General features: G+C 48.6%; 7 protein-coding genes and 1 non-coding gene across 10 annotated transcripts in view; 5 read left to right on the forward strand and 3 right to left on the reverse strand.

Annotated features, from left to right (window-relative positions):
* Window positions 1-2,753: 2,753 nt before the first annotated feature.
* tmem59l (transmembrane protein 59-like) lies at window positions 2,754-15,471 on the reverse strand. Its single transcript, XM_035416329.1, has 8 exons — window positions 15,161-15,471; window positions 13,072-13,183; window positions 12,172-12,266; window positions 11,178-11,330; window positions 6,682-6,790; window positions 5,826-5,940; window positions 5,232-5,349; window positions 2,754-4,910 (listed from the first exon to the last, which is right to left on the reverse strand). Exons 1-8 carry the CDS (start codon window positions 15,323-15,325, stop codon window positions 4,752-4,754), a joined length of 1,026 nt encoding a protein of 341 aa, XP_035272220.1. The 5' UTR covers window positions 15,326-15,471; the 3' UTR covers window positions 2,754-4,751.
* Window positions 15,472-21,104: 5,633 nt separating this feature from the next.
* Window positions 21,105-37,506, forward strand: crlf1b (cytokine receptor-like factor 1b). Of its 2 annotated transcripts, none has more exons than XM_035412109.1 (8): window positions 21,105-21,702; window positions 24,405-24,683; window positions 26,823-26,952; window positions 27,458-27,627; window positions 31,306-31,463; window positions 32,813-32,981; window positions 35,026-35,211; window positions 36,092-37,506. In XM_035412109.1, the coding sequence occupies exons 1-8, from the start codon at window positions 21,645-21,647 to the stop codon at window positions 36,106-36,108; spliced, it is 1,167 nt and encodes a 388-aa protein (XP_035268000.1). In that variant the 5' UTR covers window positions 21,105-21,644; the 3' UTR covers window positions 36,109-37,506. The 2 variants fall into 2 exon arrangements, with proteins under 2 accessions (XP_035268000.1, XP_035267999.1); XM_035412108.1 differs by having other exon boundaries at window positions 35,026-35,207.
* On the reverse strand, window positions 30,426-30,507 carry trnas-cga. The gene has a single exon. It is a non-coding gene; the product is annotated as a tRNA-Ser (tRNA).
* Window positions 37,199-41,228, reverse strand: rex1bd (required for excision 1-B domain containing). The gene is made up of 5 exons (XM_035412110.1): window positions 40,827-41,228; window positions 40,248-40,336; window positions 39,950-40,154; window positions 38,409-38,497; window positions 37,199-37,787 (listed from the first exon to the last, which is right to left on the reverse strand). Exons 1-5 carry the CDS (start codon window positions 40,887-40,889, stop codon window positions 37,721-37,723), a joined length of 513 nt encoding a protein of 170 aa, XP_035268001.1. The 5' UTR covers window positions 40,890-41,228; the 3' UTR covers window positions 37,199-37,720.
* A 1,170-nt stretch (window positions 41,229-42,398) lies between these two features.
* Window positions 42,399-46,627, forward strand: sac3d1 (SAC3 domain containing 1). The gene is made up of 4 exons (XM_035412228.1): window positions 42,399-42,485; window positions 43,537-43,939; window positions 44,645-44,921; window positions 45,769-46,627. The coding sequence occupies exons 1-4, from the start codon at window positions 42,460-42,462 to the stop codon at window positions 46,236-46,238; spliced, it is 1,176 nt and encodes a 391-aa protein (XP_035268119.1). The 5' UTR covers window positions 42,399-42,459; the 3' UTR covers window positions 46,239-46,627.
* A 1,408-nt stretch (window positions 46,628-48,035) lies between these two features.
* Window positions 48,036-111,789, forward strand: cpamd8 (C3 and PZP like alpha-2-macroglobulin domain containing 8). Its single transcript, XM_035412043.1, has 43 exons — window positions 48,036-48,765; window positions 51,898-52,049; window positions 52,729-52,751; window positions 53,334-53,499; window positions 53,972-54,024; window positions 54,653-54,670; window positions 55,824-55,878; window positions 55,995-56,108; window positions 56,467-56,551; window positions 56,783-56,891; window positions 57,428-57,655; window positions 59,573-59,743; window positions 60,174-60,302; window positions 60,990-61,182; window positions 61,720-61,889; window positions 63,123-63,272; window positions 63,984-64,145; window positions 64,539-64,681; window positions 65,476-65,538; window positions 67,973-68,204; window positions 69,574-69,727; window positions 72,118-72,260; window positions 72,800-72,851; window positions 73,551-73,849; window positions 75,737-75,962; window positions 76,480-76,656; window positions 77,116-77,197; window positions 83,592-83,748; window positions 84,436-84,510; window positions 86,643-86,808; window positions 87,275-87,361; window positions 88,417-88,553; window positions 89,175-89,330; window positions 90,613-90,675; window positions 91,870-92,132; window positions 93,962-94,049; window positions 99,221-99,295; window positions 99,592-99,697; window positions 100,131-100,241; window positions 103,208-103,420; window positions 107,514-107,582; window positions 111,034-111,229; window positions 111,573-111,789. Coding segments are annotated over exons 1-43 (5,595 nt in total). The 5' UTR covers window positions 48,036-48,682; the 3' UTR covers window positions 111,574-111,789.
* Window positions 111,790-113,494: 1,705 nt separating this feature from the next.
* odf3l2b (outer dense fiber of sperm tails 3-like 2b) lies at window positions 113,495-119,704 on the forward strand. The gene is made up of 4 exons (XM_035412825.1): window positions 113,495-114,734; window positions 115,731-115,841; window positions 116,442-116,555; window positions 117,981-119,704. The coding sequence occupies exons 1-4, from the start codon at window positions 114,662-114,664 to the stop codon at window positions 118,472-118,474; spliced, it is 792 nt and encodes a 263-aa protein (XP_035268716.1). The 5' UTR covers window positions 113,495-114,661; the 3' UTR covers window positions 118,475-119,704.
* A 7,305-nt stretch (window positions 119,705-127,009) lies between these two features.
* shc2 (SHC (Src homology 2 domain containing) transforming protein 2) overlaps window positions 127,010-140,650 on the forward strand; it is a 20,705-nt gene continuing 7,064 nt past the window's right edge. For both annotated transcript variants that reach the window (XM_035415585.1, XM_035415584.1), the window contains exons 1-7: window positions 127,010-127,831; window positions 134,201-134,271; window positions 137,994-138,054; window positions 138,656-138,775; window positions 139,077-139,130; window positions 139,453-139,504; window positions 140,110-140,236. In XM_035415585.1, coding sequence (XP_035271476.1) covers window positions 127,043-127,831; window positions 134,201-134,271; window positions 137,994-138,054; window positions 138,656-138,775; window positions 139,077-139,130; window positions 139,453-139,504; window positions 140,110-140,236 — 1,274 coding nt within the window. In that variant the 5' untranslated portion in view covers window positions 127,010-127,042. The remainder of the gene's footprint in view (window positions 127,832-134,200; window positions 134,272-137,993; window positions 138,055-138,655; window positions 138,776-139,076; window positions 139,131-139,452; window positions 139,505-140,109; window positions 140,237-140,650) is intronic.

Raw genomic sequence — 140,650 nt, forward strand, 5'->3', positions numbered from 1 at the left:
CAGCTCACGATTCGCTCGTGCGGAGGTTCAATCCAAAGTAACAACATTGCTTTGTTTTCCCGCTAGATGGCGCAGTAACATTGCCTTGTTTGCCCACTAGATGGCAAAATAGCAAAGTATTTGCTTAAGAAGTGCCTGTTCGGTTCATTTGTCTTCATCTGCATGATATTAAAAAGTACAACAATTTGAGGTTATTTTATAACTGTAAAATTATAGAATTATGCGGGCGCTGGATATGGGGTAGTTTGACAGTCTTTGCTCAATGTGCCCGCTTGCCCTCCATAAAGTAAAATGAGATGCATATTATATGTATTCAGTATTTTTTCATTGTATGGTTTTCTTGTGCCTCCCAATAAAGACACTAGCACAACAAAAATGAACTGAATAATTATTTCACAATATTAGTGTGTAAACACGTGCGATACATCTCCATATCCATGACAATACCGCTAACTTTAACCCTGCTCTTTAGGTATTTATATTTCATTAATTCATGGATAGCCATTAATGTGATTGATTGGTTGAAGTAACATAGCTCTGGCGGATGCAATCACCGCGTAATTACACAGGGAATATTCCCAGCAATATGAACGCAATCAGACAAATTATTTTCCTTTCAAACTTAATATCAAACGCAGCCATTTCTTTGTCTAAAGAAAACAATACCGGTCTTGTTAATGATTGCGAAATGAAGTAATCTGCGGATAAACAGGGTGATTAAAGCTGTTTACAATATCTCACAATTTCAATTACAGTGACTAAGCAGGTGCTTGCATGCAGAGCAACTTACAAAAGTGGAGAACGTCAGTGTTGGTCTCAGGCACACAAGTGTGGTGTCACCTCGAAGACACAGAAGGTCCATTTATAATCACTACGTGTAGAGTAGTTATAGCTGAATAAACGTAATAATTAGTATTGCAAACAAAAATACCTCTACACAGCTGAACTATCTCTACACAGTTAAAACTGTAACATTTTTATCACCCTGGAATGGTCGGGGCCGGGGGGGGGGGGGGGCAAAGGAGCAGTCTAAAGCGGTGGGTCTTCACTCTGCGTCAGAAGGTGGGTACGGTCTCGACCATCCTCACCACCGAGGGAGGGGGGTGGGGTGGGCACATTCAACCACCGGGGGGCGCAAGAACGGACGGGAGACATGACTGGGGTGTGCAGACAGGTGGGGGGGGGGGGGGGGGGGTCTGATGATCTTTACAAAGATGTACCAGAGCAGTCCCTTTGGCTGCCCAAAATGGCAGAACTGATCTCCTCTGTGCTCCAGAGAGAGAACCAACCTACACACACTGACATGTACCATCAACCCTCCTCTGGGTCCAGAGAGACTCAACCTGCACAGGCTGACATGTACCATCAACCCTCCTCTGGGTCCAGAGAGAATCAACCTGCACAGGCTGACATGTACCATCAACCCTCCTCTGGGTCCAGAGAGAACCAACCTGCACAGGCTGACATGTACCATCAACCCTCCTCTGGGTCCAGAGAGAACCAACCTGCACAGGCTGACATGTACCATCAACCCTCCTCTGGGTCCAGAGAGAATCAACCTGCACAGGCTGACATGTACCATCAACCCTCCTCTGGGTCCAGAGAGAATCAACCTGCACAGGCTGACATGTACCATCAACCCTCCTCTGGGCCCAGAGAGAACCAACCTGCACAGGCTGACATGTACCATCAACCCTCCTCTGGGTCCAGAGAGAATCAACCTGCACAGGCTGACATGTACCATCAACCCTCCTCTGGGTCCAGAGAGAATCAACCTGCACAGGCTGACATGTACCATCAACCCTCCTCTGGGCCCAGAGAGAATCAACCTGCACAGGCTGACATGTACCATCAACTCTCCTCTGGGCCCAGAGAGAATCAACCTGCACAGGCTGACATGTACCATCAACTCTCCTCTGGGCCCAGAGAGAATCAACCTGCACAGGCTGACATGTACCATCAACCCTCCTTTGGGTCCAAAGAGAGAATCAACCTGCACAGGCTGACATGTACCATCCACCCTCCTCTGGGTCCAGAGAGAGAATCAACCTGCACAGGCTGACAAGTACCATCAACCCTCCTCTGGGTCCAGAGAGAGAATCAACCTGCACAGGCTGACATGTACCATCAACCCTCCTCTGGGTCCAGAGAGAAACTCAACCTGCACAGGCTGACATGTACCATCCACCCTCCTCTTGAATGCGCCTGGAAACGTTGTCACCGCATATTGGAAGCATTGTTTTTTATTTTCCTGGGGGTGGGGGTTTTGCGAGTAAGTCCATTATTTCTCGTAATCCTTTTATGGAAATTGATCCTGCAAACACATTTGCGAAATGTGTACATATCTGGGGACCACGCATAAACATGAATCAAAACACTACTGTCATGTATTTGCTTTATATAATTAATCCAATGTGCACGTCTGCCCAATAGCAGAAAGCAGACAAAAACAATAAACCAAGAAATGGAGGCTATTATGTGAATTTTGATGGATTATGTGCGCCCTCTATTGGTGATATTTGGAAGGTGTGGGTTACAGCGTGCTCCCAGATGTCTGAAACAAATACTTCGATGCAGCATTCAGGTAATTATATCCTGTAATTTTTAGTAGAGACCCAGTGATCACAATTCTGTGTTAAATATCTGTTATGGCTTATAAATGCTCTTATTGTATGCAGTAATGCTTGTCACTCGTTCATGGACAGTTTAATTAGAAAACAATTAAAACACAATCAACACAACAATGCAACGCATTTATCTCATGAAAACACTTTATTTTTGTATCATTTAATTGAAAACATCCATAGTTAAAAAGGAACCGCACCTTTTTTTCTATTTACGTTGTTTTCCAACAGAAACCTTGACCTTGTTCGGACCAGAACTGACAATGAATGATGGCTTTTCAGACAGAGCTCTCTTTTTGTTTCTTAGAAAAGTATATGATTATTACATCATCTACTCAACACTTAAATAGCAGAAACACACAAATCACAAAGTCTACTGGTTTTCCTGCCATTCTGAAATGTGCTGTAGAGCTAAACTGTTGTAACATACAAGCATGCATTGTTGCCGCCCACTGAGAAGGAAAGAAAAACCAGACGGAAGATAGAAGATAGAACCTTACCGGACATCTTAACGGCACTGAAAATAACTTTTAAACTTATCAATACTTTGGCCCGGTTACAAAAGCGTTCATCGTGTGTAATAACGGACCTCTATAGTTAAAAGCGCTATATTATGCATGGCATTGGGTTTACTCTTAAGTGGACTTGTGTGTACGTACGCAAGCTAGAAGCATATAAAAATGTCTAAAATTAGTACGATGGTACATCTAAAGAGCAAAGAAACAGACAAATAAAAAGCAGTATACCGCCCCCAGTTCCCTTTCAGTTTCCCTCCGTCACGCTTCTGATGAGACTCTTCTAGACTAATGCCGTCAGGCGTGGAACACAGACGCCCAACGGCTGAAGTCAGCAAAGATGGCCAGTGCACCTCAAGCATTCCGATTGATTTTTAAAAAAATCTAACTGACATTTTGAAAGCCGGAACTCCTCTGTTTTGTAACCGATTTATTGACCAACGAATAAATAAAAGAATAAATAAATAAATAAATAAGTAGATTCCACTGAGAGTTGATATTGGGGGCAGTAAGCACACGCCCAATTGTATGATAATTAAAGCCCCAAAGTGCCACGCCTCGCAGTGGCTTGGGGGTTCACAAAAGCCGCAAAATAATCAATATTTCCTCTTAATTTTTCACTAATTTTAGTCAGCAGTTTTCCAGTGAAGGAAAACTACAACTATTATTGTTCAAAAATCATTCATGGGAGATGGTCAAGAGTACATTTTTTGTTCAGATGGTACCAGTACGTTAGAAGAATACAATGCTAGAATGGGCTCGGTTTGTCACATAACAGAGTAATTTCAGCAAACTTGGAAACTACTGCGGACCTGCTGTTGGGCTCCAATGAGGCTAGATCACGCAAGACCCACACCGCTGATTATAAAAAGGAGACAAGGTTGCATCAGGGCAACGTGCGCCCAGCTAATAGCGTTTCAGGCCTGACTCTGGACCGCTTTACGTGATCGCTTTTCAAAAAACATCTGGCCGTTCTTCGGTGATTTCTTAAACCGAAATGAATCACAAAGCAATTCCACAAGTTTAATTACAGAGCGAGAGAGAGAGAGAGAGAGAGAAGACAAATAGTTCTCATCTCCGTTAGAATTCTGGTTCTTTTGATCTGAACATTACAAGTGGTTTCGAAAATGTGTGGAAGTTTGACAATTTGATGTTATGCTTTATTGATTAATTTGCCCCCTTCTCACTATTAAGTATATTTACATGCCCGTGTGCATTACCCAGCATAATTTCAGATAATTTTTCAGCATACTGTTAAGCTTCTCGGGCTGAGGACTAGCATGTGTGCGACGGGGAAAATGAATACTCTACTAAAGTAGACAGGCCTCCCTTTCACAGGGCAGAGGCTTAAACTCTATGACACTGGCACACAAGAGAAACTACAACTCAAAACAAGACTCAACCATAAACAGAAGTGAAAGAATGGTGCCATGCCTTTTTGTTAAAAAAATGTCTTTGTGTGTGTGTGCGTGTGCGTGTGTGTGTGTATGAGTATGCACGGTGTGTGTCTGTGTGTGTTCTCATCTCCCTGACAAAAAAAAACAAAGAGAGGGAGTATTGGAAACTACCAGCCCCCCCACCCCACAGCCACCCATAGGACCTCACTGGCCCCTCAGAGAACGGTCTTGTTCAGGTCAACCTTCACTGGCAGTGGTCCCGCCTCCTCACCTTCATCTGATTGGCTGATGGCCACAGCAATCACAGGGGGCAGAGGGTAAGGGGTGACCTTTTGGACATCCTCAAGGAACTCTTTGTCTCCATTGATGCTCAACTGTAACAGTGAACCTATGTATTAGTCATGCTGCAATGGGCTTGACAGTTAAACCTAAACAAATACAGTAAAACGACCCAAATGAGCTGCATTTAAAATAAAAAATAAAAAAACAGGCCCCAATCTCCCTTGAGCTGAGCATAAGATTTGGTTTCCAAAGAGTAGTATAACCTTGTGAAACTGTGACTGAAGTTTAGTGGTTTGACATAAATATTTGATCCCTGGTTGCCTTATAAAAGGGGCGGGGCTGGGATTTACCTTTCACCCAGTGGGGATGTGGGGGGGGCGGAGCCAAGAGTGAAGGCACAGCGTGTCGTGTACCTGTGTCTTAATGTGCTGGTCGGGCGCAGTGACCAGACTGGCACAGCTCAGCCACAGCATCACCATGATCGACAGGAAGAGGCAGGCGGCCAGAATCCAACGAGGCAGCCCAGAGCGACTGTGAGAGAAGAAGGGATAGAGAGATAGAGAGAAGGGCGGGGCGGGGGGAGAAGAGAGGAAGAGAGGAGACAGGGAGAGAAAGGTAGAGGAGGAAGAGACAGTCAGGAATGGGGGGGAAGGGGTTGCAGTAGGAAGTTGATAGAAAGATCATTTGGAGGGGGGCATTACAAAAATACAATAAAATTTGAGTTGAAGGAGCAGCCATTGTTAGTAATAATCATTTAGGTAATAATGTATCCTAAATCAATAGACAAGCCATTTTTTAAATAGAAAGTAATACTTATGATAAGGAAGAAATTCATTCACAATAATAATATTCTGTATAAAGTTCAGCTGTTCCTAGTTTCTAACCCAAATGCGTTGGGTTAGCCTGCACTGCTCACGGGGTCGAGGGGGGGGGGGGGGGGACACACGTTTGACCCCGCTGACCGGTGCCCCCCCCCCGGGGTTAATCGGGGCGCCGCGCTCTCTTACCGTGACATGCAGCCCAGGAAGTCGTGCTCGGCGGCGGGGTCCTCGGCGTGCTGGCTCACGTGTTTCCCTTTGCCCCCCGCCCGGGTCGCGGCCTTCTCCCCGCGCTGCCTGGCGCCTGCACAGGGCGGGAACGCACAGCCGCTAACGCTAGCTGCTACCGGCTAACGCTATCTGCCATCGATGACTGCTAATGCTGGTAGTATCGGCTAATGCTAATGCCAGCTGCTAACTCCTACCGATGACTGCTGATGCTGGTAGTAGCGGCTAATGCTAATGCTAGCTGTTACCGATGACTTCTAATGGTGGTAGTAATGGCTAATGCTAACGCTAGCTGCTACGTGCTATTGATTAACCGCTAACGCTAACGATAGCTGTTAACTGAGACTGGTTAACTGCTGATGCTAACGCTAGCTGCCTGCTGATGGTAACGCTAGCTGCCTGCTGATGGTAACGCTAGCTGCCTGCTGATGGTAACGCTAGCTGCCTGCTGATGGTAACGCTAGCTGCCTGCTGATGGTAACGCTAGCTGCCTGCTGATGCTAACGCTAGCTGCCTGCTGATGGTAACGCTAGCTGCCTGCTGATGCTAACGCTAGCTGCCTGCTGATGCTAACGCTAGCTGCCTGCTGATGCTAACGCTAGCTGTACTGTGTGACCTGGGCTGAAGTGCTTAGCCCGCTCCCGTTCGGCATAAATTCCACCGGCTCCCACAGAGAGAGGGCAGCTGACCGCAAGCCGTCACCGTTCATTTCGGGCCGAGAGTCACCGTGAGTCACAGCGGCACACGCTGCCCCCCCCACCCCCCCGCCACGGCCCCCCCCACCAGTCTGTCTGGAAGTCTGGGAAACGGCGCTCACCGGTATGGGGTCTCTGCGTGTGGGGGTTCACCGGGGGCCAAGGTTTGTCAGCCACGTCGGACCTGGGGGCCTGAAGCTCGGGCAGCGAGTACTCGATCTCCGGCTGGCTCTGACAAGGGGAACGAGCATCAAATCAACTTCAGCCACTGGGACAGGAACAGACTCCATTAACTCCATTAACTCCGACAGATAACGTCTGAACCGTCGTGGACTGAAATAATATCCAGTTACAGTTGAATCAACACTGAACATTTTTACTGTTGACGTATGCGATGTACCGACAACGTTACTAATATTCAATCTGGCTAAAAGTAAAACAAACTCTTTAAAATCCAGGCTAGATTTTTTTTGTGGGGGGGGGGGGGGGGTTGCAAACTGGGCACGCACCTCAAAAGAGATCAGGCTAAACGCTGTACCCCTGAGCAAGGAACTTAACCTGAACATCCCAGTGTACACATGGATCGTATGTAAAAACGCAAACAAATCTGTACAAAGAGAGCATCTGCTAGCTACATGGCTAATTGTTAAAAAAAAACAAAAAAAAACAAAGTGAATATCCAGCAGAGAAATGATTGGAAAGAAACAAACACTGAGGGAAGGAAATATATGGAAAGCAATCAGGCACCAGTAGATGGGAGGGGGTGGGGGTGGGGGTGGGGGATGTTGTGGAAATAATTAAAAGAAATAAAGTAACAAGAGTAAACACCCAAAGCGCATGCCATCGTTTCCAGGATGTGGGCGTGCGCCTGACGAGGCGAAGGGGACGTTTGAGCCCAGCTGCGTGACGGTCTGAATCTCCCCGTCGTTCCTCCTTCATTAAAACGGACCCCCGCTGTCCCCCTGCCACACCCGTCCCGTCCCCCGACGGGGTCCCTGGGGCTTTCTGCCGGGCCTGTTTGTCTGTCAGCCCTCTCTCTCTCTCTCTCTCTCTCTCTCTCTCTCTCTCTCCCTCTCTCTCTCTCTCCCTCTCTCTCTCTCCCTCTCTCACAGTGCGGCTGGAGGAACACTTGACTTGGAGAAGGAGCCTCAAAACGCAACTAAGAGGCCTTTCCTAAAATAAACACACGCCCACACACGCACACACACAACACACACACACACATCACACACATACACACACGCCCACACATGCACACACACAACACACACACACACGTACACATACACCCACAAAACACACACACACACGCACACACACAACACAAACATACACACAAACGTTCACACACACACACACACACACACTAACAACAGTGTCCTCCTCCTCCTCCCTCTGTCCCATCTCCTGCTCCTGCCGCGGAGACCATGGCCGCCATTATCCCCTTCATTACCGGGGACTGTGTTAGCCTGTCCCCCAGGAGACCTCATTAAAACCGAGTTTTAGCTCCCCTCCGCTTAACCTTCTCCAGCAACAGGGCCCGTGGTAACGACAGGGGAGAGTGACAGGGGAAGGTCTAACCGCGTCAGGGAGCCAGAGCGAACCCACAGCCGAACGCCCGCCAGCCAGCCAGCCAGCCAGCCAGGCTCGGCCAATCAGAACGAGCCGCCGCGTGGCAGTGTTCTAACAGACGACTTGCCCCTCCCTCCTTCCCTCCGACCGTCAGATGTTTCGGGAAAAAAAACGATGTTTACGGCCCGCAAAAAAAATAAACGTGGGCTTTGTGTTCGGGTCGGCAGGTCGCAGCGACGGGGGTTCTGAGATGGGGGCGGGGCCGGCTCAACGAAGCCCTCGGCTAAAAACGCGCTGAAGCACAACGGCACAAACTCACGTTCCTAAAAAAAATCACCGTTAAAGAGGGGGCAGCGGTAAAGCGCTAAGCGCACTTCCGCCGACCGACCGACCGACCGACCAAACGACCGACCGACCGACCGACTGACCAAACGACCGACCAAACGACCGACCGACCGCCCGTTTGGAGACCAGGATCAGAATCCGTAACCCCAGGAGTAACAGAGAAGACTCGGGGGGGGGGGGGGGGGGCGGTTCCCGCGGCAGACGAAACGACCGGGCTGGACAGATGATGCGTAAACAGCACACAAAAATGCACGCAGAACAAGCTATTTAGTCCCGCGACAAACAAAAAAAACTAAAGGGGCACAGAAGGAATCTCCAGACAGAACTGTCATGGTTCTTTTTTTTTTTGGGGTTTTTTTCAGCCCTTTCCCCCGTTTGATTTTATTGTTGGTGATGCTCTTGCCCGGTGCATTGAATCCAGATGTAACAGGGGCAGGGGGGAGGGGGGGGGGGGTTTTGGAAAAAAAGAAAAGCAAACATCAGAGAACTCAGTAAAAAGTGAATACATATTGACCACAGACTGGAGGAATCTTACCATCAGTGAAAGCAGGACCTGATATACATCTGTCACGCATTATCGCAGGAAAATGCCAAAGGTGCTTCGCCTGCCTTTTAGAAGCCATGCGAGCTAAAGAGAGAGATCCTTACCAAATTAGAAACAATCTAATTTCCCATACTTGGGCTTTCTGCTTTTCTGGGACACTCCCACCCCCCTACCCTAGTCCCCCCCCCATCCCCCCAACCCAACCCCCACCCCCCCACACCCTAGTCATTCGTTAGGAAACTAACTGCGCTGCGCGCATTTGAACTCGCAGGGAGTTTAAACAAGACACCGGGCCTTATTCTAAACAAGCGCTCTCTTCCCAATCAGCCCGGGACCACGCCGCCGCCGCCGCGGTCTGTTTACTGGGCCCCGCCGCGCAAAAGGGAAACAGCTTGAGTCCCCCCTGATTGCAACGGAGGGCCCGCGAAAGAATGGACGAGACGAATAAACACTATTAGGGGAGGAGGCCGCAGCCCCACCAGCCCTAAAGGATGTCAAAATGGAGCCCTCCCCCCGCCCCCCCCACCCCCCACCGCCGAGATGCTGTTCGCGAGGTTGGATCTTGGCCCACCGCACGGGAGGGGTAGGGATCGGTCCCTGGTGGGAACCGGTGCAGGGGCCCAAAAAAAAAAATAAAATAAATTTAAGAACCAGGGTTGGTTTCCCGCACACACAGGTGGCTTGCCTGGAGCAATTAGGAGGAGAGCGCTTTGATCAAGGATCCCGCCAAGCGAGGATTCGGGAGTGGCGTCCGTGCCCCCCCCCCCCCCACCCCCCCGATATGTTACGGCCCGCCCCCGTCCCGCTGACGTCCCACCGAAAACCCGCCCCCGTGTGGTTTTTCGCGGCTCTAAAGGAGAGGAAAGGGTCCGTGGTCCACCCGCGATTAGCGCCAGGGCCCCAGCCCAAAATGTGCCCACAATGCCACCTCCAGGACTTCCACATCACAGTGACCCCGGCGGAATCCCTCGTCCCAAAGAGAACCCCCCCACCCCCCACCCACCTCCGTGGTAATCAGTGCCGCACAAAAATCAGGAGGGGGGGGGGGGGGGGGGGGGGGGTTAATTTGTTCCACATGCCAGCGTGCTAACGCCCACACACGGGACCCTGATAATCAGTACACCTCTGTCTTAATTTCCCAGGCCTGAGTGCGTCCCGTCCGCTCTCCTTAGCCCGGTACGGCTAAGAGTGTGTTTTCTTTTTGTTTGTTTTTTTTTCTAACAACAGAAAAGTTTCACGTTTCACACATGTGGTTCTACCCCAGCAGTTACCCCTGGGCTTGCCCCTACCCCCACCACCCCCCAGGAGCCCCCCCACACTCCCCCACCCCTGAAGCAGCGAGCTCTTCTCAGCAGTGTCTAAGCAGCGGTGTCCCCCCCGCCTGCTCGTGTCCGCAGTCTCGAGCTCGTTCGGTACTGACATGGTGATTTGTATTACACAGGCAGCTTGTTAGGGGGTTTTTTTTTCGTTTTTTTTTTTTTTTTTTTTGAAGCTGTCGCTCAGCCTGGTGTTTTTTTTGTTCCCCCCCCCCCCCCCCTCTTTTAGGAGGGTCTCTCTTCCCTCGCTGTTTCTTCATACGGAGTCCATCCTTCAAGCCCGTGGCAGCCTGCCAGAGATCGCTGCTAAATGCAGGCCCTGTCGGAGGAGACTGTGGCAGTGCAGCGCCTCCCTGCCGCCCCCCCCCCCCCAAACCGCTCCCTCTCTACACATCACACCCCCCCCACTGCTGTACTCAGCACCCCGGTCGATAAAACACACCCGCATCGCTCACTGCTCAGAATGTCACATAAAGTAAGGAAAATTCTACAAGCCCGTTTTTTTACATTTTATTTATTTTTTGCAGTTCTACTTCTCTGACCCCCCCCTACCCAAAGGCCTCTTAGAATTACTTCTTTTCATTAATGGATTTAACATCCCCCCCCCAGCCCCCTCCCCCTCCAGCTCCCAGTCCTAGCTGCTTCACCAGGTCGACCCCGCTAATGAGATAATATAAACAGGAAGTCCCCCCCCCCCCCCCCCCACCACCCTTGGCGAGTTGAGCTTGGACGCGATTACTTTTAATAGCACTTCCTCTTCTTCTGACGCCCATCAACCCCCCCCCACCACCTCCTCCGCCCCCCCCTCCCCCACCTCCTCCGCCCTCTCGGGTTGGCTGACCTGGAACACCACCACCTTGCCGTCGTCGGCCTGCAGGTAGAAGGTCCAGGTGGAGGAGATGAAGCTCTGGGCCGAGCTGACGATGTCGTTGCACCAGCTGGACACGGCCTCCATGACGGAGACGGGCTTGGTCCGGCGGGTCATAGCCTTCAGCTGGAGCGACGCAGGAGGAGAGAGGGAGTTGGGGGCAGAGGGGGAGGAGCACCGTGATGTCACAATAGCGAACATTTACCGTCCCTCCGTGGGGAAATCAGATTGGTTCCCATATCACGCATCACGAAGACATTTTTTTTCTGCAAACATTTGACACACACATACACTGATACTGCAGTGATCTAATTTGACTTTTTCTAACAGGTCTAGGAATTTCTTTTTTAAAAACTGCAAGCCAGTAGACTCTTTATGCACCATGTTGGTGGGTAACTATCCACGCACAGGACCTGACTCACCCAGCCCCTCTTAAGAATGCTGGCCTACTTTCTCCAGCGTCTGCTTGTCTGCAGCTATCCTCTTCCTCAACCTGCCATTTTCCCACTCATCCGATCACCTTCTAAGGCGGTAGGTGAGTCATTTTCCGGATTGTCTCAATTGAGGCGTTTTAATCTGTTTAATTGATTCCATCTGGAAAATATCTCCTGTGAAGCGTGGTATGAAAACCTGTTCATAGATGCCACTATTCATCAGATTTGATTCATGGACTGAATTTCTGGGTTCTCAACTGGGGGTCTGCAGTCCCCTGGGGGTTCTTGAAAGTACTGTGGGGGGGGGGGGGGGGTCCCTGGGGATTCTTGAAGGTACCGTAACCAGACTTAGGAAAATATAAAAACTTTTAATAAAACGATAGCCCTTTTCAACTTATAATGGGGGTCCACTGGATGCCCTTGATTCTGGCTGATGGGGGGGGGGGGTCCCTGGATCCGAAACGGCGGGAAACCGCTGCTTTAGCTGAACTGCCCGCGCGCGGCCCGTAACCCGCGGCGACGGCGGGACTCACCCTCCTCCTCATGCTCTCGGTCTCGGTGGGCTGGTTCCCGCACCCCGTGCTGCAGGCCTCCTGGTCCAGCAGCCGGCTGTACGCCTCCTGGCACGCTGCGGAGACACGGCGACGACACCGTGAGTCACCCGCCGCCCCCCCCCCGAAATCCGCCGCCCCCCCAACACCTCCACCCCCCCCGTCAGCAGCCACAGAACAACGTGAGCGTCCGCGCCATTGGCTGGAAGCAGCATCAGACCTTAACACTGATATTCAGTCAATGATGGATCTGTCTGTCACACTACAGTTAACTAAGACTTAACTGTAAGGCTTTAACTATGACCGTCCACAGTTTAAAGGACGTGGTGGGGAATTTCTTTTACTTTTTCCTCATCTAGGTGACATCTAACGCTACCATTAGACCTTAACATAAGCAGTGAAACCTGACAATTTAGGAGCACATCTACGAATTTGGGGTGCATTAGGGTTCTCCTAAATTTTTCAACTTACGAGTACATGTGCTCCTTGGGGAAAATGTTATCGTGGAGCCCAGCAATTAGCATTGCACTTATTGGGGATGTGTCACACTACAGTTCACCATGACTTAAGGGACACACTGTCCATCGTCCAGTACACATCCAGTGGTACTATTCTAGCGTGGAGATGGAACTGTGAATATGTCTGTATGTATAATGCAGGAATTGCAGCTTGGGTGTATTGTGATTGCGTAAGAGAGAAAAGCTGGGCTGGAAGAGGCAGGTGCTAGGAGGGGGATCCTTCTCTGGTCCAGATTGCGGAGGTAAACCCTGACCTTAGCAGCAGCTGTTAGCCAACAAGGCAGCTGTGAACCAACCGGGCCCCCATCCCCCAACCCCCAAAAACCGTTCCCTCCCCCAACCCGGGCCTGCCGAGCTGCCTCACCTCCCTGACACTCCTCCCTGCTGGTGTTGAAGCCGGCGTTTCCGTTCACAAACTGGCAGATGGAGAAGAGCCGGCAGCCCCGGTGGCAGGCGTTCAGTACGGTGTCCTGCAGCTGACAAACAGAGCGCTGAGTCAGAGGTGCGGCAAAGCGCGAGCAAACGGCCCAGTTTTAAAAAGCCGTGAAAACCTGAGACGCCTGAAATTATTGCGGTGTGGAGTTTGCGATCGGTTCGTTGGCGCTTTTTGCAGTGATGACGCTCAGCTGTGCTGTTGAGCTCATGAGAGGCATTCCTTGTTTTTCGCACACCCCACAGCACTGACGATTACATCACAGTTCTCGTCGTATCACTTTTTTTTTTGCACAATCTCCATGAGACAAAACACAAAGATTTCCTCGTGAATTCATTTTCATCCAACATTAAATATATATATATATATATATTCAGTTTACATTGCTCAGGATAATCCAGTCTGTCTGTTTGTCTCCACTGTACTGTTTGGTCATTTGAAGCACTTGTTTACGGTATCGGGTTCAGATTAATTGTAAAAATTCGGTTTCATATGTTAATTTTGTCCATGGGGACGCTCTCATCGTTATATTATAAATATGATAAATGGTATGCTTTCTCATTGACTTGAAAATAAGACCCTTAAGCAAAAGCATTATTGGTATCATTTGACTAGCAAAAAAAAAAAAAAAAATACAAAGAAAACAGCGCCCCCATATGGATGACAAAGGGGAGACTGAAATTACCCCCTTTCAAACCGCAGGATTTTGGAGGCTTACTGTACTGTATAATATACTGTATTATACACTTCACCAATTCAGTTTACAGCACATTTCCAGTCCACTTGTAGGCGTTCTGGCACATCCTTTTATTGTCTATGCCGTGATTCGCCGTTCTATTTTTATAGGTATTTATTTAGTCAAACAGCATTGGCAATTATGGTCACATGTTTAAAATCAACAATGAACATCTGTTTGGGAACACGAACACCATTACAGTGCTAATTTTACATTTATTTAAACTGAAAGCTAATCAGACGTACACTACACCGCCTGTAAATCAATATTGCTTTTCCATTACTGCCATATATTTATTTAACGGCTCGTTTCAGTGGTGCGCGTGATTTCGAAACCACACCTGAGCCATCGAGGAACTGCATCCACATAAAATGGCCATTCTACCGTTAATTACAGCTGAATTTTAACGGCCGTGAGTTCCTCACACCTGAAAGATGCAAACGCTGTTTTCTCGGCCACCTTTGGCAGCGATCACATCCTGTTTTTCGAAAGAAAAAAAAAAGACCGTTGTTGTATTCACTGACATTTTTTGTTGCATCGCCGTTCATCGTAAACAGGGCCGACAGATAAAGATGTCTTCGACACCATAGAAAGCTAGAAAAAAGAAAATGACGACCGTGGTGCATCAGTACCAGACGAATAATTGTAGGGTATTCTCCGCAATTTTAAACGACCTAATAGCATTTGCTGGTGGAGAGAATGCAAGCATCAGCTACCTATATGTTGGTGATGGCAATATTAACGCACTGCAATCACTTCTTGTTTGAAGAAACATTTGGAAGAAACCCAGAATTCGTATTTTATACCGGGTGATATGCAAGAAAATTAAATGCGTCATAAAATTCAATGCAATAAAACGCACCGCACTCAAGCCATAATCGACACGACACACTGTCAATGTGCAGAACGGCCACTGGAAATGGTGGACAGATATTGTCGGCCAGGGATCGATTAATTGATTAAAGATAGTCTGACATACTGATTATGAAATGATATCCACCTATTTGCACCGAAAATGGGACGACGGCTGGCGCCGATTGTAGTCTTTGCGTGAAAATGGATGCCCTTCCCGTTAAATTAGTATTGCACTGCAACATTTTAGCGCAAAACAGCTTCGAACACCAGTACGCATTCTACATCCAGCTACTCTTAATACCATGCAGGACGACAAAGAACTAACGGTAAACGTCAGATATAAGCCTGTCTGCAAACTCACAATTATGTAATAGATAGCCTACGTATTTACGAATACGAATCATTTTAATGCGTATTTGTGTCACTTACTTTAGACGGGCTTTTGTTTTTGACGGTGATCTGGCATTGCTTTTTGCAGTAATTGATGTCGCCTAGGTCGTTATCAAACAGATCGGAAGAGGCGGCCGCCAGCCCCGCCAGAATCAGCGAGACGAGAACGGGGACACCGCACACCCTGCCGCCGAACTGTAGCATCGCGAAGCTGGACTTTGTAAACCCACAGTATCGGCTGGCACTGGCGCTTTAGTGGGCTCTCTGGCTCTGTGAACTGCCGCCGCTCGGACTCGGTAACAGCCTGCTCTACTAATCTTGTGCTGTGAGTCCGCGATGTCGTCACTCCGAACATCATCACGCACGTGCCCCCCCCCCTCCCCCTCCCTCCTTCGGTCCTTTCTCTCTCTCTCACTATGCAAGACACTGCGGTAGAGAACGAGATGGGCGCACCAAGTTCTCTTTATGTAGGCCTACAGTTTATATATGTTTTTGCGCACCGGCACAATGAATGGAAAAATAATTCAATTTCGCCGTACTGCGAAACCCACTGCTGCTTATTCTCCAGCAGAATTATAAGGTTTGTGAAAATCCATATTTCTGCCTCCATACTCTAGGCGCTGCATCAATAGATACCCCAACGGGAATCTGATGACCTCATCTCCGGAGGCTCATCGCATAGAGCCGCCGTTTTGAGCAAACGTGCAGTAAAAACAGGAGGATATACACCTGACGGCCAATATAATCGGCTGCGCGCGCCGTAGGAAATCGCAACACGGATTAGCTCACGCAATCCAATTAAATTATCATTTTTCGCAAGAACCCGTTGTCTGCTGAAGGTATCACGAACGACTTCGATGATACCCAGAACACTGTGAAACTGCGAACATGCAATTAACAAAATAGGGAATTCGCCGTGTGCTATATTTCAATATAGGGATAACTTATCTTAAAAATACTGGAAATAATTTACGCGCACGTATATATAGAACTAGACTGATGAGAAAGAGCTACCAGGGGGATACGGTGGTTTCTGCTCCCAGCACGTGAGCTATTGGAAAGAGGAGGGGGGTAAAGGGCAGGTCTGGAATAGGTCCACGCGCCCTGCTGGCGTCAAGCTGTAAAGTTTTGTGAACTGAAAATCATCTTGTACGGTTGAATCTTACGGAAGTGCCAATCCCCCCAGTTTGGTAAATGCAGGCTTCTGTGTGATTGATGTCATTTGTACATGTACCGGACGGTGTCTCGGTAGGCTACACAAGGATCTCCATCACAATAGCAAGAAGGAAGCTAACTGTATGATGCACAAACGCCGAGCCGAAGAGTGAGGCGGCACACCTGGCGGTTAGAACATCTGTTCCGTACGGATAGTCAGAAAGATATTGCACAGATTTTAGCCGCACACAATCCCTCAAATATTCAGTTGCGATAAACATGTATCCAAATGTTATTTTTTCGCCGGGAGTTACATTTCACGTGGCTTTCAGTCAGGAACTACAGACACGCTGTATCCTAATGCAAACCACATGATGTGGGTTGCCGGTTTCTGCCAGCTCTCGAACATTTTAAGCATTACAGTGCAGGAATTATCACCACGGAGGCACTCACAAATACTTTCTATGGCGTGATTTTACCTGTTTGGCTCCAAAAGTAGAAAAATAATGTAATAATAAAAATTGGGATCATCAGCTGTATGCTGAACATTCACCGTTTTGCGTGGCCTGGGATGTTGTACTGAACTCTCTTTCACCGTGAAATATTCAGTGCTAAATTAACTTTTACATGTGGGTCCCTACTGGATTACATAAAGTCTGTTAGGGCTGAATTAACACTGCACATTTTACCGTCTAAGTTATTTTGACAGAACACACACACACACACACACACACACACCCTGCAGGGAAGCCTTCCATTTCATGGTGCAGGCTGTCCTGGGCGGCAGTGTATATAATGGATTAAGGAGCTGGTCTTGTAACCTAACGGTCGTAGGTTCGATTCCCAGGTAGAACACTGCCGTTGTACCCTTGAGCAAAGGTACTTGCTAAGGTATTTATCCAGCTGTAAAAATGATGTAAATGCTGTGTAAAATGTTGTGTAAGTCACTCTGGATGAGAGTGTCTGCTAAATGCCTGTAATGTAATGTAATGTAATGGCTGTCCCTGCATGACTACACATAGGTTTCATCCCACTCCTGACAGACGCCAGTCCTGGGCAGAGAGTCCCAGGCCCACGAGGTTAATGCATTGCTCGCTTTGGCACTTTCCTGCACAAATGGCTGAATGTCTTACCTACCATAAGCAACTACAGACATGTCGACACCGCATGGCAAAATGTATGTGGACAGCTGGCATCCAACAGCTTATCCAAAATTATTGGCATTATTATGGGGTTGGCGCACCCTTTGCCGCCATTATAACCTCCACTCTTCTGGGAAGGTGTTGTACTAGATGTTGGGCCATTGCTGCAGGGATTTGGTTCCATTCAGCCAGAAGAGCATCAGTGAGGTTGGGCACTGGCTGGGTGATTAGGCATGGCTTGCAGTTGGCTTTTCAGCTGATTCCAAAGTTGTTTGATGGGGTTGAGGTCAGGGCTCTCTGCAGGCCAAACAAGTTCTTCCACACCAATCTTGACAAAACCATTTCTATGTGGACCTTGGCGTGTGCCTGGGGGCACTGTCATGCCAGAACAGAAAAATTTCCCTAATTAGTTTCACCACCTGGCTGAGGAATTGTTCTAATTAGCAAATCCAGGTGATTGGAACAAAACACTGGGGAGGATTTTCAAGTGGACTGCATTTATATAACGCTCTCTCAAGCAACTACGGCTGCACAAAGTGCTTCACAATCAATGTCTCTCATTAACACACCAGTAGCAAAAGGTCGCTATCCAAGCCACCAACCTGCTCATCGGGAGCAATTAGGGGTTAGGCGTCTTCACTCAAGGAAACTTCAACACTTTTTGCCTGGGGGGCTGGCTGGGGATCAAACTAGCAACTCTGAAGCTACCATTACATTACATTACATTACATTACAGGCATTTAGCAGACGCTCTTATCCAGAGCGACTTACACAACTTTTTTTACATAGCACTTTACATTGTATCCATTTATACAGCTGGATATATATACTGAAGCAATGCAGGTTAAGTACCTTGCTCAAGGGTACAACGGCAGTGTCCTTACCCGGGAATTGAACCTGCGACCTTTCGGTTACAAGCGCAGTTCCTTACCCACTGTGCCACACTCCGTCCCTACCAACTGACCACTCTACCTCCAGTTCTGACGTTGCTACAGAACCCAGATTTTTCCACATCTGGTCAACTGTGTTCTGCCACCGCCCAGCTGTGCAAGCAGTTCGGCCTGTCCGTAGCAGAAGGGCTACACAAGCTCTGGCGAGTGGGCTGTACTTCACAAAGAAACATGTGGCAGGTGTCTAAGCATGCCTTTGAGGACAGGTGTGCTCACCTGTGACTCAGCGTGCTCCCGAATGTATCAGAGGATGTTGCATCTATGGGATGGGCTTAGAAAAAGCACGATATAGTTTTAAGTGTTAAATCCAGTACCCTCTCAGAGGTGTTCGGACTGTGGGTGGCAGTGTAGTAATAATGGGTAGGGCACTGCACTTGGACCTGAGGGTCACAGGTTCAATTCCTGGGTTGGACACACTGCCGTTGTACCCTTGGGAAAGCTACTTAATTCCTTTGTATTGCATTGCTCCAGTATACATCCTGCTATATAAATATTTTAAAAAGTCACTCTGGATAAGAGCATCTGCTAAATGCCTGTAATGTCATATGACATTTTTGATTGTACTTCATAGCATGCAGGTTTGGGAGAAAAGGAAAATTGGTGATTAAAAACTCAAACAAAATAAACATCATATTAGTGCCATAATGACTGCAACACTGTTGCAGTGTTAACCAGTTCTACAAATATCCCCCAATGCTTCCTGCCTTTGATACCACCATGAATGAAGTGTTTACACTGTTTATACATGACACTACGTAGACATTGAAAATAAACATCCTGAAATCTTCCTTAAACATGCACCGATTCATTACCCCTCCTGCTTTCTTCGAAAGAACTCTGAATGGGGAAAACCTATAATTTCAGGTGCTTCAGTCAGTAAAACACTTAAAAAGGAGCCTTAGAGAGTAGCTCGAAGCAAAGACGAGTCAATCATCCCTTTCATAGAAACATGTGATGCACGTTTGGAAATGTAAGTTATAGACCACTTAGCATGGCACAAATAACGGTCATGATGATGCATTGAGAGGTTCCCAGAGTGAGTGACGGAGAAACAAAGCTCAATCACAAATATTGTTTGATCGTGTTGATTATTTTAACTGTCATTTTTTCGAATGCTGAAATTCTATTCTTTGCCTTCTCGGCTGACGGAACTTCCGCGACGGTAATTCATTGCAAACCGCAAGCTCCTACATAGAATCGGGGGGCCAAAGGGGTTGCAAGTGCAGTCGGCCGGGGCAACGGTGCAATGATGTCACTCGGTGATCTGGCAGATTCTTAAAGGCGAAAAATGTCGACTCAGACGACGGAGACTTTCGCGTCCGGTCGAAGACAATCGGGCGGGAATCTGAATCATCCCACTTGCCCACTCATCACAAGACAAGACGGACGGTAATGGCCTCCGGGTCGGCAACAATGTCGTCCACTGTCCGACAAGGCCCGTCATTGTCGTCCGGTCCGGTCGGAGACCAAATGACCATAATGGCCATTATATAAATATACACATCCTCCGCACTCACAACTGGACCACAGTGACTAACTGGCCAAACTGCAGACCGAGAGGGCCCACACTGTTAGTAAAACATTAGTCACTCAAAATCCGTTTCCAGCCAGAAGCCTTTTGTCACACACGAGAGCAGAACCGGAGAGCTCTGAACCTGATTAAGAGACCTTCACTTAACTTTTACGTTTACTGCCCCTAGTGATTACAGCGCATGAAACTCTGAGTCATCCCGCATAATGTCACAGTTCCCCGCGTGGAACTTGCTCATGTCTACACAGGCTTACTGCAGCTGTACATGTCACCCTGCCCCCCACAGTAAAATGTACGGTGTTAATTCGACTTTTAACAGGTCCCCTCCTTTGAAAAAAAAAAAATAGATTTTGATCCCAGTGGAGGTTTTCCTGGTTAATAGAGGCTAAATAAAAATTTAAATAAACAGACGACATTTAGTCCCACTCTAGAATGTGGGACCAAGTGTTATGTTTTAAGAGTTGAATCAACACCGTTAAAGTTGAAATAACACTGGACTGTGCTGTGCAGGTGATAATCGACCTTTGGGTTGAGCTGAATGGATCTTTATTCCAGAGTCTTTGTTTAATACTGTAAAATTTGTCAAGTTTTTAAATGTACATTTCTGAGTAAGAAAATGGTTAAGTGTGGAAAATTGTCCAGTGCATTATACATTTTGAGCTGAAATATAGTTGCAGTTTTATTTTCTTATAACAATTAAATTAATCTGTCTGTTAGCTGTTCAAGGTTTCAATTTAAATAATTAGTGTGCTGAAAAACATAGGAGGATGAAACTGATTTGCATTCTTTTGCAAACTATTTTATTTAATTATTTTCCATTTCCAATGCAGGCCTACGACAAACTGAAATCGTAGCGGTCGGGAGCCAGGATTAATTTACATTGTTTATTGAACTTTTTCTAGAAACATGATGAACATACATTCACATAAACTCATTAACACGCTACGATTTATTCGCATGTTTCTCAGAGGACAAGTTTGGGTGCTGTTCATAGCTTGCACGCAACTTACGGATGAAATTCATATTTGAATTTTGCAATGCTCGTTTAGATTTGAATTATACGCTCAATGCCAGTGAACCAGAGATGTAATAAAACCGTATAGCCTTCAATGTCTCCGCGTTGCCTCGGGCTAAAGATTTTTTTCGTGCAAAGAAAAAGAAAAGGAGGATTACGCAATTTTATTTCGTATCAAAGAGCTCGCGCTGTGCCTGTCAAACTCGCCGCGCCGCACACTTTCGTGAAATCTAATGACTCACGCGCCCACCAGGCTGCGTTGAAAATATTACCGGATTACGGAAAAATGCATAAATCAATGAGTCCTAAATTCATCCCTAGACGGAGAAGAAGGGAGGAACGAAGAATTAGACCAAATGAAAAGAAAAAGCAAAAAAATGACTTGTGGCCGTGTGGGAAGCTAGGGAGGGGCTTGAAAAGTATCAACTTGTATGTTTTAGCTGTTGAGGCGTGCACTAAAGCAAACCATTAGTAGACTAAAGCTAGATAACAGCAAACTTACTAATACGTTCGCGAGGCAGAGATGATTTGAGGTGGGAGAGACTTAGCCTAGCTCAATAAATACTCACTCGAGCGGCCGGACAGTTCACTTTCAGAAGAGGCTGTCGCACCAGCGGTGCTGGGCTGAAGAGTTTTTTTTTCCTGCAAGCGTGCGTGAAATTCTCAAGTCAGGGAGCGAGCAAGTAAGAGAAAAGAAGACAGCGAAAACAGTTTTAAAGTTCCTTGAAATATGATCACCTTGTTTTTTCTCGTGATGTTTGTTCCTCGTGCGCTGTCTTCTTCGACACGTAAGTACGGAGAAATATTAATGCGTGATATTGATTGTAGCCGACATGGCTACATGGAGTACTACTGACTTTGCCGTGTGTCTGTCTGTTTAGTCTTTTTTTTTTCTCGAGTTAAGCATCGATAGATTGTACAAAAGGGAGCATCGCTTATACAGAAAAGTCAACGAAAACCTTTCTAGTTAACTAACGACAATGCGAAAAGTATCATAGTAAACTTCAGATGGTGCGGTATGGGCTACTATGTCACGGGTATATCCTACACTACTGTATAATGCAGCAACGCTGAACTTGAATATTGACACTATTTCTGAGACATAATTAAGTAAATACGGTTGTGGTCTCATTAAATTTTCATGAGCTACACATTAATTCAAATAAGAGTATAAAACAACTTGATGGTTCCGACGTCAAGCGGACCGTGAACTACTGTTTGAACATTTTAATTAGCTGCTTGGAACAATTAACAGCTTAAAATATAGCCAGGTTCTTATAAATATGTTTGGACTGCCACAATGTCATGTAATTCAACTGTGATTTGGCATCATCAATCATTGTGCAAATAGGGATGAATTCAACAAGATGGATACATTGTTTTAATACAGAAGGCTCGTAAACAGATATTGTATTGATGGTTTTCATAATGTCAGAGAATAGTTGACATCTGTAACCGTACATGGCATTGCAATTGTATATCTTCAAAGAAACAAATGAAAAGCAAATCAGTGTACCTCAAATATGTCTTGTAAATAAAATACTGAAGATAAATTGCGGAAGAGTTGGCACAGATAAAGACATATAAATCAAAACACAATGCACCCTGTCCCTACGCAACTAGCTTACATTTATTTCAGCACAAATACCACGTTGTACTGTCACACCGTTGTGGTGTATATGTAAATATGATGTGTTTATTGGCTGTTATTTTATTTATTGGAGTGTTCTTTTGCTTGAGGTGTATTTCAAATTATGTCCTTATTTAAGATTTGGTCTATTCACAACTTTACTTTCAGAAAAAAGTGTTATTTGATTATATTTTAGCGCACCAAGTATTTTAGTCATTTTAAAGAAAAGTATTTTGTGCACGCGCTCAGATGTCATTAGCAGCGTATTTTACCACATTTTGTAATTTCGACCGTTATTACTGGAACAACAAGTGGGTTATAACACGTCCCCATTTTAAGGCTTAAGTAAGTTTTCCTTTATTTGTTTTTTCTTCCGGCCTATTTGCTACATTCGTGTTTAAAAAAGTGCTAAGGGGCTCTGAATTCAAACTGGGGAGTGACGATCTTTTTGTTCCCCCTACAAAGAAAATTTAGGTAGCCTTTTATCCCGAGGTGGAAGAGAGCGCAGGATAAACAGAGTTGAGCAAACACAGAGATTAGCGTCTTTCATCAGTCTCTGTAGACAGACAATTCAAACTTTCACTTCATTTTCTTCACAGGACTACTTCACCGCAAAATGTTCAGAGTAAGATCAGCTGCAATGGAGTGCGATCATAAATCCTAATAGCTTGGACGTGGTCCTTATTGGAGCCACTCAAACTGTGCTAGAATTGATTTAAGACTGAGCATTTTTCACTTTCCAGTCATTTGGAACCTATTTTCGCGGTTCATATTAATGTAGCCTACATTATATGTTTAACCTGTAATAAGTCACCGCATGTGATATTGTAAAGACAGTGCGTATTAACTTACAATTTATGTTTATCCCAACCGTCAAAGCCTTACATTTCTCACGTTCAGCGATCGTTTTAAAAAAGAAGAAGAAGAAAAAAAAAACAAAACAAAGAACTTTCCTCCTGCCATTGTAGTACCTGCTTCACCAAGGTTCCGCAAGATCCAAAAAATTAAAACATTTCCTTTCCACGGGCCTCAGCTAAATTGCTTGTTTCATTAAAACGTTTACATTAAAAAAGCCTTGCTTATGTGTTACAATCGCTCTCAAAATAGCCCCTGGTTGTGACCGCTGTGTTCTAATGACGGTCATTCTTTTTTTTACTTTTGCTAGATTTCCCCCCCATAAGTGGCTTGTTTTACAAATGGCTCAGGACTGCAAATTATTTGCAGCATTGACTTCAGTATCTTTACAGCTGTTGGTCCAAATATTTGGGCAATATTTTTGCCTAGGTGTTAACTTGTTTAATATTTGTATAGTTGTGTCATGAAAAAAAAAATTAATAAAATTCACACACGCACACACACACACACACATACATATATATATATATATATATATATATATATATATATATAGTATTTCACAAGCTCTGACCTCCAGAGGCCTATTGGAGCTAAATGCTGCATATTGGCACATATGCTAGATAGCTTGTCCACCCACCCACTAAGAGCAAACTTAATAAACTTCCTCACATTAACCCTTAAGTCTTTCTGAGGGAACAAAGTGGTAACACATTACAAGAGTAATGTTTTTTCTGAAGGGTGGGGGGGTTATTTCACATTAACATTAATCATATGCCAGACAAGAGATGAGTAAAGATCACGGTATGGTAAAGCGTTTATGAATTTGACAAACAACCTCACGCGACCTTTTTAGAGCGATCTCCCAACTGTTTTTTTTTTTTTTTTTTTTTAACCGGCAAAACCGTAAATCCGCCTTCCATTCGCTCGCTGAGGGTCGTAAATATCGCTGAGGCCCCCCCCCCCCATCTCTCTGCTTTTTTTTTTTTTTTCTCTACCCTCCAGAGGTGGCGGCCATCTTCCCCCAGGACCCGTCTCGGCCCATCGGCTCCAGCCTGACGGCCACCTGCTCCGTCAGCGCCGAGCTGGGGGTCCACGCCAGCACGCTGTACTGGACGCTGAACGGGAGGCGGCTTCCCAGCAGCGCCTACAGCGTCCTGGGCCCCACCGCGCTCAGCGTCACCCTGGCGCCGCTCAACGGCTCGCGCCAGCCGTCCGGCGACAACCTGGTGTGCCACAACAGCGCCGGCCACGTGCTGGCGGGCTCCTGCCTCTACGTCGGCAGTAAGTCGCAGGGCGGGAAAAAAAAAAAATCTTGAAATAATCTGAAGCTCGCTCTTCAAAATAAAAAACAAGACCGGGTTAAAACCTTAGTGTATGGCAGTAAGTCGCAGGGCGGGGGGAAAAAAAATCCTGAAAAAATCTGAAGCCCACTCTTCAAAATAAAAAACAAGACCGGGTTAAAACCTAGTGTATGGCAGTAAGTCGCAGGGTGGGAAAAAAAATCCTGAAAAAATCTGAAGCCCACTCTTCAAATTAAAAAACAAGACCAAGTTAAAACCTAGTGTATGGCAGTAAGTTGCCGGGCGGGAAAATTTTTTTTAAAAAAACCCCGAAGCCCGCTCTTCAAAATAAAACAAGACCAGGTTAAAACCTAGTGTATGGCTGGACCTAACACATGTGATCCGGCCGACCGATGGTGTAACTTCATAACTCGGCCGACCAATGGTGTAACTTCACCACTCAGTCAGTCAGTCACTCACAGACATTCGCGTTTGTAGGGCTGGCCCCGCTGTTGCGGTCCAGCCAAAAAAATTAACCTCTTATGGGTAAGCTTTGAGTAATCGTTTGGTGACTCAAAAAAATAAATAAAAATTAACCTCTTATGGGTATGTTTTGAGTAATCGTTTGGTGACTCAAAAATTAAAAAAAATTTTTTTACCTCTTATGGGTATGCTTTGAGTAATTGTTTGGTGACTCACGTGGACCGTGACATAACTGTGCCTCCTCTTACGAATCGCTGGCCTCGCCCCTGTCACGTGTTGTTCAACTAGCTTATGCTCATACGTTTTATTTGGAGGTTACTCTGGTTGGCAGTGTAGTATAGTGGTTGGAGAACTGGTCTGGTTGGGCATTGCAGTGGGACACTTGAGTAAGGTACTTAACCTTAAGTTGCTTCTGTCCGTATCTAGCTGTACGAGAAGGTTTTACGTCAAAATGCAAAAATTAGAGAAAGTTGCTCGGAATAAGTGTGTCTGCTAACTGTCTGTAGCCGAATGTGGTACTCAGAACAGTGCCTTTAGGTTTCTGAAAAGCACTTTTAAGAGCGTGATTTATTATCAGCCTTTTTTTAGTCGGTGTTGGTCGTGGCGGTGAGGTCCTTCAGGTCCTCGTCCGCCTCCGTCAGATTTGAACACGAGACTTCTGCACGTTTTTTTGGCGCGTCACCGCTTGGAAGTCAGAAGAGAGATTTGTTTGTCGCGTTGCATCAGTGCTGTTAAGACTGGCCCCAAGACAGACCCCACCCCCCCCCCAATCCCACCCCCAACGAGGCTGTTAATCAACCACGTTAATGGGATTCAGAAAGCGCTCCGGCGATATTTCAGGAAAGAAGGCAAAAAAAAATAAATAAAAACGTAGTCTCCTTTAAAGAAGCTCTGTCGTATTTAATACTTTCAAGGTGAACTGGGGATTGCGTAAATGCTCCGAGATCGTTATCTGCGATGCCCCTCCGCTCCCGACTGCTGTGTGGTCCGTTATGGACTCAGTCACGAACAGTGGAGGGTGGCGACTGTAGGGGAAGAGGGAAAATGCACGGCAGGTGCCATTAAAACCTCGCGTCCTGTGAGTGGCAGTTACATGAAAAGCAAAGACACGCGGGAAAGATTTTTTTTTTTTTTTTTTTTTTTTTGCAAACACCAAACGCAGAGTTACGAGATGACTCCATTCTCCGTAGATGGGATGTAGGAATCAAATCAGCGGCTCTTTTGAAACAGCACGGTCTCTGAAGCATCACTTCCGTGCATTACAGTAGGGTGCAATCAGCAAACTGACACCCATGGTTAGCTTCTCTCTCTCTCTCTCTCTTTTTTTTTTTTTTTTTTTTGTACATCTGTCTTCAATGGAAGGAATCTTGGAAAACCTCCAGAAGTAAAATGAGGATGACAGCTGAAAACTCACGGCAGTGGTTTTTAGAGTTTAGGGTCAAAACATTATCCTCAGTGTAAATTTGGGGAAGGGGGGGGGGGAGCGGTTGGGGTGGGGGTGGGGGGGTGTGGGGCTAGGAGTGTCTAATGTGGTCATATGGTTTCTGTCGTGGTTCGTAAATGTTTGTAAATGGATTACTTTGGCAATGCGTAGTAATAAATGAAAGCCTTGTCTTTTTGGGTACCCCCCCACACCCTGCCCCTTTGCTGGTTTCAGTGCCTCCAGAGAAGCCGGCCAACCTGTCCTGTTGGTCCAGAAACGGCAAAGACCTCACCTGCCAGTGGTCCCCGGGGGGCCAGGGAGAGACCTTCATTAGGACCAAGTACACCTTAAAATACAAACTGAAGTGAGTCCTGCATGTCTCCTCCATCTCCTCCAGACGATTTGGAGACTTGACCCGCGTAGTTAATCCTCCAGCCCTTAGCTTAATTTCAGCAGGAGCACATACACCTATACAGCACTCTACATTTTTTTTAACTTACATTCATTAATCGTGTAGTATAGAGCAGTTGTAATGAAAACCCCACTAGCTGTCACCTCAGAAGTTAAGTTAGATGCTTGTGCTGTGCAGAAGTGTTAAGGTCAAATAGTTACACTGTGTGATTGCTACAGCAGTTGTCATTCAGTTATGAGCCTGACCAGGTTGAGACTCTGATGTCACATCGGTCCATGCAAATTTAAGGGATGTGCATTTTTAAATATAACCCGGGGTTCAGTTGCTTCTGACAACTCTGTGGAGTGGAGAGCATCTGGAGCTGGTAGACTAGGTGGCGGGCGGCAGCTGTTGGGTCCGCGAGGGAGAATTTGGACGAAGGCCTTGATTTCTGCTCGTTGTGTCGTGCGCTGCACAGGTGGTACGGGCGAGAGAGGGAGTGTGAGGACTACAGCATGGGCCAGCCCTACACCTGCTACATCCCCCGCGACCTGGCCCTCTTCACGCCCTACGAGATCTGGGTGGAGGCGGCCAATCAGCTGGGGTCCTCCACCTCCGACGTCATCACGCTGGACGTCCTGGATGTGTGTAAGTGAGGTGAAGCCGGCTCTGTTGCTACCTTTTTTCGCGGCTTCCCCACCCCCCCCACCCCCCTTCTCACCTGGCGAGATGGTGTACCTGACATGGCCGCCGCAGCTCCTTGCAGTGTAATTTACGGCACCGTTTCCTCCGATGAAACGATCCTTCTTCTCTTCGTTAACAACTTCCTCTCTCTCTCTCTCTCCGTCTCTCTCTCTGTTCTCTGTTCTCTCTTTCCCTCTCTCTGTCTCTTTCTCACAGAACGCGCGCTCGTTCTGTAAGAATGAGAGGAGAATTTTATGAGCTCTCTAAAGATCCTGATAAGGTGAAACCCCTTAAGCTAGCAAAAGGTGGTTAAGCATTTTTTGTCTGAGAAGGTCAGGTGAGTTGAAGAGCTATAAATTTCTCGATAAATGAAAAGCGTCAGGTACTTTCAGGTCTCTGCCGTGTAGTATTACATATATTTTATGCAGTTTTTTGATACGCAATTAACGTGATTTAAAAACGACTCATCAACACGAAAGCACCAGCACCAAAGAAAATCTGTTCTTTTTTTTTTAACCCTTGTTAAAAAGGTTTTTTTTAACCCTTGTGTTCTGTTTAATTATTTAGGTCCTGTGAAACTGTTAGCCTTGGTAAAATATACCCAGGACATTATTGGGATTTCGAAATTTACTTTGGAATTACAGAAATATGAGACAAAATGCTGATGCTTGGGAGTGTCCTGGAGCAGGCAGAGAGAAAGAGAGAGAGAGAGAGAGAGAAGGATTTGACGTATTGGCCTTTGCAATCAGGTCAGCCGCACCTTGTGCGGAGGTGGCAGGTAGGCAGGAAGGCAGAGGTGGTAGAGACAACGGAAGGTGCGATGCCAGACGTGTGACGCATCAGACGCTTCGATTTCCTCACCCTCTGAGTAACGGAAAAAATAAGCAGAATTAATTTTTTTGGGATTTTTCACTCCTGATTGGTTGTCCCCCGGGGGGGTCGAACCGATAATAGCCAATTGCGTGCAACGTTCTTAGCTTAGGCCTGGAATGAAAACTGGGCACTGAGTAAGCGATGGATTTCGACACAGGAGTTCACAAGTGGGCAGTGTTTAAATTTTTAATGCGTCTCATCACTGGCTCCACCAACACCACTTCGCTTCTTCCTGAAACCTCTCTTTTTTTTTCTTTTGGAAAGGGAAAACAAGAACAAGTTTTTTTTTTTCCATGCCAAAGTTGGACACAAGAGTACATTCTTCGTAAAAAAAAAAAAAATAGAAAAAGAAAAATGTTTTTGGAAGAGGAGGGGCAGGATGGTGGCAGTATTTAGAAGCTGATCTAATTACCCTTATGGGACCGATAAACAGCATTAGGGAGGGAGAGATGAAAGTCCGTTAAGAGGGAAAGGAGGTGTATACACTGTGAAATGAGAAAAGGAGGGAAGAGTCACTGAGGCGAAAGGAAAATCGCTCCGTCAGTCCGTCTCTCTCTCTCTCTCTCTCTCTCTCTCTGGTGCTCGTGCAGCCGAAGGAGAGGCAGTGCTCCAATCTGAACCCTGGACAGCAGGCCGGGCTCAAAATTCGTCATCATATATTATTTAAGGATGTTGATGGTGATGTGTCTAGAAATAGCAGCCAGTGCTGCTTTTACCGGGGTAGTGGGGGGGTGGGGGGAGGGGGGTGCTGGTTCTTTAAAGCTGGACAGGCTCCCTGGAGCAGATTGAGGAGGTCACGGAAAGTGTGCCTGCGTGTTTCAGCCTGAGAATGGGATGTTTTAACAAGAACGCGGCGTAGAGCGTATTACGGGAAATCAAGTTGACGCGTCCCTCGACACGCTCTCTGACTTTCATCAGCTTTCTAATGAAATGTGACAGAAGCTAGACAGGATTAACACGGCGTAGAACAGAGACTATTATAAGGGAGAATTTATGCTGGTAACGCAGTCTCATATTTAGGATTAGTCACCAGGGGTGGGGTTCAATCGCATTTTCAGTATTTAGCAGATGCTCATATCCAGCGGGACTTACACAGGTTATTTCCGTACGTACCATCCATTTATACGGCTAGATATTCTGCTATTAAAGTTATCCCTTTAAGGAGTAAGATCACAGATATGTTCATTGGAATGTGCTTAACTTAACATTCTCATGCTGATGTAACAATCCCTACTGGTGATTGTAATTGTAATAGAGTTCCAGAACACTGACTTGGAACTTTGTAAAAGCGTTCCAGAAAACTGACTCTTCAAAGGGGTTTGACTCCAAAAAAACTTTTCAAAGTGCCTTTCTGAACACTACAATGTCAGTGCTCTGCCTCAAAATGAAACCTGAGACCTTTTGTGTCATAAGCCCTGTTCCCTAATCATTATCCCGCCCTGCTGCCCAATCTAGTTCCATGTTGTCAATTCAGGACGTGAATCGGAAAAAAATGCCCATTTATTCTATGGGGATTTGGTAAATGGTAAATGGACTGCATTTATATAGCGCTTTTATCCAAAGCACTTTACAATTGACACCTCTCATTCGCCAGAGCAGTTAGGAGTTAGGGGTCAGGTGTCTTGCTCAAGGACACTTCGACATGCCCAGGGCGGGGTTTGAACCTGCAACCCTCCGACTGCCAGACAATCGGTCTTACCTCCTGAGCTATTTCGCCCCACATTAAAGTTGGGCCTGTTGAGTTCAGGGTTTGCGCACTTTAAACGTTCAGCCATCAGCACTTCTATATAGTGTAGTGTTTATAGCGTAATTGTTTTACATGCAGAAAGTCGTGGGCACAATCCTCTCAGAACACACAGGATGAAATCTTGCAAAGGCTAAAACTGCTACGCTGCGAGCAGGGTTCGAACCTGCGCGGGGAAACCCCATTGGATTTCGAGTCCAACGCCTTAACCTCTCGGCCATCGCAGCACCACACAGATTTTTCAGTTAATTAACGGAATTAAAGTTAATTTAGTTGAATTGTGTGATTTCAAATTAATATATGATAAACCACATAACTGAACGAACTTGATTACTGTGTGTTGTCTTGTGACCTTGTACAGTTAAAACCCAGGGAAACCCAAGTGTTCAGATGGACGTGCCAAACATTTATAAACCAACCTGGTGAGGTGGCTGCGACTCCAGGCTTTAGCACCTGAGCAGCAGATCAGCGCTCGTGATCAGTAGATACACCCGAGGAAAGATTGTATTTGCTTCCACAGCAAACAGACCAGCAGAGTCCAGCAGCACACTCAGTGAGGCTAGCCTGCTACCAGCGAGTACAAGCAGGCGTGTTTAATCTGGGCTGCCATTTTCACAACGGCGTCCGTCAAAATGAGTCAGATTCCATTCCAGTCCAGTCAGTTCTGGCGCCGTTATAAAGTGTGGTGTGCATGGAGTGCTGCTGTGTGCACTCTCACACAGGTTTGGGTCAGTTCCATTTCAGTTACGGAAATGAACTGAAATTCAATGTATTAAATGAAAACCCCACTCATAGAACATCATAGACATTATTATTGTTATTATTATTATTATTATAATTACAAATGAACTGAATTAGAGAATTTCTTGCAGTGATATTGAATTGACCCCAGCTCTGTTCTGTGTCTGCCTGTCTGTCTGTCTACCTGTCTGTATGTCTGCCTGCCTGCCTGCCTGCCTGCCTGTCTGCCTGTCTGTCTGCCTGCCTGCCTGCCTGTCTGTCTGTCTGTCTCTCTGTATATTCAGTGACCACGGACCCCCCCGCCGACGTGCTCGTGAGTCGCGTGGGGGACCTGGAGGACCAGCTCAGCGTGCGCTGGGGCACCTCCTCGGCCCTCAAGGACGTCCTCTTCCAGACCAAGTACCAGATTCGCTACCGGCTCGAGGACAGCACGGACTGGAAGGTACTTACTGCTAGCACTGCTAGCAGCCGGCTACCAAAACAGCTACGTGATGACTTCAAAGCAGCCGTAAGCAGTGGCTGTGTGCTAATTTAACCACATGTAGTTGTTCCAGTGACCTTGATATGCACTTTTGTGTGTCGCTTTGGATAAAAGCTTCTGCTAAATAAATGTAATGTAATGTAATATTAGTTTAAATAGAAAACAAGTTTCCATCCATTGCTTCTGTAGCTGTCAGCAGCTGATTCAGTAACAATACTGGAGAAATGCAGGCAGCTACAGAAATGTATGAGGTTCCTTTGGTTTCCATTGATTTTGGCAATTAATAAGAGTCTTTTTAATGTGACATTTCAAAGCAAGGTATGGCACTGGACATAGAAATGGGAAGTAAAATCAGTTGAAAGCTACAAGATTAGACCTTAGCAAGATTAGAATTTAGCAAATATATATTTTCTAATACTTTATGTCTTTACATGCTGTTAAAGGTTGAAAGCACTTCTGCAGATCCCCGACTTTCAATTTTCTTATTGTACATTGTATATTATCTTGATATTGTATACTATCTTGACACACTCACAACTTATTTAGGCAAGTGCACCTCTGACTGCGAACAGACGTAGCTGACCCAGTGTTATTTTTAGATCTCTGTGGCAATTTCCCTCTTAAACGCCGTACGCTTCAACAAAAGCACAAAATTGCCGAAACGTAGCGAAGTATTAAAATGCAGCAGATTGATAATTGCCAGTAGCATATCCTGGCAGTCTGCCACCTGTGGCAATAAATTCTCGTGTGCTGTGTTTAAGCACAGCCACAACGGGGGTGTGCTGCTGTTTATTTTTATTTGTATATTATGAGATGGACTCGCTGAGTGATGTTGATCGTGTTGCCAAAAAGCTGCGTGTATGTGTACATGTGTGTGTCTGGTATTCATATTTCAGTCAGAAGGTAGTTTTTTTCATATGTATTTGCATGAGATGTACAAGTGTGACTCTGACGCAGTTTTATTTATTTATTTATTTTTTGTGTCTTTCTTTTTATGGTCAAGTATTTATTTGGGAGTTGCCCTTGACCAAGGCACTGGCGTGAAAACTGGGAGTCGGTCCCTGGGCGCTGCACTGTGGCTGCCCACTGCTCTTAAACAACTAGGATGGGTCAAATGCAGAGGACAAATTACCCCACGGGGTTCAATAAAAGTATATATCTTATCTTATCTTAAATGAGTAGCCTTAATAAGAGGCTTCTGAACGAGCGGCCTTAGTATCGGCGTGTGTGACGTACCGCAACCAATCGCAGGAGGCACACACCGAGGTATACACCGGCTTGTTTTTTTTTGTTTTTTTAATCCCTGTCAGGTGGTGGACGACGTGGGCAACCAGACGTCCTGCCGGCTGGCGGGCCTGAGGTCGGGCACCGTGTACTTCGTCCAGGTGCGCTGCAACCCGGTGGGCATCTACGGCTCCAGGAAGGCCGGGATCTGGAGCGACTGGAGCAACCCCACGGCGGCCTCCACTCCCCACAGCGGTAAGTGCCGGGGCAGGGGGGCGGGGGGCGGGGGGCGGGGGGGGGGGGGTGTACATTTTGGGAAGGGGAACCGGTGACTATGGTCTAGACTACATCGAACTGGAATACACACCTGCGCTTACCGTACATTTTGATTTGATCCAAGGGTCTGCTGGTTTGTTATTCTGCCGGGCCGGGGGTGGGGTGGGGGGTGGGGAGGTCTAGATTTTGGGAAGGGGAACCGGTGACTCTGGTCTAGACTACATCAAACTGGAATACATACTTGCACTTACTGTACATTTCGATTTGATCCGAGGGGCTGCTGGTTTGTTAATCTGTTGGCCATTTACAGCGTTTCCTTCCAAACATGGGTCAAATACATATTTGGAATACTTTAACCATATTTATAAAATATTTGTTTAGTATTATTATTATTATCATTATTGAAAACAAAAATTTCTCTGTCAGGTGATTGATTTTATTTGATTATTAAGATGTTTTGTTGAAAATTCTCAGGGTTCGGCTGGAGTCAGTTTGCACTTATCAAGAGTTAAAGTATTTCATGATGTGTACTTGATCCAGGTCTGCTTCCTTCAGGAGCATTGGCCAAAAGCTCTAGGAAAACTGGCTAGTGTGCGGGAATATTGTGGATGACATGGACAGAATTTTAAGAGAACCATAAATACAATATTTGTATAACATGAAGATGAAAGCTTGCATGAACCAAACAAGCCTCCATTCTGTTTTACATCGAGCCAGTTTCTCTGTGTTCCTGCAAGCGAAAGCATTATTTGGATCTTGTAATCTACTCTTAATTATTTTTAATGCAACTAACATACAATTTCTACTTGGTTGAAAGCAAAAATGGCAATATGTTTTTGACTTAGCCACAGCATCCTGTAAACATAAAACTTAATCCGCATTTGACCCCGAAAAAATAAGCAAACAAAACATCAAAAAAAAAAAAAAAAAAAGAGAAAAAATGTGATTGCGATCTTTCATTAATGAATTACAAAGGTCTTCGACATAATGGCGAAAAGGCTACGGGGGACATCTGATTGGTTCCTCCCCCCCCCCCCCCCCCCCTCAAATCTTCAAAGATTAATAAAGAGAAACGCTGCTGACTGACTACATTCACGTTGTGGCTGTCACCAGAGGACATGCGAAACAGAGTGGAAACAGACCCAGGAGTCCCACACCCCATACTGGGTTACATGTTGTTTACTCGTTGATGGGGGGGAGGGGGGGGGGTGGGGGGTGGGGGGCAGGGGGGGGAGGCTGCTTGACAAACTGCTGTTCTGCGGGCAGCCTTGCTTGCGTCAGGCCCTGCAGTACACCGACTCCCCCTTTGGTGAAGGAGATAGAATAGATAGCCGTGTTCTGATGGGAAAGATACTCTATATTGCCTGCATATTTTTTTCCTCACTGGGTTCCCGCTGAAGTTATTCAGGTTGCTGTGGTTTTGCTGGGGGGCCCCGAGAGAGAGGAGAGAGGTGAGAGAGAGAGAGAGAGAGAGAGAGAGAGAGAGAGAGAGGAGAGAGAGAGAGAGAGAGAGAGAAAGAGAGAGAGCCGCATGCAAGCTTTTGGCCCCCGTGACCCTCTCTGGTCACGGTTCCCTGCTCTGTGGCCCCGTGCCTGTGTGCCAGTGCGGCCTGGTCTGTTCCGTTTAAATGGGTTCTGTATAGCGCCATTTTCCACTGAGAGCTGTCCCAAAGACGCTCTACGGAGGAACAGAAGACCAGGCGCTTTACAGAAGAATTGGGCAGAGACCAGGCCTGAACCCACAAAAAGCTAGTGAGCGAGGTAAAAGCTCCCCAGTGGGGAGAAAAACACTCAAACGGCGGCGATAAAAACTCCCCAATGGGAAGAAATCTTGAGAGGAATCCAGCTACAGAGAGGGAGCCCATCCTCCACTGGTTGGCCTGGTGCAAATTTGGTATAAAATCATCTATAAGAGTAGATAATGAAATTGGTTGAGCAGGTTAAACGCTGAGGTATTAAACTCGATGGTGGTAGGAAGTCTAACCCTGGGAACGCTGTCCCCCCCCCCCCCCACCCCCACCAGAGAGGCTGCTGAGCGGGACCTGTGACCCCAAGTCCAGCGAGCAGAACTCGACGCTGAGGCGGGAGCTGAAGCAGTTTTTCGGCTGGGTGCGGAAGCACGCCTACGGCTGCAGCGGGATGAGCATAAAGCTGTACGACCAGTGGAGGGTCTGGCTTCAGAAGTCCCACAAAACGCGCAACCAGGTAGGTAAGGAGAATTTTGTCTCTATTCCACCCCTCCTCCCTCATCCACCCCACCCCCCCAACCTCTAACCCAGCTCCAAATTTAGACCCACAGGCCCATTTTACCTCGTTTTTTTTTTCCTTTTTTTTCTTTGGGCGCACGCACTCCGCTTTTTGTGGGTTGTGAACTCGACGTGCACCCGGAGTCTCTGACCCCGCCATTTGCAAAGGGCCTCCTCGCGCAGACTGAAGTTAACGCGGCCATGATGTGGAAAAGGACATGCCTGTTTTCGGGAGGCATGCTAAACTAGCCGCGCTGTTTTTATTTGCCTTGGCATGAAACGAAAAAGTCGCGTTCAGGTATTCAAGTGGTTTTGACTTTATTACCCCGGAACACAGTTAAAGTTCATTTCGGCCGTTTTTCAAAGTCGCGCGCTGGCGTTTTTTTTTTTATTGCATTTTTCAATGGCACCGAGATTTGCGATCTTCCGTCAATTACCACAACAAAGGGAAATAAGCATATAAATGTAATTAACGACCGGTTTAATGTATTCCTTTTGTGTTCTGCTTCGCCGTGACGCGGGCTGCTCGTTTCATGTTATAACGCAGCCCAAATGGCAGACAGAAGGGCTGGATCTTGTGCGCAGAGCTCGCTGGGAACCCACATCCTCTGCTCGCCCTCTGAACCATATCACTGACGGTTGCGCTACCGGGAGAGAGCGCTGCTAAAAGTCGAAATTCGCTTTACCCGCGCTGTTAGGTGGGAAGCCTTTTCTGACGGATTACACGGTGCTAAACCGTAACCATTTTGTCGCGATTATCCTTTTCTTTTTAAAATAAATATGTGTTTCTCTCTATGAAGGAAAACTTACAGTTCATTAAACATTTATTCCTTTTTCTTTCAGATTCTACAAGGCGATAAATCATAGCGTATAATCAGCTCCTGTAAAAAATATATATATATTATAAACAAAAACTGAGAACAAAGGAAAAAACATTTTCAGCGGAGAAACTGGGACAGAGTGCAGCCAGGAAAAAACAGGCTCGAAATCCCGCGGACCTGCTGGATCGCGAACAACAAAGACTCGTCTCCTGCAGGAAATTATGTGGAACATTCAAAAACGATACAGGGGGGGAACGCTGGACCCAGACTGAGCCCCATCTCTGCACAGAAACGCACATCACACCATCAGAACTACAAACAGGACCCAACAGGACCAAAACGGCCACAACTGGATCTATTTGGGTCGCATTTCTTTTTCTTTAAAAAAAAAAAGTAAGAATGATGCTCCAAATCCAGAGCACTGAGGAAAAGGGGGGAAAAACGTTTATTCTGAATGTAGCATGACTAGGTTTATTTATGGTTCTGTCTCCATGGTAACGAGAGCAGGCAGCTGCGCAGCAGAACCTGGCTGCGCAGCCGGTGGACTGGTGTGGATTTGACAGGAATGTTACTGGCATGAGGAGGCGTGGGCCCAGAACCTCCTCAGCGCTACAAGATGGCGGAGACCACTTCCCCTTTTAACACCTTCACGCAAAAGAGTGTGTAGCTGAGGTGAGAGGGAAAAGGTGTCAGCAATTTCGAATGGGTTATCGAACCGAAAAAATGAAATCTCTGTGCCAGGTTCATCTGAATTAATTTCTTATTATGCAAACTGAACGATGCATATACCGAAGTGCTGTAGCCACTGGGTCATACTGGGCTGTGGTGAAAGGTAGGTCACCTGACAGGGGGGTGGCACCTTATTACATCTTATTGTGGCAAGGGTGTTGCTGGGTACTGTAGTTCCAAGTGGGATTCAGAGCCCCGCCCCCTGTCTCCCAAGTTCAGAATACAGAACCCTGAAGTGAAGAAGCATGACACAGGCCCATCGTGGAGCTGCTGACTTTGTGACGTTTGAACCGTTTCCCGTGTTGTTGTGGGCCAGGGTGTTGGCTCGTTCCCCACCCCAATGCTGAGCTGTATTTGACTGTGTGTGTGTGTGAATGACTGTACATATGAAGACATTTCTTTTTTTGTATTGCCTTTATTTTTGTACTGAATTGTATCAGCATATTTAATAATCTAAAGTCGTGATTCTCTTCCTTAAGTTATGTGTAGGTCAGCATCGACATCAGCGATAATAACGTCAATTGAGCAACAGTTGCTTGTAGAACAATAAAAAGCAAGGAGTTAACACTGCCTGCTCTGCGCTTTTTGAGAGGGCTGAAGTCGGGTTACTGACGCAGTTGACCGACGAGCCCCCGTCAGCACCTGAAGCCGCGCTCGCCGTGGCAGTGTGTCAGGAAGAAGAGGGCTCTGTGCCAGAGGCTCAGACAATCTCAGCGAAGTGACCTTTAAGATGCGGCACAAAACTGCTGCAGCCGGGGCGGGTGGCATTAAAGAGATTCAAGCCAGATGAGAATCAATAACTTAGACAAATAAAAACGGGGGAGAAAAAAGAGAGAGAGGGAAGTCGCAAGCGAAGGAGTCCATCGATCTCTGTCGGAACGAACGGCTGCCCCCCCCCCCCCCCCAAAAGAGCACCCGTCAGTCAGTCCTCGGAGTCGTACTTGAAGTCCTGCAGGATCTCGCTCAGGGCCTCTTTGTTCTTTATTATGCTGGGTAACAAAAAAAAAAAAGGGAGAGGAACAGAAAACGAGTGTCAGCGAAGGTATCGATCGCGGCGCGTCATCCCTCGTTCACACGGGCAACGACGGCGACGCGCGCTTTTAAACAAGAGCCGACAACAAACGGCAGCGGCAACCAGCCGTGGGCCTATTAGACAAAAAAATAACCACGTTCAAGCATGCAATTAATGAAATTCCCATGACTGAGTTCTGTGCGTTTCAGAACTTTTTACGAAGGCCTGCAGGACTTCGCCCGTATAGATATGTGGTGGACAACACTATTGATTAAACCCTGTGACGTAGTGGGCTAGCCAATCCAAGGATGAATGCATGAAGATGGCACTCATCAGCTACGGTTGTATTTTTAGCCTTCCTACAGTATCCGCACTGACCAAAAAGTCAGGGAGCACTGCAGGCATATGGCGTAAAACTGAACACACTGTCATGGGTGTTGACTTGGGATTCTCTGCAAACATTTCAGATCAAGAAAATTATAGAGGGCTGTTATCTGACGTACGGATCTATGAATGGAGTAAAATAAAATAAAAAAAATCGGGTCATGTTCTGCTGACTCCATCAAAAGAAGAAAAGGAGGGTGACATCTGCTCTTACTCCTGTCTGATTTCTAGAATCTTCTCCTGGCAGCCCTCGTCTTCTGGGTGATCCTGAGCGTTCTGCTTCGCCAGCTGCAGTTTCGCCGTCTGCAGAAACCAAATTCATTCATTGATCAAACGCCGTGTAATCAGGTCCTGCTTCAAATTTCGGACCGGTCGTTGAGCCAAACACAAGATGGCTGCAGGTTCCAGACAGACACGTCAACTCCTCCCCAAGATCATCTCATAACTCTTCTCACTAAAAGAACCCGTTAGAACTTTACCCCGTGACTTCAGACCGAGTTTGCGTCACCATTACTGTGCATCAAAATACACTACATGGCCAAAAGTATGTGGACGCCAGACATCCAACCCAATCTATGGGCAAAAATATGGAGTTGGTCCACTCTTTGCTGCTATAACAACCTCCACCCTTTGGGGAAGGCTTTATACTAGATTTCTGCAGGGATTCGCTTCCATTCAGCCAGAAGAGCATTAGTGAGGTTGGGCACTAATTGGGCGATTATGACTGGCTCGCAATTGGCTTTCCAATTGATCCCAGAGGTGTTGGGTGGGGTTCAGGTCTGGGCTCTGTGCAGGCCAGTGAAGTTCTACCACACCGTTCTCGACAAAAGCATTTCTATATAGACCTTGCTGTGTGCGTGATTGTATGATGTAGCATTAAGATTAGCCTTCACTGGAACTAAGGTGGTTGGCCCAAACCATGAAAAACAGCCCCAGACCAAAGGGTGTTCAGTTACTTTTGGTCATATAGTGTATGCTGTTTTACTGTCCTAATATTGACAAAGAACTGAACTTTCATTATAAAGTGGCAATAATTACAGTGATCTGACATGCCAAGCATCCATTTACTTATTTTCCTCTGTTCAGTTATCCAAAATACATTAATAGTGTAGACAAAGTACAATCCTGACCCCTTGTGGTGGAAGGACAGACTGACAGGGTGTACAGGACCAAAATCAAGCAAGCTGATGAGCATTCAATTTGTGGCCAGGTTACGCTACAAAATAAAATCATTCAAAAAGGATCCATGTCTGTGTAGGTCTTACAGGCAAACCTTGCTGATCACAACAGCCGGCTTAGACTGAGGAGGGGCATGAGGCCAATTTTAACTTCTCACTTCTGCTGAGGGTGCACTTAGGTAAATTTGTCTACTGAATACAGCATTGCGGCAGAAGAAGAGCTGTTCCCGTCCCTTATTACCACAAGGCCAGAATTAAAACTCAAGTTCAAAAAGACACACAACGCACCAACTATAGGATTTCCATGTTCTGGAAGGCAAGAGTGTTTGACTCATTGGTTCACTGGACGACAATTTGACCTGTGACTCATTTCTGTTTAATGCAGCATTTGGTTCACTTCCAATGAAATGAAATAAATAAAAATCAAAGAAACCACAAAGCTTACACAATCAAGATACAGAGCTGCCTTTAGAAGTCCTCCTTTTACTGCAACGGACACAACACCCTTACTAAAGCTGCCCATTCAGAGCTATATTTTCAGGATGAGGAAAACAGAGGTAAGTCAGGGTCAGCCTACCAGCTCCAGCTTCTGTTTCTCTTTGCTCTGCAGCTTCTCGATGTGCTCGGATAGATCCGGACGGTCAAACTCCTGGTGCAGTCGTTCCTTGATCTCCAGCACCTCTTTTGAAATCCCACTGAACGCCTGTGTTATCTCGTGGACCAGCTGTCTGTAATGTTCAAAGTCGTAGTGGGGCGCCGTTCTCAGGTACGCCTCATGTCCCCTACAACAGAAAAGACCGCAGTTTGAAATTTAAAATAACGGTTCACGGTATCCTACATTTTAAAACACTGCAACTGATCATACTTGGACTTACTCCTCAAAGAGTTTGTACGCTTCTATCCGTTCCGTCTGAAGCGCATAGAACCTTTGGACCAACGTTTTGAATTCTGAAACGTTCGGTGACTGCAAATAAAATGTAGAGACACAAAACATTCAATCGAAGTTTATTTAGTTTATATCGTTACAATAATACACGCTGGAATGTTCAATTACACAATGTGTCACGCCATTTTGCATTTGGTAAGCTATTACTTCAGTAATGCACAACGTGGCGAGCTGATGTTTACACGATCACGAGTATTTAGAATTAGCCTTCTAGCTATACACTATTAGCCTTTTCTTTGGAATTAGTGTCTGACTTTAATATCGACAGTGGTAGTGGCTTCATTTGAATTAAGATTTGAAAACGTTTTACTCCAACCCCACAAAAGAAACGTGCATGGCTAGTTTGCTCCAAACCCACATACATGGCAACTTAGCAGCTGAAGAACTAGCGATCTGTATAAATTGCAATATAACGTTAGCTTGTAGCAGTTTTTACAGTTGCACATGACTGTCAAGCCAGATAGACGATATAGCTAGTTAATGTTAGACCTTTAACAGAGAAACTTACCATGACAGTGTGTTCCACAAAATCCAGTAAGCCAGCTATAACTATATACAATTTTTTTTTCATCCAAATGACTATTTTCAATTATTAGCTAACCTCAACTGGTAGAACTACCTGCGTTATAACTTCTTGCCTAAATGTTATCAGTGGCAGTGTAAAATAACCAAAACCCTGAAGCTATGGCTGGCATGAGCTAGCCAACTAGCTAACACGCTAAACTTCCTGTGGATATCCGACACAAAATCATTTCCGATGAGAAACTAAACCATATTTTACCTGAATTTAAACAATATAGATACTTGACAACTATCTATTTAGAACTGTTTGTGTATATTTTATGTTGAATAAATATCTTACTTCCTAAACGGCTGACATTAAAATGGTTTTCAGCTTCCCCAAATGCTAATTGTAGTTGTGACCGCCCGGACATAAGTGCTGTGGCACAGGCGGTTCATTTTGAAAAAGACAGAAAAGATGCGATGAGTTTCATAATACTTTAAGGTTTCAGATCACTGAGACTGTGTCCGAAATTACATACTACGTACTACATATAATATCATTATACATATGTATATTTATGTTACATTGTAATCTTAAAATTAAATGTCTGTTGTAGAATAATATGAGCACTCCAGAGTTTTCTCTTTGTAAATCTCACTAGACTAGACCAGACAAGACTAGACAGATATAATTAGTGCCATATGCTCACAGTGTGAGGCTGTGCTGGCTGGACACTACTGGACGTACTGTTCTTTAATTGTATATGCCCATCCAGAAGCTGTTAAGCTGTCTGTACACAAACAATGTAACAATAGGCCAGACTAAATGATAGCGTGTGCTGCTTGTGTATCTGTCTGCGGAGCACTTAACAGGGTCTGCCTTTGAAGCTTAAAGCCCTTCATCTGAGAAGTGGCCAAGGACATGGTCAGGACACCCCGCCGCCCAACCCTACTACCGCACTGAACATAACCCACCCCTACCCACCCCCCCCGCCCCCCAACCGCATTGGACATTTCCCCCACCCACCCAACCACCTACTTCATATAGTTTAACCATTTAAAAAAAATTTTTTTAACATACATTGTTGTTTTTAAGACACTTTGTTATTTCTGTTGTTATTGCACGTTTGAGAGTGATATATGGGTGCAAAGATTCTCACTGCCATGTACCTCATGTTTATGTGACCAATAAAGATGACTGACTTCAGCTCTTTATAATGGTGTGTCCTTATTGTGCATGCTCAGTCAAGTTTCAGTAGAATACTTTGTGAGTTTTGGTTCTTGCGACCCAATGTTAATCTGAAATTACAAAACACTTCAAACAAGAGGACAATTTTTCAGTGCTGTGGGCACTGCACTGTATTTTGTTGATGAAGACAGAATTGAGTTCCTGGGTTAAACAATTAATGCATTTCTTTGCAAGCAAAGAAATAAATTATACAGTAGAAAAGAAGATAATATGGGCTGGATTCGTGGTCATTATACAGTTCAGTGGTTGAAACACTTCGCTACTCCGAACAATAGATAAATACTGACCGGAACTCGGACCGGAAATCATCACAAAGTAATGCGCTTTCAAAACACTCTTTATGATTGGAACATTCTCCCCGTGACGTCGTAATTTCAGAGCAGCGCCTATGAGCAGGAAAGCTAACTACCGCGCGTGAGTGTTTTTACCTTTTCATGAACCACGAAACGAAAGCAGATATTGTTGACAGTTTAGTATTTTGTCACTAAAATTTTAAGTATTTTACAGACCTATTTCCATAATATTCACGTAGGATAATGATTTGTTAGAGAAACATAGATATATATTTTACTTCTAATCGAGTCTCAGTAAAAAGCAGCTAGTTCGCTAATAATATATACAGTATTGTGGTTAGCTGTACTAGCTAGGTAGCTCCTTGTCTGTGCTGTTATTTTTCGCAAAACGATTACAATAGCATTTTAACCGAATTAGCCAAGATAACTAAAGGCACGGAGAAACCATATTTTCGTCCAACCGCCCTGAAAAGAGAAAGCTGTAACTACCTACCACCTCCAGCTAAATGGCTAACTTTAGCTTCAAACATATTATGCCCTCAGTCATTCTGTTGAGCCCGTGCAAACAGTGCGAAGCTAGCTACAATCAGTGCATATAGCCAGTTCGTTGAGCAGAATATTAAAGTAACGACCTCGACAACTGTCGTTTTGGAGAATGCAACTTAAACTGTTAAATGGCCTCTTTAAAAAAGAACGCCAAGAAATAGCCTAATTACTTAGCGTTGTAATTTAAATTGAAATTAGTGATGATAGTTTTAGCAGAAAGAGTAAACCCAAGATGACAGCTGGCTTTTTAACACAAGCGTCTGAAACCTGACAGTTCTGGAAAAAGCCAAAACACTGCTGACACCTTTAATTAGTCGCCAGGGTCTTTTCTGCAACTGTCTTTTTGCTGTGTCTCGCGACGGTGTCCCACATCTCTGTCCCGATGTGGTCATTTGTGGCCCTCTCACTGGATTGTGATTGGACAAGCAGCTCTCCACGAGAACAGTCATCATTTTCCTTCCTGCACGGAACGCTAGCAACAAACTGCAAAATACGTACTGTGTAGCTTAGGGCTATTTTATAATGGTAGTTGAATTTTGAATCACTACTAATTACCATTCTGTTTGTGAGAATAAGCTGACACTGAATATTGGTAATGTAATACTTTACCTGTTTCCTGGTTATAGAGGGTCCAACTCTCATAGGAGAGGAGGAGGTGGTGGAGGTGGTGGAGGTGGACCAGGAGGGCGCAGGGAGTGGCGACAGGAGCAGTATGAAGAGGAGCCGAGCCGGACAGCGGAGGAGACCGTGCCCAGGGGCACCTGCATGACCATGTGCCCCCTGTGGGAGGTTCGGGAGAGGGAGCAGCAGCGGCGGCTGCACCGCTTCGAGGTGCTCCCCGGCACGGAGAGCGACCGGATGCCCCGGGCCGACCCGTCGCGCGCGGTGAAGGAGTACTCGCGGCCGGCGGCGGGAAAGGACTCCACGCGGCCCGGCGACCTCCGACCCCCCGCCGTCCTGCTGAAGACCGTGCGCTTCCTCATCGACGACATCGCCGCCGCCTCCCCCGCGCTGGAGCCCTGGACAGAGGCACGGTGGAGCTCGAATGTGACGAGATGGTCGGCCCCATAGTCCCAAAATCAGCTCCCTGACACTGTGCTTTACAGCAGTGGTAACCCGCCCTGTTCCTGGAGATCTATTGTCCTGTAGGTTTTCACTTCATCCCTTACAAAGCACACCTCATCCTACAGCTATCAGATATTGTTGAACTGCTAATTAGTAGACACAGGTGTTCCAAATTAGGGTTGAAATGAAAACCTACAGGACGGTAGATCCCAGTAACAGGGTTGGTTATCACTGCTTTACGGAGTACCATACATTTTCTGGTAAATGGTAAATGGACTGCATTTATATAGCGCTTTTATCCAAAGCGCTTTACAATTGATGCCTCTCATTCGCCAGAGCAGTTAGGGGTTAGGGGTTAGGTGTCTTGCTCAAGGACACTTCGACATGCCCAGGGCGGGGTTTGAACCGGCAACCCTCCGACTGCCAGACAATCGGTCTTACCTCCTGAGCTATGTTTTCTGTACGCCTTTTCCACCATGCTGCAGTTTTTTAAATGGGAAATACATTTGTCTGATTGTTTATCGAAAGATGTACTGAATACTTATCTAGTGCTTTGATCCAGCCTGGAACCAAGGCTGGTCTTGGGTAACAGACTGATATTTAGGTCTGAGTGTGGTTGCCGTGACGCTGTCGAAGGTGTAGCGAGCGCCCTCTGTGATGTCATCGCAGGCGTACGACTTCGTGTTCGACCGGCTGCGCTGCGTGCGGCAGGACATGGTGATCCAGCGCGTGTCGGGGGCGGAGGCGGTGGCCGTGCTGGAGCGGATCGTCCGCTTCCTCCTCTACGCCTCCTATCGGCTGTGCGAGGAGCCGCTCAGGCTGTACGACCCGCGCATCAACGACACGCACCTGCAGGAGAGCCTGAGCTGGCTGCTGGACTGCTACGCCAGCGGGGAGCACCCGCGCCAGGACGAGTTCCAGGCCCTCAGCCTGCTCTACAACCTGGGTCAGTCCAATGGGGACCTGCTTCCTGCTGTGACATCACTTTAGCGTCTCTATCAACTGGCAGTTTAGTCCATCTAAACCAGCGGTGCCCAATCGTGTACCACGGAGGGGTGAGAATATACAGGTTTTCTTTCCAACCGATCACTTCACCTGCTGATGTCACTAATTAACACACTTTTAACCAGAGAGGAGGGTACTAATTAGTGAAATTAGCAGGTTGGGACGTGATTGGTTGGAATAAAAACCTCCATACTCTCAGCCCTCCATAACGCATGATTGGGCCCCATTGATCTAAACGGATGTTGAATGTTTGGAAACAAATGTTTCTGTGTTCACTTTTACAATTTAGGCATACATTTTTAGCTCAGACCTGCTGCCCCTCAGTTGCATGCACAGTTCGTAAAAGCTACACTTCACTTTGATCCTTCTCTGCTTGGGATGTGCCTCATTTATTCTCTTTCATTCACCCATTTGTCTTGTGCTGCTGTGCTGTGGTTCCTTTTACTATTAAATGCGACGCACCTCATGGACCTGACTTGCAGCTCTCTCACTCACTCAATTGCGCGCTCACTCACGACTGTCCACCAGGGGGAGCGATTAGCACTCAGGTAGCTGAAACGGGTGACACTTGCATTTATTTCTAGTGTGCTGCATGTTGCCGCTCATGTAAACCACCTTTTATTCTGTTAGTTTTTCAGCTAGATTGTTGAGATGACCACAGCCAAAGCACCGGGGGTGCTGTGTAAGAGCAGTGCTTCACATCCATGACACTGTGTGTCCTTGCTGTGGAAATGAATGTGTGCTGGTATTACCGCTTGGTAAATTTTGGTTTCTCTGTTTGGCGTCAGGTTCGACCCGCGCTCTGCGGCGCGCCCTGGAGTTGCCGGAGCGGGTGCGGGCCTCGCCGGCGGTCCGCCTGGCGCTGGCGGTGAACCGCGCCCACCTGGAGCGCAACCCGGTGCGCGCGCTGCGCCTGGCGCGGCGGCTGGACTTCCTGCAGAGCTGCGCGCTGCACCGCCACCTCGCCGCCTGCCGCCGCGACCTGCTCCTGCTCTACAGCCACGGCCTGAGCAGCCGCGACTGCCGCTACCCCCTGCAGCGCCTGGCCCGCCTGCTGGCCCTGGACTCCGCCCCCGCCGCCGCCGCCGACCTCTGCCACGCCCACGGCGTGCGCGTGGACGGGGACCGCGTCGTCTTCTCCAAGGCGTCGTACGCCGAGCCGCCTCCGGGGGGCGTCGGCGCCGCCCGCTCCGCGGAACTGGTGGACGGGAAGCGGGGCGACGCCAGCCTGAGTGAGGTCATACACGGCTGTGCCTGATCCGCTCCGGACTCCGCCTCTCCGGGCTTTCTGGAAACCCTGCCTGACTGCCTGCCAGCCTGTCTGCCTGCCTGCCATGCACTGTTCTCAGGGATGTGCGTTTTTAACTGATTATTCAGGACGTGCTCATTTTCGCATCCCGAATGTCGCAGCCAGGGGCAGCTGTCGCAACCGTTTGGGCATTTTGTAACCACGCAATCAGTCATCGAGAGCTTTTACACTCTTTGACAGCCAATAGCTGGAGTGAATGTTTAGCAGTATCGCCAAATGCTATTGGCTCCAGAGGAATTTAGGGTCTGAAAAATCAGTGTTTCCGTGTGAATTGGGAGAAAAAACAGACCACGTCCCTTGTTTGTTGAAGTTGAATAAAGTGAAATGAGGTTCTGTTCTCTTTTAGACTGAGTTTGTTCATGCATTACTCATTCCTGCTTTCTCACAGTCCTAGCGATAATTGCACACTGCTAAAATCAACTGCATCTGCTATTCGTTATTCACGTTGTTCACTCTCATAACTGCAGCCATTTTGTGTGTTTGTCTGCTCTGCTGGTGATACAAAAAAAGGGTGTGAAATTAAAACCTACCAGCAATTACTTGATTGTGGCACGTAAGATTTTCTCCTTTGGCAGGCAACCAAACAGGTATTGTTATATTGCAAAAGGTAATGTGGCTGATAAATTGTTGAAAATGGCCCATTATTTTTAGAAACCACAAGCCCACTCTGGCCATGGGCTGAGAACAATTTAATTCCACGTCCTGAAAACTAAATCTCAAGGCAGACTGCGTGCACCTATGGTATTTATGTTGTGACGCTTGTAATTCCTCCCATGAATCAAAAAGACATTCAAAAGGGCCTCTTGTTCGTGAATGTGAAGTCTGGAATCCTTAGCTGGCTGGATGGTTTACTGGGTAAGGCTATTAAAGTTGGGTGGTGTAAGCAATTTGATAAACAACCTCTGGACAGGTTTATAGTTTGTGGCAAAGTCTACGCTCGTGGGCAAGCTCTTCAAGGATGAGTGGGTGTTTTCATGCCTGATTGGAGAAGCATGTTTAAACCTGATGTGTGAAACCTGATAAATTAAGTTTAAAGAGCAAAAGTGCTGTAACAGGTTAATATTTAAGAGCTTAATTGTTACTGGATCTACGTATCTTACGGTGTCTGCGTTTTGATGACAAAAGCCAGTTTAACACAAATTTAGTTGACGTATGTGGAACGCAACACGGGTGAGCTGAAGGACTTATTCTCTGAACATTATCTGATATTATTTTTCATATTTACCCCGTTCATTTTCCTGCATTGACATGGTGCACCTGAATATTACAAAACGTTAAATCCGTGTAGCCCATGCTTGCGATATGTAATGCATGATCACCACACGAGGGTGCAATAGGGCTAAATTTAAGAAAAGATTTCTACTTATCTGTAGCCTAACGTTTCCACATTAGTGGATTGGACAAAGGCGTCAACCTTAAGTGAGATTGCAGTTATGCAAAATAAAACACATTAATATATAAATAAACAGCTGAGCTTTTAAATGACAGGCGATGTAAAATATTATTCTCTAATCCAGCGAGAGCATTTATTATATATCAGTCCATTCATTTGAGCACCACATTTTAGTACGGGAATTACTTTGTGAATAAGTAACGAATGTAATTTAATGTCTGCCAAGTTATTGCACTGGGTATACCGAATCATAAGTAAGAATGAACTCGCTGGGTTACTTTGTATACATTGCATATTTCGCTTTGTTTAGGCAGGTCATTCCTTTCACGTGCTCTCTGCTTCCTACGGCTACACTGCGAGAAAAAAAAGCCACTAGCCTATATAGTTTATGGGAGGAGAGAGCCAACAGCGAGAAACCGGGGTTTGTAGTACTGGAGCAGTCTGCAATAAGCAGGAGCTGTTCTGACTCGCACCATTATTAGAAACAAAAGCTCAGAAACTTCAAAGAGACGAGGAGGCGGCGAGGGGGAGACGCACGCGAGAAGAGGATAAACTTTATGCGGCGCGTTGAGTAAATGAACAAACACCACATCAACAGATAGGCTACATCGCTTTCTTTATAGCGCGACTCTTCTGGGGGGTGGACGCAAATAATTTGTAATGGTGAAATATGAGAGAACAAAACTGAGGCGGGTGAATCGGGCACACCAAAGAAGAGACAGTCTGTGTGCGTTGAGAGAAGTTAAGCTTACGAAAAATCAATTTGCACCGTTGCACGGAACGGGATTTCTGAAAGCGGGATAAAAACTTCATCCTCCGGGCGACTCGGGAGAAAATTAAGCGCTCGTTCTCCTCTTTGATTCAATGGATACTTTGAATGACTATTTCCAGCTGCGCGTTTAATTGTATGTAAGAAAGGTTTGAAGCCTCGGCTCTCTATCTATAGAGGCTTCGGGGAGAACTTGTTGCCCCACGCCACGGCGGGAAGATTACTGTGAAAATGAAGTCCCGTCGAGCATCGTGGATTCTTTCTTGGACTCTCTGCATCTGTCTTGTCAGTGGCTGTTATTCGCAAGAGCGCCAGTGAGTAGCTGTCTCTCTCGTTTCTTTTATGCTTTGGCATTCATTTGTGTGATTAAAGGAAAGTGTGTTCGGATGGATGCGAATAAAAGTTGTGAATGAAGCCATCTACAGTTTTAGGCTCAATTAAGTTCAATTTCATGAACAGTTTGAGGGATAAACAGCACACACGGTGTACGATTTTTGTTTTATCTTTTCTTCATTGCACTGGTTTCCTGCGTAAGATTCAATGAGCGTCAACTTGTTTACCACCAGAAACTCTTCAGCTGAATCAGAACGCCTGGAAAGCGTGCTTGAGATATCACATCTAAACGATTTGAGTGATAGTTAGTGCTTTTTACAGTAGTAGAAGCTATGCAAAATGGTCGCACGTATGGCACATCATAATTCTATTTTGGATTTATGTTGGTCAACGACGTTCTTCCTAATGGAATAACTGTTGTTTCTCTTCGCGTTAATGAGTCACATTTGATGCTGAACGACAGGCTATTGAATACGATGTGTAGGCTACACACTGGAGTCATTCGTGGTTTATACAGTATCGGGGACTTCGGTACGCTACTGTTCTGGTCACTTTAATTCTGCGCGAGTGTCTCCTTGTTACCAGGGTTGTGTAAGGGATATTCTGAAACAGAAGACTCGGGACTTCTTTTCCATGACATGTGGTTTTGTCCTAGTTATTTGTGTGAGAAAAGGCTTCACAGTTGTCAGCGCCGTGGTCAGCCTAAGCAAATGCTAATTAATTATATTGTGTCGGCTATATGACCACTATTTTGTTGTTGGTTCGTAGGCGTGCAAAGTGACGTGCAACTATTGCAGGTACCAGACTTCAAACGTCTTATTTGGATCAAAGGACTATATGAAATGGCTAGATGTAGCATGTGGGATTACACCAAATTAACTTCAAGAGAGGGTTTGCCAGTTCTCAAGGGCTGAAGTTAAGGGATTAAAATGTACTCTTGGTAAAGTGAATGATTTGATGTGATCGCTTTGGATGGAGCATGCCTTCACGGACCTTGATCCCCCAGTTTAAGACGATCTTCAGAGCCACGCCGATGAGGATCAGCGCCTCGAAAGTTGTGCATCAAATCCATGCTACAAATTTTTGTAGGCTTTCATTTTCCTTAAAGAGAACACGCTGTTCCGTATACAGACATACATTGATGTCTTTTCCCAAACCGTTTTGCTGGGGTTCCAGCAGCCCTCGGTATTTGACAATGGACTTTCCACTCATCCTGTTTAGTTTTTTAGAGCGTGCAGTAATCCCTCGGTCCTATGTACTGTGATTGGTGTGACTGTGGACTCCATGATGTTATCAGTCAGGCTGCTGTCAACCGCATGCCAGAGCTTAATCCTGAACTGTGGAGAATTCGGTTGAGTTAATAGTGAAGGGTTACAGCTATACTCGCTGCCAAGAGTTTCACACATGAAAGCAAAGAACCAGAGGGGATTCTTACGGGGGTTATGCCGTGTCAAAAAAAAAAAAAAAAATTATATATATATATATATCCATTATTTTTCTGAGGAAGCTTGGAAAAAAAAGAAAATAAGCTGGTTTAATTCTGTACGTTTCTCTGGTCATGTGTTTTAAGCGCTCGGTATCGTCTTAAATGAATGAGACCTAGTTGAACTTGCAATAAATCAAACGCCAAAGAGTCAATTTCCTCTCATTACGGTGCTATTCTCAAGACTCCGCGTGCTAAAGGCTTTTCCCATGACTCTCTGCGACGTAAATTGCCTCTGGCTCCCGGGACTATAATGCTAACCACCTGATCGCCCACTGATGGAACAGCGCGTGGGTTTTTTTTTTTGTCCGTTGTCCTGCAACAATCCATGTTGAGAAGCAGCGCCCCAGTCAGATCACAGTTTCAAAACTCTGATTATGTCTTGGTCCTGCAGGTTTTTTTTTTGTGCTTTTTTTTTTGCACAGAAACCTTCCTCAGGTGGTGAATATATCACATTTGTGCCATTTTTAACTGCGTCTTCACTTATGAAAACACCCCTCCCCCCCAGCTGTCCTCAATCTTAATAAGTAAGATATTTCAGAAATGCGAACAGGCGGAGGCCGAAGGAGAGAGATGCGTAAGCCGGTAATGAATATGTTGGAATGGAGTGATAAGACCAATATACTTTTGCATGCTTTCAGAACACAATGAGCGCTATTGTTTCCGTAAGTGTTTCTAAATCTAGGCCTAGATACAGGAAAAAATGCAGGTCCGAAGCAGCTCCAACTCCCTATTGTACTTATATAAGGTGACCTCTTCCAAGCAGGATCTTACAGTTGAATTGGTTCCTTTCAGAATGCTTCTGCAGAGCAGGGGTTGACCTTTGCCCTTTGACCTTTTGTGATAGCTGTCTTCCACTCCTGGTTTTGTGTCAGAGTGATTGTCTGGAATCTTGGGTTTTCCGTGTGTCTCCGAAAACACTGACTATTGAGTTTCCTCAGGAGAGGTCGAGGACCACCCAATGAGAGTTCACCAGGATGGTGCTGTGACAGGTACTCTGTCCTCATTAAAACCTGGCCAATGAAATGCCCTCGTTAAAAACCCGCCAATGTGAAATACTATCTGGCCACGTGAAGCTCTCAAGAGTGTAAAATAGTTTAATTGCAGGTGAGTTCCTCCAAGCTTTAGAAAGCCTGAAGGGGGACTTCGACTCCAGGTAAAAAGAAAAAAACAGTTCTTTTGACGTCAGCGAGGACAGGAGGCGGACCACACTTAGGCAGTGTCTCAGGAACAGCTGTCGCTAATGAGCAGGGAGAAGGGGAAGCGGGGGAAAGGGCTACAAAGCCCTCAACTGTTTTTTTTTTCCTTCCTCCTCAATTTCCTGTCACTTATTTCTTATCCTTTCTCATTTGCTTATGCGTTTTTGTCTTACTGATGCTTTCAGTTGCCTTTTTTTAAAAACAAATTGTGTTGATGTGCAGAGGCCAGATGAAGTTACTGAGCGGAGAACGGGGCCCTCTGCTCTTTGCGCTCCGAACGTGGATCGAAATTCGCGCGAAGCCTATTTTGACGATCGGAGTGCGGTTGATTTATTAATACAGCCTCCGTTAGGCCAGCTCGGCAGGGCTGTACCCCCCTTCCTCCAAACATGGTCTCTTCCTTCCTGTGCCCCCCGCCCCCCCCCCCCCAGAGGTTATCTGATCGCGGCTCCCTCGGTGTTCCGCGCGGGCGTGGAGGAGGCCCTGAGCGTGACCATCTTCCACGGCGCGGAGGACACGCGCGTGCAGGTGCAGCTGTCGGTGAAGGGGGAGACGGTGGCGCACAGCCATGGCATCGTACGGGGTGAGTCACCGCGCGCGCCCCCCTCGCCCCCCCCCCCCCCCCCCCCCACCCCCAAAGAACCCACACAGACAGTGCCACGCTGTCTGACCTCCGACCTACGACCTCTGACCTCGCCGGGGTGGGGTTACACTAATGGCAGATGAATAAGCCCCGATGTGCTCTAAATCTGCGGTGATGTCACCCTTGATAAGGTGGTTTACTGCATGCCCTGGTATGTCTAACCTGGCTGTTGTGTACGTCTGGGTCCGTGTTTGTTTGACATCGCCGCTGATAGATAGTGCCGGTCGTGCCTCAGTGACTGATGGACCTCCCTGCTAAACACCCCGTGGTTATTTTTCCCAGAATTCCAACTCTGAGTGATTTATCTCTCCAATTTTAGTGATTTTTATCTTTGGCTAGTCAAGTATGTAGTTTTTTTTATTTAACTGTATTTTAACAAGCGAAAAAACAATCTCAAAAGGGTACAGAAACATGCTTTTTTTTGCTGGCTATATCTTGAATATTGAATCTGGGAAACATTTCTGAATTCTATTGTCGTTTGGCCCTCCCTCTAGTGTCATAATACTCTGTGATACTCTCTTCTGGAATATAGTTGTGGCAACTTTTAGATAAAAAAAAAAAGTTCTATTCTGTTGTTGTGAATTAAGCGCAAAGTTTTACTGTTTGTTGTCTTTTTCAGATAAAGGCACACTTAAGCTGAAGGTGAGTGGGTCTAAACTGCTTCTTTGGATGTTTTATATGATTTCAGATTTAATGTTTGGCCCCGTATTGGGTGTTGTATATGGAGTTGGCCATCCCCTTTAGTAATTCACTTCAGGGTAACGGTCAGGACCCTATTGCACAATAGTCCCATCAATGTCAGTCTGTACACATTGCACTGACACAACAGGGGAGGTAAGGAAGGGTGGGGTGGGGGGGGGGGGAGACAACAACAGGAATATGATTTACATTTGAGCATCTGTCTTTGAACGTTCGCTCTCAGGGTAAGGTAACAAGCTCAAAATTACCTGCAGCTGCTGCCACCCACACACACACACACACACACACACACACACACACACACACACACACACGCAGGGGCCGTGACTCTGAGAAGCTGGAATGGATCGGTTTGATGTGCCGGACACAGATCCGCCCCCCACACTTTATTTACGGCGTAGTTGGGGAGCCGTGTTTTCCCCTCCCCCCCCCCCCCCCCCCCCCATTTTCGTGCTCGTCTGTGTCGGGAACAGCCGTAGCTCACATGTGGCCCCCCCCCCCCCACCCCCCCCCCCCCTTGCCCAGGTGCCCGTGGGCTTGCGCGGGCAGGCTCAGCTGAAGGTCTGGGGCAACCGCCACCTGACGGAGGAGGGCTACATCTTCCACAACTACACCACCGTCACCGTGGAGAGCAAGGGAACGGCCGTCTTCATCCAGACGGACAAGCCGGTCTACAAACCCAAACAGAGAGGTGCCTTTTCCTTAAGGTCTCTAAAAGACGTGGGACTGGTGTTGGTGTTGGATGTCTCGTCAGCACTGATTGCATAGTCTCGATATGAAACCAAGCTGAATCTTAGTAAACAATTTAAATTAGGTATTAGCTGAGATTTTTTTTTAAAGTGAGTTTTACAATAAAAATATTCATGTAAATATTTTTAGGCTACTTAATCTCCCTTGAATCTGCATGAAGGTTTTTATAGTAAAACCTACTTTGAATGCTTGGATGTGGATTTACATGTCACTTTAATACACTGTTTGCCCAGTCTTATTCTTGGAATTAAGTGGGTATTTGCTGTACTGTACTGTACTGTACTCCTACAACATTACGCCAGAAAACGATGTGCACAGTAGGGTCGAATTTAAAATTCTGTGCCTGTGGGAGTTGAAAGCTTTGACAGTGCGTCTGTGTCATGTGCGATTCGTCTGCTCTGATTCTCCTCTAGTGCTCGTCAATGTGTATTCAGTCACTCCAGACCTGAGGCCTGCCAATGACAAGGTAAGACTGGCAGGACTCCGTCGCTAAAATCAGCCGGTTGAATATAAATAACGTAACACTTGCTTAAGCTTCAGCACATAACATAGATTTCACGAGGTTTCCTATTCAGTCAAAGGGTCGATTCCCCCTGGCTTTGATTAGAATAAGAAGCGGTGTGTACATTAGAGTAGGCCAGTGCTAGTCTCGTGGGGGAATGCCTCCTTGCTCCAGGCCCACATCAGTGAAATTGCGCTCATTGTCCTTCATTAAAATGGCCGGACAGCTCTGTTTAAGTGATGCTGGGGCAGCAGTAAACCTGACAGTTTGAAAAAAAAAAAGATTGTTATTTTGTACGGAAAACTTGGGAGTGAACATTTTACCGGAATTTACAGTTTCTAAAAATGTACTGCGTGACCCGGGAGGGGGGGGTTGGGGGGGAGGAGGTGGGTGCCATTAGGAGACAGTGTGCTTATTGATAGCGGGGTTGTGAAGGTTCCGTGCTGGCGCTCGCCACTCACAGGCAGGGGATTGTGGGAAAGGAGAGGGAGGTGAGGGTTGTGCCTTTTGGCCTTCGCAGGGCTCTCTAATGTGTGCTGGTCTTGTGCCCCCCCCTCACCCCCCCCATCCCCAACCCTCTCTTCTTTTGCAGATTGAAGCTTACGTTGTGGTGAGTGAAGGTCACCGGGGAGGAGGAGGAGGAGGAGGGGGGGGCGGGGGGGGACCACCCTGGGTGAGCGTAGCCACAGGCGCTATTTCCCAAAACAGCCGGAGATTACAGGGCTGCCGGCCTTGATGACAGGACGCTCTCCGACCGCTCCGAGCGCCGATACGATGGAGATGAAAGGGGCAGCTGCCCCCAACACCCCCCCCGCCCCCCCCGCCCCTCGGCCCCACGTCCTTCATGACCCCCCCACACTCCTCCTCCGCGCGGTCGGCGGCTCTCTTCCGCGGCTTCTCGGCTCCGCCGTACATCACAGAGTCACCCGAAATCCCCCCCCCCCCCCCCCAACCGTCCCCGAGGAGGAGTTCTGTAAACGAGCTAACGGCTAGGCTAGCGCCAGCGTTAGCCGTGCTACTCCGCGGTTCTGCACGTTACATTACAGGCGTTTAGCAGACGCTCTTATCCAGAGTGACTTACACAGCTTATACATAGCATTTACATTTGCATCCATTTACACAGCTGGATATAACCTGAAGCAGTGCAGGTTAAGTACCTCGCTCAAGGGTACAACGGCAGTGGCTTACCTGGGAATCGAACCTGTGACCTTTCAGGTTACGAGACCAGGTTGTTACCCATTATACTACACTGCCGTAGTCCTGTTGTTGTTAAAGGTGGGGAGAGCGCTGCCCAGAGTAGCCCTGCTTCCGCTACGCTCGGCTAATTAGCAGGCAGAGCGCGGGTCTGCGCGGGGCCTTGCTTGATTCCCTGCTCCGTTTATTTAGCGCCGCACGGCTACGCCATCGCTCCGGTTCGCCTCTGTGTGGTCCCTCTCTCGTCAGTTTGGGCCCCCAGGAGCCAGCGGGGCGGGGACGCGTAGCGTGTTTGGTTTAGTAACCGTCTCCCCCGCCCCTGCCATCTCTGCTGCCTGACTCCGCCCGGCCAGAACGGAAATGGAGAAATATTTCCTTTGTGACCTCAGTGCACTGGAGAAAATCTGCGTGCCAGGGGTTACGTGTTAAAGTGCTAAAAAGTGCCTTTTTTGGGGGGGGGGGGGGAGTGCTGCTTTGTTTACCAGGACGCCTGATTTAAAACCTTTGCTTCGGTGTTTTTTTTGGTTCCTCGTGACCCGCGGCCCCTTGTGATTGTGAATTTCTTTCAGGACCCCAGAGGGTCCCGGATGGTCCAGTGGTCAGACCTCAAGCCCCTCTGTTGTGGTGAGTCAGATCACGCCAGAAAGCTCTTGGGTGTGAATGCTTTATGGGAGGGCGGTGCCGGGGAGAGAGAGAGAGAGAGAGATTGGAAACAGACGCTGAAGGGCCTGTCTTCTCAGGGATCGTGAACGTGACCTTCCCCCTGTCGGACCAGCCCGTGTTCGGAGAGTGGCTCATCTTCGTGGAGATGCAAGGGCACACCTACAACAAGACCTTCGAAGTGCAGAAGTATGGTGAGTCCGGGCCTAATTCCCCCCCTTTCTCTTTGGGCTGGTGATTTGCCCTTTAAGCTGTGAGATCACAAATATGTGACTAGAATGTTCTTAACTCAACATTCTGGTGCTGATGTCACAATCACCGCTGGTAACTAAAATCAGTGGATTTCTAGAACACTGACTTAGAATTTTGAGAAAAGAATTGTCAGGGGAAGGTCACTGGCCGCTATGGTTTCCTGGCTAAACGATTAGCTCCCAAACCTGCTCAGCTTTGAATGCTAGATGCAGAATTTTACTGTGAGTGAAATGGTTGGGTCACTGAAAGTAGTCTGATATTGCTGAAAAGGTTCCGCTGCTTGCCCTCTCGCCCTCACAGTGATGCCCAAGTTTGAGCTGGTAATTGAGCCGCCCCGGTACGTCCGTGACCTCAACACGTGTGAACAGACCACCGTACACGCCAGGTGACTGTCGTTTATTTTCCTGTAGTTTGACACACCTCTGTGCTACTCTGTTTAGAAAAGAGAATAACCTATATACAGTTATATTCATTTAGTTTTAGAAAGAATTAACTGTTTTACTTCCATGCATAAAAAAGCCAGTAGGTCGGGATGCTTTTATTGTATGAGATTGTATGACCTTTTGCAGTGGCCGCAGTCACTCTTCATTGACTTCCTCCTGCTGTTCCCCCTCAGATATACTTTCGGTAAACCGGTCACCGGGAAACTCACCGTGAACATGACAGTGAATGGAGTTGGGTACTACCGGCATGAGGTGGGGCATCCGGTGGTTAAGACTATGGAGGTGAGAGCTACTCCCGGTTTCTCTGCGTGCTGCTGGATAGAACTTTATAACTGACGCCTCGGAAAGGAGTCATTCTGCTGCTGTTCCACTTTCAGAACTCAGATAAAATGAGATGCTGTGCGTTGTGGTCTTCTGTTGTAAAAATGTTTCAGTGCCAAAAACGGAAGATCGGGTCAAAACTGCTTTTTAGCTGGATGAATGTCAGTTGTCATGCCTCATGTTTTTTTCATGCATAAAGAATAAAAAATGGGAATAAAAGGTTTATAATCATTCCTTCCGTTCGCTTTTTTCAGCTGGTAACAGGCTGAGCACTCCTTTTTTATCAATATTACCCTTTATCCATAGCGCGGCCATTCCCAATGAATGGAAGCTAATTGTTGCTAGCATTCATTTTTATGAGCTTTACGGCTAATGCTATCACCCGATCAATCTCTGCTAAAACTGTCTCTGGGTATAATGCTTTGGTTATCTCCACAGCAATTTGACTACTGCCAGGGAACTGATCTTAAACATGCGCTGTCTATTACTGCTCCTAGATCAAGGGCACGGCGACCTTTGACCTTTGCGTGAAGGACATGATGCCAGTGGACGTGGCGGATCACTTCCGGGGCACGGTGAGCATGTGGGTGTCGGTGGCCAGCGTGGACGGGGGGCGGCAGACGACGTTCGACGACTCCACGCCCGTCCACAAGCAGCTCATCGACATCAAGTACTCCAAGGACACCCGCAAGCAGTTCAAGCCCGGTCTGCCCTACAAAGGCAAGGTGAGAGAGAGAAAGAGAGAGAATGAGTGAGTGTGAGTGTGAGAGTGAGGGAGTGAGAGAGAGAGGGGGGAGTAAGAGAGAGAAAGAATGGGGAAGAAAGAGAGAGTGACAGAAATAGAGAGAGAGAATGTGAGAGAGCGAGTGTGAGTAAAAGTGTGCAAGAGAGAGCAAGAGAGATTGAGAGGCAGCGAGTGTGAGTGAGTGAATGAGTGAGAGAGAGAGTGTGACAGAAAGGGAGAGAAAGAATCGGGAAGAGAAAGATCGCAAGAGAGAACAAGACAGAATGTGAGCGTGAGTAAGAGTGTGCAAGAGAGAGCAAGAGAGAATGAGAGGCAGTGAGTGTGAGTGTGTGTGTGTGAGTGAGTGACTGAGTAAGTGAGAGAGATAGAGAGAGAGTGAGTGAGAGAGAGAGAGGCGTCAGTCCCCCTGCGCTGCAGCTGTGGATGCACCTGGACAGCAACCTGCAGCGCCCAAGCGGCGCGCGTTTCTGTAGCTGCGCTAGCGCCAGGGGACCGCCCGCACGCCAGCGCTAACCGAGCCCTCGCGGCCGCTGCTGGGACTCGCCGGCGCTCCTGTGGGGCCTCCTCTGTGAGGCGAGCTCCTGTTTCCCCACCCTGCTGATCCTCTCGATTCTTGCCGGGCTTCAGACATCCGGTGCAAAAAAGCACTTAAGCTTCTAGCCGAAAACCAGCTGGGGCTAGCTAGCGGAAAGGCTGCTGTGGGCACTGTCAAGAGACCGAACCCTTTTCAACACAGTGACATGACATGTTACATTACATTACATTACAGGCATTTAGCAGACGCTCTTATCCAGAGCGACTTACACAACTTTTACATAGCATTTTTACATTGTATCCATTTATACAGCTGGATATATACTGAAGCAATTTCAGTTAAGTACCTTGCTCAAGGGTACAACGGCAGTGTCCTACCCGGGAATCGAACCTGCGACCTTTCGGTTACAAGCCTCATGTTGTCATTCAAAGCCAGACTGTACACGTGTGTTCCAGGATTTGCATTTTGCGTGCACATATTACATTTAGCAGACTGTATTCTGTGTGGAATACTGTTTAAAAAAAATACGTTCTAGAAGGATTCCGTACATGCTGCCTAAATTCCGCGTGACGCTTGGAACTCTTGTCTCGTAATTACAGCTTTAAATAAATCTCTATTTAAAGACAGCTTATTTTGGCTGGATTTTTACTGTGATGTTGACTGTGAAGAGTGTCCTTGGTTGTGTGTTGGTCGGCGGGCCGCGAGCATCACTTTAAATAGTTTCTGTGTTTAATTTCACTGGCTTGTGTAGTGCCTGAGACCGATTGGATTTGCACTTAAGTGGTTTCAATCTCGCTGCCAATTATGTCCAGGTTCTTTTTGTTCTCCTTGTTTATTCTTTATCCTATATTCTCTAGGTGCAGCTTTCTGGTGTTTCCCTTAGCTGTGGAAGGTTGACACTGCTGGGCAAATAAATGTAAACTGTGAATGAATTGAAGTAAATCTGGAGGGTTTCTCTGTGCTCAAGAGGTTTATGTAAAGCCAGGTTAGGTTTATAAGGAACGGTTTACATTTTTCTAGCGGTACTTTAAAGTTGTGTAATTCTCCGTTGGCATGACTTTACATGTTGCCAAAGCAGAGATGACAAATAACAAGATCAGTTGGCTTCAGATCTCTTTTCATCCTCTCTCTCTATCTCTCTCTCTTGTGCTCTCTCGCTCACTTTCACTCACTATCCTCTGTTTCTCTGTCTATCCCTCTCTGTCTCTCTCTCTCTCTTTCTCTCACCTTCCCTCTCTCACTGTGTCTGTCCTCCCTCTCTGTCTCTCTCTCTCTTGCTTTCTCTCTCCCTCACTCTCTCACTGTCTGTCTGTCCGTCTGTCCTCCCTCCCTGTCCAATCGCGATGTCCGGGCGACGCCCAGGTGGAGGTCACGTACCCGGACGGCAGCCCCGCGGACGGGGTGAGGGTTCGGGTGAAGGCGGAGCTCACGCCCAAGGACAACGTGTACACCAGTGAGCTCACCTCCCTGGGGGGCCAGGCCGTGTTCGAGATCCCCTCCATCCCCACCGCCGCACAGTACGTCTGGCTGGAGGTCAGTGGGGCTCCAGGCAAGGGAAAGGGGCAGGGGGAGGGGCTTACGGTGGCCACTGTGGAGAGGGGAGTCTGAAAGAGTAGAGTCTTTATGATGTCACAGACTCTATAGAACCGCCAGATTCTGCGGATTATGTCGTTCCAGCATGGTATTCTTAACATTGAAAATTCTGTCCCCCTACCATTGAAGCCTAAGCATTCCAATGTAATATATTGCATTTATTGAATATCTGAAAGTGGCAATAATTTGTATATTTGCCCATATACTCTGAAGTGTTACGATACCGTGATAATATATTTCATTGCAGTGTATTTTCTGCATGATTGATTTCTGTAAGGGTGAAACGTCAGTGGTGCTGAGCAGCTGTCGGAAACAGGAGTGAGTCCATCACTGTCTGAACACCAGTGTTATCTCCTTCCTCTCCCCCCAGACCAAGGTGACCGCGATCGATGGCAAGCCGGCAGGCGACCAGTACCTTCCCAGCTACCTGTCCATCAGCAGCTGGTACTCTCCCAGCAAGTGCCACCTCCAGCTCCAGAGCCCTGGGGCAGCCCTGCAGGTACGCACCCCTGGTCCCGAAATTACTGCCCTGTCCTATATTGTAACAAGCACTTTATTCCAGCACTGCAAAAACCAAATAGGTCAATCTTAACAGGCATTTTAGTCTTATATTTACACTTAAATTTGTATCTCTCTTAAAATTGGCGACCAATTATAGCAGCTGATTACATGTGGTTACTTGGGGCTGTGTTGGTCAGTGAAGTGTTGTGTAACAGTAATAACCCTACCTTAATGACTAAAGCAAAATTAACACCATTGTGTTTTAATGGCAAGAGCTTCATTCATTCAATGCTGGGACCTGTCATTGTAATGATGTGTGTTGCTCAGTCTCAGTGTAACCTGGTCAACCCATTTGATTATTCGCCGATTACTTACATTCCTGTTACATCCATTCTGTATTTATTTTACACCAAGCCGGCCAGCTGAGGATGGGCTTCCTCTCCATTTTGATATCCTCCCATTGGGGAGTTTTTCATTGCCACTGCTTGACTGTTTTTTTCTTCCCATGGGGGAGTTTTTGTTTTTTACCTCACTACGTGAATTTTTGGTGGATTTAAGGCCTGGTTTTCGCCCAGTTTTCCTTCTGTTACTCGTAAAAAGCATTATACAAATAAAATTGAGTGTGGATCAGTGGGTGTTTCCCCCCCGGCTGTAGTAAAAGATGGTGGTTTGTCTTTGGGCCTAGATTGGGGAGGAGGCGGAGATATCCCTCAAGTCCACCTGCCCCTGCAACTTCACCCTGCACTACGAGATCGCTTCCCGGGGCAACATAGTGCAGTCTGGCCAGCAGCTGCCCAACATCACCGCTCACCGCGGCAAGAGGGCCGCCGTCACCTTTGACAAGAACATCCACACCACAGCGCCTCCTAGTGGTTCAGGTCAGGATCATGGTTTTCTTTCATGTTCATAAATCAGAAGCGTTTTCCATGTGTATCTAATACTATATTGAGCTACTATATTGACTGATAATAGAGCCACTATATTGATGGATGGGCATTGACCTTTCCTTGAACATGATTTATTCACAGTTCACCACTGATAAATTCTACTTATCCTGCACCGTACTTATACACCTACCCCCAATGGTTTCTCTCTCTCTTTGTTAGCCTTTCTCTCTTGCTCTCTCTCTCTCTCTTTCATTCTCTCGTTCTTTGTCTCTAATTCAGTTAAATTCAAAATGCTTCACTGGTATGACGTATTGGAATATTTTACCAAAACATTACAGAAACAAACAGTGTATACATGAACTAATGAGACACAGGGCAGCACATGGAACAAGCGATTAATGTGGACATAACAAAGCTGACGGTAACGGCTAAATGAAACTGACCAGGAATAGATTAGTGAAATGAGTTTAAATCAGCTCTTTCTGCCACCCCCCCCCCCCCCCCTTCTCTTTATCTCCCTGGGTTCAGCGGCCACCTCCTTGCAGGGCGAATCGGACGTCTGCGTCTCAGTGCTCCGGTTTCCCGTCACCCACGCCATGGCCCCGCTCAGCCGGCTGCTGGTGTACTACGTGCGGGAGAACGGCGAGGGGGTGACGGACAGCCTGCAGATCCCCGTCCAGCCCAGCTTCGAGAACAAGGTCGGTCTTCCGGGAGCCAGGCTTCACCCGCAAGCATGGAGAAGCTAGCAGCAAGAAGCTAGCAGGGAGAAGCTAGCAAGGTGAAGCTAGCATGAAGAAGCTAGCATGGAGAAGCTACCAGGGAGAAGCTAGTATAGAGAAGCTACCATGGAGAAGTTAGCACGGAGAAGATAGCATGGAGAAACTAGCAACAAGAAGTGAACAGGCAAAAGCTAGCAGGGTGATGCTAGCATGAAGAAGCTAGAATGGAGAAGCCAGCATAGAGATACTAGTTTAGAGGAGCCAGTTTGGAGAAGCTAGCATGGAGAAGCTGGTACGGAGAAGGTAGCATGGAGAAGCCAGCACAGAGAATCTAGTTGGGAGAAGCTACCAGGGAGAAGCAAGTATAGAGAAGCTAGCTTGGAGAATCTAGCAGGGAGAAGTTAGCATGGAGAAGCTAGCATGGTGAAGTGGTTCCTCAGCATTGTTGCCATGGAGCTCTGTCCTAGAACACGTCAATACCAAATAATCAAGTGAAGTATTCCGGAAAGGGAAAATACCAGTCATACACCCACCTACAGCTACAGTAGGATCCAGTTCCGATCCCTTGGTAGTGTGCACTAATAAGTATCAGTGCCTGCACCTAAATGATCAGTGTGTCGGCAGCATTGTAGTTGTCTGTGAGCACACGCCTTTATTTGTATATTTTTTCTGTGTACACCCGATTCAGCCATTAAAGCCCCTCTATGAAATATTGAAAGAGGTCAGGGAGTTTTTTTTTCTCTCTATCTGTTCACAGAGTAGAGGGAATGCTCAATAACACCGTGCCTGTGGAAGATTTAGTGGCTGAAGCTTTTTTTTTTACAGCTCTTTGGTATGAACTGAGTTTGACAGGAGGAGGGTTATACGACCGCGCATGCAAGACAAGGCAAACAGAAGGTGTGGAGATCTGAGGGGCCGTTGCAGGGAGGGGCCAGAGGTCACAGTTACGGTGCGGTGAGGGGCTAAAAGTGTCAATGCGAGCAGAAGTGGGTAATTTCCACTCGCAGAGGAGCCGCTTGGATTGTCAAGAAAGCGAGTTGGGGCGGGAGGGGGGGGTGGTGGAGGGGGAGTCAGTGCCCCTCTCCCCCCTCTCCGAGCTGTAATCAGGTTTTGGGAAGAGGTTGAGGCACGGTGTCTTGTTTCGGCGCTTCCCCGGAGTGTTGCGGTGGCGATGATTTCATTTCGAAACCCCCTTTTTTCTTTTTCGCGCAGGTGTCCGTCTCCCTGTCGGCCAATGAGTCGATGCCGGGCGACCCGCTGAGCCTGAAGGTCAGAGGGGAGAGGGGCTCCTGCGTGTGTGTGGCCACTGTGGACAAGAGCCTGTACCTGCTAAAGCCGGACTTCCAGATCAGCCCAGATAAGGTCAGTGATTCCCCCGTGGAGGGGCTGTGGGATGTGGGATGTGGGGTTTACTTGGTAGGCCCCTGTTTGTGGGGTGATTTACACTTAGCTTAGCTGCATTTTGGTTTTTTTTCTTTCACATGCACTGTTAAAACCAAAAATAAGTCTTATCATTTTAAGTCTTATATTTAGACTTAAAATTATATTTATATAACTTTTTTTGCCAAATAAGACAAAAAGATAGCCAATGAGTTGAGACACCGTTTGAATTACAGTATTTGGCATACAAAAAAAACAAAAAAAAACAGTACACGGCATGCAAAAAAAAAGTCTAAAACAAGCTAATATTTTCTACTCGAGAGAAAAAAATTAGATTTTAAGGCTCATCGTAAAACTAAAACACTTGTTCAGGCAGATGGTTTTTGCTGTGTGCAATTTGTTTGTGCAGCTGGATATTTACAGAAGGAGTTCAGGTTTAGTACCTGGCTCAAGGGTACAACAGCAGCACCCCCCCCCCCCCCCCCAATGGGACTCGCCCCTGCAGCTGAGTTAGAAAGCTCCGTTCCTGCACCCGTACACGGCTGCTGCCCCTAGTGGTGAAGAAGCGTAGTACCCCCCCCCATTGTATTCGACCCTGCAGCTGAGTTAGAAAGCTCAGTTCCCCTCACCCGTACGCTGCTGCTGCCTCTAGTGGTGGAGGAGTGGTATCTCACCGCGTCGTGCTCTGCGCAGGTCTTCAAGGAGCTGGCCGAGTTCGACGTGTCCGATGCCTTCGGCGTGCCGAAGGACGACGGCCACTTCTGGTGGCCCGGGCTGTCGTCACGGCGACGGCGGCGTTCCTCGGTGTTCCCGTGGCACTGGGACATCACCAAAGACGCCCGCTTTGCCTTCACGGTGAGTCCTTTGCTATATGCCCCCCCCACCCCCCACCCCCTCAACTTGGGTCAAATCCATAAATCAAATACTTTCAAATGCATTTTTATAAATACATTTGAAATACAAATAAGTGCTGAAAATTGCAACTTAGCATGAGAGTATATTTATATGATATTGCAATACAGTATATTTCATTACACATTCGTTTAAAATGATGTGATTTACTGAATCTTATAATTATGATTTATAGGTATTTCAGGGACAATGTAAGCATGTTGTCAGCATGTCTTGTTTTTGTGTCCCTCTGTGTAAATGGCTGTGTGCGTGCTTGTGTGTGTGTGTGGTGTTATGCCCGTGTGTATGTGTGTGTGTGTGTTTGTGTGTGCATTCGTGTGCGTTTGCGTGTCACAGGAGACGGGCCTGGTGGTGATGACGGACATGGTGAGCCTGAACCACAGGCAGAGCGGAGGGATGTACACGGACGAGGCCGTGCCCGCCTTCCAGCCCCACACCGCCACGCTGGTGGCGGCCATGCACTCCCGCACGGTACCCAGGTACCCCCCCCCCCCCCCCACGGCACCAGCCCCTCAGCTTCCCTGGGCATCTCTCGGGCACTGAAAACACCTCCATTTTAGCTCTGTTATAGCAGAATGCTATCATGACCCTGTCGTAGGGAAACTCTATCACAGCCATGTCATTGGAGCTCTATCTTGTCTCTACCATTGGGGAACTCTATGGTAAACGTCATAGGAGCTGTCATAACTTTACCATAGGGGAACTCTATCATAACTGTCATAGGAGGGCTATCATAACTCTGTCATAGGAGGAACTCTTATCACAACTGTCATAGGGCAACTCTATCTTAACTATCGCATAGGAGCAATCTGTCATAACTCTGTCTCAGGGGAACGCTATCATAACTGTCACAGGGCAGCTCTATCTTATCTATAGGATAGGAGCTGATCTGTCATAACTCTGTTTTAGGGGAACTCTGTCATAACTGTCTTAGGAAGCCTCTTTCTCAGGGGCAATCTATCATAACTGGCAGAGCAGAAATCAATCATAACTCTACTCTTGGGGACCTCTATCATAACTGTAAAAGCAGAACTCTATAACAGGGGAACTCTGCAATAGGTCCATCATTGATACAGGAAGGCTGTGAAATTTCATTGTTTTGACATTAGGGTCCACGAGACACTAAAATTTCTTCTGTCTTCTGTGTGGCCTTCTGGGTCCTATCACGCCACAGTATTCGCACACAGAGACCAGTACATACCGCAGTGAAGATGCGGTGAGAAGAGCTGGGAGTTGTAAATTCACGTCAGGCTTTGTGTGGTTCCGGTTGCAGGGCGGACAAACGCAGGCGGACGTTCTTCCCGGAGACGTGGGTGTGGAACTGCGTCACCGTCAGGTAACTCCAGTTCCCCTCCGCCGAGCGTCGGCTGACTTACCGCCCGGCAGACTTAGCCACCGCTAACGTCACTTTGCGTCTGCGCGTGAGGTGCCAAATACTGCTCTTTTTAAAATGTAATGTCAGTTTAAATTTAGTACATTTTTAAAAACATTTTTTGTGCTGTTTCCTGTTGGATGTTTGTTGACTGGCCTAACTGAGGCGTTGTAAGTGAAGTAATTCCGGTACGGCAGTCCGCTGCACTTGATCGTATGGGTTGCGTACAAAAAAAATGGAAACACCAAAGTGAAGTCACTTACAAGGGGGTTGGGCCTCCAGGTGTGGCCACTTTGGCCTGAATGCTCCATGATGTCGGATCCATCAGCATCTGGACTTCTGCTGGCGGAATGTCACACCAGTTTAAAATAAAAAAAGTAGACAGTTGGTAGTGTGGTCGCCTTTGCTCGTGGTTGTTGTCTCTCATTTGTCAAGGTCTAGTTTTGTGCTCTGCCTGTACGTTGGAGGTGGAGTTTCAGAATTGATAGCAGAGCTCGGTCGTGATCAAACTGGCCTGATCGCAGGAGTATGTGCGCGTCCTCCAGTTCAGTAGGACGTGAGCGTGGGGTGAAAAACGAAGAGGTCGTGTGAGCGCAGGTGGGGCTCACGGCGACCGCGCAGGTGAGCGGCGGCCTCCTCGTCCCCCCCCGGTCGGGACAGCGGCACGGCGGGACGGGTTTGAGGACGTCCCGCCCCGTGAGGGGGGAGGATACGAAAGGTTACGGGGATCGCATGCCTTGGCTTGTGCCCAGAGGCCTAAGTGCTGTCATGTGTGAAAATATAAACATTATTACTGGTTGTGCGCTGCGGTTCTCAACAGAGCGGCCGCAGGCTCTGGGGGCTGGGGGAGGGGGTGGGGGGTGGGACGGTGGGGTGGTTGGGGGGGTGTGGGGGGTTTGGGGGGGATCAGCTGCAACAAATTGTGCGAGTAAGCAGGATTTGGAGGAGAGCCAGATCTCAGAATGGAGAGAGAGAGAGCGAGAGACAGAAATAGATAGAGAGAGAGAGTGAGCGAGCGAGCGAGAGAGAGATGATAGACAGAGAGAGAGAGAGGGAGAGAGAGAGATGATAGACAGAGAGAGAGAGAGGGAGAGAGAGAGATGATAGACAGAGAGAGAGAGGGAGAGAAAGAGATGACAGACAGAGAGAGAGAGGGACAGAGATAGATAGAGAGAGAGAGTGAGCGAGAGAGAGAGAGATGATAGACAGAGAGATAGAGGGAGAGAGAGGGACAGAGATAGATAGAGAGAGAGAGCGAGAGAGAGAGAGAGAGATGATAGACAGAGAGAGAGGGACAGAGATAGATAGAGAGAGAGAGCGAGAGAGAGAGAGAGAGATGATAGACAGAGGGAGAGAGAGAGATGATAGACAGAGAGAGAGGGACAGAGATAGATAGAGAGAGAGTGAGCGAGCGAGCAAGAGAGAGATGGTAGACAGAGAGAGAGAGGGAGAGAGAGAGAGAGGGACAGAGATAGAGAGAGAGAAGAGCGTGGTGTTGGGGCGTTTTCGGGAGAAGGGAATCGCGTAGAACCCCTTGCCGCGTCAGCGCGTATGAGCACAAGGGTTCGCTCGCATCAGCTTCCTTTCGGTCTCCAGCACAGCCTGCTGAAATTCAGCTCATTCAGCCCATTCAGCTCCGCAGACCCACAGTGCTTTGCTGCGTCACACGCACAGAGAGACCTGGTCTTTATCAGCACCACAGCCTGCTTCTGCTGTACATGACGGGCTGTAATCAAATTCAGCCCTCGGGAATTCTCATTCTGCCACTGGTTTGGCTTTAATTTGATTTCAGCTGGGGGGGGGGGGGTAGTAACTGACCTCAGTTCTCTGTTGGTGAGACTTTTATTTTTAAGCTTGGGTTTAAATGGGAAACGCAACAAGAAATCTGACAACTTTATTAGTCGTCATTATTTTTCTGCTGCTTTTCATCTGCGCGAGGTTGTATGTTTTGGATCGGACTTTGTAACGGCTTTGACCGTTTGTGTGACGACGCTCGACAACGATTTCCCTGTCTGCTTTGGCTACTTAGCTCTTTATTCCACTGGAATAGGATTGCGTTCAGCCAGATTCTGTGAGCTGATCACTGGGCTTTATAGGGTTAACTGGGAATCACTCCTGACTGTAAAGTGTAGCGTATAAACAGCCTTGATTGGATTAAAAGCTGAGGGAATTGGCCTTTCATGTCTCAGGACTTGTTTGTGTTGCCTGTAGTGGGGTGGGGTGGGGGGAGGGGGGGATTTCCCCAACATTTCTGAATAAGCATATGGATGTTTACAAAAACATGAGCTTCAGCTTTGGGCCAAAGTGCCACTTAGCCAATGTGAACACACACACATACACAGCTGGCTAAATGGCACTTAGCTGTATTTCACCCCCTTCCTCCCCCTCGCCATTGAAGCGATCACACGGGGGAAGCTGAGCTGCGATTGGACGTCCCCGATTCCATCACCACCTGGGTGACTGAGGCGATTGGCCTGTCGGAGGAGAAGGGGCTGGGCCTGGCCCCGAGGGCGGAGCTGAGGACGTTCAAGACCTTCTTCGTGGACTTCACTCTGCCCTACAGCGTGATCCGGGGGGAGCAGACCAAAGTTCCTCTCACCGTCTACAACTACCTGCCCACCTGCTCTGAGGTGAGCACAGGGAGAGTGTATTTCCCAGCATTCATTGCATTTAGCAGTACCCCTCATAAGCCTAAATTTCCCAGCATTAATAGCATTTAGCAATCCCCCATAAGCCAAAAGGTTGTAGCATGAATATCATTTAGCAAGGCCCTTCCCCCAATCCTAGCATTAATATCATTTAGCAGTACCCTTCATAAGCCTACATTTCCTAGTATGAACAGCAATTAGCAATACCCCCCCATAAGCCAAAATTTCCTAGCACCAATAGCATTTAGCAATACCCCTCATGAGCCTAAATTTCCTAGCATTAATAGCATTTATCAATCCCCACCATAAGCCTACATTTCCTAAAATTAATAGCAGTTAGCAATCCATAAGTGTGACGTAGGACAAGGGTTGGAAATTAGCCATGGCCAAAATCTCATGTAGTTGTGCAGCTGTTACCCGCTTTTAGCAATGCCCAGTTGAATTGTCCCCATTACGTGAACCAAGACATGGCACTTAAAAAAAAAAAAAAAAAATGTGGGGAGGTAATGGCACAGATAACAGGATGGAGGAGTGGAGAGATGGAAGGAAGGAAGGAAGGAAATGTGTCTTTTCTTCCGAAAACAGAGCGTCCCTTCTCTTGCGTGAGCGGGTCAGTTCTGCGTAGGTTTTACGGAACTGATGTCACTAACGGCTTCCTCGATGTGTCCAAAGGGCAACGCGTTTGATAGTGTTGCGTGTGAAGCTTAAACAGCGAGCCGGGGTTCGTGTTTATTTCCCCCCAAGTCCTGTTTTTACGTTGAACCGAGAAACAAAAAAAACATGTGATTCCTATTTTCTAACGTATTCGTTATTTATGACTTTTTTGGGGTGTGTACGTATGAAATACATAGAAATTTGACTGTGAAGCTGGAAGATTAATGGACGTGATCCCCAGGGGAATAATAGATCCGTGAGTCAGTCGGCGTAGAAAATCAGCAGTATGACTCAAAAGCCCGCTAAACCCGCGTGAGACCTTTCGCAAGTCGAGTCGCACAACATGGACAAAATGAGAGCTTATTTGACACGACGGAGTGTAGCACAGTGGGTGAGGAACTGGGCTTGTAACCGAAAGGTCGTAGGTTCGATTCCCGGGTAAGGACACTGCCGTTGTACCCTTGAGCAAGGTACTTAACCGAAATTGCTTCAGGATATATCCAGCTGTATAAATGGATGTAATATAAATGATATGTAAAAGTTGTGTAAGTCACTCTGGATAAGAGCGTCTGCTAAATGCCTGTAATGTAATGTAATGACACAAACGTATCTTAGCGGTAATTATGATAAAATTCCCAGAAAATTCCCAGGAAGCAAAGGCCCTCCCCCTCTGAATGTCTGTGTTTCCCACGCACAGGTCCATGTTAAAGTCTCGGTTCCCAAAGGGATCAAGTTCGTGGGCCATCCCGGGAAACACCACCTGACCCGGAAAAAATGCGTGGCTCCCGGAGAGGCCACGCCCACATTCATCGTCCTGTCGTTCACCGAGCTGGGCTCTGCTAACATCACAGGTGAGGTGTGCATCTGTACCTGTCCACGCGTGTACTGTAGTAGCGAGCTGGGCTCTGCTGACATCACAGGTGAGATATGCTCCCGTACCTGTCCACGCGTGTACTGTAGTAGCGAGCTGGGCTCTGCTGACATCACAGGTGAGATGTGCTCCCGTACCTGTCCACGCGTGTACTGTAGTAGCGAGCTGGGCTCTGCTGACATCACAGGTGAGATGTGCACCTATACCTGTCCACGCGTGTACTGTAGTAGCGAGCTGGGCTCTGCTGACATCACAGGTGAGATATGCTCCCGTACCTGTCTACGCGTGTGCTGTAGTAGCGAGCTGGGCTCTGCTGACATCACAGGTGAGATATGCTCCCGTACCTGTCCACGCGTGTACTGTAGTAGCGAGCTGGGCTCTGCTGACATCACAGGTGAGATGTGCACCTATACCTGTCTACGCGTGTGCTGTAGTAGCGAGCTGGGCTCTGCTGACATCACAGGTGAGATATGCTCCCGTACCTGTCCACGCATGTACTGTAGTAGCGAGCTGGGCTCTGCTGACATCACAGGTGAGATGTGCACCTGTACCTGTCCACGCGTGTACTGTAGTAGCGAGCTGGGCTCTGCTGACATCACAGGTGAGATGTGCACCTGTACCTGTCCACACGTGTACTGTAGTAGTGACATTTGAGAAATACAAGCAAGATAGCAGCTGCTTATTTGAAAGTTTCCTGTGTGGGGCTGCTTCTCTGTACGTGTACATTTGTTTTGAGAAAACCAAGCACTTTCAAGCCATCAGGAATCTATGAAGGTTCACAAAACAAGAAAATGCCACCAATTCTTATATATTTAATTTACACACCAGGGTCCTGAGGAAAAGGGCTGCTCTTCAAAAATATCTTTTTAAAGAAAAAAAAAAAGTAGTTCTTGGTATTATTGATGACACAAGAGGTGCCATCATTGGTGGTCAAACCGGAGGTTTTGTTCTGAAAAACGACCTGAAGAATATAGGGGCCGGTCGTACAAAAAAACAAACAATAACAAAAAAACAGGACCTGGGGCCCCAGCGGGCCCCAGCGGGGAGCCAGCGGGAGGGCAGGCGGGGGGGCAGGCGGGGCTGCGCTGGGACACTCTGTGGCATGTTGATGAGTTTGCGGGTCACTGCAGGTCAATGGCCCCCCTGCAGTTTCGCCCCTGTCCCCCCGGGCCCCCCGAACCTTCCCTCTCGGTACACACACACAAAAGGGGCGCATTAGAACACCAGCACATCCCAGCCCCGCCTCCCCCCACCCACCCACGGAAGATTTTGCGTGTGTGTGTGTGTGTGTGTGCGTGTGTGTGTGTGTGCGCCTGTGTGTTCTGTTTGGCATCTGCTTTGTTATTTTATTCTGTAAGGCATTTTATGTGTAAATGTGTCAAGCCTTGATTTTTTTCCTGTGCATGCATGCAAGGCATATAGCAGGCCTTGCGTATTCCTTTAAAAAATGGCAGTTAGAAGTGAACTGCCCCACAGAACTACAGCTGTGCAAGTTCTGCAATCTTGTTAGATCTTCGTTCGTGGCGAGCTTTTACGTTTTTGATTTCATCGCCGAGTGCTCTTCGTGAGAGTTCTCTTTATTTTGAAAGCAGTCATGGTCAAGTTTAAGCTGTCGTACTCAACATGTACGTGGATCGGGGGTTGTTGGGTGGCTCATCCTGTTATGGCACTGATCCAATGTGTGGAAAAGCCTGGTATTGAATCTGGACTCTGTGAATATCAAATTTGTCAGCAGCTGCATTGAAGGAATGAAAAATTAACTGTAGCCTATTTCCCATTGCCCTGGGAGGGAGGGATTCGGTCAGCGGGGTTGGTCGTGTCTGGTTGCTCACCGGCGACCCCTGCTGGCCAATCAGACATCCGCGGCCTGCTTGCAGAACCTGCACGTTGAGCATCTTCTCCCAGCTCATCTCTATGCAACAACATCTTAAAGAGACTGCAGTGTGAAAAGAAGCAGCTGCTTGACATCACGTCAAAAAAAACCCGAAAAACAAAAAAAAAAAAAACAATGAAGCATAGAGCGTTGCCGTGGAGTGGAATTCCCGTGGGGGAAAAACCGTGCAGAGGCCTTTACCGTGCCGGGGTCGTGTTCTGACCATGCCGGGGGGTTGTGTTCTGACCGTGCCGGGGGGTTGTGTTCTGACCGTGCCGGGGTTGTGTTCTGACCGTGCCGGGGATGTGTTCTGACCGTGCAGCGGTTGTGTTCTGACCGGTGGCCGGGGTCGTGTTCTGACCGTGCCGGGGATGTGTTCTGACCGTGTGGGGGGGTCGTGTTCTGACCGTGCCGGGGATGTGTTCTGACCGTGCCGGGGTTGTGTTCTGACCGTGCCACGGTTGTGTTCTGACCGTGCCGGGGTCGTGTTCTCACAGTGCGCGCCGTGGCCTACAGCGAGCCAGGCTGCTGCACCGACGGGCTGCCGTCGCCCAAGACCAGCAAGAGCGGCGGCGAGGACCAGGAGGACCGGAGGACCCCCGCCGGGGTGGACTACGTGCGCAGGAGCGTCCTGGTGGAGGTGAGAGACGGGCGGAGCCATGTTAAACCTGAGGGCTCAAACTCATTTTCCCAGAGGGCCGCAGTACCCGATGACTTTGTGCTGTTTTTTATTCCACACTCTGCTGCTTAATTTAGGTCCTTGATTTAGCCAGTCGGTGACCCGACCAATAAGGAGCCAGCATCCAGAGCCTAAAATGGCTGCTTATTGAATTCAAACCAGAAAAGTTTGACCTTTTTGACCTAGCCTGTGCTTACTGTGGACTTAATGTGTTCATGGCCATGAACAACTGTTACATAATGAGTATTTGTACCTTATCGGATCTGTGTTTTGTAGTTGTTCCAATGACCTTCGGTATGCACTTTTGGTACGTCGCTTTGGATAAAAGCGTCAGCCAATCAAATGTAATGTAATGTAAAGTGTGTGTGCAGACAGTGCGGCCCTCCCAGACTGGAGTGAGAGAGCCTTGCTGTAAACACTGATTCAGAACCCCACGTTATTGTCACCTGGAAGGTAATGAAATGTGTGACTGGACAGATTTTGTTCTTCCTCCTCTACAGCCTGAAGGCCTGCCCAGAGAGTACACCTACAGCGTGTTCTTCTGTCCCAACGGTCAGTACCTCCCTCCCGCCTCAGCACCAGAGCTGGCTCCCATTTGTTTAACCCTTTAAAGCTGTGAGGTCACAAACATGTGACTAGAATGTTCTTAACTGAACATTCTAATGCTGATGTACCAATCACTACTGGTAAATCAAAGCAATAGTGTTCTAGAACACTGACTGAAAAAAAAACACATTCTAAAAGACCTTCTCTTCAAGGGTTTAAAATGCATTCTTGATTTAGACATCAATACAGTACCTGCAGTTTGCCAAAACAAGAAGCATCTATTCTTGCCAATATTCAGGAATGAAAAGTATTCTTTGGAAACATGATTGGATTTCCTGACTTATACCATATTTCAGTAAAAAATTTACAGAGATCTGAAGGAACATTTTCAGATCTTTCTGGCATCTGAAGAACTGCAGTATTTAAAATATTTATTTGACCCAGGTCTACTCGGCACACAGATCAAGTCAACCTACTGAGGGTGTTACTGCAATGGGATGGGCTCTCAAATATTGAATGTGGGGACCATAAAAAATAGCAGTTAGTATAAAAAAAGAGACAAAATATAGAAGTTTTTCCACACTCTGCTACTTAAGATCTGCTCTTTGATCAGTGATTAGAACCATGACATGAAGGAGATGCCTGAGGGTGTACTGGTCATGTAGTTTTTTTTCGATTTTTTTGGTTCTACCTCCGTCTTCGCAGAGAGGATCCACATCTCCACCCCGAACAAGTACGAGTACCAGTACGTGAAGAAGCCGGCCCGCATGGCGCACTTCGAGGTGGCGGTGAAGACGCACAACGACGCCCACATCGCCCTGTCGCCCAGCCCGCACGACAGCGCCGAGATGCTGGAGATCGTGCTGGGCGGGCGGCAGAACACCCGCTCCTGGGTCTCCCTGGGCAAGATGGGCGAGCAGGTGGCCAGCGCCCCCACGCCCGGCGTCCTGTCCTGGGACGAGTTCCGCAGCTTCTGGATCAGCTGGCGGGGCGATGTGCTGCAGGTGAAGGGGGGGAGCGGGGTCAGGTGGAGAGGGTGGGTGTGGGGTTTGGGGGGAAAGTGGGCGGGGCAGCGCACTGAACACTCCCTCTGTAAATGCACTGATGTTCTGGAATGCAAGCGCTGGACAGCACAATATGAGTGACTTATCAATGCAGGGCTCTACGCTAACACGTGTTCCAAGCAGAGCACGTGCTCCTCAGTGGAAAGAAGCACACTAGCTGATCCCAACTAGTAGAATGTGCTCCTGAATAGTCTTTCTAGTCAACCAATAATGTTTTTTGACCGGGGAGTCAAACCTGCAACCCCTGAGTTGCAAGCCCAGTTTTCTCACCGTTATGCATGCACTGCTACCCCCGGGACAGGAAGTGAGGCGGGACAGGAAGTGAGGCGGGCCGACAGAGGCGCGGCGTGACTGACACTCGTTTTTGGGCCCGGCGGAGGGGAACGCCAGCGCCCTTCCCTGGCGCCGGGGCTCCAGTTTACTGACGCGCCTGTGAGGTCACATGGGACAGGGGGGGAGGGGAGGGGGCGGTGATGTCAGTCAGGACGCACGCCGATCCGTGCCCATCGCGCTCTCCGTCCCCCTGCCGAAGGGATGTGAACTTTTCACGTCGGATTTCGCACAGATTTGACCAGATTTAAAGGCCCGGGACGACGTGAAACGTGGTTACGTGCGATTAATTTTTAGATGGCTAGAGAACTGTCCCCCCCCCGAGTGTATAGCTTACTCCATTTTTAGTTTTACAAGTGGCAGCAAATATCAAGGGGGCCACTCTGTTCATTCAGAGCGCCCTCTGAAATGGGTCTGGGCTGAACCGAGGTGAAGTGAGCCGCCTTGTTGCCAACGGTCGGCGCCGGATTTTTTTACAAGAAGCCGCGGCTCGTAAAAACTCAGCGCGGACGAAACGGCCTTTCGAGTGGAAGCTAATGCGCTTCCAGTCCTTTCTGTTATTGTTGGAAGTCGGGCTGTTCTCTCGGTGGCTCCTTTCCCTCGGCGAGAGGAGGAGTGTTTTTCGAGCGTGACGTGTAATAACTACGCAGCGCTTCGGCCCGGGATCCAGCGGCGGTGCTAAAATGGCTGGGGTCCATCGCACGCCCCGTTTGCTTTTGCTGGAAGACCGTGTGGCTCGCCCTGTTCGGTGAGCTGCCGCTGCGTAGTGAGCATGCTCAGAATACAGCTAGAGATCTGACTGAGCTGCCGCTGCGTAGTGAGCATGCTCAGAAAACAGCTAGAGATCTGACTGAGCTGCCACTGCGTAGTGAGCATGCTCAGAAAACAGCTAGAGATCTGACTGAGCTGCCGCTGCGTAGTGAGCGTGCTCAGAAAACAGCTAGAGATCTGACTGAGCTGCCGCTGCCTGGTGAACATGCTCAGAAAACAGCTAGAGATCTGACTGAGCTGCCGCTGCGTAGTGAGCATGCTCAGAAAACAGCTAGAGATCTGACTGAGCTGCCGCTGCGTAGTGAGCATGCTCAGAAAACAGCTAGAGATCTGGCTGAGCTGCCGTTGCGTAGTGAGCGTGCTCAGACAAGACCGGGTTAAAACCTAGTATATGGCTGGACCTAACACACGTGATCCGGCCAGCCAATGGTGTAACTTCATAACTCGGCCGACCAATGGTGTAACTTCATCACTCAGTCACTCAGTCACAGGCATTCGCGTTTGTAGGGCTGGCCCCACTGTCCAAAAATAGCTTGATATCTGACTGAGCTGCTCGTCAGTAGAATCAGGTGTGTCGAATTTCGGTTGAAATGAAATCCTACAGGACGGTTAGATGTGGTGGAACAGACTTGGAAGCCACTGTGTTATACGCAAGGAGAAAAGTGTGCTTTCCTATTGGCCGGTGGACCTGCTCTGAGCTGATCGATGTCGCGTGCCGCGCCGCAGGTGGGCCACGGTTTGCAGCCGTCCAATGAGACGGTGTTCCTGCAGTGGGCCGGCCCCCTCCCCGCCCAGGTGAGGCACATTGGCTTCTCCACGGGCTGGGGCTCGGTGGGCGAGTTCAAGATCTGGCGCAAGGAGGACTCGGACGAGAACCACAACGAGGCCTTCACCCTGGGCGTGCCGCACAACGTGGTGCCCGGCTCCGAGAGGGCCACCGCCTCCATGATTGGTGAGAGGCCCTGTGATGTCACGCGATTGTCGCACACCGATTGGTCCACTGAACTGTCACTCTCTTTTACTTATTTTAACCACCTGTGCGATGAGTTCCTTTTTTTACACACTTTTTAACACTCTGCATTTCATACAGCATTCCTGTTTCCACAAATATTGGTCCAGTAGAAATTCAAGTCATACTGGTGCTGTGCATTGTATTGTGGTATTGAAGGCTCAGTTGTTATGACAGTATAAACATGCATTCTGTCTCCAGGACAAACAGGAAAACATACATTTTATATCACATACTGGATAAGGTTGGGATATGGATTGGGGAAACCACACTGGAGATCAGCACTTGTACGCTGAAATATTTTTCAAATATGGGAGCTGATCTGGGGTCAGTTTTGCATGGGCGCTTGAAATGGGTCTGGTTAGGATACCTACAGAGAAAGACCGATCCTAGGTCAGCACCTGTACTCTGAGACCCTTTCTGAACATGGGCCCCTGGTTTTTTTTTGGCTGTGTCCCAGGGGACGTGATGGGCCCCACCCTCAACAACCTGGACAACCTGCTGCGGCTGCCCTTCGGCTGCGGGGAGCAGAACATGATCCACTTCGCGCCCAACGTCTTCGTGCTCAAGTACCTGCAGAAGACCCACCAGCTCAGCACCGAGGTGGAGGCAGAGGCCACGGACTACCTTCTGCAAGGTGACACACCTGCATTGCTACATTTTACAATTGGTTTAACTTTCATTTAGCATTGAGCCCGGCGCAGCTATGCGCTAATGTGCCGACGAACTGCACCCGTGTGAGTCTCTGCAGTCTGTGTCATTCAGAGGGTGTGGTGTCATGCATCCAAACCGACTTGTATGAACGTCATTTCCTAATCATGCATTTGTGAAATTTTTTTTGTCATTAACATGGCTGTTTGAATAATTTGGTATGTGAGAGGATGAGGGGAAAAAAAAAAGATTTTCTGGAATTTTGCTCAATTCTACCCCTTGCAAAACTGAAATTTATTTTTTTTAAAAACAAGTAGCGAACTTTTACTCAGAGAATGTGAGTGCTGCCGTTCAGCTTGGTCTCTGTTATGTTCTCGCGGTGCTGTTCAGTGCTGTGGTAAAAAGTCTGGTGCAGTAGTAATACGGCGTTTACCTTCCTCCTCAGGGTACCAGCGGCAGCTGACCTACAAGCGGCAGGACGGCTCCTACAGCGCGTTTGGGGAGAGGGACTCGTCCGGGAGCATGTGGTGAGTTTGGGGGGGGGGGAGCGTGGCACGGCGCACCAACTTCTCAACTCCTCCTCACAGTTTATAACCGGGATCTGGAACTCTGGTGCCTTCAGTCTCAAGTCTCTCAAGAGTTTTTGTGGGCTTTTTTTGTCAATTAGCGGTCAATTTAGGCCTGGAATACAAGTTGAGCGAACCAAGTGAATGATTTAAAGTGCGTACTTGAGTGCTGAAACACCAGCAGACCCTCTAGGACTGGACCGAGATCCTGTCCTTATTATGCAGAGAGCGGACGATTTTTTATTTTTAGTTTGTGGGTTTTTAGTTGTGGCTTCATGTGTGCTTCAGTATATTATTGGTGAAAACACACACAAGAAATAATGAGGAATCACTTTGAGGTTAAAATAAGAAACGGCTTGCTTGAGTGTGACTTCATCTGTTTGTTTCTGTTTCCATTGAGTCCCCTGGGGGTTGGCATTTTGAGTGGACTCATTTCTACATCGAAGGAGGGGGGTAGGGGCACACACGTCTCATAATATTTTGAATCCTGTCACAAACTGGGTGGGGGGGGGGGTGATAAATGTCAGAGGGTCTTTTTGGACGTTCAAGCGGAACCATATGACTTCATGGTCCAGCATGTGCCGGGGCGATTTATTAGCCGGGAGTAGAGGGGGGGGGGAAGTGGGGGGGTGTGTGTGATTATTTTTAATGGAGGCTCTCTGTAAAGCATCAGGTTAAGTAAACCCCGGAATATTCTACACAAACTCATAATTAGGCCTCTGACACACGTGTTGGGGGGCTGGGGCGATTTGTTTGCTGTTTAAGGCCAGGCTCGGGACAACCCCACACGGGGCATGGGAGGGACCCTGTAATCTCTGCCCTCTGCGTTCTACACATGTGCCCCCCCCTGCCAGGAGGTGTAAGCTTCCGGGGAACCTGCTTTAGCAGGCCGCTGCCAGCGGCCCCACAGGCTAACTGCCCAACAGGCTGACAGCACTACAGGCTAACTGCCCTACAGGCTGACAGCACTACAGGCTAACTGCCCTACAGGTTGGCTAACCTACTGGATAACTGCCCTACAGGCTGACAGCACTACAGGCTAACTGCCCTACAGGCCAACAGCACTACAGGCTAACTGCCCTACAGGCAGACAGCACTACAGGCTAACTGCCCAACAGGCCAACAGCACTACAGGCTAACTGCCCTACAGGTTGGCTAACCTACTGGATAACTGCCTTACCGGCTGACAGCACTACAGGCTAACTGCCCTACTAGCCGACAGCACTACAGGCTAACTGCCCTACAGGCCGACAGCACTACAGGCTAACTGCCCTACAGGCCGACAGCACTACAGGCTAAATGCCCTACAGGCCGACAGCACTACAGGCTAACTGCCCTACAGGCCGACAGCCCTACAGGCTAACTGCCCTACAGGCCGAGAGCACTACAGGCTAACTGCCCTACAGGCCGACAGCACTACAGGCTAACTGCCCTACAGGCCGACAGCCCTACAGGCTAACTGCCCTACTGGCCAAAAGCACTACAGGCTAACTGCCCTACAGGTTGGCTAACCTACTGGATAACTGCCCTACAGGCTACAGCACCACTACAGGCTAACTGCCCTACAGGCCGGCTACCCTGCAGGCAAACTGCCCTACAGGTTGGCTACCCTACTGGATAACTGCCCTACAGGCTGGTGACCCTACAGGCTACAGCAGCAGTGCTCCTTGTGAAAAGCAATGAGCCAGGTTTTTCTCTTTGATTATGCATTGAACGTTGCATGTTCCATTGAAGAAGCAAAAAAACACTGAAATGAAGCAAAACGTGATCCATGAAGGCATTAAAGATTTGGGCAGCAGCATTTTATAACAGTCGGAGAACTGGGCTATGTGAACCCAAGAGCTGTAGGTTCAATTCCCTCCAGCAAATTGTATCTCGAGTTGTACCTTTGAGCTAGGCGCCTCAACTGAATTTTTTAAAAAGATAAATAAGCCAGCTGTATGAATGGACACTATGTCAAAGTGCAAGTCGCTCTGTATAATTCTCTGCTAAATGCCTGCAATAAAAAAAAAATGCTGGGGGGCTGCGATCGACGAGGCGTCCGACTGTGCCGCAGATGTTGAACCTTACGTAAACCCCGCCACGAAGCACTTTATTAATCCATTAGCTAAGTGTTTATCCCCGAGAACAATCCACGCTGTGTTTCTAGCGCACACTCAATCATTGGCAGAGGTCATTCATTGGCAGGTTAACAGCGCCCTTAATGCTGTGTTAATGTGTCCCGGCCAGGTTAAATAAATGTAGCCGCGAGGAAATTGTTGCCCCCTAATTCAGTACGATGAGACACGTCGTGTATGAACCTTCTGCATCGTAAGCCCAGTTCAGACAAAAAAAACAGCGAAAAGATTTCCTTGAAAAAAAATGTCAGAATGTAGCTTAGTGAAGACTGTGGCTCGCAGGATTATTAGCAAATTTAATGACTTTTTGCTCGTTACGAGTTGGCTGAGCGAATCTGTCCTGTCGTTGGGTTCCATATTTAGAATCTTGAAGCGTGTTTAGTGAAAGCATTTTAAATACGTCCTGTTGGCTGATTTTGGATCTGAACGGACCAATGCTGACACGGGTCCTTCAGTCATAAATGTGTCCGAGGTGCAGCTGTTTGGGGTGTTTGGGGAAGGACTGGGGGTACACAAAGCCAGCATGCCGCCCCCCCCCTCCCCCCCAGGTATGTACAGAGGTTGTGAAGGAAAGGGGGCGATTTGTCCCGAAACGTTATGGTTTGTAGGCCCTTAAGGGACGCTGGATACCTCTCTTCCACACCGCTCGAACGTCTGGAATGTCTGGATCCTACGAGTGTCACATGACGCTGTGTGCAGGCCTCTGTACTTAACACCCTCCTTCCAAACCAGTGTCACATGACGCTGTGTGCAGCCTTCAGTACTTAACACCCTGCTTCCAAACCAGTGTCACATGATACTGTGGTTTACGAAGCCCTCCCTTCATAACAGTCTATCTTGTGGGTCCGTGACCACCAAGCTTCCCCTTCGCCGTCTGATTGATTACTTTTATTTGTGTGTGCAGCCCACACAGCATGGATGTTGGTAACCGGTTCGAATTTCAGTTCAGAGGGACAGTTCGGCCCCTAAAAACGAATACAGTCATTTTTTCGCCTCTGGAAGCTCAAGCTTGCGTAAATGTCCTGAAATAGCGGGCTCGGTTTCAGAACTGTTCTGCTCTGGCCTCTCCGGTTTCCTCCTCTTCCACTCGCAAATGAGCCAGTTCCCACGTTAGGCTTATCAACAAAAACACGAGTGCTCCAGTGGCTACGGACTCGTCGCAAAACCGCGGGTGTCCCGGGAAAATCGGGAGGCCACGGAAAACCGCTCCCCGGGGAAGTTTCCTAATTCCGCAACTCGTGAAACTCTCCCGCTGCAGCAAAGGACGTGCAGCGAAGCTACGGTGTTGCCATGGCGAAGAGCCCCCCCCCCCCCCCCCACCCCACCCCCAATAAACAAAGAAAAAAGAAAAAGTAATCCAAGGGAGCTTTTTAAGCGATTTTAAAAAATGGCTGACTATTTTGATTGTGCAGACAGCAGCAGTAACACAGCAACAGCTACCTGGGTAAACGAGTGGAGAGGTTGAGGGAAAGAGGGATCAGAAAGGCTTGAAAAGAGGGGGTGACGGAAGCCAGGGGTGGTTCCTTCACTAAATCACATTTACACTTCTCCCACAGGCCCGCCTTCTCAACGGCGGTGACACGGTATTACTTAACATTATAAAAATTCCTGCCGGCCTCGGCCCCTATCCCTTCTCCCTCTCCGGGGAAGAATAACATCCAGGGCCCGTCCGGGGAAGATTTAATACCGTGGTTTATTAGTTCTTGACCCCCTCCCTGTTTTATTTTTGGCTCGTTTCTTCAGCAAATCCCAAACATGTATTTAAAAAAGCATGTAATGTCATGTAATGACCAAAAACATGTGCTTGTTTTGTCTTTTTGGGTAAACCGCTCGCCTTGTTGTTCTGATAACACTGGGAGGACTGCCATAATGTCCTGCCATTCAATAATTAAACCATATTAACAACATAAACCCTGAAGAGTAGATGTTTTTAGAATTTTTTTTTTCAAAATTCTAAGTCAGTGTTCTAGAACAGTGTTTCTCAACCCTGGTCCTGGGGACCCACTGCCCTGCATGTTTTAGATGTCTCCCTGCTCCAACACACCTGATTCAAATGAATGGGTCGTCATCAAACTCTGCAGAAGCCTGATAACGACCCATTCAGGTTGTTGGAGCAGGGAAACATCTAAAACATGCAGGGCAGTGGGTCCCCAGGACCAGGGTTGAGAAACACTGTTCTAGAACAACTTACCAGCAGTGGTTCAGTTACCAGCAGTGATTGTGACATCAGCATTAGAATGTTAATTTAAGAACATTCTCATTTTCATATTTATGATCTTAAAGGTTTCATTAAAGTCTGCAGGTTTCTGTGAGGGCCGCTATTGATTTATGAAGGTGTTTATTGGCCCGGTTGGGTTTGTCCGCATTGATTAGCCTGTTTCCGATTAGCCTGTTTATTTTTTAACATTTTTTAAAAATTTCTTCTCCTGTGTTCTCACTACGGGTTCTGCTCGGAGGGATTGGTTTGTAATGCCTGTCGGAATGAGGAATGCCACCCCGGATTCTCTGTTTATGTGAGCCGGGAATGCTGTTGGGATATTTCGGCATGCAGAAACATACTTGATTTGACATTGTGAAATTCCAGATTCTTGAGACGGAACAGCTGCGGGATCCAGGGGCTGTCAATCTTGTGGCCCCGCCCACCCCTCCCGTGGTCCGCTCCCATCCCTCGCTGTCTAATCTTGGCGTGGCATCGTGTGCAGTTTAGCGAACCGCGCGCGCCCTTTGAGTCTTTTAGGTTGATCGATGATGGGCGCAAGCGCTGCTGGGATTGGGGAGGTGCACATATTTCTGTCATGTTCCAACGGCTGATGTAAATACCAAAACCGTATAGTACATGTAAGACGCCCTTTACACTACAGAGTCATTACAGAGTCTACCACTGATATACCACTTGTGATGTTCTGTGTAAGGACCCACACGCAGACCAGGGAAATCCAAGAAAACGTCGTCTTTAATCAGTGCGAAGTTCGTAGCCAGGTGATCAGAGAGAGTGCGGTACAGAATCGAGTTTCCAAAAGAAAAGTAAAAAGACAGGCAAAAAGTAAAAAACCAGGAGATCAGAAAGAGCGAAGGTACAAAGGGGCAGGCAAAAGAGAAGTCAAAGAAAAGCGAAGGTCGAACCAGATCAAACAAAACCGAGTTTGCCTGCCCCTTTTGAAGTCGGGCAAAGGGGTGTCGCAAGAATCTCAATAAACAAAGGCTTACAAATAATCGGCACAATGAATATGATCAACGTTCTGACAGGGACATGGTGGAAAAGACTGACATTTATACACTGGGGAAGGTAACAATCAAGGAGGGGTTACGTGAGTGAGGGCGGAGTAACAAACAACATCCAGGTGAAGAACATTAGGATAACTAATTAAATGACAGGGGACTGACAAAACGCGGACTGGAATCACATAGACAACAATGATAACAGACGGCCTGGGTTTAGCAGGTAAAACACGTGCAGAGAGAGAGAGGTGCAGTTAGAGCAAGAGACAGGTGCAGGCAATTGCAGAACTCAGCGTTAGAGCAGGCTAGAAAGAAAAGGGGCGGAGCTACAGCGCAGCATGGAAAAGGGGAGACTGGTTAATGTATTAGTATAGTGATCTAAACTATCAAAAACCCAAAACTAGTGTGTGTTAGTCCATTAGTAATATTCACATGTTAGTATATTAGCGAGGTTAGTACTTTACAATCTATAAGTTAGTAGGGATTAGTAGAAATTAGTAAAACTAGAAATCAGCAGGAAGAAAGTAAAGCGAGACTGGAAAGAAGGGGGGAAACCACGAAAACCCGGAACCACCCGAATAGTGAAATCACACAAGTACAGGGGAGTGAAGCAGCTCAGAGAACACAGACACAGAGACAGTACTGGGGAGACAAGTGACCGGGAAATACAGACTACAACACCACTCTCTCTCTCTTTCTCTCTCTTTTTCTCTTTCCCTCCTTCCCTCTCTCTTTCTCTCTTTTTCTCTTGTTCTCTCTCTCTCTCTTTTTCTCCCTCCTTCCTTCCCTCTCTCTCTCCCTCCCTCCTTTCCTCTCTTTCTGTTTCTCTCTCTTTGTCTCTCACTCTTTCTCTTGCTCTCTCTCTCCCTCCCTCCTTCCCTCTCTCTTTCTCTGTTTCTCTGTTTCTCTCTGTTTCTCTCTCTCCCTCTCTCCTTCCCTCTCTCTTTCTCTGTTTCTCTCTCTTGCTCTCTCTCCCTCCCTCCCTCCCTCCCTCCCTTCGTCTCCCTCCCTCCGGTCAGGCTGACGGCGTTTGTGCTGAAGTCCTTCGCCCAGTCCCGCGGCTTCATCTTCATCGATCCCGAGGAGCTCCGGGCGGCGAAGGCCTGGCTAATCAACCACCAGAGAGAGGAGGGCTCCTTCCCGGCGATGGGCAGGATCCTAAATAAAGACCTGCAGGTACCCCTGAGACACACTGGGGTGGGGGGGCGGGGGACGGGGACTGGCCCTGGGTGAAATGGAGGGGGGTGAAAAATGCAGGGGTTCCTAGACCTTCCAAGCACGCAGCCCATTTAATGAGCAAATCCATTTTCTGAAACCCCCCCCCCCCACCACCACCTTCTTGAAACGCTGTCTCAGATATTCACACAACATTCAGATATTTTCTACACATGTCAAAACCACTGCCTGCACGCTCAGCTCGTGCTGTGAATCTAACTAGCGCAGTATTTCATTTGACTGTGGAAAGTGTGTAAGCTACAGCAATTGTACAGAAAGCTAATTTTTTAAAAAACATGGGTCCCATAGCCCACCTCGACCTCTATAAAGTCCTGCCAGTGAGTCCAGACCCAAGGTTTGGGAACTTCTGGCAAACTTTTAAGGGGGGTGGGGGGCAGATGGGGGGGCGGGGGGGTGGGTGCTGTTGCTTGACCTGTCAGTCAGTCAGACCGGGGGCCTGTGTTTGCCACTGTGTGGGAGTGGCGGGTTATGAAATGTGTCAGCCGAAGAAAGTGGCGGAGATGTAGCGCAGAAACGCTTTGAGGAAACAGATGTGCAGCGCAGCTGGAAAGCGGCTGATTGGCGGGTTGTGTGTGCAGCACGGTATCTTCGGGGCGAACGTTGACCCCCCCCTGTTTGTCTTTCAAGGGCGGGATCCATGGGAAAATATCCCTGACCGCCTACGTGGTGGCCGCTCTCTTGGAGACGGGAATATCCACTGAGGTAAGAACCCCCCCCCCCCCTCACCCCCCCCACCCAACACCATGTCACTCTCCCCATAAAGACCTTTGTCTCCTCGCCACTCTCTGTTACACACTTCAGTCCATGCGCCTCAGGGCCTGATTCGCTAAGCGCACGCAAAAGCAATAACATGACCAGTGATTGGTGCAGGAGAAATACCATGACCAGTCGTTGGTTGTGTTATTGGTTTTGCCTGTGCTAAATGGTTTTGCTGAAGGTCTTGGTAAATCAGGTAGGGGTCTTCAGCCCTGGTCTCGGAGAGCCACAAGCTCTGCTTGTTTTTGTTTTCACCTTAAAATCAGAACCCAGTTGAGACCCAAGTAACCAGGGGAGGTGAGTTAACTGTCTAATCAACTGTCCTGATTGGCTAATTAAGTGCAGAGTAACAATGAAAGCCAACGGACCCTGTAGCTCTCGAGGAACAGGGCGTGGAGATCACTGATCTACAGCAACCTTCTCTCAGGACCGCTCTCTCTGGCTCCTAATCCTGAGGCTAATTCACACTGGCTGCAGAGGATCACTGGGCAAGGCCTCGAGCCTCCAGCGTTTACAGTCAGGATCTCTTGCTTACTCACTCACTGCTGGAGATGGATGTCCTGGCCTGACCTCAACATTGTTTTATTGTTCTCCAGTGATGGTAATGTAATCGCTTACCTCACTGGCCGTATCGAACGATTTATACCGAGAGACGAGCTGGAGACAGTCCGGGCCGCGAAAAAAAAACTGACGCCTGGTCCCGCATTCCTGTTAGTGAGGTTTCATCAGCTTCCTCCCTCTCCCCAAAGCTTCTGTATTCTGTATCATTAAAGTTTAGAAATAACAAAACCTGACAAGATGACAATCTGGAACATTCTTTTTTTTTTTTTTTTGTTATTGTCATTTAATATGGCCTCGAAAGATGAGCAGTTGAACTTTAGGGATTTGAGGGCCAGGTCCACATTCTTACAAATGTGTTGATGAGCCAGCTTGACTCTTGTGTCAGTGTGTCATGTGTCGTAACCTAACGCGATACAAAATTTCTGGGATTTTTTTTGAGAAGCTTGAAGTAGGTGTTTCTAACTCAAATGTCGCTGCTTGTTCGTTCGCCGGCCAATCTCGTACAGTTACGGCACAACGGCGCGTTCTAGAATGTGAAGAAGTACGCAGGATTGTCCTCCCTCTTCAAAACGAACTGCAGAGCTCTTCCTTTTTTGAAGTGCTCTGCCTCCGAGGTACAAAATTAAAAGGACACTTCACATCAAAGTAAGGGCCTCCTGTAGCTTAAACGTAAAACTAAATTACAAGGCGATTGTTCACTCTCTTTTTCTTTGGTCGTGTCGTCCAGATACCTGCAAATGGGGTACATCTGGGCTTTCACTGGCTGCAGGAATGTTAACCCTTTTGAGGTGTGAGATCACAAATATGTGATTAGAATGTTCTTGACTGAACGCTCTAATGCTGATGTAACAGTCACTGCTGGTAACTGAAAGCAGTGGAGTTCTAGAACACTGCCTTATAATTATGAAAAAACATTCCAAAAACACCTACTCTTCAAAGTGTTATTTAGCATTGCAATGAGTACGTTGGATATGTAGAGGCCTGTGAGTAAGTGCTGGTGCCAAACAGATTGAAGTGGAGTTGGGTTTCAGACCATTATATTAAAGTGCCTTTTCCTTCTGATGTTGAACTCTGGTTAGCATGCAACCTGTTGCCCCAAGTCGATGTTTGACACATTGTACAGTACACAAAATCTGCGAAAGGAAAACTGAAGAAAAGGTTGCACTTCTAAAATCCCATCACTGTCTATAGCCATTTTGACTATTCACAAATAATATAAACTGTAGGCTATAATAGTTGCTTTGGACAAATGTTATATTGGAATATTATGTTTGCAGTGGTGATATACTGGAATACTATATACACTGTAATAACACACTGACTGTTTGGAGTGTTTTGTACTGGATGTATTTTTTTAGGCTATTAGATACATTAGTTGTGCTGCACTAATAAGTACTTACACAAACCACCATAGTCTTATATGGTGCGATGTGACCTTCCATCAGTGTTAGAAATGACATTAGAATTATATGGTGATATGGCGCATTAATGTGCCTGTGTGTGTGTTCCATCGACAGGAGGAGAAGATGGCCGTCGCCAAGGCCAAGGGCTTCCTGGAGACCAACACGTACTCCGCAGACGACCCGTACACCACGGCCCTGTCTGCATACGCCCTGGCCCTCCTACGCAGCCCCTACGCCCCGCTAGCGCTGCGGCGGCTCAACCACATGGCTATCACACAGGGTACCTCAGAAGTGCACCCCTGTGTGTGTGTGCGTGTGCGTGTGTGCGTGTATGTGTGTGTGCGTGTGCGCGTGCGTGTGTGTCTGTGTGTGTGTGTGCATGTATATGTGTGTGTGTGTGTGTGTGTGTGTGCGTGTATGTGTGTGTGTGTGTGTGTGTGTGTGTGCATGTATATGTGTGTGTGTGTGTGTGTGTGTGTGTGTGCGCGTGTGTGCGTGTGCGTGTGTGTGTGTGTGTGTGTGTGTGTGTGTGTGTGTGCGCGTGTGCGTCTGTGTGTGTGTGACTGTGTCCGTGTGTGTGTGTGTGTTTGTTTGCTCTAACTTAATTAATTCCCTTAAGTGGACATTAAAGACATTTGTTACTTTCTCCATATCTTCTATGTTTATTTGTACAGCTAGTTACTGTATTCACGGTGAACAGTGCCGTGACCCTGGGTCTTCTCCCTTACACCTCTCTCATTGTGCAGACGGCTTCACTCACTGGAGTCTGACTGGCAGCACGGTGACGGACGAGGACACCTTCATGGGGTTCAGCGACGGTCTCTCACAGTCAGGTACAGCAGGACCTCTCCACCTGGACACACCTGCTACGCTGACCCTCACAGACCTGCTCGTAGCGGTGCCGTCGGGCTTCTGATTTCACCTAAAGTGTGTTGTTGTGTTTGTCCAAGTTCGTAGTAATGTGAGCCTGACCAGGTTGACACTCGGGTGTGAAACCGGGTCTGCAATTCAGTCATCGAAAAAAAACCTTGATAGGAAAACTGCAGCCATTTCTTTGGTGCAGTTGGTGAATTTATTTAGTTTAGTCTACTGTTTATGTAGCAGGGACCATGCACACTTAAAATGAAATTGCACCAGAGTTAGCTTCAAGGTAATTTACATCTGCCGTCCCTGAGCAGGAAGTAAAATCAAATGCAATACGGAACAACAATATAATACAACACAATGTAATAAATAGCAATTTCACAAATATTTAGAATCAGTAAAATTAAGAATGAAGAAATAGTCATTACAAAGGTAACTACTGGTGAGAACATGATTGTGTGGTCTTAAACCAGAGCACACAGTCCTGTACTGATCAGAGGAAGGTTGAAGGTTAAAAGGTTTCAAGGTTGAAGGTTCAGAGTTGAAGGCTGAAGGTTGACAGTTGAGGGTTGTCTTTTGAAGGTCGATGGTTAAGGGTTGAAGTTTGACAGTTTAGGGTTGATGGTTGATGCTTGACGGTTGGATGTTGAAGGTTGAAGGTTTATGGTTGACGCTTGATAGTTTAAGGTTGGAGGTTGAAGATTAAAGGTTAGAGGTTGAGGGTTGGATCTTGAAGGTTAAAGGTTAAGGGTTGAAGTTTGACAGTTTAGGGTTGAAGGTTTATAGTTGACGCTTGATAGTTTAAGTTTGGAGGTTGAAGATTAAAGGTTAGAGGTTGAGGGTTGGCTCTTGAAGGTTAAAGGTTGAGGGTTAAAGGTTGGAGATTGAAGATTAAAGGTTAGAGGTTGAGGGTTGGATCTTGAAGGTTAAAGGTTGAGGGTTAAAGGTTGAAGGTCGAAGGTCGTGGTGCCTGACGTGACTCTGTGTGTGTGTGTGTGTGTGTGTGTGTGTGTGTCTGTCTCAGTGGTTTCCGCAGAGGTGGAGATGACTGCCTACGGGCTCCTGACCTACACCCTCCTGGGTGACGTGGCCTCCGCCCTGCCCGTGGTCAAGTGGCTCTCCCAGCGGCGCAACGCTCTCGGGGGCTTCTCCTCCACCCAGGTGCCCCTCCCTCTACTGCCCTCTTGCCCTCGTACCCGCCACCGGCAGCAGTTTTACCGCTGCTTTTGTTTTTTTTTGTTTTTTTTAGCGCATGATGCCGCTTGTGCAGTGCTGGATACTCTCTAAACCTGCGTTCACTCTTCCTCTCCTGGGGAATCACAGCATGTTGCTGGTTTTTTGTTTTCATCCTAAAATCAGCAGCCAATTCAGACCCAGTAAATACCTGTGTAATCTGCGGCTTTAATTGATCAATTAAGCGCTCGTTAACAATGAAAGCCTGGACACCCTGAAGCTCTCAAAGGGCAAAATGGTGAATAATGAGCCAAGATGCATCAGGGATGAAAGGCCCGTTCTTGTCTTTCTGTGCTCTTATTGTCTTTTATTGTGTACCTGACTACATTATCTTCTTACACAAATGAAGCCAGTGCTCTGTATTCATAAAGCATCTCAGGGAAGGAGTGCAGATCTGGGATCAGTTTGGTCTCTTGACTCATAATGGACGAGGTTATGACACAGAGAGGAGGAAACGTGATCCTAGGTCAGCGGTCCGAACTCGCGTGCTTCATGAGTGCGGTCATGTGTCGCTCGCGTCTGATTGGGCGATCTTTTTTTCCCCCGCAGGACACGTGTGTGGCTCTGCAGGCCCTGTCGGAGTACGCCATCCTCTCCTACGTCGGGGGGGTCAACCTCACCATTTCCCTGGCCTCCACCAACCTGGACTTCCAGGAGACCTTCGAGCTCCACCGGGACAACAAAAAAATCCTGCAGAGCGCCGTGGTAATGTCTCCCGTAAAGTGGCTAGCGACCCCTGCTGGATAAAGGAGTAAACTGCACCCCCCTCACACACTTCCATCCCTGACCGAGTAAATCCTTATGGGCTGTGGCTCAGTAAAAAAATGGGGGCAATTTCCTCGCAATCTGAAGGTTAACGTAATGAGCTGAGCTGCTCAGCATTTCATAACCCGGGTCCCCGCGGCGACAGCCGCTTGACATGTTGTGCCGTGAACTTTTTGCCGCCGCGGAGAAGCGGAGTTCTGATCGTTTCGCTCGAGCAGTCAGACCTGCGGAGCGTGATGAGGCTTGCCTGCGATCCGGCACACGCTCTCCCTCTCTTTCTCCCTCTCTCTCCCTCTCCCTCTCTCTCTCTCTCTCTCTCCCCCCTCTCTCTCACTCTCCTTCACTCTTTCTCTCACTTTCTCTCACACACATGCTCTCCCTCTCTCTCTCTCGCTCTCTCTCTCGCTCTCTCCCCCTCTCTCTCACTCTCCTTCACTCTCTCTCTCTCTCTCCCCCTCTCTCTCACTCTCCTTCACTCTCTCTCTCTCTTTCTCTCACACACACACACTTTCCCCCTTTTTCTCTCTCTCTCTCACACACACACACAATTTCCCCCTCTTTCTCTCTCTCTCTCTCTCTCTAACACACATACTTTCCCTCTCGTTCTCTCTCTCTCTTGCTCTCACACACACACACTTTCCCCCCTCTCTGTCTCTCTCTAACTCTTCCTCTCCCTCTCTAACTGTCTCTCCTGACGTCCTGTTGGAGCCGCTGCATTTCATTGTGATTTACGCCCCTTCCCGTCTAACGGGGACGCCGATTACGATCGCCACATTTCCTCCTCCATGGTGCGGACGTAGATTCGGTGGTTTTTTCCGCGTGCGATATCGTGGTGGTGTGTGCCCTTCGGGGGGTGGGGGGGGGGGGGATTCCCTGCCCTCTGTGTGCTTCTCCCTCGTAATTAGCCATGTCAGTTTAATTGTGTGTAATTTAGCTGCCGCTGAGATGTTGCCAGAGAATGCCTGCTTTCTTAGGAGCCTCAAGCACAAATGCAGTTCTGAATCTCTCTCTCTTTCTCTCTCTCTCTCTCTCTCTCTCTCTGCCTCACTCTCTCCCTCTACCTCCCTCCTTATCTCTCTCTCTCTCTCTCTGCCTCACTCTCTCCCTCTACCTCCCTCCTTATCTCTCTCTCTCTCTCTCTCTCTCTGCCTCACTCTCTCCCTCTACCTCCCAACTCCTCTCTCTCTCTCACTCTCTTGCTCTTTCTCTCTCGTTCTCTCAGATTCCCAGCATCCCGACCGGATTGTTTGTCAGTGCAAAGGGAGAGGGCTGCTGTCTGATGCAGGTATAGTTTCGGCCCCCACACCCCCCTCACACCCAACACCCCACACCCCCCACCCCACCCTCACCTGCACTGCCAGCCCCCCCCCCTACCCCCATGGCTTTGGCTCGTAAAAAAATCCTTGCTCATAAATTTGGGATGATCTGGTAAAACTTTTTCAGTGCAGGGGGTAGGGCGGTTGGTCCATTTCCAGCTGCAGAGACCCCCCCCCCCCCCCCCGGACGGAACACTTTATTTTCCTGTACCTTGTCCCTAAAAAAACAAAAGCGGCCTTTCAAAGCGGGGGTCTTCAGGACGACCGCAGAGCGAGGTTCTGGACAGACTGTTCTGATCCAGTACAGACTGTTCTCTGGAACATAAGAATAAGCCGTCTTAGACGAGGCACCCGTTGGTATCGACGCAATACAATTAGTGATTCTGAGAAATAAGTATTCTAAGTATTTTCACGAAAGGTCACTGAGGAGAAACGGTTTGAGCACGCGGTCCGCCTCACTGGCTGTGTGCTGGAATACGTGTTGCTTACTGGTCTGAAATTGCTGTAATACGTGTTGCTTACTGGTCTGTATTTTTCAATCAGATAAAACTCATTCACCTGAATGGGAATGAACTTATTTTGTTTTAGTCTTATGTCTCTGGAACCACATATACTTTTATTTTCACATTTGTACAAATGCAGTGATGAAACTGAAACAGTGAGAAGCACTGTGTGTGTGTGTGTGTGTGTGTGTGTGTGCATACATGCTTAAAGATGTGTTTTGGAAAATCATTTTTATGGACTCCATTCAGTCATGGTTATGAGATGGTTGGACTTACCTTGTAGACTAACCAAGCCTGGGAATGAAACTATTCAACTTCTTCAAGTACCTTTGCTTGATTATCTTGGATTGTCAACATGACCACAGACAGTCTGTGGAAATCGGACCAGGAAACCAGCCCAGTTCTCTGCCTCCAGTGATATAATCTAAACCAGGGGTGTCAAACTGAATCCCAAGGGGGCCGCAGTGTCTGTTTTTGGGGTTTCCTTTCAATCATCTACAAATTACGGCCTTGCGAACAAGGTGTGTAGATTCCTTAGCCAATCGGTGAACCGCTGGTGACCCAAAAATGTTGTGAAAACCAGCAGACGCTGCGGCCCTCCGGGCCTGGAGTCTGACGCCTGTGATGTAACCCTAACCCGGCCCTGCTTGACGTCTCCAGATCGACGTGTCGTACAACGTGCCCGACCCCGTGGCCAAGCCGGCCTTCCAGCTGACGGTGAACCTGAAGGAGCCGCGCCCGGAGAGGCACGCCCCGTCCCCCTCCTCCCCCGCCTCCCCCCGCCCCCCCGGCGCCCGCCCCCGCTCCCGCGCCGACAACCGCTCGGAGCTGAGCCGCGCCCGCCGCGCCCCCGCCGACGACGACGACCCCGCCGCCCACCAGGACCACCTGGAGTACCGCGTCACCCTGGAGGCCTGCACCAGGTGAGGGGGGGTGGGGTGGGGGGCATCGCGGGTCGGGGGGGTGGGGGGGTGAAGGGGCAGACCCGGATCATATATGCTCCTGAAATGCTCTATCGGTCAGATCGTCGGCCGACGAGACGAGATGGTTATTTGACGAGAGTGTTTTGAGAGGAAAACTTTAATCGGCGATGAGTCTTCTGACAGGTAGTCGTAGTCTCCGAGGTCCGACGCGTCGAGTCTCGAGTCTCCAGGTTAAAGACCAGGCCGATCCCCTCGATCAGCTGGTGAACGGTTGTCATGGAAACTGTCGTTGTTTGATTTCCCATTTTTACGTGGACTGCGCAGGCTTCGCTCATTTTTTCGCAACTTTTTTGGTTTGTTTTTTTTTTTGTTTTTTTGTAAATGTTGCCGTTTCTTCGCCTGCTTTACTGCTGCAGGTTTGATCTGAAATGCGATCGCTGTACTGTAGCTCCTCGCTGCCGGCGACATAGCTCAGGAGGTAAGAGCGATTGTCTGGCAGTCGGAGGGTTGCCCGTTCAAACCCCGCCCTGGGCGTGTCGAAGTGTCCTTGAGCAAGACACCTAACCCCTAACTGCTCTGGCGAATGAGAGGCATCAATTGTAAAGCGCTTTGGATAAAAGCGCTATATAAATGCAGTCCATTTACCATTTACCATTTACCGTTACCTCTCGCAGTCCCGGGCCGAGAGATTCAGCTCTCGCTGCGAGTCGCAGACCTGCGCACGCGCTTATCTGAGACACACTCATTACATTACATTACATGACGATGCTAGCGCGCCGATGCTAGCTTGATGATGGTAGCGTTGTGATGCTAGCATTGCATTACATTGCATTACAGGCATTTAGCAGACGCTCTTATCCAGAGCGACTTACACAACTTTTTTACATAGCATTTTACATTGTATCCATTTATACAGCTGGATACATACTGAAGCAATTCCGGTTAAGTACCTTGCTCAAGGGTTAGGGTTAGGGTTAGGGTTAGGGTCTCAAGGGTACAACGGCAGTGTCCTTACCCAGGAATCGAACCTGCGACCTTTCGGTTACAAGCCCAGCTCCTTACCCACTGTGCTACACTCCGTCCCACTCAGTCTTTACACGCTGCTAAAGTCTGAAAACACTCGCCCGTCCCTGAGCCGACCAAAACATAAAATCACAGTTTCCTGAATATGGGTGGACAAAAAAATGGATTTTTATCATTGTCTGCAATCTGCGGGGATTGTTCTGGTGTTTATATGGCAGAAGTGTTTCTAAATTGGTCTGCTGGACGGTGTGCAGGGGATGTCAGACATTTGTTTTTATCACGTCTTTTTAGAGCAGCTCTTCTTGTCCATTTAGATGAAAGTGTAGCCTATTGCAGTTCATTTGGAAAGACAGTAACGGTAAGTGGGTGTCTGGCTGAGGAATTCTGGAAACCGTTTATCGAGTAGTGTAGCAACTGTGTGCTATTATACATGGCCCTCATAACTTGGTTTGACATTAAGTTACATTGTTGTCTGTTTCTGAATCAGGGTAATCCAAGCTGGCTTGAATTGTATGGCTACAGTAGAGTATGTTGTCTCACACTGATACAGTTCCAGAGTATTTTAAGGTGATTTGAGCTCTATGGTTGCATTATATCTCTCATATGTCCATCAAGATCCAGAGTATTCTAGTTTGTTTTAACTCTATGGTTGCATTGTGTCTCTCATATTCCAATAAGGATCCAGAGTATTCCAGGGTGACTTAAGCTCTGTGGTTGTGTTGCATCTTTCACACATTCTAGGCAGAATTTTACCTCTGTGGTCTCTGTGCTCTCTCTCTCTCTCTCTCTCTCTCTCTCCTGTTCAGGTGGCTGCACTCCGGTTCCTCCAACATGGCCGTGCTGGATGTCCCACTGCTGTCTGGCTTCCGTGCTGATGTGGAGAGCTTGGAGAAGGTATTAACTGCCAAGTGCCGGTGTTCACACTTGCATACCTGCTCCACGCATTGAGCACACTACCGCACACAAACACCAGCACACACATGTACATTCACACATGCATTCTAACCCACACACGTTCCACACATATACATGCCAATACACACACATGGACACACACACACTCTTTAAAAATAGGAACTCACACACTCCCAAAAGACACAAACAAACATGTTTAAGATGTCGTCATCGCGAATGCCTCAAGCTCTCCAAAAAAAAGAAAAAAAACATTTATCACCCGCCATGTGTGGGCCTGTTCCTGCGTCCTGGGACAGTGGCTGACCCCCCGGGAGTCCCCGTGTGTGGAGCAGGATGTTTTTTGGGGAGGGGGGGGGGGGGGGGGGTGAGGCCGTACCCCCCGGGAGACGGCGGTTGGCGCTCTTTTACTGCGTCTCCCAGACGGACAGACGTCCCGTACATCTGGAGACCATTTTCGGAGGAGGCAGCGTGTCGCGGAATTCATCACCCCGCTCCTGCTTTCCGGCCGGGCCCTTCTCTCCCCGCGCCCCCCTGCCTCCACCCCCCCTCCGCCCCTCCCCTCCACCCCCCCACCCCCCCAAACACTCTCATTTTGTTTTCACCCTGTTGCTGTGGGTGGCAGTCGCTATGACGAAGATTAACTTGTCACTTATGTTTGTGTGTGTGTGCGCGTGCACATGTGTGCCTGTATGTGTGTGTGTGTGCGCGCACGTGTGTGCGTGCGTGTGTGTGTGCATGTGTGTGTGAGTGTGTGTATGTGTGTGTGTGTGCATGTGTGTGTGAGTGTGTGTATGTGTGTGTGAGAGTGTGAGTGTGTGTGTGTGTATATGTGTGTGCGTGTGTGTGTGTAGGTGTGTGGGTGCGTGCTTGAGTGTATGTCTGTGCACGTGTGTGCATGCATGTATGTGTGTTTGCGCGTGCGTACGTATGTGTGTGTGAATGCGTGCGTGCGTGCATGTATGTGCTTGCGCGTGTGTGTGTGTGTGTGTGTGTGTGTGTGTGTGTGTGTGAGATTACCTGTACCACTGAACCCAGAGAGAGGCATTCAATACCCCCATAAAACTGCTGTAATGAGTTTGTAGCCTGGACTGTAATTCATGCCCAGCACGTCCGCTAGAATGGATTTTTCTGCTTATTGTGACCAGCAGCTCATGGTCACTAAAAGTGGACCGTATTTTTTTACGCGCATGTGTTTTTGCTTACGTTTATGGTGGCAGTAATATATCTGTTGCGGTAATATATGTGCTAGTAGTATATGCGGTCGTAAAAAATATGCTAAATATAGCTTGTTTTGTTTTCTCGGGTTTTAAATTGAACATTTTTACGAGGCTGTCATGCTCAGGAAAACCGGTGTTCCAATTTGGTATTGAAATACGGTTCTCATCTAGCTTTTAACCAACGTCTCATAGACATAATCGTAGATAAAGACTTTGTAATGAACTATGCGCCTGCGTATCTTTAGATGATGAATTTTAAAAGATCAAAGCATTGTATTGTCTCCTTGAATTGCTTGATTGGCGAGGTGAAGTACTCACTCATATACTGTTGATTTTCATATTACAAGGGTCATATGTTGCTAAAATCCTGAATGCTTATCAACATACACTCGCCACATTAAACAGGAGCTGAATTCCCTGCTACCTCAGCAGCAGATTGTCTAACCTTTATGAGAGCCATCTTATGAAGCAGACGTGGGCAGAGAGGGCAGTATCTGTGTCTGGTTTTTGTGCCAACCTCTGGCCTCAATTATGTAATTAGCCCTAACCTTTACACCATTGGACATTTTAGCTCCGTTTCTTGAAAAGCGTTGAAAATGACAGCGGAAGACTCAGCTAGAGACGGTTCTTGTGTCCCAATATAATACATTTTACTGTGTTCCACTTGACGAGTGAACAGGTGTTGGTGTATACAGCCGATTATCGCATTTAGCCATTAATTTATGAGTGCCTGTGTGTGTACGTGAGTGTGTGTGTTTGTGTGTGAGTCTGTTTGAGTGTGTGTGTGTGTGTTTGTGCGTGCGTGTGTGTGTTTGTGCATGTGTGTGAGTGTGTTTGTTAGTTTGTGCGAGTGTGTGTATGTGCGTGTGCCTGTATGTGAGTTTGTGTGCGTGTGTGTGTGTATGTGAGTGTGTGTGCGTGTGTGTGTGTGTGTATGTCAGTGTGTGTGTCTGCACCCTGGTAAGCAGTAAGGCCTCGCTGGTTGTGGTATTTATAGAACACGTCTGGACCCCGGCCAGTCCCACTCCAGTGTCAGTGCTGGGGCTCCTGAGTGTCGGGGAGAGACGGGGCTGGGGGGGGGGGGGGGGGGGGTTACAGACCCCCCGTGGGCCAATAACACCGTGGCGGGTGGGGGGGGGGGGACTGGCAGCCTAGGGTGGCGGGGGGGGGCTGACCGGGGGGTCGAGTCTGTTTACAAGCAGTCTCCCGTCAGAGTGGCAAGTGAGTAGGACTCGTGTCAGTGAGCGGGGCGGGGGCAGGGGAGGGGTGAGGGGTTAGTTTAGGTCGCCTCCTCGGTCTCTCGTCAACTGCCGATCACCCTCACGTCGCCGCTCCCCACCCACCCCCCCCCCCTCGTAAAGCTCTCCCTACCTGGCTGCGCCCCCCCCCATCCCATTCCCCGGGTCCTGAGCCCGTCAATCGCGACCCGCGGCGTGCGAGCGCTAACTGTCTCGGCTTACAGGTCCCGTCGTCGCCGCGGCGACCTCCCCTCTCTCTCAGCGCGGCCCGGACCGCGTACATTCCTCGGTTTATGGGACGGGAGACGTGCCTGTTTCGTTACGTCCTCTTGTTCTCCTCGATGTTCGGGGGTCCGAGGGATTTCGTTGTGACCTCCGGGGCGGGCGTCGCCCTTTTATTTACGGCCATTTCTGCAGGGTCTTGCTCAACGCCCGTGAGCTGCACATTCTTCTTCTTCTTCTTCTTCTTCTCCTTCTCCTTCTCCTTCTCCTTCTCCTTCTCCTTCTCCTTCTCCTTCTCCTTCTCCTTCTCCTTCTCCTTCTCCTTCTCCTTCTCCTTCTCCTTCTCCTCCTCCTCCTCCTCCTCCTCCTCCTCCTCCTCCTCCTCCTCCTCCTCCTCCTCCTCCTGTCGGTAATAAGATTAGGAAATGTTACTCCTCGTTCAGGAAAGAATTTGTTAGTTGTGAAGCGGATTTGGGCTGTTCGCACCAGTGACTTCCAAGCTGACCTCATGCATGTTGATGTTACACAGGGGTGGGGGGGGGGGGGGGGGGGGACTGACAACACTTATTGAATGGGGGGTGTGTGGGGTAATGGAACTTAAATAACACTCTTCAGCCTATCCTTCTGTCTGTGGCCAAGGAACAGCACACAGCTCCGGCTGAGATAAGCTGGCCGTTGTATATACAACCAGTTCAGATGTTTTGAGCTATATATGGAAACGTTACAGATATATGAGGCAAACATTTACGCCAGGATGTCACCGTGGAGATGGGACTTGAGGGATGGGTCCCAGTTGGTTTGAAGGAGCCGGGCGTTTGAATGTGAAAAGATGTCTGTTTGAGAAACACACCAGGTCAGCGGGAGTGAGTGTGGAGACGGGGTGGAAAGGGCGGCCTAAATGTAGCATGAACAGATCTGTGGCCCTGTTTGTTCTGCGTGTGAGAGAACAAGAGCCTGGGTGGGAGGAACACACACACACACAGACACACACACACACACACACACACACACACAGACACACGCACACACACACAGACACACACACACACACACATGCACATACACATAGACACACAGACACACGCACCCACACACCTCACACATACACACACACTGACAGACACACACACACACATGCCCCACACATGCCCCACACACGCACGCACACTCCCCCACCCCCCCCCCCACACACACACACACACACACACACACACTCTCACATGCACACACATGCATACACACACACACACTCACACTCACACCCACACCCCCCCCTCCCCCATGCACACACACACACACTCTCACATGCTTACACACACACACACACACACCCACCCACACCCCCCCTCCCCCCCACACACACACACACACACACACTCACAGTGCTAGGTACCTGGAGCAGAGCCGTCTGTGGTCCAGTGGCGCCAGCTCGCCCTCAGCACCTCGTAAACCGGCTCTGTCCTCTGGACCGCCACCTTCCCTGAGGATTAACACCCCCCCCCCCCCCCCGCAACACCCTAACCCCCACACCCGGACACCCCCTCCCCGTAAACCAGGCCCAACAAATTCAGTTGGACGTTTTTCATACAGCGTGTGTAATCTGAAGCCGCGCTGGTGCCTTTGCTAAGCGCTGTAAAGCACAGACCCTGTGGCTGGGTGGGCTTCACAAGGGACAGCAGCACAGACCCTGTGGCTGGGTGGGCTTCACAAGGGACAGCAGCACTGACCCGGGCTGGGTGGGCTTCACAAGGGACAGCAGCACTGACCGTCCATGAGGTGCCAAAGAAAACACTCTTTACTCTTCACCAGGAACGCTGTTTCTCTTTCCTGGGTTAATCTGGAGAAGCAATTTATTTATTCTTTCCGGGCCCGGGCCCGGGCCCGGAGGCGGAGCTCCTTGGTGTGATGTCGTCACCACGCACGCACCGAGAGCTTGTTTGCGCTCTTTCACTGGATTACGCGGCTCAGCGTTAAAGCAAAATGGCGGACCCAGGGACGTCTAGGGTCTGAAAAATCGGTATTACCCAATGAGGAAACGCCAGGGCAATAAATGGCATCTCTGTAACCGATAGCGACGCACCACCGCGGTTCTGAAGGACAACGGGAAAACGTGACGCACAGCGTGTGCCAGTGTCCCGCCCCCCTGCTCCCCATCTCACATCACACTTCTGTCGACATTTTTGAGCTTCTCCTTCCAGTTCGTGTCACCGTTGTGTTAGTTTTATTTGTTGTCATGTGGCGCATCTGTGAAGCAGTGTTTGTGTATTAACCTTCATTTATACAGGGTAGGTTGACTGATCACACGTGCTCTTTTACAGCCATGCCCTGTTCATGCCCCCCCCCCCAAGTAGCCCAACCTGCACGTCATTGGACTGCATTCGGTGTTTAGTGGTGAGCAGAGTCTGAGTAAATGGGGTTCGATGGAGATTTTTTTGGGGCATTTGAACATGTTCCCTTCTCACTGTCCCGACAGCTGCTGATGGACAAGAAGGTGGGTCTGAAGAGGTACGAGGTGGACGGCAGGAGGGTCCTCTTCTACTTCGACGAGGTGCGTTCTGTTCTCCGAATTTCTCCCAGCGCCTGCTGCAGCCAATGCGGAGTCCACTCAAATCCTCCCAATCGAATCATTTCCTGTGTCCTGTACCATTGTGCTCCTGTAGCGTTTACCACACCGCATTATGTTTTTTAATAAAAACATTTAAAGAAGACAAATTAATTTAATTCCAAGTACCATGAAGCTGGAGCTAAGCAGCGGTGTGCACACAGCTTTAGGGCGTGGTTTTGAAGAGAGGGATTTTATCTTTTTCTCCCTCCCTCCCTCCCTCTCTCCCTCTCTCCATTCAGATCCCCAGTCAGTGCATGACCTGTGTCAGCTTCCAGACACTCAGAGAGTACATCGTGGGCAAGACCGCACCTGTGCCGGTCAAAGTGTACGACTACTACGAACCAGGTGTGACTCTCCTCTCTTACCGTAACACCAGTAGGGTTATTGTTTTTTCAGTTTTCTGTGGGTCTGTGGTTTTCCTTTGAAAGAAAAGTATCTGATGGGGGAGACAGACCCCATGGGAGTGTGGGCACACTGCAGTCTGTGCAGTGCTGATGATGCATCGATCCTGCATTGTAATGGCTGGAGCTTGGAGTGCTCTAACTCCAGTGTGTGTGTGTGTGTGTGTGCGTGTGTGTGTGTGTGTGTGTGGGGGGGTGTATGTGTGTGTGTACCTGTATGTGTTTGTGGTCTGTGCGCGCGTGTGTGTGTGTGTGTACGTGTATGTGGTGTGTGTGTGTGCGCGTGTGTGTACGTGTATGTGGTGTGTGTGTGTGTGCGTGTGTACGTGTATGTGGTGTGTGTGCACGTGCGTGTGTGTGCTGTGTGTGTTCTGCAGCCTTCGAGGCCACGCGTTTCTACAACGTCAGTGAGAGCAGCCCTCTGGCTCGTGAGCTGTGTGACGGCACCACCTGCAACGAGGTGGAGAGCTCCGCCAGCCGATGGACAGGTAGACCCCTCCCTCACTCTCTCCCTCCCTCTTTCCGTCTTTCTCTCTGTCCATTAATCGCGTTCGTCTTTTCCCTACACCTCCTCTCTGTCTATCTCTCTGCTCTGTTCCTCTGTGCCTTTCTTTGTCCTCCAGCCTGACTTTCCTTCTTTTTCTCCCCCTTTCTTTCTCCATCGCTCTCTCTCTCCCTATTTCTCCCGCCTTCTCTCTTCTATCTCTCTCTGTGCCCCCCCCCCACTCTGCCTCTCTGTCTCTCCCTCTCTCTCCCTCTTTTCCTCTCTTGTCCCTTTGTTTGTATGGCTGTATCTGTGTAATGTTCTTAGTGGGGTTTGTGCAGATGGGTGGTGTGGGTGAGCCTCCTGTTCGTCCTGCCTGAGTGTGAGGACAGGGCCATGTGTTGGGGGGGGGGGGGGGGAGGGCGTAACGGGAGGGGGGGGGGGGTAGGGGATTATTGGGCAGAAACAGAGTGGCAGGCCCACACAGGAACGGCCACCGGCCCCAGTTTCCATCGGCCACACCGTGTGCTCCCCCCCCCCCCCCCCCCCGCCCTTTTCAACCCCCACCTCCTTCCCCGGGACGCTCGCTGCTCGCTCGTTAGTGGGGGGGGGGGGGGGGGGGGGGCTCGGCGTTGCTACAACAAACCGCTGAGTTTGCCGCCGTCGCCATGGCAACCCGCTGCCGACCCTGGCTTTGTTGACGGAGTGTTTTTTTTCCCCTCGCTGGCCGGGACGGGACGGGAGGCTTTTGGGGACCCCCCCTTGCAGTCGGCCGCTGGCGTGGGGCCCTGATGTTTGTGGAGTGTGGAGGCCGTGCCCAGGTCCCAGGACACCGGGGGCTTAGCTCATGCTCCCTGGGATGAGTCTCACGCATTTCCTGGAACTCATTTCTCTCTCTCTCTCTCCCTCTCTGTCTCTCTCTCTCGTTTCTTTTTCTGTATTTTTTCTCATTCATTTTCTCTCCCTCTGTCTTCCTCTTTCTTTTCTCTCCCCTCTCTCTCTCTCTCTCTCCTCTCTCCCTGTTGACTTTCTCTTGCGCGCTACTCAAATTTTGAATTTCCAAAATGTCATGATCAGAATGACATTACGCCGTTGCCACAGCAAAGGGTTACAGACCAGACGACAACAGCCGAGGGGAAGGTTACATAACCGACATCTGTGTGGGATACGTGTAGATGAACGTACTCACAAATACGTACATGACTCCTACACGCTGTTACATCTCTTTCTCTGCCTTTCTGTCTCACTCAGATTCAAACTCAAAATGAGTTTGAGTTTGGCAGGAAATCAATCTTTAATCTTGCCGAATGTATAGCAGTGCAAACCAATTCAAACAAACACAGATGGACAATCTGTAAATTCAACGCGTAACTGTCACGACAGTTTATTATAATAATAATCACAATCATCATCATCGTCAATTTATGTTTCTCAGATTATAGGATCCTAATAGGATTTTCAGTTTTTATTCCTTGTCAGGGAATTTAAGTCCTTTGCAATTATAAATAATTTAGGAAAGTGTCCATTTCTTGTTTCTGAATCTTTCGCAATGTAGGAGGAAGTGCATCTCTGTCTACACATCCCCTGTCTTACAGTGATCATCAAACCTTCTTTTGGTGTCCATGTCTTTGGATGATCTGCTTTTTTCAAGTGCACGGTTGAGCCTCTACTCGGTCAGGATTGGCCTCTGCTTTGTAACACTAACATTGAAGAAATGCTAACGTGCTAGGTCTCTCTGCTAACGTGCTAGGTATTTTTCTTGCTTTCCGATAACAATCTAGTTTGTTTTCCATTTTGGTCACTTCGTTGTGATTTTTCTGGATAAGAGCTCTCGGTTTGCTTCATAATTTGCATTGCTCTGATTTGCTGGTAAACAGTGCTGGTATGGAGCTGGCATGTGCTTTGTGTTAGCAGGGTGAATGGATTCATTACCAGCTGACCAAGCGGCTCTTTTCATGTCATAAAAACACAGGCGCACGCACATGCTCTCTCACACACGCAAACTTGCGCACACGCACATCATCCAAACAAGTTCAAATTCAAGTTCAAGTATGCTTTATTGGCATGAGCACACAGAGACATGGCATTGCCAAATAAGTAATTTACATAAAATGAAGAACAACAATGACATTAGTATGAGTGACACTGAAGATAATTATATTTACTTAATTTAAGAAGATACAGTATGAGTAATGATTATTTAACTGGGGGGGGGGGGGGGAGTTGCCTGTTGTTCAGTGGCTCTCATACCGTGCCCCTTTTTTAAGAGGTTCTTTGCCCCCCCCCCCCCCCCCCCCCCTGAAAGGACTGATATTTTTTCCATGTCATCTAATTCAATGAGGCCAAGAATTATGTTCTGAGGATTATGTCATAAATATGTCATAAATGTTGAATGTTTATCTCTCCCTCCATCCTTCCCTCTCTTTCTCTCCCTCCCTCTTGCCTCGTATCCTTCAGTGTGTGGTTTCATGTGTCTCCTCTCCTCTCTGTTGGGGGGGGGGGGGGCGAGCTCGTAAACCGTCCCACGCCTGCTCCGTCTCTCTCTTCCCTCCCGACCTGCCCGGCAGTGTTTTCGGGACGCCCCGCAGGCAGGGCCTGCCTCTGCCGTAATTTCGGAGTGTCCCGCAGTGTTGGGACCCCCGAGCGAGCTTCCTCTGCACCCGCCACGGGGCAGAACCGTTTTTGTATTCGTAACAAGTGTGCAAGCGCACCGCGTTCAAGGAGCGGACAGTCGCTCTCCTTGCTAAGAACTGAAGGAATAAGTAACATACATGTCACATTTTAACTTCCTGTTACTGTACAGCATGCTTTGTTTCAGGATTTTAGCACCCCAAATGCATTATGGGAATTGGAGTCCTGAATAGGCCTATAGTGGAGTGGTGATGCTCGCAGGTGTCCAAGCGGTTGAAGTTGAACCCCACCCAAGTTGTCTCCCCTTTCTGTCTGTACCCCCCCCCCCCCTCCCTTTAGGCTTTGTGCAGGGGAACCAATGCAACAATGTTTTCGGCTGCCTGGAGGAGGAGCAGTTTGAGCGCTGCACCTGCTACCGGGACTGCGGTTATGACGGCGAGCCGGTGTGCGGGTCGGACGGGCGGGCCTATCAGAACCAGTGCCAGATGGAGGTGGCCGCCTGCCGGAACGGGACCCGCATCGAGCAAGTGCCCATGGCGCAGTGCCCCCAGAGTAGGTGCACGCCGCGTTCGCACCGTCCATGCTAACACGGTCCCAGCTAACGCCGTCTCTGCTAATGCTAATACCGTCTCAGCTAACACTTTCTCTGCTAACACCAGCCCTGCTAACACTGTCCCTGCTGGCACCATCTCTGATAATGCTAATACCGTTTCTTATAACTCTATCCCTGCTAACACTGTCCCAGCTAACACTGCCTTTGCTAATGCTAATACCGTTTCTGATAACTCTATCCCTGCTAACACTGTCCCAGCTAACGCTGCCTCTGCTAATGCTGATACCGTCTCAGCTAACACTGTCTCTGCTAACACCTTCCCTGCTAACACTGGCCCTGCTAACACCTTCCCTGCTAACGCCGTCTCTGCTAATGCTAACACAGTCTTTGCTAAAGCTGTCTCTGCTAGCACCTTCCCTGCTAACTCTGTCTCTGCTAACACTGACCCTGCTGGCACCATCTCTGTTAACACTTTCCCTGTTAACACTGTCGCTGCTAATACCATCACTGCTAACACCTTTCCAGCTAGCGCCACCACTGCTAACACCGCCCTTACTAATGCCATCACTGCTAACTCTGTTCCTGCTAACACTGTCTCTGCTAACACAGTCTTTGCCAATGCTTTTAGTCTCTGTCCTCTTTTATATGACACATAGTCATATAAAAGTGGACACATTTGTTCTGAAGGAATTTACTTGTTGTCTGGCGTGACCTTTTTGATTGAAACCAAACCGAATGTCGTATTAAGTTATGACCACAAACCTGATCCCCTTTCATATCAGGATATCCCTGAACAAAGGTGTTTGTGTTTCTGCCACATTCAGTTAATAATGTGTATGTTTTCTCCACAAGACCGTGCTGGTAAAGGCTGGTACCTTATGCTTCAAAAGCAGGGAAACAACAAGCTTACTGAGTTACTGACTGTCCGTAAATGTTCTGTTCTTACTGGAAAGATGAGACGGTACGCGCTGCCTGTTCAGAATTTTATGTGTCCAGGAAACGCACGGGGCCAAAGTGGTGTTAGGCAAAAGCTTGGATGTGTTGTTGACGCATTTTATTAAGCACAGCACAGCACAGCACAGCACAGCACAGCACAGCACAGCACAATACAATACAAATACAAGACATTCTTGTTGAAACCTCTGCACATTCAACAGACTTTACCAGGACACATTACAGTGTTGTGGTGAATGGCAAATGGTAAATGGACTGCATTTATATAGCGCTTTTAACCAAAGCGCTTTACAATTGATGCCTCTCATTCACCCATTCACACTCACACTAACACACCAACGGTGAGAGGCTGCCATGCAAGGTACCAGTCAGCTCGTTGGGAGCCCTTAGGGGTCTTAGGGGTTAGGGGTCTTGGGTTAGGTGAAGCCTAAGGAGAGCTCCGAAAAGACGTGCCGCATGAGTGAGAGAGAGAGAGAGGGAGTGTGGGGGAGAGAGATAGAGAGAAAGAGAGAGGAAGTGTGGGGGGGAGGGAGAGAGAGAGAGAGTGTGTGAGAGAGAGGGAGTGAGAGAGGGAGTGTGTGAGAGAGATAGGGAGTGGGGGGGAGGGAGTGAGAGAGGGAGTGTGTGAGAGAGAGGGAGTGGGGGGAGGGAGAGAGAGAGGGAGAGGGGGAGAGGGAGTGAGAGAGGGAGTGTGTGAGAGAGAGAGGGAGAGAGAGGGAGTGTGTGAGAGAGAGAGGGAGTGGGGGAGAGGGAGTGAGAGAGCGAGGGAGTGAGAGGGAGTGGGGGAGAGGGATTGAGAGAGGGAGTGGGTGAGAGAGAGAGGGATTGGGGGAGAGGGAGTGAGAGAGGGAGTGTGTGAGAGAGAGAGGGAGTGGGGGAGAGAGAGTGAGAGAGGGAGTGTGTGAGAGAGAGAGGGAGTGGGGGAGAGAGAGAGTGGAGGAGAGGGAGTGAGAGAGGGAGTGTGTGAGAGAGAGAGGGAGTGGGGGAGAGAGAGAGGGAGTGGAGGAGAGAGGGAGTGTGAGAGAGAGAGGGAGTGAGAGGGAGTGGGGGAGAGGGATTGAGAGAGGGAGTGGGTGAGAGAGAGAGGGATTGGGGGAGAGGGAGTGAGAGAGGGAGTGTGTGAGAGAGAGAGAGGGAGTGGGGAGAGAGAGTGAGAGAGGGAGTGTGTGAGAGAGAGAGGGAGTGGGGGAGAGAGAGAGAGTGGGGGAGAGAGAGAGTGGAGGAGAGGGACTGAGAGAGGGAGTGTGTGAGAGAGAGAGGGAGTGGGGGAGAGAGAGTGAGAGAGGGAGTGTGTGAGAGAGAGAGGGAGTGGGGAGAGGGAGTGAGAGAGGGAGTGGGGGAGAGAGAGAGAGAGTGGGGGAGAGAGAGGGAGTAGGGGAGAGGGAGTGAGAGAGGGAGTGTGTGAGAGAGAGAGTGGGGGGGAGAGAGAGAGTGGGGAGAGGGAGTGAGAGAGGGAGTGTGTGAGAGAGAGAGTGGGGGGGAGAGAGAGAGTAGGGGAGAGGGAGTGAGAGAGGGAGTGTGTGAGAGAGAGAGTGGGGGGGAGAGAGAGAGTGGGGGAGAGGGAGTGAGAGAGGGAGTGTGTGAGAGAGAGAGGGAGTGGGGGAGAGAGAGGAGCAGGCCTAAGTGGAGAGAGGGTCTCCGTGTCGCCGGAGAAAAGAAGGAAGCTGGCGCTCAGCAATTAGCGCCGTGCCGAATGTGCCCAGACTGGTCCGACCCCCCCCCCCCCAACCCCAACCCTAACCCCAACCCCCCCGCTTCCTCAAAGAGAGGACAAGACAGAGCGAGGGGTGTGCTGAGCCCGGGAAACAGCTGTTCAGGTGCAGAGGAAGTTAGCAAGGAGAAGCCATGCCCCCCCCCCATACACCGCCCCCCCCCCCCCAGCCCCCAGCCCCCGTGATGCTATATTACAGGGCACCCCAAATGACAGAGTGCTTTTGTCCAGCCCTTTGAAAAAAAAAAAAAAGAAGAAGAAGAAAAGAAAGAAAAAAAAAAAAAACCCTGTCACATTCCTTTCCGATGCACAGACCAACAACAAAGAAAAGCCCTCTTGTTACCCCGAAATGGATTTGGGGGGGAAACGTGTGTGGCGGGACATAACTCTGGCCCCGGCCTAAAGCGTCTGATATGGCGGTTGTTTGAAAGCGAGAGAGAGTGAGAGGGGGAGGGGAGAGAGAGAGAGAGAGAGAGAGGGAGAGGGAGAGAGAGAAAAAGAAAAAAATTCCCGTGTTAAGATCTGCTCCGTTCTTGTTTGTTTGTTTATGCTGACTGGGGAACATGGCCTCCCTCGTGCGTTCGTGTAACGCGAAGTTGGACAAAGGGAACCGCTCCCCAAAAAAAGCCCCCTCTGCTCCCCACACACATCGCCAAACGCGCTTGTGTGCAAACAGGAGCCTTCTCGATAGAAGCGCCTGGTCATGTGTGAGCTTCTGGGTAGCGTGTCGGTGAATCAGACCACTGCCTTGTGGGTCTGTGTGTGCGTTTGTGTGTGTGTGTGTCTCTGTGAGTGCGTGCGTGAGTGTCTGTGTGTGTGTGTGTGTGTGTGTGCGCGTGCGTGAGTGTCTAAGTGTGTGTGTGTGTGTGAGTGTGTGCGTGCGTGAGTGTTTGTGTCTGTGTGTGAGTGTGTTTGTGCGTGCGTGAGTGTCTGTCTGTGTGTGTGTGTGTGTGTGTCCATGTGTGTATGCGTGAGTATCTGTGTGTGTGTGTGTGCACGTGTATGTGTGTGCATGCGTACGTGTGTGAGTGTCTGTGTGTGTGTTTGTGTGCGTGCGTGAGTGTCTGTGTGTGTGTGAGTGTGTGCGTGCGTGAGTGTGTGTGAGTGTGTGCGTGCGTGAGTGTCTGTGTGTGTGTTTGTGCATGCGTGAGTGTCTGTGTGTGTGTGTCCATGTGTGCATGCGTGAGTATCTGTGTGTGTATGTGTGTGCATGTGTGCGTGTGTGAGTGAGTGTCTGTGTGTGTGCGTGTGTGCACGCGTGTCTGTCTGTGTCTGTTTGTCTGTGTGTGTGCGCGTGTGTGCACTTGTGCTTGTCTGTGTCTGTGTGTGTATGTGTCTGTGTGTGTGTGTGTGTGTGTGTGTGTGTGTGTCTCAGTGCAGGAGTGGGACAGTGAGCTCAGACCTGTGTCCTGTGTTCCTCTCTGCAGTGAAGTCTGAGGAACAGGAGCCAGAAAAGGGGCGGAAACAGGGCCCAGAGAAGGTCCCCATACAAGCAGGTACCCCCCCACCCCCCCCCCCTCCCCCACCCCCCACCATGCCTCACACCCACAAAGACAGACCCTCCCCTCTCTCTCTCTCACACACACTCTCACCCTCTCTAGTTCTTTTCTTTCTAATTCTCTCTTTGTCTCCTCTCTTTCTCATTCATTCTTCCTCCCTCTCTTCTTTTTCTCATTCTCTTTATCTCCCTCTCAGTCTTTTCTCTACCTCTTTCTTTATGTCTGTCTCTCTCCCTCTGTCTCTCTCTCTCCCCCCATTTCTCTCTCTCTCTCTCTCTCTCCCTCTCCCCCCATTTCTCTCTCTCTCTCTCTCTCTCCCTCTCTCTCTCACTGCTGTACACCAGCGCAGCAGCAGGTGTTGGCGAGCTGCAGCTCTTCTCCTCTGACGGTTGAGTTTAGCTCTGAGGTGTTAAGAAGCCAAATCGCTTCTCCTTCTGTTCCACGGGGGGGCCTCAACTCCACACGCTGAGCTCCCTACAGCTCAGCCCTGAACACGGTCTATGTGTTAGTGCGTCCTGAACACTTAAGCCCCTCTCACACATGCGTCTTCACCTGCAAACTTTCCACCGATTTCCCTGCGTCTGCCTCGTCTGTGAACAGAACCGGAGTCGAATTTCTGCGTTAAGACGTTCCGATAGTTTCCTGGGTCTGGGCCTTGGCGCTCAGGCACTAGCACAAGCACTGCGTTCAGGCCCGATACTGTGCAAATTCGTGTTCAGCGCGCTGGCCGGCTTGTCTGGCGGTACCTCACCTCGAGTCCCACACCGGTCGCTCACGCGCGTGTGTGAGGTCGAGACGGACTCAGGCGGCAGGACTGACACGGAGCGGCGAAATTAAACCTGACGTCACGCTATCCAGGTTCCAGAAAGGCTTCGGGGAAAGGGCCGTATCTGATGGGGCTCCCTCCCCGTCCGTCCGTCCGTCCGTTTGTCCGTCTGTCTGAGTTTGGCCCCTGTTCTGTTTGTTTTCAGAGGGCCGGATCCAGAGAGAGAGAGAGAGAGAGAGAGGGAGAGAGGGAGAGGGAGAGGGAGAGAGGGAGAGGGAGAGGGAGAGAGAGCGAGAGAGAGAGAGAGAGAGGAAAGCCAAAATAGTTTTATCAGCAGAGCAGATGGGGTGGAAATAGACATGAAAGGGTCCCTTACCCCCCTCCCCCCCCCCCCCCCCCACCGCCTTTCCTTTTGAAAACTCTCCTAGGCCTGATTACACAGTCTGTTGCGGGGCTGTTGGGACTTGCCCCTGTCTGCTAGCGAGGGGAAGCCGAACTCTCAGTGGCTTCACTCGAGGGGGGGGGGGGGGCTGAGTCCGATGTGTAATCACCAAAGCCTGCTCGCGCTCTGGCTCAGATTCGAAAATAACCGAACAACTCCGTTGTCAAAATACTGTGATTTAAAAAAAAAAAAAATTTTTTAAGTACTTTTATTTTAATTTTTTAAGCATTCATTTCAGCGTTCTAAAATTATAGAGCTCTCATACTCACGCAATAGAGACGGGTTTTGTTTGAAGAGGTTCAGCTTGAATGAAAGAGGTTTGGGTTTTCTGAGCCCCTGAAGTCTGAAATGGAATGGAAGATGCTCTTTTTCATACCTGCGCTGCTGCTACTATCTGTGTGTGTGTGTGTGTGTGCATGTGCGTGCGCGCGTCTGCCTGCGTGTGCGTGAGCCTGTGTGTGTGTGTGTGCATGCGTGTGTGTGTGTTCGTGTTCCTGCGTGTGTGTGTGTGTGCATGCATGCGTGTGTGTGTGTGTGTTCGTGTTCCTGCGTGTGTGTGAGCCTGTGTGTGTGTGCATGCGTGTGTGTGTGTTCGTGTTCCTGCGTGCGTGTGTGTGTGCGTTCGTGTTCCTGCGTGTGTGTGCGTGTGTGTGAGCCTGTGTGTGTGTGTGTGTCTGTGTGCATGTGTGTGTGTGTGTTCGTGTTCCTGCGTGCGTGCATGTGCGTGCATGCGTGTATGCCTGCATGTGCGCGCGTGTGCCTGTGTGTGTGTGTTCGTGTTCCTGCGTGCGTGCGTGCGTGCGTGTGTGCGTACCTGCGCGTGTGTGTGTGTTCGTGTTCCTGCGTGTGTGTGTGTGAGCCTGTGTGTGTGTGTGTGTTCGTGTTCCTGCGTGCGTGTGTGTGTGTTCGTGTTCCTGCGTGCGTGCATGCGTGTGTGTGTGTGTGCGTACCTGCGCGTGTGTATCTCTGTGTGTTCGAGGTGCTGCCTGTGAGGACTTGTTCTCGGCCTGCAGCTCACAGTAGCTTTAATACGACTCCACTCAGTCAAAAGGTCCCGTCAGTACAAAGAATGAAGCTTCGGCTGCCACAGGGATCCTATTCAAATTAAAGCATGGTGAACATATGCAACACACAACTATATGTAAGTTACGCACAATATTAGAATATAGAGTCATGCATTCAATCAGATGTGGGTGCCTGTGTGCCTGTTGTGTAATGCACAATTTGTTTTTTTTACAATGATAATGTACATTCTTCCACAAATGGCCAAGTGGCAGTTTGGAAAATACATTCATTTTGTTTTTCAAACAAATTCCTTTTCTCATTAACTGATTTCACCTCTTTGCTTTCAGTGTTGACCACCTAGAAATGGTGGTCCTAAATTGAGCTAAACATGGTCTGAACGCATGAAAATAATATGAGAGAATGTTTAGCTCAAAAACACTGCTGGTGACTGGGCCTGTATGCAGGCTGCGGTTTTTGAGGATAGAGCGACACCTACAGGTCAGATTGTGAAATGGCTGTTACCTCACACCACAGCCAGTAAGACGGGAATAGTAATTATGGCTCCAGCGCACGACAGCGGAAGGTCTGTATTCAATTAGAATTTCTCCCCGTCTTTGACTCGTAATTAAACGCAAGTGTCCCCTGCTTGTTTTCACTAACGCAGTTTGGCAAGTTCCGCAAATCTTTGGAATTGCTTCGCCATTGAAGAAAAAAGAGGCAAAACAAACACAGCTTTTATGCATTTACGGTGGTGTAACCGCTGAAATGTTTGCGCACGCACTGCTTTGCATGGGCATTAAGATGTTTGTGCGGGCCCTGTGCTAATGCCTTGTTTGCACGTCCAGATTTCTCCTCTTTTTGACAGTTCCCAAGTAGTTTACTAAAAAACATCTGATAAAACCTACACACTTGTCATATATATTATATTTTTTTCAAGGTAAAGGGGAATTCTCCACTAGCCACACTGAAGAAGAAAAAATCTCAATTGATTGCTCAATAATGCTCAATCAATTGTGAATCTGCGGAACCCTGCAGGTGATATTGCATGAGATTTAAAAAAAAAAAAAAATGTGATCACAATGTATATCTCATGCACACAAATAAAAAAAAAAAAAAAAGAAAATCTCATTCAGTGTCACCTGCTGGGCACTGCCAGTGAATCGCAGTTAAGGACGGGTTGTAAAATGGCCTTGATTTTCGCTGCGCTGACTCTCTGCCGCCCCCTGCTGGTGTAGGTGAGGAGGAGCCGGGATCCCTGGCGGAGGTGTCCTACTACTCCTACGAGTACGACACGGAGGCGGTGCCCTTCCCCCCGGAGGGAGAAGAGGCGTTTGAGCTGGCGGGGGAGGGGGGCGGGCAGACGGAGAAGCCGCCCACCGCCGCCGCCGCCCAGCCGCACACACTGGACGCTAAACACACGCGCGAGCGATGGTACGGCCCCTCCCCCTCCTCCCCTGCACCCCCACACTGAGCACAGCCTCCTCCTTACGCCAGTCAGACGTACTGTACGAAAATCACAGGACCCGCCGTTTCAGAGCTAATCCTGCGATACTTAGCGCCCTCTCATCTTCTGAAGGCCACAAAGTGTGAACCTCTGCTGTTGTCAGTAGTAATTGCCGATCGTTGTTGGGACAGTAGCCGAAGATGGTAATTAGTGAGGTATTTCAGCCTAAAACTTAACCTGGCTGAACGTAGCCCTCTCGTATCAGATGTTCTCCCCCCCCGGAATCGTGGCTGTTGTTCATTGGCTGTTCTGTGCTCCTCCCCCTCACAGAACCTCCCCCTGAGCTGCGGAAAGAGAGAGCGAGCGAGCAAACGAGAGCGAGAGAGAGAGAGAGAGATCACTGAACTGTACATTGCTTGTGAATATGATGGCGTGAGCAGAGAAGAAGGAGGAAAGAACGAGGAGGCCGTTCGGGCCTGAGGGGGCGAGTGTGTGTGTGCGTGTGCGCGTCTGTGTGCGTGTGCGTTTGTGCATGTGCGTATGCATGTTTGTGTGTGTGTGTATGTCTGTATGTACGAGTGTGTTTATGCATGTGTTTATGTTTGTGCATGTGTGTTTATGCATGTGCGTGTGTGTTTATGCGTGTTTGTGTTTGTGTGTGTATGAGCAACTTGGCCTCCATCTGTCTTTGCTTTTCTCTTTTTATACTCAGTCTCTTACTCACCAAGTAGACACCATAGCTCCTGTTTATCTAGTGACTATATGTTGTTTTATATAATCTCTAGAGTAAATAAACACCGTATTTATGTTTGTAATTATACTTGAGCAAAAAAAAAAGAAATGTTACTTTGATTTTTTTCTATCTGTGGTATTTATTTTTAGTTAGTGCTTTTGATTGTTTACTTGTTCCACTAGCCCGCCCCCCCCCCCCCACTCCCCCCCACCCCCCATCCTGCCACCTACACCCATGTCTTAATTTAATCCAGGAATATGGGAATTTGTGATGCATTCCTTGTCTTGAGCAAGCCCTGTTTGAAACAGTGAGGTGTACAGCTGATCTTTATCTGGTGTCCATTCATCCATGTTTTCACCTTTTTTTCCTCTGTCTCCAGTAGAGGCGCATCACACATAGCATAGCCCTGGAAAATAGCCCACATACGAGATGACAAGCAGGAAAAAAAAAAAAGCTTGACAGTTTTAAGATTTTCGCTCGGCTTTTGACGCTCAAATAAAAAGATATTTCTGTGTCACAGTCACCTCACTGTCCAACGAACAGGGTTTTGATTGTACAGTGCATAAGCTATTTTGTTATATTAAGGGTAGACTCTTAAACGGCCGCTGAAAGGAAGCCTAACGCAAGTGAAGTCTGGAAATTACTGTAAATTAAGAAATTTGAACGAATGTAGCCCCAAACCATTTCAAGTACAGTGCTTTTTTTAAAAATAAGACAATAAACTTTGTATACAGTCATTGTGTCTGTCGTCAATATATGCATACGCTATATTTAAGGAGATATGTGTGTACTTCAGCATTTTAAAAGCACCATCTGAATGCACCTTATCCCTGCTGAAAATTCTAGCTAAGACCACCTGAGATTCTAAGATGTTTAAAAGATGCATTTTTGACACTTCTACCTGGTCATAGCTGGTCTGTTGCTGGTCGAAACTGGTCTCTAGCTGGACAAAGTTGGTCAAAGCTAGTGGTCAAACTGGTGGATTCGCCGACTAGCTGGTTGACCAGCTAAAAGTGTTGAAAACACGGTTTAAACCAGCGCGACCACCTTAGGCTGGATTTTTCATCAGGGTTCTCGGGATGTGCTCAGTAATTGCTTTAATGTGAATGTGGGAGCATGACAGTAAGTGTGGCGTCTGTACGCCTGATTGAATTTGATAATGTTTTTTTTAATGTTATCACTGTTGTTTGATCGCAACCGGACACCGACGCCTCGTGTCTGTGCGCTACGGGTCGTCTCCTCTGTTTACACCCCCCGCTAGTAACACGGCTTCGGGTTACCAGAACCCGTTGCCAGGAGAGAGTTAGGACCTGTTAATGTTTAATGACTCTTCGCTGTCGGCGCTGTGGCAGGACGTGTTCCGTTACCGCCAAAAAACTTTCATCATCGTCTTCGGCGGTAAACATTCCGTTTTCTCGGTTCACCTCAGATCAACCTGCAGGAGATTTGATATGATGTAAAAAATAAAAAATAAAATTTATTTTACATTATTTTTTTCTATTTGTCTCAGTAGGCTATATCATCTTTGTCTTACATGTTGCTCGGAAGGAAAAGCTCACTGCCAGCAGTCGGTCTCATTAGAAATGGAAAGTGATTGGCAGGAGGGGTCTGACCGGGGGGGGTGATGGAATGTTCCGGACAATCGCCCTAGCAACCACATACCTGGTTCAAGTGGGGCTATGTTCTTTCTCATCTTTGTAATGAAGAGAGGATAGGCATGATGGTGAAAAGAAGAGGGATCTTTGTTTCTGGGATCGCTCAGAGTGGATAGCATTACATTATGACCGAATCCAAGTGATGACACTTTTTCAAAGTGTCACTTTCCTGCCGCTACAGGATGGGTATCTCATCGTCTGGGCTGCTGCAGCACTTGGATGAAACACGGGGGAGATTAAATGGAAAAAAATACTTTTTTTACTGCTGTGTAATATTATTCAATTTAAAGTCCTATCAAGCAGTGCATTCGCCAACCATAATTTAGCATTTTATTTAGCCTTCTTTTTTGGCTAACGCGAGGTGAGGTGCACTTTCTTCATCGTTGAACTGGCTGTGCCGTTGTTGCGCCTCGATAGAGGACCTGGCGCGCAGGTGTCCTGACCTGTCGGCTGGCTGGATCACGGCGCTCCGGTAATCTCCCGGTCGCGGACGCCGGATCGGTACGGACACACCGCTACCGGCCGGCTCCGCGGTCGGGCTGGAGGCTTGTCTTTCCGAATCCGCACCGTCATTAACGGCCTTTCATCAGCTGCAGCGGCTGTTGTGCTTAAACCAGGAAATCTCGCCTGAATTCACTGCGTCTCGGTTCCGTGGATAACGCCAAGCCATAGCTACCCGTCTCAGCCGTTGACAGAAGCGTGTGCAGGTTTGCTGACAAACGATAGGTTAGATACTAGACTCAGTTAAGCCACAGGACTTCCTGAAAATATCTGCAACGCTCAATGGTTAGGCTTATATACATTGAATGCCTATCACATGACCTGGGACACTGAAATGAATGGTAAAGCAAAGCCATAAAACCTGGAAAGGAATCGCAACATATTATAAAAAGCTTTCCTTCTAAAACCTCCCCCACGAGGAGAGGCGAGCCTCCTGGTGCGTAAGGTAAGAGCGCGGTGTGCGGCCTGCAGTAGCCTTCTGATCATGAAAGAGGTGTGAACGTTCCGGGTTGTCTGCACATCCGACTTCCATGCCACGGGAAATCGCCAGAAAAACCGAGGACATGGAGAAGAAACACCCCATTATTGCCGGCCGAGAGAAAGGTAAGCCTAAGAAACGAGCGCCATTTTGCTACTCTGAACTTCTCTGATCAACACGATCACATTCTTTGAAGCACATTTTTTTTTTTTTAAAACAGCACTCCAGATCTTCTGCTTTTTTTCTAAATCTTTGGGGGAATTGTTGGGAGGTCAATGAATTTTGCTGGCAACTTTGATAACGAACTACGGAATTATTAATCTTGAGAGATTCTTAATTGAAAGGAGGCAAAGGTGAGTATTTCACCTGTGGATTTCAAAAAGGGACCCCTGGGGTGTTGCATAGTGGAGTACGTGTCTGGACGTGCGGGGCACTATTTGACAGAAGGTTGGGTTTTCAGAGAGAAGGAATGTGCACTCCCAGTTTTTTTCCTTTTTCTTTTTTCTTTGCTCCTGTGGAGAGTTTTGTGTGCTGATGTAATGCTGTTCGCCAGGTTACACCGCGGTATATCCCCAGAAGCACGATCCTTAACCATTTAGTCAGCTGTGCAGGTGATGCGCAGATTGCATTCTTTATAAGACTGCCGCCAGAAGGCACTTCTATCCTTGGCAGAAGTTTTAATGTGGATTTGACTCCATGACTTTTCAGGGAATCTTGAATTACTGCAATCTGACCCGTGACTGTCATTTCATTTACCACTCAGCCAGTAGCAGGCGTGGGGTGTATTAAATGTCTCCCCTACGTCTCTATATGGCCCCCTTCACACGTGTCCAAGCGCATAATTGTTGTCCAGAGAGGATGTTTGTGTTTAATTTAAATCAACCCTTTTAGGGCACAAGATCACACGTGTGAGATTAGAATGCTCTTAACTGAACATTCTAATGCTGATGTCACAATCACCACTGGTAATAGAAAGCAACGCAGTTCTAGAACACCGATTTAGAATTCTGAAGAAAAAAAAAAAACATTCTAAAAAAACCCGACTCTTCACAGGGTTAAAAAAAGAAAGAAAAGAAAAACCTCAAAGTATGTCAGTATAGTTAAATATTTTTTGTCAACAGGACCAGGGCCAGGACGCTACGCTTTGCCCCCTACAGTCGGATTCATGGGTCACGACTTCACCAAGCCGACCGGCCCAGCATACACCTTCCACAGCAGGATGAGCCACCACTGTGAGTCCAGGCGGGAATTTTAACCTGTACTTAAGTCACTCCCATAGCCAACAGTACACCAGCTGCTGTGTGATAAAACCCAAAGCTGTATTCTCAGATGATTGCATCCTGCTCACCACGAACAAATAAGATGAATAAGATTAAGCGTACTACAGTTTATGGCCATTTCCATTTTTATCTTCCATATCATATTTCAGTTATGGAGGTGAATTCCAAATTAACCTCGGCTATTTGGGAGTTGGTGTTCTCTAAATAATTGTTGTAGTACGGTAATGCCATTCTACAGCCACTAGAGGGGGACATCACAGTACAGTTCACCACAGCCAGTGGCACCGTCCCAAAACTACACACCTTCACTTGATTAATTCAGGCTCATATTTATTTACTCAAGAATAATATGCTATTAACATTGAACATGTACTTTTTTTCTCCCCACAAATCTAGACCCCTCTCCCCACATAAAAAAAAAGCTACAACTGCGCTTCCCTGAACTAAATAACTAAATGGCAAAAATGTACACTGAACTGTTTTAATGTCAGTCTGTTCTCCATTTTCCGAGATTAACATACCCCCGCCTTGTCTGTGGTGTGAGCTGTGCAGTGTCCGGTGTCCACGCCAACCCGGGGCCTCAGTATTACATCGACGCGAGAATCACGCGCTTCGGCAAAGACGGCACCCCCGCGTACTCCATGCTGGGCAGGGAGCGACGCTCTGGTAAGTCTGCACGTAAAAAAAAAAAAAAAAAAAATCCCTCTCGGGCACGAGCTTGGAGCTGGAGCCTGTGACGGCGAGGACAGCGGTACAGGAGCAAGGCTTCGCTCCCCTCACTTGAGCGTCAGGTCATTTTCATGCCCTCCTGAGATCCGGCAGAAAAAGAAGCTGTGTGAATGGATGCGATGTTAATGCTGTGTAAAAAAAAAAAAAAAAAAGTTGTGCAAGTCGCTCTGGATGAGAGTGTCTGCTAAATGCCTGTAATGTAATGTTATGTAATGTACATTTTTACCATGTTTTATTTCATTACATTGCAGGCACTTAGCATATGCTGATCTTATCCAGAGCGACTTACAGAACATTGCATCCATTTATACAGCTTGGATATATATTGAAGCAATGCAGGTGAAGTACCTTGCTCAGGGGTACAACAGCAGTGTCCAACACGGGAATCGAACCTAATAACTTTAGGTTGCAAGCCCATTTCCTTACCCAGTACACTACAATGCCACCCAAAGCGTCTGGGATGACAAAACACGTTGCAGTGTAAACATTTTCAAAAATATTGTTTATTTTATTTTATTTACATTTGAATGTATGGTCCTCGAGATTAAGATCAGGCAAGTGCCCTGTGTGCCCCCACAGGAGATACAGGTGGCCTCCTGCGGGCGGACAGGGTGACAGACGGGGTCATGACATTTGAGATATAGGGCTGTGGTTTTCTCTGCCCGGCCCATTTCTGAAGGTGCAAAGTGCAGTCCTCGTGTAGGCGTCACGAAAAAGACGAAAAAGTGGAACACAGAGCACTGACTGAAGGCCAGAATTCGTGCGCTCATTTCAGTGTCCAGAGTAAACAGAGTTGCATGCGGGTGAATCCTTTTTAAAAAAAAATTTTAAGGCAATTTTAGCTGAAAGCCCTATTAGTTTCCCGATAAATTCCTTACATTTGATGTGGCGGCTGTTTGAGACTGCACTGGCTCTGATATCTGGCGCTGCCTGTCGAAACCGAGTTTCACATGGAAAAAAAGCCCCCAGTTTTATTGACTGTTACTCCGTGTGGTCCATCAATAGCCGTCAGTTCACTCTCTTATTCAAAAACCGAGCTCCTGTGTCCTGTGGAGGAAAATAAACCAGACGTGCAAAATCTGCCCACTCAACACGTCTCAAATTACATAAACCAATCAGACGCAGTTACACTCCTAGCCTCGGCTGTTGCAGCTTCCACCGTCTTTACATTTTACCCTTTGAAGAGTGGTCTTTTTGGAATGTTTTTTTTCCTTCAGAATTTTAAGTCGGTGTTCTAGAACATTGCTATTAGTCACCAGCAGCGATTGTTACATCAGCATTAGAACGTTCAGTTAAGAACATTCCAATCACACACTCGTGATCTTACCCTTTAAAGGGGTTAATTCTGGTTCTGTTCTGCAGTGGGGATCTTCCAGACTCCGGGACCGGGCGCCTACAACCCAGAGACGGCGCCCCCCTTGAACAGGCAGAGAAGGCCCCCGTCCTACACCATGGGATTCCGAAATCGCTACCGCCCCGTTGACGCCGTCCCGCCTCCGAACAAGTACACGCTCCCGCCCGTCATGGGCTCCCAAGTGCCCACCAAGCCGTCCAGCGCCAGCTACACCATGGCGGGGCGCTGCAGGTCCGGGGGTCCCGCGGAAGACCTATCGAACACGCCGGGCCCGGGCAGGTACGACAGCACGGACCCCAGCGTCTACCTGCCCAGGCAGCCCGCCTTCTCCATGCTCCCCCGCCACAGCGTCCCCATCGACGGCGCTCGGAAACCGGGGCCCGGCGCGCACAACCCGGAGAAGGTCACCCTGCACAAACCCCGCCCACCCGCTTTCACTCTGGGGATCAGGCACTCCGAGTTCGTCACCCCGCTGGTGACGGACGCGTCGCACCGAATTTGACCTTTCACGCGTCAGTCCGTTTCTTTTCCCAAGTCTGAATTTTCTTTCCACCAGCAATTTAGTCATATTTCCACCTCCTCATTTATAAAGTTAATATGTCACTTTGTACAGTATATAGCACAAAGCGTGTAAAAAAGTTTCAAGTCACTTTGACCGAGGAGATGCTCTTACAAAAATGGGATTTCATTGAATAAAGCACAGAATGCCTTCTTGGTCATATAGCATTCTGCGCCTTCAGTATCAGTAAAGACCAGCACACAGATAACGTATATCCACACAGCTATTCATATGACATGCCGAATGGGAATCCAATATCTAAAGAGGGTCAGGGGAGCAGTCAGAAGAGGAGGGTCTTCGAACCTGCATCGGAAGGCAGCAGGTTCAATTCCCCGGTAGGACACTGCCGTTGTACCCTTGAGCAAGGTACTCAACCTGCATTGCTCCAGTATATATCCAGCTGTATGACTGGATACAATGTAAGTCGCTCTCGATAAGAGCGTCTGCTAAATGCCTGTAATGTAATGTAATGGAAGATTGGTAGGGTCACTATGGAAGGCTCAGCCCACCAGCAGGGGGCGATAACAGACTGGACACGTCATCGGGAAATGCTAACAATGCAGGAATGTCTTCAGTTATGTCATGACTTCAGTTTTCAACGGCTTCTGTATGTCCTATAATTGTTAGGTCTGCCTTAAACTGCTAATTGACTTTGTCGCTCAAGCAGTGACGACTGAACCGATTGCGCACCCTGCTAGTCATTTAAATTGCAATAGGTTACGAGCAAGCGTGAGATGGGTTTTTACACTTTTTTGTGTAAAACTAAAAATGTCCCATTTTTAAAATAATAAATTCCTTTTAAAAAATCTATTTCTCATAAGTCCTTGAGGTAAAGCAAAGCCGGCTTTGTCCCAGTCATAGCAAATATGTATCCGTGCATAGAATGAGCAAAACATTTATCGCTTTCGCAGACCCAAACGAGACATCCAATTTTGCTTGTTACAGTATTGTTCATGTTGATTGGAGTCTTTGGCAGCTCCTGGCCATATTTGGCGTCATGTTTTATGCAATTTCAATAGCCTAAAGACTACAGTGGACGTCCATTGATTGATGGGAATGAAAAAAAAGAAAGAAAATTAATTGTGTTCAAGTAAATCTAACTTATTTTACAGAGAATCCGTTAAAATAAATAAACTAGTAACTTCGTTTTTTATATATATCATACAACAAGTTCCAAAGATAGATAACCATATATCCGTGAAATTAATGTCAGCTATATAATTTACTGGACTATTGTATTAAAATGACAAAACATGGATTCCTGTATTAGTTCAGTATAGTAGTTTTTTTTAAATGTGCAGATAAAAATGCTACAAAAACATGTACTTTGTGAACGTTGACATTTGAATCAGGCTTGCTAGTAGATGAATAGGAAGGGCTGTGCTTTTCTGGCAGGGAGTTATCTCTGAGACTAGTAAAGGTTCCTACGTATTGCGATTGCAGTTTTTAATGTAAAAATTGTGAATGTTTGGTAACACATTTATAACCCATTTCCTATGTTAGCAAAATCTATATTTTCGAAGACGATATGAACATTTTCAGGTTAAACATGATTACGAGTTAGCCTATATGCGTTTTCTGGAAGAATGGAAGGACTACGTAGTGCACAGGAAGTTCTCTATACGGTGAACCAAATTTCTGAATAAAGAAAATAGTTAAATTATGCAAAAAATTAACTGTAAACAGGAAATGATTTATACTTCACCTAGAGACACGGACTGTTGTACTTTCTTCATCTTCGAGAGGGACGGCAAATGAAAACGCACGGCATTTCCTGTCGAAATAAGGGCAATGTTGCAAGTGCACGTACTTGGGCCTACATCACACACTCCGTTCTCACGGGTGGAGTACAAAATTAAGACGGAGGACAGTGGTGGGTCATTTTACGGTGTTCGGGGTCTATGCTGGGCAAATGCACATTTATTTTCCTGAACAGCACCGCGGTGAACTGAAGCGTGTGATGACGCGAGGGGCGATGGTAAATATGTAACGGTGCTTCTGGAAGTTCTTTGAAAAGGTTTGACCTTTGACTGACTGCCGCTGTGTGCACTGGAAGTCGTGTAATTGTGTCTATTGCGAGCCCCGCCATTGCTATCTGAATCACATCTGAATAAGAAGCGGCCATCTTATGTGGACAGTCCAGTGATCTCGGTGCGTCAGCTCCTTGGGGCGAAAGACGTAAAGAAAGAAACGTAATATTGGTTAGATTAGCATAACATACATCGAACATGATGTAGTCAGTCATAAATATGAAGGCTCGTTTGAAGTAAGGTGAATACTGGTAAAGTGGGACACTTAATCTACCTCCTGCGTCATTTTTAATTATGATCCAAATTCCTTAGCCCCTCATATGATTCTAAATAGCATAAGAGCTCTACTATACTATACAGAAGAAAAAAAAGAAAGAATCATTAAACACAGGATGGATGACTCTTCCTCAAACACATTTTTCCAGGGGCTACTGTCAAACTTGGACACTTAAAACACATTCAATAGTTATTCAAGTGTATGCTGAGTTAATTAAATACACAATAATAATATAAACAACAACAATAGTAATAATAATAATAAACATCACTTTTTTTTAAAGGAGGGGTGCAGGTACAGCAGATTCACCCCCTTCCCACCCCATCCCTCGCCCACCCACAATATTTTGTATTGGGTTTAATTTAATTCATTTAAATTTAAAAAAGAGGAAACTTCATGAACATCTCTTCGTATAATTAATTTCACGCAGGCTAAATTTCATTTCTGCTTTTTGTACGGTAGGTTAGTCTACACGTCAATACAGCCAGTGCAAGTGAATGCCTTCCCCGTCTTCAATGAAGCCATTGCATTCTCCTCCCCACATGTCTCATGGAACCAGTCCTCAGTCTTCTTAGGATCATTTTCATCACCATATCTGGCTTTGCAAATATTCCCATAGCAAGATATATAACAATTACAAACTATCAATCGGCTTTGAAAATTTTTATAACCTTCACATTATTCACCTCAGAACGCTATGTCATTTTACTTACCATCGCGGTTCACGGCAAGGTTGTTGAATATGGTGTGCCACGCCCCCGGATGTGATGTCATAGTCACAGAACCTTTTTTTTTCAATCTCATACTTGCTTCAGATGAGCTCAGCATTGATTTTTAGTAATGGAAGTATATACATATAAAGGTAAAAATTATGAAGCTTAACTGGCGCACTTTACCCATTGTCCCGCTTTACCAGTATTATTTTTTAACTTATCATTTCCGACCCATAGACCGCTCCGACCACAAAATGGTATGCTACGCTTAGTAACGGGGAATTGTAGTTCATAGCTGCTTATTTCAATGAAAAATAAGGCCACTGAGTGTTAACTGTGGCTTCCCAGTGACACAGATAAGCCTGGTAACATTTGACATTTAAAAGGGCGCATTTGGACTGCGGTTAGGTCATGGTAGACAGTGTACGGCTGCAAACTTTCGATTTGTCAAAAGTCAGACCAGCCTGTGATCCAATTTTGTGTGTGTGTTTAAATTTATATGCTGGTAATTTTGGGCCCGTGGTTTGGAAATGCTAGTTTCGCCGCTGCAATCATTAACCCGCTGTCCAACAACTGAGAAGACCACGCAGTTAAGGTGTGTATTTGTTCTGGATGAACCTATTGGATACAGTCCAATGGATCCAATTACCTCTCCATCTGAAGTTTAACACACTGTGGGACATGACCTTAGATTCTTCAGCTCTCCCTTAGTTAGCGGACATATCAAATATTGACAGCCCTCGTACACATTTAACACTAACCCAAAAGAAAAAAACTTTTTTTTTTTTTTAAATACCACAAACAAGGAAGTGTGTCCACGGTGTGATTGGATGTTGGAGTCAAAGGCGGGTGAGCTGCGGTCGTTGCGGCTTCTTGTTCTGCTGTCAGGATACGGGAGTGTTAATGCACTCGACACGCACTCTGTTCACAGACACACTGTGATACATCTGCAGCTCACGACAAACTGACACATTCTCCGAGTCTCGTTGCTATAATATTTCATTTTGTATAAGTGGCCTACCTTAGGAGACGACCGGGGCCTGCTTTCACACAACACTGCCAAATACTCAGAGCTGGGTAAGTTCTCTCTACGTTCTTTCTCTATTTTGAGATGTACTTTTGTAATTTCCTTTCTTGCGCTTGATAGAAGCTGTCACTTCTGGGTCGTTTGGTTGCACTGCTGTAGGGTAACACTGCAGTTGTACCTGCTGATTCAAGAAAAACGGTATTCAGTTCTGTGACATGTCAGCAATCCAAGAACCTGATGGATAGTTATCATGTGAATGAGCTTTTTTTTCTTTTTTTCTGATGCAGAAAATGCTGACTGTACTATTCCTGTTTGCAACTTTCCATGATCTTTCTGTGATTATGTACCAAACTGCATATTTGCAGTGCAAGCACACCAATATTTTGACCTTTTAGGATTCACGCTCTCTAATTCCTCCAATCTCCTCTAAATAAACAGATGCAAAAGCTATCACTTGGTTAAGGCCTAACATGAATTTCAGCACCATAATGAAGATGCACATTGCTTGGAACAGTTATGAGGTTACAGCTTCTGCGCAAAATGACCCTAAACGTACATCGGTCCGCTTCCTTGCAGGAAGTCATATTTGTTTTCTCTTATCGGTCAATGTAAATGAACACTGAAAAATACTGAGGACTGTGTGTGCTTGGACAGATGCCAACCTTTCTTTTTTTTTTTTTTTTCAAGAAGGAGCACATGTTCTCGTAAGTTGAAATATTTTGGTGCAAGCCAGTGCATCCCAGTTAGCAGATGTGCTCCAACGTAATTTTTCCAGTTAACGCTCGTCGATTTTCGGGAGCAGATGCTCCTAAAATGGGAGGCACCGTAGCGATGTAGCCTATATGCTGCTGATGAGAAGAGACGTATGTACTGAAAGACAGGAGAAGGGACGTGTGTGTGTGTGCGCATGTGTGTGTGTGTGTGTGTGCGTGCGTGCGTGCGTGTGTGTGTGCGTGCAGGTCCTGTCAGTCCGATACCACATTAGTGGTACCTTGTGCTTCGGAGTTACCAAAGCTAGAGAAACTTTGCAGATTGTTTGGCAGAAAGTTTTGCGTAAGTCGCTCTGGATAAGAGCGTCTGCTAAATGCCTGTAATGTAGGCTAATGTTCGGTTTCCATGCTGTTATTAGTATAGTCCTGGAGACAGACCCCCCAGGGAAAGTGTTCACAGCAGGGCTTTTGGAATACTGAGAGTAACAATTGATTGATTAATCATACGTAAGCTGTGCTCAGTCAACTTGTCCCTGTGCTTTTGACTTCCGACAGAGACAAGGGGTTTATGGCCAAAATGTCTGCCTACTCCCCCCCCCCCCCCCCCCCCCCCCCCCCCCCCCCCCCCCCCCCCCGTTGCAAAATGAAAAGCAAACAAAAATGATGAAATATACTTGAGATTTACGTACTTCAGTGGGCAAACCACATTTATTTTTTTGTCGTTGAACTGTAGGAATACACCCGGGTTTGTCAGCTGACGGTATCACATTTAATAATTATAAGAGAAAATAGAATTCCTGGCAAATAATTTGCCTTTCACGTTTTTATATTAGCTATTAACACTGACGATGTGGAACACAAAGAACGGTTAGGGTGAATTTATGCATAATGGGACACGTTCCAGATCGTCAACCTTTTTTTTTTTTTCTAAGAAGAAAACGAAAAGACGAAATAGTACTTCTGGCTTTTTACTAATATAGTAAATCTATGGGTGATCAAAATAGAGATTCAAAAACTGAAATATAAAAAAAAAACGGGGAAGTGGAGAGAATGCATTGTTGTACTCAATCTGCAAACCTCAGCAATGGCAAAATTCAGTGAGAATCTCTCATTGTCTCCAGGGAAGACATGCCGCTTTATTTGACTGTTTGCTTCTTGTACGTTTCGGCTGAGTTTCTGGTAACCTTGTTCTGGGTTGCCACTTCGGGCCGGGGAAGGTCAGCTCCGGTGTAGCGGGTTGCCAGAGTGGAGTGAGGAAGTTATTTAAATCCGACATGAGAGAAATAGCGGCTTTGGCGTATATTAAGCTTCTATTATAATCCTGCACCCCCAACCACCCCCCCCCCCCCCCCCCCCCCTCCACCTCCTCTCTCCTCTCTGTTAGAGTGACCTTGTGCAGGTTTTCTGTGCCATGAGGAAAATGAGGGGTTTGGTATTGGATTTTTTTCTCAGAAAGGTGTGCATTACAAATCCCTGTTTGACCCACTTTGGGGAGGCTCTGGAGCGCGTGATTCCCGATTTCACCCTTGCCACAGTGATGAGGACGAGCGAGGGGGCCGGTGGGGTAGAGAGGGGGAGGCAGAGAGGACAGAGAGCGAGGGGGCAGAGAGAGAGTGGCCTGGCCTCTCCCAGCCTGCCTCTTAGTGTAGCTGATGTCTCTCTGGGGAATGGGCTGGAGGTGTAGGGAGGGGAGACAGAGATGGACAAATATCTGGATTGTTCTGGCAGTAATTCTTTTAGAGCATCGCTGTTGCTCACTTAGGCTGTTTATTGTCCACCGCTCTGAAACGAAGATAATTACCCTAATCCACCCCCCCCCCACCTTGCCCTGACACACACACAAGTGCGCACACAAACACGAGCACATACGCACGCGCACATGCACATGTGCGCACACAAACACAAGCACATGCACACACACATACAGTACATACACACACACACATACATACACATACACGCACACATACATACACACACACACACACGCACATGTGTGCACACACACGCACCTTCACTCATCCTAATTGGAAATGCCTGCTGTGACCCTGTAATCCAGAGAATTACCCAAGGTCCTTCGTACTTTATAGAGATCAATTGAATGGATTGAATACATTTTCAATAATAAAGTGTAAGACTGACCTGTCATAATGAGGACGCAGCTCCGGTGAAGGGTACGCCTCAGAGTGATCGTTGTGTCTGCCAGACCCGTGGAGACACTGTGTCTGCTGGCTGAAGAAGCTCCTTCTCCTGCAGGAACAGAGCGCAGTGCATTCTGGGTAGATTCAGCCAAGTAATTCACTTAAATCGCTCGTTTTTTTTTTTTTTTTGGAAAGCTCCATTACAGTTTACAGTTTGGAATATTTAGGGAAAATATTCATTGATTCATTGTTTTATAATAATAATAAATCGGGTCGTTACTAAATGTCCGTGACCAACAAATGCGTGCGCGTGCTACGTTCGAATACCAGCGCGGGTCTTCCAGTGTGTCGCAACAGCGTGTTTATTTTAATCGCGCGCGTCACAGAAGCGCGTCATTTTCCTACGGTTTGCGCTTGTTTGCTTTGACGTGTTTTTGCCCGAGAGGATAGCACTTTCCAGGCGGCCTCTTCTTGTCACCCGCTGCGCAAGCACTTCCTTTTCCTGCCTGTGGCAGGAAAGGCTTGCGAACCTGAAGCATGGGCACAACGTGGCATCAGGGGTAGTTGGGTAATCTGAACATTCTGATGGCGATGTCACAATCGCTACTGGTAACTGAATGCAGCAGAGTTCTAGAACACAGGCTTTGAAAAAAATTTTTTTTCAAAGAACTGCTCTTCAGAGGGTTAAATCAGCTTGTAACCATAGTGCCTTAAGCAAGACCTGAACTTCCTGCTACTGGGCCTCCTGTGTGACTAACAGGGACAGGGTAGCTGACAGTGCTTGTCTTAAATCTTGAAGTGCTCTGTTGACACACGCAGATACGACTGATGGGTGGACGGAGGGGGCATCGTGCTCAGAGTAAGGTGGGAAGTCGACAGAAGGCTCGCACCTCAGCCGCTCCTCACCTCTCGCCTGTAACGGCACCGAGCTCGCCTTTCAGAGACGATCAGACGCGAGTGTGCACTTGTCTCTGGCGAGTGGAGGGCCAGCTTCCTATTTTAAGTGTCGAGTGTGATGTAAGCTGCTCCCTCTCTGTGGTGGGGGTGGGGCGAGGGGGGGGGGTGGGTGGGCAGGCAGATGTTTGTTAGCTAATGCTATTGGAGAGCAGCTGGGCAGGGCTAGGCTAATAGATGAGCAATAACAGAATGACATCACTGGGAAAGGACAGAGAGGGGGAGGGAGGGAGGGAGGGAGAGAGAGGGGGAGAGAGAGCGAGAGCGAGAGCGGAGCCAGAGAAAGCTGCAAGGCAGAAAGGAGAGACAGAGCGAGAGGGAAAGAGAGAAGGACGGGGGGAGAGCACGGGACAGCGCTCACGCGGCACAGAGAAGCGAGGCATCTCTCTCAGGAAGATCTTCTCTTTTTCTTTTCTGTGTTTTTTTTTTTTGCTGATAAATCGAGATTTATTTTCTTCCCCCCTCTCAGTACGCCTCTTTCCCCTTCCCCTCCCTTCCCCCCCTTTTCCCCCCTCATCCCCCGAAAAGCCATCCACCCCATCCACCCCTGCCCCCACCCCCATTCCCGCTCCCCCCCCTCACCCCCACTCCTGCTCCCCCCCACCCCCCCCCCCACCCCTGTCGCCCCCCCCCTCGCCGCGCCGGGTCGCTCCCCGGGCATGCTCCTAAAGCCCAAGTATGGCCGCTTCCGCAACGACTCTGTGACCTCCTCCGACGACCTGATGCAGAGCTTAGCCATGAGCGGCAAGGTGGCGGCCACGCCGGTGGGCCACCCGTCCGCCGCCCCGTCCCTGCCGTCGCTGCCGCCGCTGCCGCCGCTGCCGCTCTCGGACCGGCGCCGGCCCGCCCCCGGCGCCGCCCCCCCGCCGGCCCCGGCCGACTCGCCGGGCGGGGAGGGGGACCAGGACCAGGACGGGGCCACCACCTTCTGCATGCTGATCCCGCGCATGCCCCAGTGGAAGTTCTCCAACGCGCTGCTCAGCCGCAGCCCGTCCCACTCCAGCTCCGGCTCGACCGGCAAGGACTCCGGGAGGGGCGGCGGCGGCGGGGGCGGGGGCGCCGCGGGGCCCCCCCAGGCCGCGCTGGGGCCCGGCGGTCTGCCCGTCAGCGGGCCGGTGGCGAGTCTGGCGGCCGTGCTGAACTCCTGCGACCCCGTGTGTGTCACGTCCTGTTCCCTGCAGGCCGTCGCCCGGCAACGCTGCGCGGCGGCGGCGGCGGCGGTGGCGGCCGGGGCGGCGGGCTCCGGATCGGCGGGCGCGGACGGCCCGGGGGGGGGCGGCGGCGGCTCCAGCGGCGGGGGGGTGATGAGCCGCAGGGCCCGGCTGGAGGGCATGCGTCTGGGCAGGGAGGACCTCAGCCAGAAGGGCAGCTTCATCCACAAGCCCTCCCAGGGCTGGCTGCACCCGGACAAGAAGATCTGCGGCACCGGCGCCTCCTACGTGGTCAGGGTGAGTACTGCGCCGCTCTAACCCCCCCCCCCACCCCTCCCGCCCCCACCTCGCCTCTGCTCACGCAGCCCTGTGTACAGCTGGCTTCTGAGATAGCATCGGCTTGTGCTCCCACTCTATGCCTCGCTCAGGACTCTCTGTCTTTTTTTTTAGCCGATTTGGCAGTTGTACGGGGGTGGGGGTGGGGGGGGGGGGGGGGTGAGGGGAACCTTTCTGGTAGCGTGCACCTGCAGGTGCATGAGGGCTTTCTGTCATTTCATTGGCTGCCGTCTCCCTGTTGATGTACACCGCTGTGCTTTTGGCCGGCGCCCCGCCCCCCCCCCCCCCCCCCCCCCCCCCCCGACACGTTTACGGGTTTTCGAACGTCTTGCGCTATCCGCGTTTCAGCCAAAAAGAAATTTGCGCCCAAATACGCAGCGTGTTTGTCTCAGAGCGGTTCGGAGGAACGATGAATTAGATTACGTGGGAGGAGCCTTCGCCCGAATCGTTTCCTTAAATGAATTATGCAGGAAGAGAGTCCACCGAATTTGACGACTGTGCGACATTTTCCAGATTGCTGTTCTTTGTTTTCGCGTACTGAGTTTTTTTTTCCAGATCCCTTATGGGATGTACATGGGAACATTAGATAGGTGACCGGCTAGAGGTTTCCGTCCCCCGATTGTAGATTTTAACGGGATTAAATTGTTGTGTAAATATGGTTGTTGTGTATGAGGGTGTTGTTGTTGTTGTTGTTGTTGCTACTGCTGGGTGGAGTAAACACGTTTGCGTGGTTTTCCGTTATTAGCCCCTCCTGTCTGAGGCCAGCGCCCCACACCGACCGTAAAAGCCACCCACGCGGGCGCCATTAAATGCCAGCTCTCATCTGCTGTCGAATTTAAACAGGTCGGCTCGGAGCGGATATTGAAGCAACCCGCGTACGCGCATCTTTGTGTGTGTGTTTATTTGTGTTTATTTTCTCGACCCGGTCGTATTGCGTCCGACGCACGCCGGTTGTGACGTTCGTCTTCCGTCGTTCGTCTGCCAGACGAAAAAGAAAAAAGGCACATGCCGGAGCTGTTTTGTTTTTGTCTTGTGTTCTCGCCGCGTTGCCGCGTTTAACCGTCCGCAGGTTGTCATGGCTGCGGCGTGCCATAACGCCTGCGCATATGTACGCGCAGCCGCGCGCGCAAAACGTGCTATCGCCACGACGGGGGGTGGGGGGGGGGGGGGGGAGAAGCCGCTCGAGCGTCTTTGTGTCATCGCCGGAGGTCGCAGCGCTCGCGGGGGGGGGGGGGGGGGGGGGAGTCAATGTCAGGGACTGTCCCCCGAGGAGCGCCTCTGTGCCCCCCTCCCCCCCCCCCCCTCGCACGCACACGCACACCCCCTCCCCCAGACGAAGCGCTGTGCTCCTTTACGATCCCGGGCTGGGCTGTGCCGGGCTGGGCCGGGCTGGGCTGGGCCGGGCTGGGCTGGGCCGGGCTGGGCTGGGCCGGGCTGGGCTGGGCTGGGCTGGAGCTCGCTCTCTAATTGGGTTAGGCAGGCAGCGCTCGTTCCTGTATTCGGTTAGATTTAATCACTCTCATTTGTACCACGTGCAGGACGAGGCGGGGCGGGGCGGGACAGCGGGGGGAGCGGAGTCGTCCCACTGTTCTTCCGCGGGTGGCCAGAGCGCCTCGTCTCTCGAAACCCGGGGTGCTGTGATGCTCTCTCTCTCTCTCTCTCTCTCTGTCTCTCATGCTCTCTCTCTATCTTTCTCTTTCTCTGTCTATCTCTCTCACTCTCTCTCTCTCACACACACACACACACACACACACACACTCTCTCTCTGTCTCTTTCTGTCTCTCATGCTCTCTCTCTCTCTCTCTTTCTGTCTCTCATGCTCTCTCTCTATCTCTCTCACTCTCTCGCTTTACTGACTTCTTTTGGGAAGTTGTGGAAAATTCAGCATTTCGATGAAGGAACATCAAAAGTCTCTCACTCTCTTTCTCTCTCTCACACACACACACACACACACTCTCTTTCTCTCTCTCTCTGTCTCTCTCTCTCTCTCTCTCTCTCTTTACCTTGCTGACTTTACAACCCCCCCTTTGGGACATTCTGTGGCCCCAGAGTCATTTCGAAGCCGGGGAGCGATGAGACAGAAGTGCTTCGCGCGAGGGAGAGATTAACACCCTGAGCAGAAGTCTCAGTTTGGCGCCGCAGATGCTAACGCACCCTTACCGTCGCCCCTGCGGTGCGTCGCATCACATCACATCACGCCGCGTTCGTTCAGCGGACGCTTTCATCCAAAGCGACGTACAGTAAAGTGTGCAGAGAGAAAAAACGCGCTGGTGATTTTCAGAAGTGCGATGCGGTCGGGTTTTAAAAGCTGCTGGCGGGTTTCAGTGTAGAGGCCGAAGGGATGCTAGAGCCAGGGGGGGGGGGGTGGTGGGCGGGCGTTTTGTGGTACAGTGCCAATAAAAGAAACTCAAATACCACCTCCTGTATCTGATGTCCCTGGCTTCTCTTTGGCCCTGACTGACAGCTATATTTTTATATCATAGATAATATAATTGTTATAGAATATATAATAAAGACACACACACACGCACACACACACACTGGAAACTCGGGGCAAACAACCCACAGCCGCCATTTTACAGCAATCTAAGAATCTGTTATGTTAAGACCTCACGGAAGCGTGTCCCCATAAGTGCACTATTAGGGTGTGAAAGTGCGGTTGCTGAAATGGTTTCCCGAGGTCGCTGTCCCACACAATGTTCATAACTCGGGGTTTCCAAAAAAACCGTCCACCCCGTGGATTCCCTTACCCTGTGGATCTGTCCATTTCGGACAGGCGTAACGATGATCACCGTAACGCACTGCTGTGTGTGTGTGTGTGTGTGTGTGTGCGCGTGCTTCTGACTCATTTAACATCCACGCTACTTCATCTCTCCCTCCATGCTGCTCTTGGGGGGGCTGGGGGGGTGGGAGGGGTTAACGCCCCCCCCCCGGCTCTATCACCTCCTCGGCCTCTGCACTCAAACCCACTGGCACCTTTAGCCTGACCGCAGCACACGCTCTGACAATCGCCAGCGCGCTTCGTCTGCGTGAGAAACGCGGCGGCGTGCACAGAAGCAGGCACGCAACAGCGCTCCCTTTTAAAAGCGATTCGTTCTCGTTAACCTTCGTTTCATCAGGAAGTCTCTTTGAGATCCGGGTTCGTCGATTTTTTTTTTTTACGAGAGAGACTCGGCCAAGACAGCAGCCAACGCAGTGACAGTGTAAAGCACTAAAATACATGCAATATATAAAAATACAATTTTTAAATTTATTTAAATCATTAAAGAAATTTGGGAACAATAAAACAAAAAGAAGCAGGAAATTGTAGGTAGGGCAGAGACCTGTCCCGTTGAAGTTCATTTCCTGGATGTTGCACGCGCGCATTGGGGAGGGGAGGGGAGCGGGGAACGTTCTGGAGAATTCGGCCTGTCAGTGGGATCCGGGTGAGAGAGAGAGCCTTCTTCTGCTTTCTTTTACCGTTTCCAGGGGGGGGGGGGGCGTTTCGAGGAGGGGGTCAGATGAGGGTTTTGGCCCCCGGGGTCCCCCAGTGTCAGAGCAGCCGGGGCAGTAGATGGGGGGGGGGGCATTGATGTGCGGGGGACAGTAGGTGGGGGGGGGGGGGGGCGTTGATGGTTGTGGCTCTGCTGCTCTGGGTTGTGGTGTGATGGTGCAGGAGCGGGTGACAATGGCTCCATTGAGAGAGAGAGCCTGTCTCCCTGATGGGACCTTTCCCTCTGCCTCCTAATGTCATTAAGCCTCATTCTGCTTTCTGGGAGAGGGGACACACACACGCATATACACATACACACATATACACACACACACACACACACACACGCGCGCGCACACACACACGCATGTTCATAAGTGCATGCACATTCACAAGCACTCGCACATGCGCACACACACTCATTCACAAGCATGTGCATGCACGCACGCACACATTCACGCATGCACACACGCATATACACACACACATTCACAAGCGTGTGCCCACGTGCGCATGCATTCACACACTCACATGTTCACAACCACACACACACGTGCACGCTCGCGTTCACGAGCACGCACATGCGTGCTTTGCACACCAGCAGCACCATGCCCGTAACCACACACGTGGGTGTGCTTCTGCACGCACCCAACCGCACAAAACAAGCACACACACACACAAACGTGTGGACCTGCAGCCACACACACGCGTACACACGTGCACAAACGCATGCGTGCGCTCGACCACACCCTCGCACGAACAGACATGTCTTCACCACCACACGGTGCTCCACACACACGCTTATATGAATGCACGTGTGTGTTTTGCACGCGCAGACGCACGCACACCCAGGTTTGGTTGAAGCACGGAAGGGCCGTGCCTCGGACAGACGGGTGGAAACGCACATGCATATGCATTTCACTGCAGTCCGTACGGGGGCGTTATCTGCGCTAAATCGAACTGCAGGGCTCTGCAGCTCTCTGGCTCCGTGTGTGTGTGTGTGTGTGTGTGTGTGGGAGGGGGGGTAGGAGGAGGAGGAGGAGGAGGGGGTGGGGAGTCTACCGCGCTTTATTACAGACACGCGCGCCTCCTCTGCGCCTCCTCTGCGCTCGCCTGCGTGTGGGCGTGGACTCGCCGTCCGCCCGGGCCCTGGGTGACATCATCAGGAACGGTCCGTCGTGCACACACAACCCCCCCCCCCCCCACCCCCCACCTGCCTCGCCCCCCCCCCCCTCTCTGAGGTGAAATGACATCTTTTTAAAATCCCAGCCCCCGGATGAGTTCATCTCATCTGTCTCCGCGGTGTCTGCTCCCCCCCCCGTCCCGTCTCCTGGTTGTTTTGGGGGATCGGCAGCACCTCCTCCTCCAGCGTGGAGTGCCCAAACCCCCCCCCCCCCGGTGCGTTTTAATAGCTGCACGCGAGAAACAAAAGAAGGAGACGATGGGGCGCTGTCGTCCCCGCTGAGCGGAATGTGCACTTTGTGTTGCCGTGGTCACCGCAGGCTCTGTGGCACAATGTGGGGAGCGCACTGTTCTTCTTCTTCTTCTTCTGCTTCTTCTTCTTCTTCTTCTGTTTCTTCTTCTGCTTCTTCTTCTTCTTCTTCTTCTGATTCTTCTTCTGCTTCTTCTTCTTCTGCTTCTTCTTCTGCTTCTTCTTCTTCTTCTGTTTCTGCTTCTTCTTCTTCTTCTTCTTCTTCTTCTTCTGCTTATTCTGCTTATTCTGCTTCTTCTTCTTCTTCTTCTTCTTCTGCTTCTTCTTCTTCTTCTTCTTCTTCTTCTTCTTCTGCTTATTCTGCTTATTCTGCTTCTTCTGCTTCTTCTGCTTCTTCTTCTTCTTATTCTTCTTCTTATTCTGCTTCTTCTTTTTCTGCTTCTTCTGTTTCTGCTTCTTCTTCTGCTTCTTCTTCTTCTTCTTCTTCTTCTTCTTCTTCTGTCTCTCCTGTTCAGAGCCGGGCCACACTTGTGTCTGACATAGGCTTGCTTTTTAACTCTTTACACGCTGGCAAATTTTACATGCGCATCCCTGAGATTTCACCATGGAAACAGAACGCTAGCCATGCTGCTGTACGAAATGGCGATTTTGTTTGGGCTGTTGTTAAAAATGGATGTTTTTCTCTTTTAAAATGCAACGGTACGACGCTCTGGGTTCTTTCTCGCACAGTATTTACGCCTGCGTGTGTGTGTGTTTATCTCTCCCTTTCCGAATAAGCGATAAATAAATAAATGAACAAACACATCTCTCTAACCCGGTTACCCCACATCTGTGGCTCTTTCGTTGGGGAAGCTGAAGTTCTGCTGTGGGCCATTAGCCCCCCTTGTAGCACCCCCCCTGATCTATTTATGAGCCAATTACCACCCTCGGAGTGTCAATTATGATGTCACAGAGAGATTCCAGGAAGTAATGCTCTAGCAGAATAGCATAAATAATAAAGGCAGCGAATCGCATGTGGAAGGAGTGGGTGGAGTGCATGTTATGCTAGAGGAGCTTGGTCATAAACATCGAGGCCTTCATTTGGCAGCTGGTCCAGGCCATTACATCTGGATGGGGGGGGGGCTTGTGGTGCGTGTCTCGTGCTTGTTAGTGTGCCTGTCTGTCTGTTTACCGTGAGCTCAGCTGAGTGGCTAGGCTAAGTGCCTCTGAGCGGTGCTGCTTGGAGCCGACGTGCGTCAGCTGGCCTGAAAGGGTGCTTGATCACCATCCGCCACCCCCCCGTCCCCCCGTCCCCCCACAAATGGGTCAGGCTGTTGATATTGTTCACATATTGTGCATCGAAGCGATATTAGATATTAGAGAAACAGCTCCAGCGCAGTGCAAAGCGGTGTAATGTGCATCTCTGTTGTTTTTTGTTTTTTTTCAGTACATGGGCTGCATCGAGGTCCTCAAGTCCATGCGGTCGCTGGACTTCAACACGCGGACGCAGGTGACCAGGTAAGACCAGGGGGTCACGCCGTGAGCCGAAACCGTTTCTGCGGAGTCAGCAGAACTGGATAAGAGCAGCATCGCACAGCGATGGTCTCATACACTGGAACACACGCACACATATATGCACATGTGCATGCGCGTACATGCAAATGCACACATGCGATTGCACACATGCACATGTGTATACACGCACATGCTCATGCATGTTCGCATGCACATGCACGCACATACACACACACACACACGCTCATGCATCTTCACATGCACGCACATATATACACACAAGCGCATGATCTTGCATATATACACACATGCAGATACACCCATGTACACATGCATACACGCATGCTCATGCTTGTTCACATGCACATACACACACACACACACACACACAGTGGTGCAGGCCTTTCCTTTAAATGTCCTGCAGTTGGGTGGATATTGAGCAGATAAGACGTCAGTGCTGCAGCTCTGAAAGAGATGCAAGCAGTGAAATTCTTTGCCGTTCTTCTTTGTCTTTCTGAGAAAATCACTACAAGACAAAAGCAGTGTGGCCAAGTGTTTTTCCTCTCGACCCTAAATCAATGCCACGGTAAAAACATGTCTCTATCCTCCGTTGTTCCGAGTGTGCTCACCCAGCGTGAACGCCCTCTGCTGGCGGAGGCGAAGCGTTGCGCCGTCTCTTTAAAAATCTCGACTGCAGGGGGGCACTCCTTGTTTTCCGCCGTCCGGTCGTCTCCGGGAGAGAGCTTGCAGAACCTTTCCGACCCGTTCCGCACGCACATGCGCGCACGTGTACCTTCCAGCGCTTTCCGCAGAGCGTGCGCGCGTGTTTGTGTTTGTGATGAGGAGCATACCGGCGTGGCATGAGGGGGCGGGAGGGGGATGGTTGTGGGCGGCGGGGAGGGGGGGGGCGAGAGATGGAGGGCCTGGCGCTCCAGCGAGACCAGCGCAGCCCCCCTCCCCCCCCCTCTCTCGGGCGGCCCAGGCGATCGATCGGTGGTAATCTGAGCCCGGCGCTCACGGGGCTAAGTGCAGGGGGGGCGGGGGGGGCAGCTGCTGGGCTGATTGGGGGGATGTATTATTGATGATGCGCTCTAATGACTGTGGAGAGCTGCTGCTGCCCGCATAGGGCCGGCCTCTCAGGGAAACAGAGTCTAACCAGGAGGGCTGCTCCACTGATACACGCACCTGCCATAACATTAGCCGATGTTCGCTAAAAATACTGTAAAAGTAATCAAATCTGCCGCGTGATGGGATGTGTGAAAAGTCCTCAGAATGATGGTAGTCAGTTCTGATTTGGACTGGAAAGGGCTGGTTTTTTTCTTCTGTACGTTTGACACAGGTCCTGAAAGCGTTATAAATAACCCTCAGATTTTTTTTGGGGGGGAACAGTGTTTTTGTCTCAATGACAGTGTCATTGAGGAGCGTGGCAGAGGGAGGGGGGTATGTGGAGACGACGGGAGGGGGGAGGTCTCTGGAGTTCTCCTGTTGTGTTAAACTGTGTGGATTTATTTCACTGGGGGGCCCCTTTGACCCATCAGCAGGGATTCCAGGCTCAATCAATCAGAGTCCAGACAGGCTGTGAGCTGCCTCAGCGTCCTGAAGGTTTTATAGCTTCATCTCCCACTGCTGTGCTTTACTGTCACAGACACACACACGCACGCAAGTACACACACACACACACACGCACGCAAGTACACACACACACACACACACACACGCACGCAAGTACACACACACACACACACACAAACACATGCACACACACACGCACGCAAGTACACACACACACACACGCACGCACGCAAGTACACACACACACACACGCAAGTACACACACACGTGCACGCAAGTACTCACACACACATACGCACACGCAAGTACACACACACGCACACAGACACACGCACATACGCGCAAGTACACACACACACACACGCACACGCACGCACGCAAGTACACACACACACATACACACACACACACATACGCACACGCAAGTACACACACACGCACACACGCACGCAAGTACTCACACGCACATACACACACGCACACAGAGACACACGCACATACGCGCAAGTACACACACACACACACACACTCACACACATACGCACACGCATGCAGGTACACACACGTGCACACACACGTGCACATACACGCACATGTAAGAGTGCACAGAACATCCTTCTGCAACTGACTAAATTAACAACAGCAGTTACGACGGATGCGCGATGGTGTGGAGTTAGATGGTATGATGATTAGTTTAGATGTTTAGAGCGAACGCACGCATGCTTGCACCTGCAGCTGGGCTCCAGCCGCCATCTTGCACACACACACACACACACACACACGCACACGCACATATACACAGATACAGAGAGGCAGAGACATTCGACCCTTGAAAGCTCTTTATTCGATCTTTACTGAGAGAACGCACTCATATCCACCTCACGAAGATTCCAGGAGAGAAGCGTAGCGGTGTTGTAAGAAGTGCACAGGAAGTTCCCCTGCCCGAGCGCTGCTGTTTGAAATTTCCTCACCCCTAACTGCCTTTTGGCTGCAATAACCTCCTGTTCCGGCTGTTCGTTACCTCTTTCACCCTCTCCTTCCCTGATCTGAGACCCGAGAGTTTTTGAGAAAGAAACCAAACGCCCGGAGAGGACCTCTGCACAGGACAAGTGCTGCGTTTGAAATATTTATGAGCCACTTGATCCCGGCCGGGTCCTTGACACAGACAGCTGCCACCTTTCACTGCCGTCCCCCGAGCGTGTCAGAGGACCTGCGGACAGACTGGGATATCAACACTGACACTGCACAGGGCATCATAGAGAAATAAAGTTAGACTGGGAGATACCAACACTGACACTGCACAGGGCATCATGGAGAAATAAAGTTAGACTGGGAGATACCAACACTGACACTGCACAGGGCGTCATAGAGAAATAAAGTTAGACTGGAAGATACCAACACTGACACTGCACAGGGTATCATAGAGAAATAAAGTTAGACTGGGAGATTTTTGATAAAAATTTCTGTAGATAAGAAATGCTGCTACCTAACTAATAAATGAACACAGTAATGTGTCTCCAGGGCATGACAAGGAAGCCTGGCCATTGAAGCTCATTATATCAGTGCCCAAATGGACAGGAATGCATGCAGATGCATTTGCAGGCCTGACAGTAAAAGTGTTTGCTCATGTTCAACGGGCAGGCCCCTCCCAGGGCTCTACAGCAGGGCTGCCCAGCCCTGTTCCTGGAGATCTACTGTCCTGTGGGTTTTCACTCCAACCCTAACAAAGCCACACCTCATTCAACAGTTAGAGATCTCCCTGAGCTGCTAATTAGTAGGTGAGTCAGGTGTGGCAAATTGGGGTTTGAAGTGAAAACCTCCAGGACAGCAGATCTCTGGGAACAGGGCTGGACAGCCCTGCTGTAATGTGTCGGGGCAGTTACGCCAGTGCCAGGGGCTGTTCCTCATGCCCCAGGGCAGATGGGCTGTGGGTGTCAATCACGTGGCGCACCAGTCATTCCACACGACGAGACGTGATTGGTCCACTCATAAGGGGCTGTCACATTCTGTGGCTGCTGTTCACGCTCAGGCTACGCTAGCTGCGGTGGTTTTTCGTGAGGAAATTCTGGGGTCCTCCAGAGCTGGTGCAGGTCTGCCTGCCTGTCTGCTGTTAGCCTGACCCACGTGTCTCTCCCCCCCCCCCCCCCCCCCAGGGAAGCCATCAACAGGCTGTATGAGGCCGTGCCTGGGGTGAAGGGCATGTGGAAGAAGAAGGTGAGAGGAAGGATTAGCTGATAGGGTCTGTGTGACTGTAGCTGGGGTTGGCCGTGTGTGTGTGAGTGTGCGTGTGTGTGTGTGATTTGGTGTGTACGTGTGTGTGTGTGTGTATATGCCTTTGCGTGTGTGCGCATGTGTGTGTGTGTATGCGTGTATATGCCTTTGTGTGTGTGTGTGCGTGTGTATACGTGTTATATGCCTTTGTGTTTGTGTGTGTTTGTATGCATGTATATGCCGTTGTGTGCATGTGTGTGTGTGTGTGTGTGTGTGTGTAGGCATGCGTGTATATGCCTTTGCATGTGTGTATGTGTGTTTGTGTGAGTGTGCATGTGTTTGTATGCATGCGTGTATATGCCTTTGCGTGTGTGTGCCTGTGTGTGTGTGTGTGTGTGTGTGTATGCACGCACAGATGTGTGTGTGCGTGTGTGTGTGTGTGTGTGTGTGTAGGTGTGTGTGTGTGTGTGTATGCCTTTGTGTGTGTGTGTGTGTGTGTGTGTATGCGTGTAAATGCCTTTGCATGTGTGTGTGTGTGTGTGTGTGTGTGTGTGTGTGTGTGTGTGGACTGTAACACCTCTCTCTTCTCTCTCCATTGTCCCAGGCCTCTAACAAGGCCCTGCAGTCGGTCATGGGGAAGAGCAACCTGCGCTTCGCTGGGATGAGCATCGCTGTGAACATCTCCATCGAGGGCCTCAGCCTGCTCGTACCCACCACCCGCCAGGTAGGCCCCGCCTCCGGGGGACGCTCGGCCAATCAGAACGCCTCACAGCTCATAGATCCAATCAGCACACTGTGCGGTTCCTTACCCTGTGCCGCTCAATTCAATGCAAATTAAAGCACAGAAGAGCCGACCTCAGCAGGTTTGCTGGGTGTGAGTCCGCAACGGCGTGTCACGTCCGTGGCTCGCACGCGCTCAGAATGCGCTGAAGGCCAGGCGGAGCCGGCGTGGGGGGGTGAGGGGGGGGGGTTCTTGTCATTATCGATCCCATGACGAATGACGCCGCGCTCTTCCTCTCCCACAGGTGATCGCTCATCATCCCATGCAGTCCATCTCCTTCGCCTCCGGAGGAGACACGGTAAGCACCGCGCGGTCCTTCCCTCTCCGGCGCATCGCGACATGGCCACTGTATCACGACATGGCCGCCGCGTCGCGACATGGCCGCCGCGTCGCGACATGGCCGCCGCGTCGCGACATGGACGCCGCGTCGCGACCTGGCCGCCGTGATGCGATCCGTCCGCCGTGTCGTGAATTGCCCACGACACACAAGCCGAGACAAGACGTCTCGCTTAGCAGCGGGCGCCTGACACCTGATCTCTTTCTTGACCTGTGATTGGTTGTAAGCGTTCAGGCACTGCTGCACCACAGTGGCTGACATCACCTTTATTCTTCTGTTGTAGGACACGCCGGACTACGTTGCCTACGTTGCAAAGGATCCTGTCAATCAGAGAGGTACTATAAAACTTAATTACTTCATCTCGTGTAGAACCAGGCTTTAATGTGACCAGTGACCTTCACTTTGTTCGCAGTTCCTATTGTGCTGAATAACCCTTTAGACGCCAGTACAGCTTCTGCATAAAATGGTCAATTTCAGGAGAAGCATCTTGTTTTCACCTATATTCCTTACAAAATTCTACTGTCATCTGACAGATTGAGTGTTTTTCTTTAGTAACACGTTTCATTGGCAGTTCTCAGGGGTCTGCAGGGGTGCTCTCAAATTTTTACCAGCGTCTAGAGTTAGAATGATCCCAGATACAAAGCCTGGCCCAGTTCGTACCTGTTCACCTGCTAAATGAGTTGTCTTTGTACGGGCGCCTTGCGCTTGATTGGTCAGCCACAGAAACAAATGCAGTTAGTACACCTACACCTAGCCTATGCTAACTGTGTGAACTGGGGTTAGTGTGTTCATGGCTATGAATAACCGTTACATAATGAGTATTGTACCTTATCGGACCTGTGTTTTGTAGTTGTTTCGGTGACCTTCGGTTTGCACTTGGACGAAAGAGCCTGCCAGATAAATGTAATGTAATGAGTTCTTCTTCCTTGTTTGTCCCCAGCCTGCCACATCCTGGAGTGCTGTGATGGTTTGGCTCAGAACGTGATCAGCACCATCGGACAGGCCTTTGAGCTGCAGTTCAAGCAGTACCTGCACAGCCCACCCAAGGCCATCCCCACACAGGACCGGTGAGGACCGAAATCACAGACCGCCATCAGTGCGCCTGCATGCGGAACGCCTCAGTACAGACACACAGGAGTACAGGGATACTGCATCCAGTACAGACACTCAGTAGCCTATACAGGAACACAGAATACAGACACATCAAACACCAATTGGCCACAGTGACTACAGACATTCAGTACACAGACAAGCAGACCACCAGTGGGGCCGAAATCAGTACAAACATTCAGTGTACAGACACATAGAACACCAGTTAGCCACAATCAGAATCAGTGCAGATATTCAGTACACTGACAGATCATACACCAATTAGCCAGGATCGGTACAGACATTCAGTGCACAGACACATAGAACACCAATAGGGCTGCAGACAGTACAGACATTCAGCACAGACGCACAGGACGCAAATCAGCCATACT

Source organism: Anguilla anguilla, chromosome 4, assembly GCF_013347855.1.
Source record: "Anguilla anguilla isolate fAngAng1 chromosome 4, fAngAng1.pri, whole genome shotgun sequence".
Taxonomy (NCBI): domain Eukaryota; kingdom Metazoa; phylum Chordata; class Actinopteri; order Anguilliformes; family Anguillidae; genus Anguilla; species Anguilla anguilla.

Excerpts from the sequence above, each read along its gene's own strand:
- sac3d1 (XM_035412228.1), top strand. The coding sequence starts at position 42,460 with ATGAGCAGGAAAGCTAACTACCGCGC. Across the intron at positions 42,486-43,536 it reads AGGAAAGCTAACTACCGCGC|AGGGTCCAACTCTCATAGGA; the intron begins GTGAGTGTTTTT and ends TCCTGGTTATAG. Across the intron at positions 44,922-45,768 it reads CAGCCTGCTCTACAACCTGG|GTTCGACCCGCGCTCTGCGG; the intron begins GTCAGTCCAATG and ends GTTTGGCGTCAG.
- cpamd8 (XM_035412043.1), top strand. The coding sequence starts at position 48,683 with ATGAAGTCCCGTCGAGCATCGTGGATTCTTTCTTGGACTCTCTGCATC. Across the intron at positions 61,890-63,122 it reads AGCCCAGCTTCGAGAACAAG|GTGTCCGTCTCCCTGTCGGC; the intron begins GTCGGTCTTCCG and ends TTTTTCGCGCAG. Across the intron at positions 69,728-72,117 it reads GGGCTCTGCTAACATCACAG|TGCGCGCCGTGGCCTACAGC; the intron begins GTGAGGTGTGCA and ends GTGTTCTCACAG.
- odf3l2b (XM_035412825.1), top strand. The coding sequence starts at position 114,662 with ATGCCACGGGAAATCGCCAGAAAAACCGAGGACATGGAGAAGAAACAC. Across the intron at positions 114,735-115,730 it reads TATTGCCGGCCGAGAGAAAG|GACCAGGGCCAGGACGCTAC; the intron begins GTAAGCCTAAGA and ends TTTTGTCAACAG. Across the intron at positions 116,556-117,980 it reads GGGCAGGGAGCGACGCTCTG|TGGGGATCTTCCAGACTCCG; the intron begins GTAAGTCTGCAC and ends TCTGTTCTGCAG.
- crlf1b (XM_035412108.1), top strand. The coding sequence starts at position 21,645 with ATGATCACCTTGTTTTTTCTCGTGATGTTTGTTCCTCGTGCGCTGTCT. Across the intron at positions 21,703-24,404 it reads TGCGCTGTCTTCTTCGACAC|AGGTGGCGGCCATCTTCCCC; the intron begins GTAAGTACGGAG and ends TCTACCCTCCAG. Across the intron at positions 27,628-31,305 it reads GCTGGACGTCCTGGATGTGT|TGACCACGGACCCCCCCGCC; the intron begins GTAAGTGAGGTG and ends CTGTATATTCAG.
- rex1bd (XM_035412110.1), bottom strand. The coding sequence starts at position 40,889 with ATGAAAAAAAAATTGTATATAGTTATAGCTGGCTTACTGGATTTTGTG. Across the intron at positions 40,337-40,826 it reads TTGTGGAACACACTGTCATG|TCACCGAACGTTTCAGAATT; the intron begins GTAAGTTTCTCT and ends TTTTATTTGCAG. Across the intron at positions 38,498-39,949 it reads AGAAACAGAAGCTGGAGCTG|ACGGCGAAACTGCAGCTGGC; the intron begins GTAGGCTGACCC and ends TGGTTTCTGCAG.
- tmem59l (XM_035416329.1), bottom strand. The coding sequence starts at position 15,325 with ATGCTACAGTTCGGCGGCAGGGTGTGCGGTGTCCCCGTTCTCGTCTCG. Across the intron at positions 13,184-15,160 it reads AAAACAAAAGCCCGTCTAAA|CTGCAGGACACCGTACTGAA; the intron begins GTAAGTGACACA and ends TCTGTTTGTCAG. Across the intron at positions 11,331-12,171 it reads CCGAGAGCATGAGGAGGAGG|CTGAAGGCTATGACCCGCCG; the intron begins GTGAGTCCCGCC and ends GCGTCGCTCCAG.